This window comes from Martes martes (genome assembly GCF_963455335.1).
Source record: "Martes martes genome assembly, chromosome: 12".
NCBI classification, from domain to species: Eukaryota; Metazoa; Chordata; class Mammalia; order Carnivora; family Mustelidae; genus Martes; species Martes martes.
The window spans coordinates 84318168-84435017 of record NC_137900.1 but is presented as its reverse complement, the minus strand read 5'-3'; the positions used below and the strand labels follow the sequence as shown (position 1 = coordinate 84435017).

Here is a 116850-nt window from a genome sequence, read left to right as displayed (position 1 = left end):
GGACGTATGCTTGAGAGAACAGGGTGCTGTTGAGACCCTCGGCCCGCCAAGTGACTGAGCCCCTGTGAGGCATCTCTCTGTACAAACTTCGAGGATTGCGGCCAGCAGGTGCGGATATCTGCCTGTGGCGCCCGAGACAAGATGAGCCCCGGGCGCAAGTTGTCTTGCTTATTGACGCTGCCGCCTGCCAGCCCGAGTGCCGGCGCGCGGGGATCCGGTCCTTCCCCTCCGCGCAGCTGAACCGCGCTTCCTGTGAGTGGAGAGTCTGCGTGGGGGTGACGTTCCTGTTCCCCTTGATCTCGCACAAGACTTTTTTTTTTTTTTTAAGATTTTATTTATTTATTTGACAGGGAGAGAGAGCACAAGCAGGGGGGACGGCAGGAGAGGGGGAAGCAGGATCCCGCTGTGGGGCTCGATACCAGCACCCCGGGATCATGACCTGAGTCAAGGCAGGCGCTTAACCTGCGGAGCCGCCCAGGCGCCCACGACTTCCTTCTAATATATTTTTTTCCAGCTCTGATTACGCTCTTCCTTTGTTTCTCAAAGACCTGAGCTGATACTAGAGTTCGCAGAGTATTGCCACAGTGGTGTGCTTTTCAGGTTGCTTTTCTTTGGTTGTCAGTGATGCTGCTGTGAACATCCACGTACACGCTTTGGTGCGCACATGTTTTTTTCATTAGGCACCTGGGCATGGAATCACCCCATCACACGGTAACTCTGTGTTTAGTATTTTGAGAAGCTGCCCAGCTGTTTTCCAAAGTGGCCCCAGTATTTTAGTTTGGCTACCAGTGTGGGAGGGTTCACCTTTCTCTCATTCCTTGCCAAGATTTTGATATTGTCCACTTTTTAAAAAACTTTATTTTACTTTTTCAGTGTGATGTTGCCCACCTTTTGGATTGTGGCCATCCTAGTGGAAGTGAAGTGGTATCTGGTTGTTTTGACTTGGCGCTTTCCTAATGTCTCACTGTGTTGAACATTGTTCATGTGCTAATGGACCCTTTGTGTATTTTATATGGAGAAATGTCTATTCAAATCTTTTGGCCATTTTAAAATTGGGTTATTTATCTTTTTATTGTTGAATTGTCAGAGTTCTTTATATTCAATGAAAATATATGATTTGCATTTATTTTCTCCCTTTCGGTGGGTTGTCTACATTTTTTTAATGGAAGTATAGTTGATACACAATATCGCATAGTTCCAGGTATGCAACGTAGTCATTGGACAACTCTGTGTATAGTCATGCTGAGCTCACCACAAGTGTAGCTACCATCTGTCACCATACAACACTGTTACAGTACCATTGACTATATTTCTTATGCTGTGCCTTTTATTCCTGTGATTTATTTCTTCTATAAATGGAAACCTGTATCTCCCACTCCCTTTTTCCTATTTTGCCCATCCTCCACACCCTCCCCTCTGGCAACCACCAGATTGTCCTCTGTATTTATGAGTCTGTTTCTGTTTTGTTTTGTTTGTTCATTTGTTTTTTAGATTCCATATATAAGCATATATATGTATATATTACTTATATATGTAATATATTATATATATTACTTATATGTATATATAAGTAAAATGATATGGCATTTATCTTTTTCTGTTCTACTTATTTCACTTCGCATAATACCCTCTAGATCCATCCAAGTTGTCACAGATGGCAAGATTCCATTCTTTTTTATGGCCTAGTAATATTCCATTATATATATATATGTGTGTATATATATATCATCAAAAAGTTGATGGTATCTATCTATCTGTCTGTCTCCATTCATCTGTTGGCGGACACTTCGATTGCTTCCATATCTCGGCTACCATGAATAATGCTGCAATAAACACAGGGGTCCAGATATCCTTTTCAGATTAGCATTTTTGTTTTCTTTGGGTAAATAACCATTAGGAGAATTAGTGGATCATATGGATTTCCATTTTTAATTTTTTGAGGAAGCTCCATACTCTTTCCCACTGTTGCTGCACAAATTTAAATTCCCACCAATAGTGTACAAGGGTTCCCTTTTTTCCATATCCTTGCCAGCACTTGTTATTTCTTGTCTTTTTTATACTAGCTGTTCCTACAGATGTAGGGTGATAATCTCATTGTGATTTCAATTTACATTTCTTTGATAATGAGTGATGTTGAGCATCTTTTCATGTGTCTGTTGACCACGTGTGTGTCTTCTTTGGAAAATGTCTATTCAGATCATCTGCCCGTTTTTTTAAAAGATTTTATTTATTTATTTGACAGGCAGAGATCACAAGTAGGCAGAGAGGCAGGCAGAGAGAGAGAGAGGGAAGCAGAGGGGGAGCAGAGAGCCCCATGCAGCGCTCGATTCCAGGACCCAGGGATCATGACCTGAGCTGAAGGCAGAGGCTTAACCCATTGAGCCACCAAGGCGCCCCCATCTACCCATTTTTAATCAGATTATTTGTTGTTGTTTTTTTAAATTTTGTGTTGAATTATGTAAGTTCTTTATATTGTTGATATTAAGTCAGTATTGAATATATCATTTGTAAATATCTCCCCCCATTCAGTAGGTTGTCTTTTCATTTTCTTCATGGTTTTCTCCTTGATTTTGATGAATCCCATTTGCCCATTTTTTTCTATTACTGCTTGTGCTTTTGGTGTCATATTGAAGAAACCCATCTCTTAATTCAAGGTCAGAAAGACTTATTCCCATGCTTGGTTCTAAGGGTTTCATAGGCTCTTACACTGAGGTCAAAGATCCATGTTGATTAATTTTTATCTGTGGTTTGAGTTAAAGGTCCAGCTTCATTCTTTTGCATTTGGATATTCAGTTTTCCCAGCACCACTTGTTGTAAGTACTCTTCTTTACCTGTTGAATTGGCCTGGCAGCCTTGCTGAAAATAACTGACCATAAACACGAAGGTTTATTTGTGGGCTCTCAGATCCGTCCCTTTGATGTTGGCTTGTGCCAGTACATACTGTTTAATTACTACAGTTTTGTAGTAGGGTTTGAAATCAGAAGATGCAAGTCTTTCCAAATGTGCTCTTCTTTTTCAAGGATATATTACCCGTTCTGTGTCCCTTGCATTTCTATTTAAAATTTAGGGTCAACTAGACATTTTCTGCAAAAAAAGATAGCTGAGATTTTTGTAAGGATTGCATCGAATCCACATTATTAGTTTTAGTAGGTTTTTTGATGGATTCCTTAGGAATCTTTAAATATATGATGGCTGTCATCTGTAAAAGACGTAGTTTTACTTCTTTATAATCTGGATGCCTTATATTGCCCTTTCTTATGTAATTGCTCTGGCTGGAAACTCTGGTATAATGTTGAGTAGAAGTGGTAAGAGTGGACATCTTTATGTCATTTTTTAAAGATTTACTTATTTATTTTAGAGAGAGGGGGCATGTGGGAGGGTCAGAAGGAGAGGGAGATAGAGAATCACAAACAGCCTCCATACCCACCCAGTGCGAGCCTGTTGCAAGGCTGATCCCACCACCCTGAGGTCACGACCTGAGCCAAAACCAAGAGTTGGACCCTCAACCCACTGTGCCATCCAGGCACCCCTGTGTCATTCTTGATCTTGGAAGGGAGGGGTAGAAGAATAGATAAAGGGATAGTGGAGCTCACAAGAAAAGCAGATCATGTCCAGGTGATTAGGGTAGGCTTGTGTAAGAGGGTGCTGTCTACAGATGATGTGGGACTTAAGTGAGCTATGTGGGCCTGAAGGAGAGGAAGGTGCTGTGGAGGGGAAAATAATATTAGAAAAAAAAACCCTGAGTGGAAATGTAGATGGTATAAATGAGTGAATGATAGTTCAGATGTAGTCAGCATCCTATTTTTTAAATATGTATATATATTTTATTAACATATACGGTATTATTTGTTTCAGGGGTATGGGTCTATGAATCATCAGTCTTACACAATTCACAGCACTCACCATAGCACATCCCCTCCCCAGTATCTATCACCCAGCCACCCTATCCCTCCCCCCAAACCCCCAGCAGTCCTCAATTTGTTTATGGAGATTAAGATTCTCTTATGGTTTGTCTCCCTCCCTGGTCCCATCTTGATTCATTTTTCCCTACCTTCCCCCCACGAACCCCCCCACCCTGCCTCTCAAATTCCTCATGTCAGAGAGATTATATGATAATTGTCTTTCTCTGATCAACTTATTTCGCTCAGCATAATACCCTCTAGTTCCATCCACATCGTTGCAAATGGCAAGGTTTTTTTTTATGGCTGCATAGTATTCCATTGTGTGCGTGTATACACACACACACACATACATACATACCACATCTACTTTATCCATTCATGTGTGGATGGACAGCTAGGCTTTTTCCATAGTTTCGCTATTGGGCACATTGCTGCTATAAACATTCAGGTGCACGTGCCCCTTTGGATCACTACATTTCTATCTTTAGGGTGAATACCCAGTAGTGTGATTGCTGGGTCATAGGGTAGCTCTCTTATCAACTTTTTGAGGAACCTCCATACTGTTTTCCAGAGTGGCTGCACCAGCTTGCATTCCCACCAACAGTGTAGGAGGGTTTCTCTTTCTCTGAATCCTTGCCAACATCTCTTGTTTCCTGACTTGCTAATTTTAGCCATTCTGACTGGCGCGAGGTGGCATCTCATTGAGGTTTTGATGTGTATTTCCGTAATTCTGAGTGATGTTGAGCACTTTTTCATGGGTCTGCTGGCCGTTTGGATATCTTCTTTGCAGAAATGTCTGTTCATGTCTTCTGCCCATTTCTTGATGGGATTATTTGTTCTTTGGGTGTTGAGTTTGATAAGTTCTTTGTGGATTTTGGATACTACTCCTTTATCTGATATGTCGCTTGCAAATATCTTCTCCCATTCTGTCAGTTGTCTTTTGGTTTTGTTGACTGTTTCCTTTGCTATGCAAAAGCTTTGATCTTGATGAAGTTCCAATAGTTCATTTTTGCTCCCTTGCCTTTGGCAATGTTTCTAGGAAGAAGTTGCTAAGGATGAGGTCAGAGAGGTTGCTACCTGTGTCCTCAAGGATTTTTGATGGATTCCTGTCTCACATTGAGGTCTTTCATCCATTTTGAGTCTATTTTCATGTGTGGTATAAGGAAATGGTCCAGTTTCATTCCTCTGCCTGTGGCTGTCCAGTTTTCCCAACACCATTTGTTGAAGAGACTGTCTTTTTTCCATTGGACATTCTTTCCTGCTTTGTTGAACATTAGTTGACCATAGTGTTGAGGGTCCATTTCTGGGCTCTCTGTTCTGTTCCATTGATCTGTGTGTCTTTTTCTGTGCCAGTACTGTACTGTCTTTGATTACAGTTTTGTAATAGAGCTTGAAGTTTAGAATTATGATGCCCCCAGCTTTGCTTTTCTTCTTCAACATTCCTCTGGCTATTCAGGGGTCTTTTCTTGTTCCATACAAATTTTAAGATTATTTGTTCCATTTCATTGAAAAAAGTTGATGGTATTTTGGTAGGGATTGCATTAAATGTGTAGGTAGCATAGACATTTTCACAATATTTGTTCTTCTGATCCATGAGCATGGAATATTTTTCCATTTTTTTGTTTCTTCCTCAGTTTCTTTAATGAGTATTCTGTAGTTTTTGAGTACAGATTCTTTGCCTCTTTGGTTATATTTATTCCTAGGTATCTTATGTTTTTTAGTGCAATTGTAAATGGCATCGACTCCTTAATTTCTCTTGCTTCTGTCTTGCTGTTCGTGTATGCAACTGGATTTCTGTGCATTGATTTTATATCCTGACACTTTACTGAATTCCTGTATGAGTTCTAGCAGTTTTGGGGTGGAGTCTTTTAGGTTTCCCACATAAAGTATCATATCCTCTGCAAAGAATGAGAGTTTGACTGTTTCTTTGCTGATTCAGATGCCTTTTATTTCTGTTTGTTGTCTGATTGCTGAGGCTAGAACTTCTAGTACTATGTTGAATAGCGGTGGTGATAGTGGACGGCCCTGCTATGTTCCTGATCTTAGGGGAAAAGCTCTCAGTTTTTCCCCATTGAGAATGATATTCACTGTGGGTTTTTGATAGATGGCTTTTATAATATTGAGGTATGTGCCCTCTATCCCTACACCGTGAAGAGTTTTAATCAAGAAAGGATGCTGTAGTTTGCCAAATGCTTTTTCTGCATCTGTTGAGAGTGTCATATGGTTCTTGTTCTTTTTTTTATTAATGTAGTGTATCACATTGATTTGCAGATGTTGAATCAACCTTACAGCTCAGGAATAAATCCCACTTGGTTGTGCTGAATATTCCTTTTAATGTACTGTTGGATCCTGTTGGCTAGTATTTTGGTGAGAATTTTTGCATCCATGTTCATCAGGGGTATTGGTCTGTAATTCTTTTTGATGAGGTCTTTGTCTGGTTTTGGGATTAAGGTAATGCTGGCCTCATAAAATGAGTTTGTAAGTTTTCCTTCCATTTCTATTTTTTGGAACAATTTCAGGAGAATAGGAATTAATTTTTTAAATGTTTGGTAGAATTCCCCTGGGAAGCCATCTGGCCCTGGGCTCTTGTTTGTTGGCAGATTAAAAAAAAAGATTTTATTTATTTATTTGACAGAGAGAGAGAGAGACAGAAGAGAGCAGGAACATGAGCAGGGACAGTGGGTGAGGGAAAGCAGGCTTCCTGCCAAGCAGAGAGCCTGATGTGGGGCTTGATCCCAGGACCCTGGGATCATGGTCTGAGCTGAAGGCAGATGCTTAACTACTGAGCCACCCTGGTGCCCCTTCTTGGGAGATTTTTGATTACTGTGTCAATTTCCTTACTGGCTATGGGTCTGTTCAGGTTTTCATTTTCTTCCTGGTTTAGTTTTGGTAGTTTATATGTCCCTAAGGAATGCATCCATTTCTTCTAGATTGTCTAATTTTCTGGCATATACTTACTCATAATATATTCTTATAATAGTTTGTATTTCTTTGGTGTAGGTTGTGACTTCTCCTCTTTCATTCATGATTTTATTAATTTGGGTCCTTTCTCTTTTCTCTTTGGTAAGTCTGACTTGGGTTTATCAATCTTATTCATTCTAAAAACCAGCTCCTAGTTTCATTGACCTGTTCTACTATTCTGTTGGTTTCTATTTCATTGATTTTTGTTCTGATCTTTATTATTTCTCTTCTCCTTCTGGGTTTAGGCTTTATTTGCTGTTCTTTCTCCACCTCCTTTAGGTGTAGGATTAGGTTGTATATTTGAGACCTTTCTTGTTTCTTGAGAAAGGCTTATATTGCTGTATACTTTCCTCTTAGGACCACCTTTGCTGCATCCCAAAGATTTTGGACAGTTGTGTTTTCATTTTCATGAATTTTTAAAATTCTTCTTTAATTTCCTGGTTGGCCCATTCATTCTTTAGTAGGATGCTCTTTAGCCTTCATGTATTTGAGGTCTTTCCAACTTTCTTGTGATTGAGTTCTAGTTTCAAAGCATTGTGCCCTGAAAATATGTAGGGAATGATCCTAATCTTTTGGTACCAGTTGAGACCTGATTTGTGAGCCAGGATGTGATCTATTCTGGAGAATGTTCTATGTGCACTAGAGAAGAATGTATATTCTGTTCCTTTGGAATGGAATGTTCTGAATATATCTGTGAAGTCCATCTGGTCCAGTATGTCATTTAAAGACTTTATTTCCTTGTTGTTCTTTGGCTTAGATGATCTGTCCATTAGTGAGTAGGGTATTAAAGTCCCATGCTAGTATTATTGTCAATGTGTTTCTTTGATTTTGTTATTAATTGGCTCATATAATTGGCTGCTCCCATGTTAGGGGCACAGATATTTAAAATTGTTACAACTTGTTGGGTAGATCCTTTAAGTATGATATAGTATCCTTCCTCCTCTCTTAGTGTAGTCTTTGGTTAAAATCTAATTTGTCTAATATAAGGATTATCACCCCAGCTTACTTTTGATGTCCATTAGCAAGGTAAATGGTTTTCCACCCCTCGCTTTAAATCTGGATTTGTCTTTGGGTCTAAAATGTCACTTGTAATGGCATATTGATGGGTCTTGTTTTTTTAATCCAATCTGGTACCCTTTGTCTTTTGGTTGGGGCATTTAGCCCATTTACATTCAGGGTAACTATTGAAAGATATGAATTTAGTGCCATTGTATTGCCTGCAAGGTGACTCTTACTGTATATTATCTCTATTCCTTTCTGGCCTTTGTTACTTTTAGGTTCTCTCTTTGCTTAGACCTCTTTCAATATTTCCTGTAGTGCTGGTTTTGTGTTTGCAAATTCTTTTAGTTTTTGTTTGTCCTGAAAGCTTTTGATCTCTCCTTCTATTTTCAATCACAGCCTCGCTGGATAAAGTATTCTTGGTTGCATATTTTTCTCATTTAGTACCCTGCATATATCATGGCAGTCCTTTCTGGCCTACCAGGTTTCTGTGGATACGGCTGCTGCCAGTCTATTGTTTCTACCATTGTAGTTTACAGACCTCTTGTCCCAAGCTGCTTTCAGGATTTTCTCTTTGTCTCTGAGACTTGTTTTACTATTAGATGTTGGGTGTTGACCTATTTTTATTGATTTTGAGGGGGGTTCTCTGTGTCTCCTGTATTTTGATGCCTGTTTCCTTCCCCAAATTAAGGGGGTTCTCTGTGTCTCCTGGATTTTGATGTCTGTTTCCTTCCCCAAAGTAGGGAAGTTCTCTGCTATGATTTGCTCCAATATACCTTCCTCCCCCTTCTCTCTTTCTTCTTTTTCTGGGATCCCAATTATTCTAATATTGTTTTGTCTCATAGTATCACTTATCTCTTCAATTCTCCCCTCATGACCCAGTAGTTGTTTTTCTCTCTTTTTCTCAGCTTCTTTATTCTCCATCATTTGGTCTTCTATATCACTAATTCTCTCTTCTGCCTCATTTATCCCAGCAGTTAGAACATCCATTTTTAAAATTTTTTTTATTTTTATTTTTTATGATTTTATTTATTTATTTGACAGAGATCACAAGTAGGCAGAGAGGCAGGCGGAGAGAGAGGAGGAACCAGGCTCCCTGCTGAGCAGAGAGCCCGATGTGGGGCTCAGTCCCAGGACCCTGGATCATGACCCGAGCCAAAGACAGAGACTTTAACCCACTGAGCCACACAGGCACCCCAGAACATCCATTTTTTATTGCACCTCAGTAATAGCCTTTTTGATTATGACTTGGTTAGATTTTAGTTCCTTTATTTCTTCAGAAAGGGATTCTCTAGTATCTGCTATGCTTTCTTCAAGCCCAGCTAGTATCTTTATAATCACCATTCTGGTCTCTAGTTCTGACATCTTACAAATGTCCCTATTGATTAGGTCCCTGGCAGTCAGTACTGCCTCTCATCATCATTATTATTATTATTATTTTTTGAAGTGAGTTTTTCTACTTTGTCATTTTGTCCAGAGAAGAATAGATGAATGGAGAACAAAATGCTAAAAGGGTAACAACAACCCCAGAAAAATATATATAAACAAATCAGAAGAGACCCAAAACAGTGCGGGGGAGGGTGAAGAAAAAAAAAAAAAGAATACAGTCAGGCTGGTGAATAGAATAGAGCCACACAGTAGATTTTGGGTGTATTTTGGTCTGTTAGGAGAAACTGCCTCCCAAAATTTTAAAGAAAGAAAAACTTATATATACACACAAAAATAAGGGTAAATATGATGAAGGGATGAAATGTGACTATAAAGATGAAAATTAAAAAAGGTTTTAAAAAAGGAATTGATAAGGTAAGTTGTTTTGGAAAAAAAAAAAGAAAAAAAATGAAAAAAAAAAGAGAATGTGATCAGGCAGGAGACTAGAACAAAGCCACACACTATCATTTAGGGTATATTTTTGTCTTTTGGAAGAAACTGTATCCCAAAATTTTAAAGAAAGAAAAACTTATATATATACAAAAATAAAGTTAAATACAATGAAGGGATAGAGTATGACTATAAAAATGAAAACTGAAAAAGATTTTTAAAAAGAAATTGATAAGATGTTGGTTGAAAAAAGGAAAGAGGAAAAATTCCAAAAAAAAGAAAAAGTAAAAAATAATGAAAATTAAAAATATTAACTTTGAAAGACTAAAGAATCATGGGGAAAAAGCCATGAATTCTGTGTGCTGTATTCCCCTAGTGCTGGAGTTTTGCAGTTCTCATTGATCGGTAAACTTGGTCTTGGGTGGATGTTCTTGTTGATCTTCTGGGTGAGGGGGTCTCTTGGAGAGTTGTACCACCCTTGCCATTGGCCAGGCTAAGTAATCTGCTTGGGTTTGCTCTTGGAAACTTTTGTTCTCTGAACACTTTCTGTACAGCTTTGGAGGATGAGAATGAAGATGGCAGCTTCCTGATCTCCAATCCAGTGGAGCTGAGAGCTTGGGGCCCCACTCCTCAGTGCACCCTCGGAGAAAAGCAGTCAGTCACTCCTGTCTCCCTGGTGTCCGGCCACACTCCAAGCTCACCTGGCCTGTGACTGAGCGTTTATGTCTCTGGTGCATGGCTCCATTTGGAGTCTCCAAACCCAGCAGATTCCTGGGGTGTGCTCCTGTGCCACTCCTCCTGGGGGAGGTAGGGGAGTCTCCCCTGATCTGCTGCTTTTTGGGTTCCTGCTAGAAGAGTAGTGACCCACCTGTGCCACGGATCATGGTTTATGGCAATCCTGTGCTGAGAGCCCCCTCCTCAGCTCTGTCTTTGTACCTGGCTTCCCCCTGTGATACTTGGGAGCTCTGCCACACTCAGGTATCCCCGGTCTTTCTGTGACCCCAAGGGTCCTGAGGCCATGCTGTCCCAGTGAGGGTTCCACCCCCTGCTCTCCCCGCTTAGCCACTGGAGCGAAATCCCTCTGTGGAGCACACTTCTACAAGTTCTGAGTTTGTGCTCTGCTGCTCTCTTGCTGGTAACCAGCTGATGGAGGCTTGCTGCCCCCACCCCCCCACAGTCTCACCTTAGATTCACTTCCCCGCATGTCCTACCTTCCAAAAAGTGGTCACTTTTCTGTTCATAGAATTGCTGCTCTGATCTCCTGTTGAGTTTGCAGGTAATCAGGATGGTTTGATAAACTAGCTGAATTCCTGGGACAAAATTTAGGTCTCCTACTCTTCCACTGTCCTGCTCCCAGACCACTACCCCCCAATTTCAGTCCTTTAAAATTTGTTGAGATTTGCTTTATGGTTCAGTATATGGTCAAGTTTTTAAAATATTCCTTGTATGCTTGAAAAGAATGTGTTCTTCACAAGTATTAGATGTGGTATTTTATATGATGTACGTCAGGTTAATATTGTTAATTGTATTTTCCAAATCTTTCATATATCTACTGATTTCTTTTTGTCTACTTGTTCTATCAGTTACTGAGGGAAGTGTAATAAATCTTCTCTTATGTGTGTTTTTATCTAGTTCACTTTGTTCTTTCAATTTAAGATGCCTATTTACAGCAATTGTTTTACTAAAAAAATTTAGAATGGTTGTATCTTTCTGGCGAATGAAAGACCTCATGCTTATAACATGAACCTTTGTATCTGTAATAATGCTCTTTGTCTTAAAATCTAGTTATTCAATAATGATATAGCTACATAATTTTTATAGTTTATGTTTTTTCAACTATTTTCTTTTTATTGTTATTATTGTTATTTTAATTTAAAGTAAACTCTACACCACACATGGGGCTTGAACTCACCACCCCAAGATCAAGAGTTGCATGCTCCACCAACTGAGCCAGCCAGGCACCCCTCAACTTTCTATTTTTTTTTTTTAATTTTTTATTTCTTTTCAGTGTAACAGTATTCATTGTTTTTTCACCACACCCAGTGCTCCATGCAATCCGGGCCCCCCCTAATACCCACCACCTGGTTCCCTCAACCTCCCACCCTCCGCCCCTTCAAATCCCTCAGGTGGTTTTTCAGAGTCCATAGTCTCTCATGGTTCACCTCCCCTTCCAATTTCCCTCAACTCCCTTCTCCTTTCCATTTACCCTTCCCTATGACCCTGCAATTGTACTACTGGGTATTTACCCCAAAGATACAGATGTAGTGAAAAGAAGGGCCATCTGTACCCCAATGTTTATAGCAGCAATGGCCAAACTGTGAAAAGAACCAAGATGCCCTTCAACGGATGAATGGATAAGGAAGATGTGGTCCATATACGCTATGGAGTATTATGCCTCCATCAGAAAGGACAAATACCCAACTTTTGTAGCAACATGGACGGGACTGGAAGAGATTATGCTGAGTGAAATAAGTCAAGCAGAGAAAGTCAAGTATCAACTTTCTATTTTCAATCTTTATGCATTTTTAAGTTTTCAAGTACATATTTCATTGAAGGATTATTACGTATACAGAAAAGTGTACAACATTTTAAATGTATGGATTGATTAATTTTTCCAAAACACACCTACTAACTGAGCCAGCACTTAGGTCATGAAAGAGAACCTGAAGATTAACCCAGAAACCTCTTTGCATGTCCTTTAAATCACCAGTCCTCTCATTCCTCCAAGAACAACCCAACTTTTAACTACATTGATTAGTTTTGTCTATTTTTAAAGTTTTTGCATATGGAATCTGCCAGTACGTAGTTTTTAATCTAAGATTCATTTTATCAAATAATATGAGAAGCATCCATATATTTACATTTAACAGTAGTTGATTTGGGGTGCCTGTGTGGCTCAGTTAAGTGACCAACTCTTGATTTTGGCTCAGGTCATGATCTCAGGGTCAACAGATTGAGCCTCTCATGTCAGCCTCTGTGCTGGGTGAGGAACGTGCTTAAGATTCTTTTTCTCCTGGGGCACCTGGGTGACTCAGTGGGTTAAGCCTCTGCCTTCAGGTCAGGTCATGATCTCAGGGTCCTGGGATCGAGTCCTGCATTGGGCTCTCTGCTCGGCCGGGAGCCTGCTTCCTTCATTCTCTCTCTCTCTCTCTTCTTGCCTCTCTGCCTACTTGTGATGTCTCTCTGTCAAATAAATAAATAAAAATCTTAAAAAAAAATAAAGATTCTTTCTCTCCCTTTCTATCTGCCCCCCTCAAAACCCCAAAACAGTAGTTGATTCATTTTCATTTCTATGTAGGATTGCACTGATGAAGATCCTAGAATGTATTTGTTGATGTTACTGTTGATGGATCTTTGAGTTGTTTCCAGCTTCTGGGTATGACAGCACTGCTAAGGACATTTTTATACCTGCCTTTTGGATTTGTCTTGGATATACTGATTGAATGAAGTTTCTGGCTCATAGGGTAAAGCATATGTCAGCTTAAGTAGATACTGTGAAATAATTCTACTCTTCTACAAATTTATACTTTCACTAGCAATGTCTGATACTACTGCTTCATATCATGCCATTACTTGTCATTTTGTCTGTCTTTTCAGTTGTAATTATTCTGGTAGGTGTTTGCTGATATTGTACTGTGACTTTAATGGACCTTTCCCTGATGACTGATCATATTGAGAGCTTTTTTATGTTTATTGACCCTTCATCTACACATTTTTTTTGATGGCACATCTAGTCTAGCCTCTTGTCCATTTCATTATGAGCTGCCTTTTGTGTATGTAGTTTTGGGGAGTTGGGAGGCAGCACAAGGTAGAAAAAGAAGGGTGATCTTTGAGTTAGAAAGACCTGATTGCAACATTCTGTGTTCAGCTAAGGTCTTTCATGCTTGGAGTTGTCTGTGAAGTAGGCACCAAACTTGGTTGGCTGTGTAGACACCATTCAAAGAGTCATTGCACTGCTCTGATGGTCCCAGGTGAAATTAGAGAACTACTCAAGGTGAAGCTCTGAATACATTCCATGTTGGATTCTGCATTTCCTTCCCTGCTTTTGTATTTGCTGTCCTTGGTGACTAGGAGCAAAATATTCACCGCTGACCTAGCTTGGCCACAGTATCTGAGGTATCTGTTTGTTTCAAACTCTATCATTCTGTACAGGAAGGACTGAGAATTAATTAACCTATTAAAGAGAATTTCAAAATGTTCCTGCCTTCATAGTTTAACTCCTTTCGAGTGACTCAACAGCTTTAACACATGTTAATAAGCAACTAATGAATTGTTGAACACTACATCAGAAACGAATGATATACTATACAGTGGCTAACGGAATACAATTAAAAAAAAAAAAGAAGATGCAAATTACCAGTGGATCCCTTCCTTCTGATCCCTGTAGAGGAGGAGTCTTAGTTGGGCTGGAGAAAGAGAAGGCACCATGGAGAGGAAAAACCAGAGGAGAAGACCCTGAGGTGGAATGTACCAGGTTTATGTGAGAGAACCAAGCAGAAAGACACCTAGAATTTCTGTATGTTAATAAGTGCATGAAACAAACAAACACCAAAAGCAAAACAAGAAAAGGGGAGAAAACTCTTGCAGGAAGCGAGGGGGAATATGTTCAGAAAGAACCCTTTCTGATTTCCTTCTAAAGTAATTTGTAAGAAATCATACATTGTGAGAAAATGAGAAGAAAGTTTGCCTGTTCCTATGAACTCTGCACAGAGATTTCTCTATTCTGTGACCAGCAGAAGAGCCTCAACAAGGCAAAAGTGTCCGACATAATATACAGATTCAAAACTTCTTTACATAGAAAGATCGATAACTTTTAAAAGATGAAGAATTAACTGGGAATATCAACATCAAGGTAGACAGAGATAAAAAAAAAATTTTTAATGTACAAAAAGATGCTCTGCTGATACTGTGTGATTCTCATAAGGGGCACGTGCTGCTCCCTGGGCCCTGCTCCAGCCACAGTACAATCCTCCCCTGAGCAGTAGCTCCTCTCCCAGTGAAACACATCTACCTGTGCTCCCTTCTTCTCGGGCTGCCAGGGCTCTCATGGAGGAAGACCGGATCCTGTTCTGCTCTGCCCAGCTTTCTCCTCAATTTCTCTCCCACTTATACCACGTCTATTTTTTTATGATGCTTTACTGTCCTGCCAAAATAAGATTTCTGTCCTCAGAGGTTTTCTCAGGAAAAGAACAATCATATTGCACAATGTCCCCTCAATATTACTGCACAGAAAAAAAGATATACAGAAGTCAAAGGGAGACAATTCCTGTTACAGATTAAGTAAAAAGAATGTATAATTGTGTGTACAGCATTTCCTCATGAAAGAAACAAGAGCATTTTGTAAAAGACAGAAGGTTATGATATACAGTATGAATATTGATTGTCTTTATTTATTTTTGGAAAGATTTATTCATTTGAGAGAGAGAGAGTTCAGGGTGGGGGGAGGGCAAAGGGAGAGACTCTTCAAGTGGACTCCCTAGTGAGTAGGGAATCTAATCCTACAACCCAGAGATCATGACCTGAGCCAAAACCAAGAATCAGTCACTCAACTGACTGAATCCCAATGTTGATTGTCTTTAAATGGGGGGGTGGTGGGTGATTTCTTCCTTTTTCCTACTTCTTTACATTTTATATTCTTATTATAATGTTTATTGCAAAAAATATTTTGCTTGGAGACAAACAAAATAAACTAGAGATGAAAACCCAAAGAATCAAGGACTTGTCCCATTAACTAATAACCACTCACTGCCAGAGTCTTAGATCCAATCCCTGTTATGTGATTTTGGGCCAGTCCTGAAATCTTTCTGTGCCTAGATTCTTCTAGAAATATTCTTGTTCTTTTAGTTCTAGCAAATAGTGTTTCTTCGTGGTTTAGCTTTCTCTGTGGCTAAGTTAGTCCCTGTGAATGAATCACTGCAAAACTAGGCTTAGAAATGGTCCCTGAATCTCAGAGCATTTGACGCTTCCAAGTTTTGTGAACATTTCTTATAGTTGAGTGGGGGCCTGTTAGTCATAGAACTACTAACTGGGCTTCCTCCTAGAACCTGAATTTCGTCTGATGTCATTCTTTTGTTGATTCCCACTCTCTGGTTTCAATTGGCTTGCACACCTATACCTATTCATTAAGTCACAACCAAGATGGCCTTTACCTTTTCTTCAGGTTGATGAAATTTTTTACAAGCTTCTTCCAACTTTAGGCTTTTGACCTCAATTTTCTTAGAATATTTACTTTAGAAAATTTATAATCATAAATTCTTTCTCTGCTTCTTTGAGATGTCAATCTTGTAAAAAGCCTCTTGCTAGTTCACAGGGCAAGAATGTCCCAACTCAATAGATGGGAGCCATGTCTTTGAAATGCAATGAACAAGGAAGGAAGCCCACATCACCCATTCTTTGTGAGACTGTGGAAATCTCACTCCTGTGGACAATGCTTGTTTCAAGTTACAAAACTACCTCCTATCATAGAGAGGTGAAAAGTTTATTTTACCTTTGTATAAATACAGTTAGGGAACACGGATGGACTGTGTTTTTTCAAAAACTCACCACTCACCCCAGCACTTAAGAATCCTTTTACCAGGGCCACCTGAGTGAATCAGTTGGGTAAGTGTCTGACTCTTGGTTTCAGCTCAGGTCATGATCTCAGGGTCCTGAGTTCTAGCCCCAAGCTTTGGCTCTGTGCTCAGCAGAAGACCTGCTTCAGATTCTCTCCTTCTGCCCTTCCGTCACTTGTTTGCACATGCTCTCTCTCTACCCCCCTCAATAAACAAACAAATAAAAAAGAGTCCTCTTACCATTTACCTCAGCAGACTTTAGCTCAGACTGAGCTCTGTTCACTCCTATTGCAAGAATCTTGAATAAAGCGTTCTTTGCCTGTTCAATGTTGGTGCCATTTTTTATTTGAAATCCTGTTGGGATTTTTGTCCACTCCTTCTATCCAGGCTGCAGAGTGGTTCTTGGCTAGATGGTTCTATTCCAGTCCTGCCAGGTCAGGCAACCTTTGTTTCTTAAACCTGCTTGTGCTTCTAAGCATTAATCCTGCCATAACCTTGAACTTTTCAAAATTGTAATAGAGAATTCCATTGAGGAAAGTATTTCAAAAAGCCCGGTCTACTCTGGTCTCTTCATAAGATGCAACATCTTCTGCAGGCAAGGAGTCTCCACAGAGCGCTCTTCATGTCTCTGTTCCTCAGGCTGTAGATGAATGGATTTAGCATGGGGGTGACCATTGTGTACACCACAGATGCCATCATTCCAGTGCCTGCTGAGTAGGAGGAAGAGGGCTGGAAATACACCAGAAAGACAGTTCCATAGAAAAGAGTGACTACTGTCAGGTGAGAGCCACAGGTCGAGAAGAGTTTGTGCTTCCCCCCAGCTGAGGAGACCCTGAGAATGGTGTGCATGATGTGGGCATAAGAGACCAGGACACAGGCAAGAGGGACCACACCTGCGAGGGCTGCTTCAGCAAACATCATGACCTGAAAAATCTGGGTGTCTGAGCAGGCAAGTTTGAGGACAGGGAGAAGGTCACAGAAAAAGTGTGGGATGGAATGGGAGGCACAGAAGGAGAACTGAGCCATGAGGAGGGTGAGTGAGAAGGCCAGGAGGTGGGCACAGAGCCAGGATGTGGCAACCAGCAGCAGGCAGCATTGGGGACACATGATGGTGGTATAGTGGAGAGGAAGGCAGATGGCCACGTAGCGGTCATATGCCATCACAGCCAGCAGGAAGTCATCCAGCAGGGCCAATGCCATGAAGAAATACATCTGCATGAGGCAGCCAGTGTAAGTGATGGTGTGGTGCTGAGTGAGGGTGTTCACCAGCACTTTGGGGACAATGGTGCAGGAGAAACAGGTATCGATGAGGGACAGGTTGGCCAGGAAGAAGTACATGGGGGTGTGGAGGTGCTGGTCAGAAACTATGGCCAGGATGATGAGCAGGTTCCCCAACACGGTGACCAGGTACATGCCCAGGAAGAGCCCGAACAGGAGAGGCTGCTGGTCTGGGTGGTCAGAGAAGCCCAGGAGCAGGAAGTCAGAGATGCTCGTGTGGTTTCTGATTTCCTTAAGTAGAGAAATTGGAAGAGAATTTTGCTTAAATAAGGTAGGCCCTGAATAATACAGACCGCAAGGGCTTTGATCTGTTTTTGTGTGTTCTTTGAAAAGGTCACTGAGATTCACTAGCAGCTGTAACTCTGGGTTTGTAAACATTGAGGGCTGTGGACTATGGTAATGAGGCATCAGGATGAGCTGTAGTTTGGGTTCTAGATTCCTGTCATGTAGCAAGTTTTTGGCATGGATTGTCTGAGTGACATGAACTGGGATTCACCTGAGAGAACGTTGGCAAATTCAGCTCCCTTTCTAAAAGACTTAGAACAACAAGCTTGGTCTCTTCTCTTTTGGAGCCCATTTTGGGGTCATGCATCTACTAGGATATCGTGGGCACTGCAGGACGCCTGTGTGTATGTGTGTGAGTGTGAGAGTGCATCCTGGGGGAGACGGTGGAGGAGTCGTCTCTCCAGAGAGGAGCCAGTGGAGACCAGGGGTCTCTAGGTGTAGTGGGGTGTTCTGCTCACCTTTGCCTTAGAGAACCATTCTGCTGAGTCAGCGTGGACGTGAGAATGTTGGAACCTGAGATGTGCTCTTATTAATGAAACACCAGTTCCGTTGTCCTCATCAACCTCGCCACCACCTCCTTTCCTTTTATGTTCTGGGCTTTGGCGTCCTGGAGACAGGATGGGAAGCTTTTCTCTGCTTCTTATCTCGGTCTGAGCTTGGTCAGTTACTGAACTCTGAATGTGTGTTTCCTCATTTGGGCCATGGGCAGCACCTTCATGGAGTCATCGATGTGATGACTGAGATAATATGTATGGAGGGCAGGCTACTGTCGAGGGTGGTGACACTCCTGTCATTGTTGGTCACACTTGCTGACTGTGAAGCAGGGACACACGATGCAGTGGAAGAGCATCAGCTGCCCTGTTATAGCTCTGTTCCTCATGTGCCTTTTAACCTCAGGGACAGTTTTTCTTCCTTGGAGCCTTACTTTCCTTCTCTGTAAGATATGCATGCTAGCCTTACCTGATAGGCGTGTTGAGGGGACCAAAGGCTGGAATCCTCTGAAGTTTCTTTATCAACCATGATGTGCAATCAAGATGAGAAATTCCCACGTTCCTGTTTGATGGTGTAGAGAAACAAAGTCAACAAACGGTCAATGGCAGCATGGCTTCATGTCTTATTTATTTAGGGTTGTGATAAATACATAATGTACCCTTGGAAGTTGGACAGAATTTCCCCACTCTTTACTTTTTTTTTTTCTTTAAGATTTATTTGTTTTGAGAGAGAGAGAATGAGAGTGAGTGAGTGGGGAGTGAGGGAGAGACAGAGGGAGAGGGAGAGAATCTCCAGGGGACCTCCCGCTGAGCAAGAGCCCAATGTAGGGCTTGATCTGAGGAGCCTGAGATCAGATCCCAGTGAAAATCAAGGATTGGATGCCCAACAGACTGAGCCACTGAGTTGCCCCACTCCCACTCTTTACTCTTGATATGATTTTGAGAAAGTTGCTAAACTTTTTAAATGGGATAATATCTTTTAAATGGGATAACATCTGAGTTCAGTGAATCCAGTGTTTGTGAAGATTACATTGGGATAAGAAATGACATTGGGATAAGTAATGTTTAGACCAAGGCCTGCACCTAGTAAGTGCTCAGTAAATAGCTGTTGTAATTGCTGTTTTTAATAGCGTGCGGGTGCTTTGAGGTTGTGGTGTTCTGGTCTGTGCCTCCAGATTGGGCTTGCCGCTTGTGAGGTGTGAACACCAAAAGGCACCTCCAGCACTGTCACCATGTCAGCATCAGCAGCGTCAACAGCACCGCCTCTGAAGGGTTATGTCTCTACTCAGAACTGTCAGTGGCAAAGCCTTTGACATTTTGGCATCGGAAACCATGTGTAAACTTGGTCAAATCACAGAATCATCAGAGCTCCCCACCTGCCTCAGTCATTAATAGAAGAATGGGAACGAATGTGTCTATCTGGAATAGTTTTTGCTGGCTCAAGTTTTTAGACAAAGAAAGGGTGTGAACAAGTTTGGTAAACTCTGACGGGATGTAGAGGAGTCAGTTACTAGTACTGACTTGGTGTGGTGGCTGAGAGAGTTTCCCGATCCACACCCACCCACGTGGACTGAGAGGGAAGTGTGCTTTGTCCAGGACACAGATGGGGCTTGGGGAAGGGTGGTCTGAAGCCCATTATCTTCAATGACTTCCGACTAGACCATCAGGGACATGAAGAACCCCCGAGGTAGGTGGCCCTCCTCGTGATCCGAAGAGCCAGAAATTGATTGGCAGATGGGGATGTAGGATAGAAAGAGGGAAAGCAGAAGGAGCAGGTCCAGTGCTCTGTGTGTGTTTGTGTGTTTGTCTGTGTGCCTCTGTGTGTGTGTGCGCGCATGCTTACAAGGGGGCTAAGGTAGTCAGCTCTCTTGCCATCCATATGCCTCAGTTCTTACCCGGACATGCTGGCCAGCCTCAGTCTCTGACACTTCCAGGGAGGAGATTGGGTTTGCTAGAGAAGTCATGGCTAGAGTTACAGAGCCCTTTCCTGTCTGTAGGAACAGCACAGATTAAAAACTCCGGTCTTGGTGATATCTCAGGCACAGGCACTGCTGACTTTTGACAGGCAGTGTCTCCTGGGACCCATTCCCAATCTCCTAGTTAGAGCCCAGATGGGGCAATTGTCCAACCTCCCAGCTGGCCTGTCTGCATCTGGGCCCCCTGAGTCCAGGCAGCATCAGTGACAATACCATTCAGATGACCAGGGCTGGGATCCCTGGGGGAACTCCTGGTTCTTCCCCTGGGTGAGATGTTGCTTGGCTGCATCCTCCTGGCCTGATCCTGAATGGGGCCTAACTGTATCATAGAGTCAGCCTTTCTAATTAGAGCCCAGTCCCCATGGATGAGATACAGTAAATCCCAGAAAATAAGAAAAAAAATTGAAGATAAAACATATAAGGAGGAGGGGTGCCTGGGTTGCTCAGTTGTTTGGGCATCTGACTCTTGATTTTGGCTCAGGTCATGATCTTGGGGTCCTGTGAATGGCCCGTTATTGGCATTTGAGTTTGTCACAGTTTACTTGTCCGTCTTTCTCTGCTCATCCACCCATTCATGGTCTCTCTCAATGAAAAAAAAGAAAGAAATAAAATCTTCAAAAAAAATGTATATGGAGAACATGACCAAGACTTAACTGTCACGTAGTAGAGGGAATATTCTTATTTTTTATACTCTCAGTGATCAGAGTTATGAATCCTATGTAGCCCGTTTTTAAAGCTCAGGGTGTAATCTCTGAATTTTTTTTTTAAAGATTTTATTTATTTATTTGTCAGAGAGAGAGAGAGAGGGAGAGAGGGAACACACAAGCAGGCAGAGTGGCAGGCAGAGGCAGAGAGAGAAGCAGGCTCCCTGTCAAGCAAGGAGCCCGATGCAGGACTCGATCCCAGAACTCAGATAATTATCTGAGCTGAAGGCAGCGGCTTAACCGACTCAGCCACCCAGGCATCTCTCTGAATTTTTTTTTAAAGATTTATTCATTTTTGGAGGGAGAGAGCGTGGGTAGGAGGAAGAGGGAGGTGGGAAAGAATTCCAAGCTGACTCCATGCCAAGGACTGAACCCTGTGCTGAGCTGGATCTCATAACACTGTTGACTACCAAATGGGAGTGGCCTGTCACTTTCCTTGGTCTCTCCCTGCTGTCTGTTTCAGTGTTCAGTTTGATAAGTCACATACATAGGTCTTACCTTGTATAGTCTACTCTAAACTTTCTTGGTTTTGCCCTTTATGTGAATGGAATTACATTTTTTAACCACAATTATTGATTTATTAGTCAGAAAGAGATAGAGAGAGGGAGAGATCAAGCACAAGCAGGGGAGAGGCAGGCAGAGGGAGAAGCAGGTTTCCCACTGAGCAAGGAGCCTGAAGTGAGACTTGATCCCAGGTCCGTAGGATCATGACTTGAGCCAAAGGCAGACTGGGCACTGACTGAGGCACTCAGGTGTCCCAGAATTATACTTTTTATATTCTTCTGTGAATTGGGCATATTGCTCAGCATTTTATTTTCACATTCGTTCTTTCAATGGGTGGATGCATGTAACTGAAGGTTGTTCATGTTCAGAACTGTCTCATACAGATCACAACCCCTCCTTATGCACCCCTGTAGCCTGCCAAAGTTCTGATTTCAGACATTTTGGGTTTGGAATTATTGTGTATGTATGTACATTGTCTGTGATTCTCTTAGAAGGTTGTGTGGTCACACTCCATAATCAAACATGGTATTTCCCCCCAGAAGGAATGTATATTCCACAGAGTACAAGTAGTTCAGGCATTAAATACCCTTGTGTAAATTCAGATTGTGATTTGCTGCTTAATGAGTTCACTGAAAATGTACAGAAAATTCCCCTCTCATGAGAGATTTTTGTATGATAGAAACGTAGATAGATATTCTGGTGCCTATGTAGTAGTAACCATGTTTTTTTAAAAAAAATAGTAAGTAGTAGTTAAAAAAATCATCCACCACCCAGGTGCCCTCTGTGACATATTATAGTGAAAGTTGCTTAATATAGAGATAAAGAGAAAATTCTGAATGTAGATCAGGAGAAAAAGTCCTAACTTACAAGGGTAGACACATAAGACTGGTAGCAGTCCTGTCTACAGAGACTTGGCAGGACAGAGAGGACTGGCATGATATAGTCAGTGTGCTAAATGGGAACAATGTGCAGCCAAGAAGATTTTATCAAGCAAGGCTGTCATTCAGAATAGAAGGAGGGATAAAGGGTTTCCAGGACAAACAGAAACCAAAGGAGTTCAAGAATACTAAACCAGCCATGTAAGAAATATTAAAGGGGACCCTTTGAGTGGAAAGAGAGCCCAAAAGTAACAAAGATTAGAAAGGAACAGAGATAACCTACAGGAACAGTGACTTTACAGGTAATACAATGACAGTAAATTCATATCTTTTAATAATTACTCTCAATGTAAATGGACTCAAGGGTCCAATCAGAAGACATAGGATATCAGAATGGGTGAAAAACCAAGACATCAATATGCTGCTTACAAGAGAGTCATTTTAGACCCAAAGATACCCTGGATTGAAAGTCAGGGGATGGACAACGATTTATCATGCTAATGGACATCAAAAGAAAGCTGGAGTATCCATCCTTATAAGAGACAAACTAGATTTCAAACCAAAGACTGTAGTAAGAGATGAAGAAGAATGCTATATCATAATAAAGGAGTCTGTCCAACAAGAAGATCTAACAATTGTAAATATGCTCCTAACTCGGGAGCAGCCAGATGTGTTAATCAATTAATAAGAAACCTGAAGAAAAAATAAAAAAACCTAAAGAGACTCATTGATAGTAATACAGTATCAGTAGGGGATTTTAACACCCCATTCACGGCAATGGACAGATCATCTAAGTAGAAGGTCAAGGAAACAAGAGCTTTGAATGACACACTGGACCAGATGGACTTCACAGATGTATTCAGAGCATTTCATCCCAAAGCAGCAGAAGAGACATTGTTTTCAAGTGCACATGGAACCTGCTCCTGAATAGATCACATACTGGGTCACAAATCAGGCCTCAACTGGTATGAGGAGACTGAGATCATACCATGCATATTTTCACACCACAATGCTATGGAATTTGACGTCAACCACAAGAAAAAATTAGGAAGGAATGCAAATACATGGAGGTTAAAGACCATCCTACTAAAGAAAGAATGGGTCAACCAGGAAGTTGAAGAAGAATTAAAAAAATACATAGAAGCAAATGAAAATAAAAACATCAAAGGGATGCAGCAAAGATGGTCCTAAGAGGGAAGTATATAGTTGCACAGGCCTTCCTCAAGAAGCAAGAAAAATTGCAAATACACAATCTAGCCTTACACCTAAAGGAGCTAGACAAAATAAAGCCTAAATAAATAAATAGCAAATAAAGCCTAAATCCAGTGGGAAAAGGGAAATAATAAAGATTAGAGGAGAAATTAGTGATGAAGAAATAAAGCAGTAGAACAAACCAACGAAACTAGGAGCTGGTTCTTTGAAAGTATTAGCAAAATTGATAAACCACTAGCCAGACTTATCAAAAAGAGAAGAGAAAGGAGCCAAATAAATTAAATCATGAATGAAAGAGGAGTGATCACAACCAATACGAAAGAATTAGAAAATTGTAAGAGAATGCTATTAGAAAAAAATAAAAGAGAGAGAATATTATTAGAAATTGAGATACCACCTTACACCAGTTAGAATGGCCAAAACAACATGTGTTGTAGAGGATGTGGAGAAAGGGGAACCCTCTTACACTGTTGGTGGGAATGGAAGTTGGTGCAGCCACTTTGGAAAACAGTGTGGTATAGAGTGACCCTATAACCCTGCAATTGCACCACTGGGTATTTACCCCAAAGATACAGATGTAGTGAAAATAAGGGTCATCTCTACCCCAGTGTTCATAGCAGCAATGGCCATAGTCACCAAACTGTGGAAAGAACCAAGATACCCTTCAACGGACGAATGGATAAAGAACATATGGTCCATCGCTTCTTGGCCTTTTGGCTAAGATCAAGTGTAGAAGATATGGTCCAGCTATTCAACATAGTACTAGAAGTCCTAGCCTCAGCAATCAGACAACAAAAAGTAATTAAAGACATCCAAATCAGCAAAGAAGAAGTCAGACTATTACTCTTTGCAGATGATATGATACTATATGTGGAAAACCCAAAAGATTCCACTCCAAAACTGCTAGAACTTGTACAGGAATTTAGTAAAGTGTCAGGATATAAAGGTAATGCACAGAAATCAGTTGCATTTCTCTACACCAACAACAAGACAGAAGAAAGAGAAATTAAGGAGTCAATCCCATTTACAATTGCACCCAAAACTATAAGATACCTAGGAATAAACCTAACCAAAGAGGCTAAGAATCTATACTCAGAAAACTGTAAAGTACTCATGAAAGAAATTGAGGAAGACACAAAGAAATGGAAAAATATTCCATGCTCCTGGATTGGAAGAACAAATATTGTGAAAATGTCTATGCTACCTAAAGCAATCTACACATTTAATGCAATCCCTATCAAAATCCCACCCATTTTTTTCAAAGAAATGGAACAAATAATCCTAAAATTTATATGGAACCAGAAAAGACCTCGAATAGCCAAAGGAATGTTGAAAAAGAAAGCCAAAGTCAGTGGCATCACAATTCTGGACTTCAAGCTCTATTACAAAGCTGTCATCATCAAGACAGTATGGTACTGGCACAAAAACAGACTCATAGATCAATGGAACAGAATAGAGAGCCCAGAAATAGACCCTCAACTCTACGGTCAACTAATCTTCAACAAAGCAGAAAAGAATGTCCAATGGAAAAAAGACAGCCTCTTCAAAATGGTATTGGGAAAATTGGACAGCCACATGCAGAAAAATGAAATTGAACCATTTCTTTATACCACACACGAAAATAGACTCAAAATGGAGGAAGGACCTCAATGTGAGACAGGAATCCATCAAAATCCTAGAGGAGAACACAGGCAGCAACCTCTTCGACCTCAGCCACAGCAACGTCTTCCTAGGAACATTGCCAAAGGCAAGGGAAGCAAGGGCAAAAATGAACTATTGGGATTTCATCAAGATCAAAAGCTTTTGCACAAAAAAGGAAACAGTTAACAAAACCAAAAGACAACTGACAGAATGGGAGAAGATATTTGCAAACAACATATCAGATAAAGGGCTAGTATCCAAAATCTATAAAAAACTTATCAAACTCAACACCCAAAGAACAAAGAATCCCATCAAGAAATGGGCAGAAGACATGAACAGACATTTCTGCAAAGAAGATATCCAAACGGCCAACAGACCCATGAAAAAGTGCTCAACATCACTCAGAATTACGGAAATACATATCAAAACCTCAATGAGATGCCACCTCGCGCCAGTCAGAATGGCTAAAATTAGCAAGTCAGGAAACAAGAGATGTTGGCAAGGATTCAGAGAAAGAGAAACCCTCCTACACTGTTGGTGGGAATGCAAGCCTGTGCAGCCACTCTGGAAAACAGCATGGAGGTTCCTCAAAAAGTTGAAAATAGAGCTACCCTATGACACAGCAATTGCACTACTGTGTATTTACCCTAAAGATACAAACGCAGTGATCCGAAGGGGCACGTGTACCCGAATGTTTATAGTAGCGATGTCTACAATAGCCAAACTATGGAAAGAACCGAGATGTCCATCAACAGATGAATGGATAAAGAAGATGTGGTATATATACACAATGGAATACTATGCAGCCATCAAAAGAAATGAAATCTTGCCATTTGCGATGACGTGGATGGAACTAGAGGGTATCATGTTTAGTGAAATAAGTCAATTGGAGAAAGACAACTATCATATGATCTCCCTGATATGAGGAAGTGGAGATGCAACATGGGGGGTTTGGGGGGTAGGAAAAGAGTGAATGAAACAAGATGGGATCGGGAGGGAGACAAACCATAAGAGACTCTTAATCTCACAAAACAAACTGAGGGTTGTTGGGGGGAGGGGGGTCAGGAGAGGGGGGTGTGGTTATGGACATTGGGGAGGGTATGTGTTATGGTGAGTGCTGTGAAGTGTGTAAACCTGGCGATTCACAGACCTGTACCCCTGGGGATAAAAATACATTATATGTTTATAAAAAAAAGAAGAAGAAGACATGGTCCATATATACTATGGAGTACTATGCCTCCATCAGAAAGGATGAATAACCATCAGAAAGGACGAATACTCAACTTTCATATCAACATGGATGGGACTGGAAGTGATTATGCTGAGTGAAATAAGTCAAGCAGAGAGAGTCAATTATATGGTTTTGCTCATTTGTGGAGCATAAGGAATAACATGGAGGACATGGGGAGATGGAGAGGAGAAGTGAGTTGGAGGAAATTGGAGGGGGAGATGAACCATGAGAGACTGAGGACTCTGAGAAACAAACTGATGGTTTTGGGGGGCAGGGTGGGAGGTGGGTGAGCCTGGTGGTGGGTATTATGGAGGGCACGTATTGCATGGAGCACTGGGTGTGGTGCATAAGCAATGAATTCTGGAACACTGAGAAGAAAATAAATAAAAATTAGAAAAAAGAAATTATAATGTTATTAGAAATGTTATTAGAAACAAATGAGGCTTCATTGGAGAAGTGTCTGTTCATATCTTCTGCCTATTTTTTGACGTGATTATCAGTTTTGTGTGTGTTGAGTTTGAGAAGTTCTTTATAGATCCTGGATATCAACCTTTTGTCTGTATTGTCATTTGCAAATATCTTCTCCCATTCCGTGGGTTGCCTCTTTGTTTTGTTGACTGTTTCCTTTGCTCTGCAGAAGATTTTGATCTTAATGAAGTCCCAAAAGTTCATTTTTGCTTTTGTTTCCTTTGCCTTTGGAGACATATCTTGAAAGAAGTTGCTGTGGGTGATATCGAAGAGGTTACTGCCTAAGTTCTCCTCTAGGATTCTGATGGATTCTTGTCTCACATTGAGGTCTTTTATCCATTTTGAGTTTATCTTTGTGTACGGTGTAAGAGAATGGTCAAGTTTCATTCTTCTATATATAGCTGTCCAGTTTTCCCAGCACCATTTATTGAAGAGACTGTCTTTTTTCCACTGTATATTTTTTCCTGCTTTGTCGAAGATTATTTGACCGTAGAGTTGAGGGTCCACATCTGGGCTCCCTAATCTGTTCCACTGGTCGATGTTTCTGTTTTTATGCCAGTACCATGCTGTCTTGGTGATCACAGCTTTTAGTAAAGCTTGAAATCAGGTAACGTGATGCCGCCAGTTTTATTTTTGTTTTTCAACATTTCCTTAGCGATTCGGGGTCTCTTCTGATTCCATACAAATTTTAGGATTATTTGCTCCAGCTCTTTGAAAAATACCGGTGGAATTTTGATCAGAATGGCATTAAAAGTATAGATTGCTCTAGGGAGTATAGACATTTTGACAATGTTTATTCTTCTGATCCAAGAGCATGGAATGGTCTTCCATCTTTTTGTGTCTTCTTCAGTTTCTTTCATGAGTGTTCTGTAGTTCCTCGAGTACAGATCCTTTACCTCTTTGGTTAGGTTTATTCCCAGGTATCTTATGGTTCTTGGTGCTATAGTAAATGGAATCGATTCTCTAATTTCCCTTTCTGTATTTTCATTGTTAGTGTATAAGAAAGCCACTGATTTCTGTATATTGACTTTGTATCCTGCCACGTTACTGAACTGCTGTTTGAGTTCTAGTAGTTTGGGGGTGGAGTCTTTTAGGTTTCCCATATAAAGAATCATGTCATCTGCGAAGAGAGAGAGTTTGACTTCTTCCTTGCCAATTTGGATACCTTTTATTTCTCTTTGTTGTCTGATTGCTGTAAAATGGGCAGAAAATATGAACAGACACTTCTCCAATGAAGACATACAAATGGCTATCAGACATATGAAAAAATGTTCATCATCACTAGCTATCAGGGAGATTTAAATTAAAACCACATTGAGATACCACCTTACACCAGTTAGAATGGCCAAAATTAGCAAGACAGGAAACAATGTGTGTTGGGGAGGATGTGGAGAAAGGGGGACCCTCTTACACTGTTGGTGGGAATGCAACTTGGTGCAGCCACTTTGGAGAACAGTGTGGAGATTCCTCAAGAAATTAAAAATAGAGCTTCCCTATGACTCTGCAACTGCACTACTGGGTATTTACCCCAAAGATACAGATGTAGTGAAAAGAAGGGTCATCTCTACCCCAATGTTTATAGCAGCAATGGCCACAGTCACCAAACTGTGGAAAGAACCAAGATGCCCTTCAATGGACAAATGGATAAGTAAGATGTGGTCCGTATACACTATGGAGTATTGTGCCTCCATCAGAAAGGATGAATACCCAACTTTTGTAGCAACATGGACGGGACTGGAAGAGATTATGCTGAGTGAAATAAGTCAAGCAGAGAGAGCCAATTATCATAAGGTTTCACTTATTTGTGGAGCATAACAAATAACATGGAGGACATGGAGAGATGGAGAGGAGAAGGGAGTTGAGGGAAATTGGAAGGGGAGGTGAACCATGAAGACCTGAGGGTTTTGAAGGGGCGTGGGGGTGGGAGGTTGGGGGAACCAGGTGGTGGGTATTGGGGAGGGCATGTATTACTTAGAGCACTGGGTGTGGTGCAAAAACAATGAATGCTGTTACACTGAAAAGAAAAAAAAAAGAAACAAGGCAATCTGGAAGAAACAGGTAAATTCCTAGAACATATAAAATACAAAAGCTGAAACAGGAAGAAATAGAAAACCTGAATATACACATAACCAGAAAAGAAATTGAAACAGTAATCAAAAATCTCCCAACAAACAAGTATCTATGCATGGCTGATTGGCTTCCCAGGGGAACTCTACCAAACATTTGAAGAAGAATTAATACCTATCCTGCTGAAACTGTTCCACAAAAGTGGATATGGATGGAAAGCTTCCAAACTCTTTGATGAGGCCAGCATTAGCTTTATCCCAAAACCAGACAAAGACCCCATCAAAAAGAAGAATTACAGACCAATATCCCTGATGAACATAGATACAGAAATTTTCACCCAGGTACCAGCTAAGGGATTATTCACCATGACCAAGTGGGATTTATTCCTGCACTGCAGGGATGATTCAGTATCTGCAAATCAATCACTGTGATATGCCACATTAATAAAAGAAAGGTTAAGAACCATATGATCTTCTCAGTGATTCAGAAAAAGCATTTGACAAAATACAGCACCCTTTCATGATAAAAACCCTCAACAAAGGAGAGATAGTGGGAAAATACCTCAACATCATAAAGGCCGTATTGGAAAGACCCATAGCTAATATCAGCTTCAATGGAGAAACACTGAGAGCTTTCCCCCTAAGATCAGGAACACGACAGGGATGTCCACTCTCACCACTGTTGTTCAACATAGTACTGGACGACCCAGCCTCCGCATTCAGACAAGAAAAAGAAATAAGAGGCATTTAAATTGGCAAAGAAGTCAAGCTTCCACTCTTTTCAGACAATATGATAAGTCTGTAGGAAACCCAAAAGACTGCACCAAAAAATTACAGAACTGATAATTCAGCAAAGTTGCAGGATATAAAATCAATGCACAGAAGTCTTGCACTTCTATACACCAATAATGAAGCAGCAGAAAGAGAAATCAAGGAATTGCTCAAATTACAATTGCACCAAAACCAGTAAAAAACCAGTTATAAACCAGTTTATTACCTGGGAATAAACCTAACCAAAGGAGGTACAGGATCTATACTCTAAAAACTATAGAATGGTTATGAAGGAAATTGAGGAAGGCACAAAGAAATGGGAAAACATTCCATGTTCATGGAGTGGAAGAACAATTATTGTTAAAATGTCTATACTACCCAAAGCAATGTACACATTCAATGCAATTGCTATCAAAATAACACCAGCATGTTTCACAGAACTGGAACAAACAATCCTAAAATTTGTATGGAACCAGCAGACCCAGAATCAGCAAAGGAATGTTGAGAAAGAACACCAGACCGGAGGCATCACAATTCTGGACTTTAAGCTATATTACAAAGCTGTAATCATCAAGACAGTATGGTACTGGCACAAAAACAGACACATCGATCAATGGAACAGAACAGAGAACCCAGACATGGACCTTCATCTCTATGGTCAACGAATCTTTGACAAAGCAGGAAAGAATGTTCAATGGAAAAAAGACAGTCTCTTCAACAAATGGTGTTGGGAAAACCAGACAGCTACATGTGGAAGAATGAAACTGGACCATTTCCTTATACCATAAACAAAAATAAATTCAAAATGGATGAAAGACCTCAACATGAGACAGGAATCCATCAAAATCCTGGAGAAGATAGGCAGCAACCTCTTTGACCTTAGCTGTAGCAACTTCTTGCTAGACACGTCTCCAAAGGCAAGGGAAACAAAAGCAAAAATGAACTATTAGAACTTCATCAGGATAAAAGCTTTTGTGCAGGAAAAGAAACAATCAAAAAACTAACAGGCAACCTGTGGACTGGAAGAATATATTTGCAAATGATGTATCAGATAAAGGGCTAGTATCTAAAATCTATAAAGAACTAATCAAACTCCTAAAACGCCAAAAAAAAAAAATCCAGTCAAACAATGGAGGGAAGATATGAATAGACATTTATTCAAAGAAGACATGCAAATGGCCAACAGACAGGGGAAAAAATGCTCCACATCAGTTGGCTTCAGAGAAATACGAATCAAAAACACAATGAGTTACCACCTCAACTGGCCAGAATGGTAAAATGAACAACTCAGCAAACAACAGATGTTGGTGAGGATGTAGAGGAAGGGGACCCCTCTTACGCTGTTCCCCCAAAAGTTAAAAATAGATATACCCTATGACCCAGGAATTGCACTTCTTGGTATTTATCCAAAGGATACAAAAATAGTGATTCAACGGGGTACATGCACCCCAACGTTTAGAACAGCATTGTCCACAATTATCAAGGTATGGAAAGAGACCAGATGTCCATCGGCAGATGAATCAATAAAGACGAGGTGGTATAAACGTACGTATATATTATGGAATATTACTCAGCCATCCCAAGGAATGAATTCTTGCCACTTGAAATGATGTGGAGGGAATTAGAAGGTATTATATTAAGCAAAATAAGTTAGCCAGAGAAAGAAAAATACCATATAAGTTCATTCATGTGTGGAATTTAAGAAACAAAACAGATGAACATAGGGAAAGGGAAGGAAAAGTAAAATAAGATAAAAACAGAGAGAGGCAATGCGTCACAGACTCTTACCTGTAGGGAACAAACTGAGGGTTGCTGGAGGGGAAGTGGGTGAGGTTATAGGGTAATTATGCGATGGGTGTTAAGGAAGACACTTGGTAGAATGAGCACTGGGTGTTATGTGCAACTGATGAATCACTAAACTTCACCCTGAAACTAATAATACATTTTATGTTAACTACGTGCATTTATTTATTTTTTTTTGATTTATTGTATTGTATTTTTTTAAATTTCTTTTCAGCATAACAGAATTCATTGTTTTTACACCACACCCAGTGCTCCATGCAAAACATGCCCTCCTTAATACCCACCACCTGGCTCCCCCAACCTCCCACTGCCTGCCCCTTCAAAACCCTCAGATTGTTTTTCAGAGTCCATAGTCTCTCATGGTTCACCTCCCCTTCCAATTTCCCTCAACTCCCTTCTCCTCTCCATCTCCCTATGTCCTCCATGTTATTTGTTATGCTCCACAAATAAGTGAAACCATATGATACTTGTCTCTCTCTACTTGACTTATTTCACTCAGCATAATCTCTTCCAGTCCTGTCCATGTTGCTACAACTACTTGCATTTAAATAAAAAAAGGTCTAACACTGTATGCTAATTGCACTGGAAATAAATAAAACATTTAGAAAGAGCAAAATGAAAAAAAATATTTAACATTCAGAAAAATAGTTTCTTCACCAACAATCAGAGAACTTAAGACTAAAGCAAGGAGATACCATTTTCTCTATCATATCAGTTATAATTAAGGGGGAAATGTGAACATCAAAATATGGAGAAGATGGAGACAATTGGGCACTCTCATTTGGGCATCTTGGCAGAATGGATAAAGGGCCCTTAAAAGGTACTGCTTAGGTATTCTACTTTTGAGAATATTAAATGTAATGGACTGTGAATATATGAAAATCATTTCTTTTCAGAAATTTTTTTGCATCAGTATTAGTAACAGTGCAAGCTTAGAAGCCCTCTAGCCATCCAACCATGACGGAAAAGCATATATATCATGGATGTTTTTTGTGATGTAACCTCAGAGAGCCAAACGTTCAGGAAGAGATAATCACAGGGAGACAACTCATGTTTTAAGATTAAGCATAAAAGTACATATAATTGTACCAGCAGTATTTTCTTAACATAGTAAAGGCAAAAAGTCATTAGAAAAAGATAAGTAGGAGATACTGTAAAATATTATCAATGTTTTTCTTAACAAGGAGGGGTTGTGAGTATTTCTGTTTTTCTTATTTGTTTATGTTTGACAAATTTACTCTAATGAGCATGTATTATTCTGCAGTTGAGACACATGAAATAACCCAGAGTTTAAAAACCAAAGAGCAAGGACTTGTCCATAACTAGTAATCTCTTTGTCACAATCTTAGATCTGATCCCTGGGGTGTGTGTTGGGGCCAGTCCTCTGATCTCTCTGTGCCTCGTTTTCCCCCTAGAATTATTCTTGTTTCTCAGTCCCAGCAAATTGTGTGTCTTCTCAATTCAGCCTTCTCTGTGTGTAGGTTTGCCCCTCTCAGTGAGTTGCTTTAAAAGCTGGGCTTGGAAATGGTCCCTGAAACTGAGAGCACTTGACCCTTCCAACTCTTGTGAGCATTGCTTGTTGGTGAGTGGGACCTGTTAGTCATAGACTGGGCTGGTACCTGGCTTCATCCCAGAACCCGAGTACTGGCTGATGTTTTTCTTTTGGCGATTCCCACTGTGTGGTTTGAATCTTCTTGGACACCTGTATACCCACTAATCAAGTCACCTTGTAGGATTGGCTGGCCACTCCTTCTTCCAGGTTGTAGCTGTGTCCTTGGCAAGTTGATCTTATTCTCCTTCTGTCCAGTTAGGCATTCTCTGTTTGATGAACCTGCTCATGATGGCGACCATCCATCTTGCCTTGAACTTGATTTTTCAAAATTGCAGTGGAGAAGTGCAGGGAGAAGGCATTTCAGAGAGCCTGAGCTTCCAGTCTGGGGGAGGACCTGTTACGGAGTAGAGTATCTTCTCCAGCCTGAGAGCCTCCATAGAGCCCCCTTCATGTCTCTGTTCCTCAGGCTGTAGATGAACGGGTTCAGCATGGGGGTGACCATTGTATATATCACAGATACAACCATTCCAGTGTCTGGTGAGTAGGAGGATGACGGCCGGAAATACACCAGAAAAAGTGTCCCATAGAAGAGAGTGACGACTGACAGGTGAGAGCCACAGGTTGAGAAGACTTTGCGCTTCCCCCCAGCTGAGGAGACCCTGAGGATGGAGTGCATGATGTGGGCATACGAGACCAGGACACAGGCAAGAGGGACCACACCTGCGAGGGCTGCTTCAGCAAACATCATGACCTGAAAAATCTGGGTGTCTGAGCAGGCAAGTTTGAGGACAGGGAGAAGGTCACAGAAAAAGTGTGGGATGGAATGGGAGGCACAGAAGGAGAACTGAGCCATGAGGAGGGTGAGTGAGAAGGCCAGGAGGTGGGCACAGAGCCAGGATGTGGCAACCAGCAGCAGGCAGCGTTGGGGACACATGATGGTGGTATAGTGGAGAGGAAGGCAGATGGCCACGTAGCGGTCATATGCCATCACAGCCAGCAGGAAGTCATCCAGCAGGGCCAATGCCATGAAGAAATACATCTGCATGAGGCAGCCAGTGTAAGTGATGGTGTGGTGCTGAGTGAGGGTGTTCACCAGCACTTTGGGGACAATGGTGCAGGAGAAACAGGTATCGATGAGGGACAGGTTGGCCAGGAAGAAGTACATGGGGGTGTGGAGGTGCTGGTCAGAAACTATGGCCAGGATGATGAGCAGGTTCCCCAACACGGTGACCAGGTACATGCCCAGGAAGAGCCCGAACAGGAGAGGCTGCTGGTCTGGGTGGTCAGAGAAGCCCAGGAGCAGGAAGTCAGAGATGCTCGTGTGGTTTCTGATTTCCTTAAGTAGAGAAATTGGAAGAGAATTTTGCTTAAATAAGGTAGGCCCTGAATAATACAGACCGCAAGGGCTTTGATCTGTTTTTGTGTGTTCTTTGAAAAGGTCACTGAGATTCACTAGCAGCTGTAACTCTGGGTTTGTAAACATTGAGGGCTGTGGACTATGGTAATGAGGCATCAGGATGAGCTGTAGTTTGGGTTCTAGATTCCTGTCATGTAGCAAGTTTTTGGCATGGATTGTCTGAGTGACATGAACTGGGATTCACCTGAGAGAACGTTGGCAAATTCAGCTCCCTTTCTAAAAGACTTAGAACAACAAGCTTGGTCTCTTCTCTTTTGGAGCCCATTTTGGGGTCATGCATCTACTAGGATATCGTGGGCACTGCAGGACGCCTGTGTGTATGTGTGTGAGTGTGAGAGTGCATCCTGGGGGAGACGGTGGAGGAGTCGTCTCTCCAGAGAGGAGCCAGTGGAGACCAGGGGTCTCTAGGTGTAGTGGGGTGTTCTGCTCACCTTTGCCTTAGAGAACCATTCTGCTGAGTCAGCGTGGACGTGAGAATGTTGGAACCTGAGATGTGCTCTTATTAATGAAACACCAGTTCCGTTGTCCTCATCAACCTCGCCACCACCTCCTTTCCTTTTATGTTCTGGGCTTTGGCGTCCTGGAGACAGGATGGGAAGCTTTTCTCTGCTTCTTATCTCGGTCTGAGCTTGGTCAGTTACTGAACTCTGAATGTGTGTTTCCTCATTTGGGCCATGGGCAGCACCTTCATGGAGTCATCGATGTGATGACTGAGATAATATGTATGGAGGGCAGGCTACTGTCGAGGGTGGTGACACTCCTGTCATTGTTGGTCACACTTGCTGACTGTGAAGCAGGGACACACGATGCAGTGGAAGAGCATCAGCTGCCCTGTTATAGCTCTGTTCCTCATGTGCCTTTTAACCTCAGGGACAGTTTTTCTTCCTTGGAGCCTTACTTTCCTTCTCTGTAAGATATGCATGCTAGCCTTACCTGATAGGCGTGTTGAGGGGACCAAAGGCTGGAATCCTCTGAAGTTTCTTTATCAACCATGATGTGCAATCAAGATGAGAAATTCCCACGTTCCTGTTTGATGGTGTAGAGAAACAAAGTCAACAAACGGTCAATGGCAGCATGGCTTCATGTCTTATTTATTTAGGGTTGTGATAAATACATAATGTACCCTTGGGATTTGGACAAAATTTCCCCACTCTTTACTTTTTTTTTCTTTAAGATTTATCTGTTTAGAGAGAGAAAGAGAGAGAGAATGAGAGTGAGTGAGTGGGGAGTGAGGGAGAGACAGAGGGAGAGAATCTCCAGTGGACTTCCTGCTGAGGAAGAGCCCAACATAGGGCTTGATCTGAGGAGCCTGAGATGAGACCCCAGTGAAAATCAAAGGCTGGATGCCCAACAGACTGTGCCACCAAGACACCCCACTCCCACTCTTTACTCTTGATATGATTTTGAGAATGTTGCTAAACTTTTTGAATGGGATAATATCTTTTTAATGGGTTAACATCTGAGTTCAATGAATCCAGTGTTTGTGAGGATTATATTGGGATAAAAAATGACAGTGTAATGTTTAGACCAAGGCTGGTACCTAGTAAGTGCTCAGTAAATAGGGTCTAGTATTGTAATTGCTGTTTTTAATAACATGCGGGTGCTTTGAGGTTGTGGTGTTCTGGTCTGTGCCTCCAGAATGGGCTTGCCCCTTGTGGGGTATGAACACCAAAAGCCACCTCCAGCACTGTCACCATGACACTGTCAGCAGCACTGCCTCTGAAGGGTTATGTCTCTACTCAGAACTGTCAGTGGCAAAGCCTTTGACATTTTGGCATCGGAAACCATGTGTAAACTTGGTCAAATCACAGAATCATCAGAGCTCCCCACCTGCCTCAGTCATTAATGGAAGAATGGGAACGAATGTGTCTATCTGGAATAGTTTTTGCTGGCTCAAGTTTTTAGACAAAGAAAGGGTGTGAACAAGTTTGGTAAACTCTGACGGGATGTAGAGGAGTCAGTTACTAGTACTGACTTGGTGTGGTGGCTGAGAGAGTTTCCCGATCCACACCCGCCCACGTGGACTGAGAGGGAAGTGTGCTTTGTCCAGGACACAGATGGGGCTTGGGGAAGGGTGGTCTGAAGCCCATTATCTTCAATGACTTCCGACTAGACCATCAGGGACATGAAGAACCCCCGAGGTAGGTGGCCCTCCTCGTGATCCGAAGAGCCAGAAATTGATTGGCAGATGGGGATGTAGGATAGAAAGAGGGAAAGCAGAAGGAGCAGGTCCAGTGCTCTGTGTGTGTTTGTGTGTTTGTCTGTGTGCCTCTGTGTGTGTGTGCGCGCATGCTTACAAGGGGGCTAAGGTAGTCAGCTCTCTTGCCATCCATATGCCTCAGTTCTTACCCGGACATGCTGGCCAGCCTCAGTCTCTGACACTTCCAGGGAGGAGATTGGGTTTGCTAGAGAAGTCATGGCTAGAGTTACAGAGCCCTTTCCTGTCTGTAGGAATAGCACAGACTAAAGACTCCGGTCTTGGTGATATCTCAGGCACAGGCGCTCCTGACTTTTGACAGGCAGTGTCTCCTGGGTCCCATTCCCAAATCTCCTAGTTAGAGCCCAGATGGGGCAATTGTCCAACCTCCCAGCTGGCCTGTCTGCATCTGGGCCCCCTGAGTCCAGGCGGCATCAGTGAGAATACCATTCAGATGACCAGGGCTGGAGTCCCTGGGGGGCTCCTTGTTCTTCCTCTGGGTGAGATGCTGCTTGGCTGCATCCTCCTGGCCTGATCCTGAATGGGGCCTAACTGTATCATAGAGTCAGCCTTTCTAATTAGAGCCCAGTCCCCACGGATGAGATACAGTCAATCCTTGAAAATAAGAAAAAAAAATGAAGATAAAACATATCAGGGCAGGGGTGCCTGGGTGGCTCAATTCTTTAGGCATCTGACTCTTGATTTTGGCTCAGGTCATAATCTTGTGGTCCTGTGATTGGCCTGTTATTGGCATTTGAGCTTGGCACAGAATTTATTTGCCTGTCTTCCTCTGCTCATCCACCCATTCATGGTCTCTCTCAAAGAGAAAAAAGAAAGAAAAAATCTTCAAAAAAATGTGTATTTAGAACGTAGTTGAGGAGAAGGGAGTTGAGGGAAATTGGAAGGGGAGGTGAACCATGAGAGACTATGGACTCTGAAAAACAACCTGAGGGTTTTGAAGGAGCGGGGGGTGGGAGGTTGGGGGAACCAGGTGGTTGGTATTAGGGAGGGCACGGATTGCATGGAGCACTGGGTGTGGTGAAAAAACAATGAATACTGTTACGCTGAAAAGAAATAAAAAATTAAAAAAAATGTATATGGAGAACAGGACCAACACTTAACTGTCACGTAGTAGAGGGAATATTCTTATTTTCTATACTCCCAGTGATCAGAGTTATGAATCCTATGTAGCCTGTCTTTAAAGCTCATGGTGTAATCTCTGAATTTTTTTTTTAAGATTTATTCATTTTTGGAGGGAGAGAGCATGGGTAGGAGGAAGAGGGAGGTGGGGAAAGAATTCCAAGCTGACTCCATGCTAAGGACTGAACCCTGTCCTGAGCTGGATCTCATAACACTGTTGACTACCAAATGGGAGTGGTCTGTCACTTTCCTTGGTCTCTCCCTGCCGTCTGTTTCAGTGTTCAGTTTGATAACCCACATACATAGATCTTACCTTGTATAGTCTACTCTAAACGTGCCTAATTTTGTCCTTTATGTGAATGGAATTACATTTTTTGACCACATTTATTGATTTATTAGTCAGAAAGAAGTAGAGGGAGAGATCAAGCACAAGCAGGGGACAAGCAGGCAGAGGGAGAAGCAGGCTTCCCATTGAGCAAGGAGCCTGAAGTGAGACTTGATCCCAGGTCCGTAGGATATTGACCTGAGCCAAAGGCAGACGCTTAAGTGACTGAGGCACTCAGGTGTCCTGGAATTATACTTTTTATATTTTTCTGTGAATTGGGCATATTGCTCAGCATTTTATTTTCACATTCATTCAATGGGTGGATGCATGTAACTGAAGGTTGTACATGTTCAGAACTGTCGCATACAGATCACAACCCCTCCTTATGCACCCCTGTAGCCTGCCAAAGTTCTGATTTCAGACATTTTGGGTTTGGAATTATTATGTATGTATGTACATTGTCTGTGATTCTCTTAGAAGGTTGTGTGGTCACACTCCATAATCAAACATGGTATTTCCCCCCAGAAGGAATGTATATTCCACAGAGTACAAGTAGTTCAGGCATTAAATACCCTTGTGTAAATTCAGATTGTGATTTGCTGCTTAATGAGTTCACTGAAAATGTACAGAAAATTCCCCTCTCATGAGAGATTTTTGTATGATAGAAACGTAGATAGATATTCTGGTGCCTATGTAGTAGTAACCATGTTTTTTTAAAAAAAATAGTAAGTAGTAGTTAAAAAAATCATCCACCACCCAGGTGCCCTCTGTGACATATTATAGTGAAAGTTGCTTAATATAGAGATAAAGAGAAAATTCTGAATGTAGATCAGGAGAAAAAGTCCTAACTTACAAGGGTAGACACATAAGACTGGTAGCAGTCCTGTCTACAGAGACTTGGCAGGACAGAGAGGACTGGCATGATATAGTCAGTGTGCTAAATGGGAACAATGTGCAGCCAAGAAGATTTTATCAAGCAAGGCTGTCATTCAGAATAGAAGGAGGGATAAAGGGTTTCCAGGACAAACAGAAACCAAAGGAGTTCAAGAATACTAAACCAGCCATGTAAGAAATATTAAAGGGGACCCTTTGAGTGGAAAGAGAGCCCAAAAGTAACAAAGATTAGAAAGGAACAGAGATAACCTACAGGAACAGTGACTTTACAGGTAATACAATGACAGTAAATTCATATCTTTTAATAATTACTCTCAATGTAAATGGACTCAAGGGTCCAATCAGAAGACATAGGATATCAGAATGGGTGAAAAACCAAGACATCAATATGCTGCTTACAAGAGAGTCATTTTAGACCCAAAGATACCCTGGATTGAAAGTCAGGGGATGGACAACGATTTATCATGCTAATGGACATCAAAAGAAAGCTGGAGTATCCATCCTTATAAGAGACAAACTAGATTTCAAACCAAAGACTGTAGTAAGAGATGAAGAAGAATGCTATATCATAATAAAGGAGTCTGTCCAACAAGAAGATCTAACAATTGTAAATATGCTCCTAACTCGGGAGCAGCCAGATGTGTTAATCAATTAATAAGAAACCTGAAGAAAAAATAAAAAAACCTAAAGAGACTCATTGATAGTAATACAGTATCAGTAGGGGATTTTAACACCCCATTCACGGCAATGGACAGATCATCTAAGTAGAAGGTCAAGGAAACAAGAGCTTTGAATGACACACTGGACCAGATGGACTTCACAGATGTATTCAGAGCATTTCATCCCAAAGCAGCAGAAGAGACATTGTTTTCAAGTGCACATGGAACCTGCTCCTGAATAGATCACATACTGGGTCACAAATCAGGCCTCAACTGGTATGAGGAGACTGAGATCATACCATGCATATTTTCACACCACAATGCTATGGAATTTGACGTCAACCACAAGAAAAAATTAGGAAGGAATGCAAATACATGGAGGTTAAAGACCATCCTACTAAAGAAAGAATGGGTCAACCAGGAAGTTGAAGAAGAATTAAAAAAATACATAGAAGCAAATGAAAATAAAAACATCAAAGGGATGCAGCAAAGATGGTCCTAAGAGGGAAGTATATAGTTGCACAGGCCTTCCTCAAGAAGCAAGAAAAATTGCAAATACACAATCTAGCCTTACACCTAAAGGAGCTAGACAAAATAAAGCCTAAATAAATAAATAGCAAATAAAGCCTAAATCCAGTGGGAAAAGGGAAATAATAAAGATTAGAGGAGAAATTAGTGATGAAGAAATAAAGCAGTAGAACAAACCAACGAAACTAGGAGCTGGTTCTTTGAAAGTATTAGCAAGTACCATGCTGTCTTGGTGATCACAGCTTTGTAGTAAAGCTTGAAATCAGGTAACGTGATGCTGCCCGTTTTATTTTTGTTTTTCAACATTTCCTTAGCAATTTGGGGTCTCTTCTGATTCCATACAAATTTTAGGATTATTTGCTCCAGCTCTTTGAAAAATGCCAGTGGAATTTTGATCGGAATGGCATTAAAAGTATAGATTGCTCTAGGCAGTATAGAGATTTTGACAATGTTTATTCTTCTGATCCAAGAGTATAGAATGGTCTTCCATCTTTTTGTGTCTTCTTCAATTTCTTTCATGAGTGTTCTGTAGTTCCTCGAGTACAGATCCTTTACCTCTTTGGTTAGGTTTATTCCCAGGTATCTTATGGTGAAAAGAAGGGCTATCTGTACCCCAATGTTTATAGCAGCAATGGCCACGGTCACCAAAATGTGGAAAGAACCGAGATGCCCTACAATGGACAAATGGATAAGGAAGATGTGGTCCATATATACTATGGAGTATTATGCCTCCATCAGAAACAACGAATACCCAACTTTTGTAGCAACATGGATGGGACTGGAGGAGATTATGCTGAGTGAAATAAGTCAAGCAGAGAGAGTCAATTATCATATGGTTTCACTTATTTGTGGAACCTAACAAATAATATGGAGGACATGAGGAGATGGAGAGGAGAAGGGAGTTGAGGAAAATTGGAAGGGGAGGTGAACCATGAGAGACTACGGACTCTGAAAAAGAACCTGAGGGTTTTGAAGGGGCGGGGGGTGGGAGGTTGGGGGAATCAGGTGGTGGGTATTAGGGAGGGCACAGATTGCTTGGAGCTCTGGGTGTGGTGAAAAAACAATGAATACTGTTACACTGAAAAGAAATAAAAAATTAAAAAAATAAATAAAAGATGTGGAACCCCCCCCAAAAGAAAATATTAGCAAAATTGATAAATTTTGTATAAACTTGATAAATTTTAGTATATATGGATCAATAAAAATTTGTCCATATATACTATGGAGTATTATGCCTCCATCAGAAAGGATGAGTACCCATCAGAATAGATGAATACCCAACTTTTGTATCAACATGGACGGGACTGGAAGAGATTATGCTGAGTGAAATAAGTCAAGCAGAGAGAGTCAATTATCATGTGGTTTCGCTCATTTGTGGAGCATAAGGAATAACATGGAGGACATGGGGAGATGGAGAGGTGAAGTGAGTTGGAGGAAATTGGAGGGGGAGATGAACTATGAGAGACTATGCACTCTGAGAAACAAACTGAGGGTTTCGGGGGACAGGGAGGGAGGTTGGGTGAGCCTGGTGGTGGTTATTATGGAGGGTATGTATTGCATGGAGCACTGGGTGTGGTGCATAAGCAATGAATTCTGGAACACTGAGAAGAAAATAAATATAAATTAGAAAAAAGAAATTATAATGTTATTGGAAATGTTATTAGAATCAAATAAGGCAATCTGGAAGAAACAGATAAATTCCAAGAACATAATAAAATACAAAAGCTGAAACAGGAAGAAATAGAAAACCTGAATATACACATAACCAGAAAAGAAATTGAAACAGTAATCAAAAATCTCCCAACAAACAAGTATCTATGCATGGCCGATTGGCTTCCCAGGGGAACTCTACCAAACATTTGAAGAAGAATTAATACCTATCCTGCTGAAACTGTTCCACAAAAATGGATATGGATGGAAAGCTTCCAAACTCTTTGATGAGGCCAGCATTAGCTTTATCCCAAAACCAGACAAAGACCCCATCAAAAAGAAGAATTACAGACCAATATCCCTGATGAACATAGATACAGAAATTTTCACCCAGGTACCAGCTAAGGGATTATTCACCATGACCAAGTGGGATTTATTCCTGCACTGCAGGGATGATTCAGTATCTGCAAATCAATCACTGTGATATGCCACATTAATAAAAGAAAGGTTAAGAACCATATGATCTTCTCAGTGATTCAGAAAAAGCATTTGACAAAATACAGCACCCTTTCATGATAAAAACCCTCAACAAAGGAGAGATAGTGGGAAAATACCTCAACATCATAAAGGCCGTATTGGAAAGACCCATAGCTAATATCAGCTTCAATGGAGAAACACTGAGAGCTTTCCCCCTAAGATCAGGAACACGACAGGGATGTCCACTCTCACCACTGTTGTTCAACATAGTACTGGACGACCCAGCCTCCGCATTCAGACAAGAAAAAGAAATAAGAGGCATTTAAATTGGCAAAGAAGTCAAGCTTCCACTCTTTTCAGACAATATGATAAGTCTGTAGGAAACCCAAAAGACTGCACCAAAAAATTACAGAACTGATAATTCAGCAAAGTTGCAGGATATAAAATCAATGCACAGAAGTCTTGCACTTCTATACACCAATAATGAAGCAGCAGAAAGAGAAATCAAGGAATTGCTCAAATTACAATTGCACCAAAACCAGTAAAAAACCAGTTATAAACCAGTTTATTACCTGGGAATAAACCTAACCAAAGGAGGTACAGGATCTATACTCTAAAAACTATAGAATGGTTATGAAGGAAATTGAGGAAGGCACAAAGAAATGGGAAAACATTCCATGTTCATGGAGTGGAAGAACAATTATTGTTAAAATGTCTATACTACCCAAAGCAATGTACACATTCAATGCAATTGCTATCAAAATAACACCAGCATGTTTCACAGAACTGGAACAAACAATCCTAAAATTTGTATGGAACCAGCAGACCCAGAATCAGCAAAGGAATGTTGAGAAAGAACACCAGACCGGAGGCATCACAATTCTGGACTTTAAGCTATATTACAAAGCTGTAATCATCAAGACAGTATGGTACTGGCACAAAAACAGACACATCGATCAATGGAACAGAACAGAGAACCCAGACATGGACCTTCATCTCTATGGTCAACGAATCTTTGACAAAGCAGGAAAGAATGTTCAATGGAAAAAAGACAGTCTCTTCAACAAATGGTGTTGGGAAAACCAGACAGCTACATGTGGAAGAATGAAACTGGACCATTTCCTTATACCATAAACAAAAATAAATTCAAAATGGATGAAAGACCTCAACATGAGACAGGAATCCATCAAAATCCTGGAGAAGATAGGCAGCAACCTCTTTGACCTTAGCTGTAGCAACTTCTTGCTAGACACGTCTCCAAAGGCAAGGGAAACAAAAGCAAAAATGAACTATTAGAACTTCATCAGGATAAAAGCTTTTGTGCAGGAAAAGAAACAATCAAAAAACTAACAGGCAACCTGTGGACTGGAAGAATATATTTGCAAATGATGTATCAGATAAAGGGCTAGTATCTAAAATCTATAAAGAACTAATCAAACTCCTAAAACGCCAAAAAAAAAAAATCCAGTCAAACAATGGAGGGAAGATATGAATAGACATTTATTCAAAGAAGACATGCAAATGGCCAACAGACAGGGGAAAAAATGCTCCACATCAGTTGGCTTCAGAGAAATACGAATCAAAAACACAATGAGTTACCACCTCAACTGGCCAGAATGGTAAAATGAACAACTCAGCAAACAACAGATGTTGGTGAGGATGTAGAGGAAGGGGACCCCTCTTACGCTGTTCCCCCAAAAGTTAAAAATAGATATACCCTATGACCCAGGAATTGCACTTCTTGGTATTTATCCAAAGGATACAAAAATAGTGATTCAACGGGGTACATGCACCCCAACGTTTAGAACAGCATTGTCCACAATTATCAAGGTATGGAAAGAGACCAGATGTCCATCGGCAGATGAATCAATAAAGACGAGGTGGTATAAACGTACGTATATATTATGGAATATTACTCAGCCATCCCAAGGAATGAATTCTTGCCACTTGAAATGATGTGGAGGGAATTAGAAGGTATTATATTAAGCAAAATAAGTTAGCCAGAGAAAGAAAAATACCATATAAGTTCATTCATGTGTGGAATTTAAGAAACAAAACAGATGAACATAGGGAAAGGGAAGGAAAAGTAAAATAAGATAAAAACAGAGAGAGGCAAAGCGTAACAGACTCTTACCTGTAGGGAACAAACTGAGGCTTACTGGAGGGGAGGTGGATGAGGTTATAGGGTAATTGTGCGATGGGCTTTAAGGAAGACACTTGGTAGAATGAACACTGGGTTCACCTGATGAATCACTAAACTCCACCCTGAAACTAATAATATATTGTATGTTAACTACTTGCATTTAAATAAAAAAAGATCTAACACTGTATGTTAATTGCACTGGAAATAAATAAAACATTTAGAAAGAGCAAAATGAAAAATATATTTAACAGATTCAGAAAAATAGTTTCTTCACCAACAATCAGAGAACTTAAGACTAAAGCAAGGAGATACCATTTTCTCTATCATATCAGTTATAATTAAGGGGGAAATGTGAACATCAAAATATGGAGAAGATGGAGACAATTGGGCACTCTCATTTGGGCATCTTGGCAGAATGGATAAAGGGCCCTTAAAAGGTACTGCTTAGGTATTCTACTTTTGAGAATATTAAATGTAATGGACTGTGAATATATGAAAATCATTTCTTTTCAGAAATTTTTTTGCATCAGTATTAGTAATAGTGCAAGCTTAGAAGCCCTCTAGCCATCCAACCATGACGGAAAAGCATATATATCATGGATGTTTTTTGTGATGTAACCTCAGAGAGCCAAACGTTCAGGAAGAGATAATCATAGGGAGACAACTCATGTTTTAAGATTAAGCATAAAAGTACATATAATTGTACCAGCAGTATTTTCTCAACATAGTAAAGGCAAAAAGTCATTAGAAAAAGATAGGTGGGAAATACTGTAAGATATTATCAATGTTTTTCTTTATAAGGAGGGGTTGTGAGTGTTTCTGTTTTTCTTATATGTTTATGTTTGACAAATTTACTCTAATGAGCATGTATTATTCTGCAGTTGAGACACATGAAATAACCCAGAGTTTAAAAACCAAAAAATCAAGGACTTGTCCATAACTAGTAATCTCTTTGTCACAATCTTAGATCTGATCCCTGGGGTGTGTGTTGGGGCCAGTCCTCTGATCTCTCTGTGCCTCGTTTTCCCCCTAGAATTATTCTTGTTTCTCAGTCCCAGAAAATAGTGTCTTCTCGATTCAGCCTTCTCTGTGTGTAGGTTCGCCCCTCTCAGTGAGTTGCTTCAAAAGCTGGGCTTGGAAATGGTCCCTGAAACTGAGAGCACTTGACCCTTCCAACTCTTGTGAGCATTGCTTGTTGGTGAGTGGGACCTGTTAGTCATAGACTGGGCTGGTACCTGGCTTCATCCCAGAACCCGAGTACTGGCTGATGTTTTTCTTTTGGCGATTCCCACTGTGTGGTTTGAATCTTCTTGGACACCTGTATACCCACTAATCAAGTCACCTTGTAGGAATGGCTGGCCACTCCTTCTTCCAGGTTGTAGCTGTGTCCTTGGCAAGTTGATCTTATTCTCCTTCTGTCCAGTTAGGCATTCTCTGTTTGATGAACCTGCTCATGATGGCGACCATCCATCTTGCCTTGAACTTGATTTTTCAAAATTGCAGTGGAGAAGTGCAGGGAGAAGGCATTTCAGAGAGCCTGAGCTTCCAGTCTGGGGGAGGACCTGTTACGGAGTAGAGTATCTTCTCCAGCCTGAGAGCCTCCATAGAGCCCCCTTCATGTCTCTGTTCCTCAGGCTGTAGATGAATGGGTTCAGCATGGGGGTGACCATTGTATATATCACAGATACAACCATTCCAGTGTCTGGTGAATAGGAGGATGATGGCCGGAAATACACCAGAAAAAGTGTCCCATAGAAGAGAGTGACGACTGACAGGTGAGAGCCACAGGTTGAGAAGACTTTGTGCTTCCCCCCAGCTGAGGAGACCCTGAGGATGGTGTGCATGATGTGGGCATACGAGACCAGGACACAGGCGAGAGGGACCACACCTGTGAGGGCTGCTTCAGCAAACATCATGACCTGAAAAATCTGGGTGTCTGAGCAGGCAAGTTTGAGGAGTGGAGGTACATCACAGAAAAAGTGTGGGATTGAATGGGAGGCACAGAAGGAGAACTGAGCCATGAGGAGGGTGAGTGAGAAGGCCAGGAGGTGGGCGCAGAGCCAGGATGTGGCAACCAGCAGCAGGCAGCGTTGGGGACACATGATGGTGGTATAGTGGAGAGGAAGGCAGATGGCCACATAGCGGTCATATGCCATCACAGCCAGCAGGAAGTCATCCAGCAGGGCCAATGCTATGAAGAAATACATCTGCATGAGGCAGCCAGTGTAAGTGATGGTGTGGTGCTGAGTGAGGGTGTTCACCAGCACCTTGGGGACAATGGTGCAGGATAAGCAGGTATCGATGAGGGACAGGTTGGCCAGGAAGAAGTACATGGGGGTGTGGAGGTGCTGGTCAGAAACTATGGCCAGGATGATGAGCAGGTTCCCCAACACGGTGACCAGGTACATGCCCAGGAAGAGCCCGAACAGGAGAGGCTGCTGGTCTGGGTGGTCAGAGAAGCCCAGGAGCAGGAAGTCAGAGATGCTCGTGTGGTTTCTGATTTCCTTAAGTAGAGAAATTGGAAGAGAATTTTGCTTAAATAAGGTAGGCCCTGAATAATACAGACCGCAAGGGCTTTGATCTGTTTTTGTGTGTTCTTTGAAAAGGTCACTGAGATTCACTAGCAGCTGTAACTCTGGGTTTGTAAACATTGAGGGCTGTGGACTATGGTAATGAGGCATCAGGATGAGCTGTAGTTTGGGTTCTAGATTCCTGTCATGTAGCAAGTTTTTGGCATGGATTGTCTGAGTGACATGAACTGGGATTCACCTGAGAGAACGTTGGCAAATTCAGCTCCCTTTCTAAAAGACTTAGAACAACAAGCTTGGTCTCTTCTCTTTTGGAGCCCATTTTGGGGTCATGCATCTACTAGGATATCGTGGGCACTGCAGGACGCCTGTGTGTATGTGTGTGAGTGTGAGAGTGCATCCTGGGGGAGACGGTGGAGGAGTCGTCTCTCCAGAGAGGAGCCAGTGGAGACCAGGGGTCTCTAGGTGTAGTGGGGTGTTCTGCTCACCTTTGCCTTAGAGAACCATTCTGCTGAGTCAGCGTGGACGTGAGAATGTTGGAACCTGAGATGTGCTCTTATTAATGAAACACCAGTTCCGTTGTCCTCATCAACCTCGCCACCACCTCCTTTCCTTTTATGTTCTGGGCTTTGGCGTCCTGGAGACAGGATGGGAAGCTTTTCTCTGCTTCTTATCTCGGTCTGAGCTTGGTCAGTTACTGAACTCTGAATGTGTGTTTCCTCATTTGGGCCATGGGCAGCACCTTCATGGAGTCATCGATGTGATGACTGAGATAATATGTATGGAGGGCAGGCTACTGTCGAGGGTGGTGACACTCCTGTCATTGTTGGTCACACTTGCTGACTGTGAAGCAGGGACACACGATGCAGTGGAAGAGCATCAGCTGCCCTGTTATAGCTCTGTTCCTCATGTGCCTTTTAAACTCGGGGACAGTTTTTCTCCCTTGGAGCCTTACTTTCCTTCTCTGTAAGATATGCATGCTAGCCTTACCTGATAGGCGTGTTGAGGGGACCAAAGGCTGGAATCCTCTGAAGTTTCTTTATCAATCATGATGTGCAATCAAGTTGAGAAATTCCCACGTTTCTGTTTGATGGTGTGGAGAAACAGTTGACAAATATTCAGTGGCGTCATGGCTTCATGCCATGTTTGTTTAGGGTTGTGATAAAAATGTAATATCCCCTGGGGAGCTGGACAAAATTTCCGCACTCTTTAGTTTTTTTTTCTTTAAGTTTTATTTGCTTACAGAGAGAGATTGAGAATGAGAGTGAGTGAGTTGGGAGTGAGGGAGAGACAGAGGGAGAGGAAGAGCATCTCCAGCAGACTTCCCACTGAGGAAGAGCCCAATGTATGGCTTGATCTGAGGAGCCCGAGATCAGACCTCAGCAAAAATCAAGGGTTGGATACCCAACAGACTGAGCCACCAAGACACCCCACTCCCACTCTTTACTCTTTAAAGATTTTATTTATTTATTTGAGAGACAGAGATTACATGTACACAGAAAGGCAGGCACACACACACACAGAGATAGAGAGAGAGAGATTAGGAAGCAAGTTCCCTGCTGAGCAGGGAGCCTGATGTGGGACTCGATCCCAGGTCCCTGGGATCATGACCTGAACCTAAGGCAGAGGCTTTAACCCACTGAGCCACCCAGGCGCCCCCACTCTTTACTCTTGATATGATTTTGAGAAAGTTGCTAAACTTTTTAAAAGGGATAATATCTTTTAAATGGGATAATATCTGAGTTCAATGAATCCAGTGTTTGCAAAGATTACATTGGGATAAAAAATGACGGTGTAATGTTTAGACCAAGGCTGGCACCTAGTAAGTGCTCAGTAAATAGGGTCTAGTATTGTAATTGCTTTTTTTTTTTTTTTTTAATAACATGCGGGTGCTTTGAGGTTGTGGTGTTCTGGTCTGTGCCTCCAGATTGGGCTTGCCCCTTGTGGGGTGTGAACACCAAAAGCCACCTCCACCACTGTGACCATGACACTGTCAGCAGCATCAGCAGCACTGCCTCTGAAGGGTTATATCTCTACTCAGAATTGTCAGTGGCAAAGCCATTGACATTTTGGGATCTGAAGCCATGTGTAAACTTGGACAAATCACAGAATCATCAGAGCTCCCCACCTGCCTCAGTCATTAATGGAAGAATGGGAACGAATGTGTCTATCTGGAATAGTTTTTGCTGGCTCAAGTTTTTAGATGAAGAGAGGGTGCGACCAAGTTTGGTAAACTGACGGGATATAGAGGAGTCAGTTACTAGTACTGACTTGGTGTGGTGGCTGAGAGAGTTTCCCGATCCACACCCGCCCACGTGGACTGAGAGGGAAGTGTGCTTTGTCCAGGATACAGATGGGGCTTGGGGAAGGGTGGTCTGAAGCCCATTATCTTCAATGACTTCAGACTAGACCATGAGGGATATGAAGAACCCTCGAGGTAGGTGGTCCTCCTCGAAGAGCCAGAAATTGATTGGCAGATGGGGATGTAGGATAGAAAGAGGGAAAGCAGAAGGAGCAGATCTATTACTCTGTGTGTGTTTGTGTGTTTGTGTGTGTGTGTTTGTGTGCCTGTGTGTGTGTGTGTGTGTGTGCAAGCATGCTTACAAGGGGGCTAAGGTAGACGGTTCTCTTGCCATCCATATGCCTCAGTTCTTACCTGGACATGCTGGCCAGCCTCAGTCTCTGACACTTCCAGGGAGGAGATTGGGTTTGCTAGAGAAGACATGGCTGGAGTGAGTCACAGAGCCCTTCCCTGTCTGTAGGAACAGCACAGACTAAAAACTCCGGTCTTGGTGATATCTCAGGCACAGGTGCCGCTGACTTTTGACAGGCAGTGTCTCCTGGGACCCATTCCCAATCTCCTAGTTAGAGCCCAGATGGGGCAATTGTCCAAGCACCAGCTGGTCCGTCTGCATCAGGGTCCCCTGAGTCCTGGTAGCATCAGTGAGAATACCATTCAGATGACCAGGGCTGGGATCCCTGGGGGGGGGGACTCCTGGTTTTTCCCCTGGGTGAGATGCTGCTTGGCTGCATCCTCCTGGTCTGATCTTGAACGGGGCCTAGCTGTATCATAGAGTCACCCTTTCTAATTAGAGCCCAGTCCCCACAGATGAGATACAGTCAATCCTTGAAAATAAGAAAAAAAAATTGAAGATAAAACAGATCAGGAGCAGAGGTGCCTGGGTTGCTCAGTTGTTTGGGCATCTAACTCTTGATTTTCACTCAGGTCATGATATTGTGGCCTGCGATGGCCCTGTGTTGGGGTGTAGGCTTGATGAAGAATTCGCTTGTCCTTTTTCCTCTGCTCCTCCACCATCTCATTGTGCTCTCTCTCTGTATCAAATGAATCAATCGGTATATAAATAAAATCTTTAAAAAACTCTAGATTAAGAAAATGATCAATACTTCAACTATCAGGGCGCCTGGTTGGCTCAGTGGGCTGGGCATCTGCCTTCTGCTCAGGTCATGGTCTCAAGTTCCTGGGATGGAGCCCTGCATTGGGCTTTCTACTCGGCGGGGAGCCTGCTTCTCCCCCTCTCTCTGCCTGCCTCTCTGCCTGCTTGTGATCTCTGTCAAATAAATGAATAAAATCTTAAAAAAATACAAAGAAAATCCCACTTCAAATATCATATAGTAGAGGGACTATTCCTATTTTCAGTGTCCCCAGAGATCAGAGATATGAATACATGTAGCCTGTCTATAAAGCTCAGGATGCAATCTGTAAATTCTTTTTTAAAGATTGATTTATTCATTTTTGGAGGGAGAGAGCATGGGTAGGATGAGCAGAGGGAGAGGGAGAAAGAATCCCACACTAACTCTGTGCCAAGAGCTGAGCTCCATGCTGGGCTGGATCTCATAACACTGAGATCAGGACCTGAACCCAGATCAAGAGTTGGACCCCGAACTGCAGGTGCCATCCAGGTGTCCCAATCTCTGAATTTTAAAATTAATTTTTTGCTGTAATTGTATCTTACTCTCAAAAAAAGTTTGTAAAACATCTGTGCTGTTGAACGAGTGGTAATATAATGAATGCCCATTCTCCCAGCACTCAGCTTAAATAGTTGAATCCTGTAGATGCCCTGTGTGCACCCATTTTCCATCACAACCTTTCCTCCCCCTTTTGAGGAAATCACCATTGTGAGCACTGTGTATCGTTTCTTGTTGCTTTTTGTAGTTTTGCCACATATGCATCTTTGGTGGAGGTCCTGGAGAAGATGTGACCACCAGTTGACCCATGAATTAGCCCCAGGCAATGGGAAGCTCCCTATCCCTCCCCTGATCTCAGAATGCAGCTCTGGCCACTCTTGGTGGGAGCCATTTTCAAGCACACAGCCCTGAGTTAGCAATGTGCCTTCGAGACCCTCTGGGAGGCTAAGTGACTGAGCCCCTGCAAGGCCTCTCTGTATACAAACTTTTGTGATTCTGGTGGGCGGGTGTGCCTATCTACTTGTCTTGGGGTGCCCTAGATAAGACATGCCCTGTGTGTAAGTTCCCTTGCTTAGTAACACTGTTGCCTACCAATGGGCGTGGCCTATCTCTTTCCTTGGTCTCTCCCTGCTCTCTTTTCCAGTGTTCAGGTTGTTAACCCACAGGCAGAGATCGTACACTGTATAGTTAACTCTAGATGTGCCTGTTTTTGTCCTTTATGGGAATGGAATTACACTTTTTACATTCTTCTGTGACCTGGGCCTGTTGGTTAGCATTCTTCCTTCACACTCAGTTTCGCAACTGAAGGGTGTTCATGTTCAGTGTTGTCTCGTACAGATCACAGCACCTCCTTATGCGCCCCTGTAGCCTGCCAAAATTCTGATTTCAGACATTTTGAGTTTGGAATTACTGTGTGTGTATGTTGTCTGTGATTCTCTCACAGGGTCCTGTGGACACAAGCATACCGTATTTCCACAACAGAAGGAATGTATAGTCACACTGAGTACAACTAGTTCAGGCTATACATACCCTCGTGTAAGTTCAGATTATGGTGACCTGCTCAATGAGTTCACTGCAAATGCACAGAAAATCCTTCTCTCATGAGAGATTTTTGTATCACAGAAATGTAGATAGATAATCTGGTGCCCATGTAGTAGTAATCATGGTGTGTACTTTAAAAAATTAATCAGTTAAGAGTAAGACATAGAGAAAACTGTGCAAAACACAAACACTATCCACCCCCCACCTCCAGGAAATATTAGAAACCAACCCCCTTTGTACAGCTTCCCAGATTTAGAAGTTGAACGTGGCTAGTACATCTGACACTCGTTTTGTGTGTCCTGCTAATAATCATGACTTTTCTTTAATTCTGGATGAAAATAATCCCTGTCCTCTTTGGAACAGTTTCTTTTAGCTTTGTCTGTTTCTGAACTTTAAATAAATGCACTCATCCACTATGTATTCTTTTCTCTGGCTCCTTTTGTTCAATATTTTTACTTATATGAGATTCATCTGGATATGTGTATGTAGTGGCGGTATGTTCATTACCATTGCTGTGAGTTGTTCATTCTGGTACCTGAGTCTTGGTGCGCACATGTATTCCTTTCTGTTGTGTACATGCCCAGGAGTGGCAAGTCTGGGTTCCGAGATATCTGTGTCCTCCAGATATTCCAAGATATCTGTGTCCTTCACATTGTGAAACTGACCTCCAGGGAGATTGTCCCACATTGCACTTGGACCAGCAACGTGTGAGAGCGCTCGTTGGACCACATCCTGGATAAATCCTGGTGGTTTCAGCCTTTTCCACTGTGGTCATGTTGCTGCGTGTGTGGTTTGGGTCTCATCTCCTGATGGTTTGATTTTATATTTCAGTGGTTAATTATGAGATTGAGTTCCTTATAAATACTCATTAGCATTTTAAAAAAGATTTATTTATCTTAGAGAAAGAGTGAAAGAGCAAGAGAGAAGGGAGCAGGGAGCAGGGAGCAGGGGGAGGGATGGAGAGAGAGGGACGAGAGAAGCTGACTCAGGGCTTGATCTCACCAGCCAGAGATCATGACCTGAGGGAAAATCAAGAGTGAGGCTTAACTGAGTGAGCCATCCAGGTGCCACTCATTAGTATTTTTATTTCCTTGTTTTGAAAGTGCTTGTTTCAGTTTTTATTCGTTTTTTCCGTTTAGTTATCTGTTATATTCAGATGTATTTATAGAACTATGTAGAACTATTTATTCTAGATCCTAGTCCTTTGTTGATTTATGTACATGATAAACATTTCCTCTATCTCTGGTTTGTCATTTCACTGTTTATAGTGCTGTTTGCTAAATCAGTATTTTTATTTTAACTGATTGAATTCATCAGTAATTTTTTTTTTTTTCTGAGTGCTTTATTTGTGTCTGGTTGAAGTGGGCTTTCTTTCATGAGTTCAGGAAGATATTTGCCAGCATTTTCTTTTAAAAACTTTATAATTTTGCTTTCCCCAATCAGTTCTTTAGTGCATCTGGAACTGATTTTTGTGTATGTAGTAAAGTGTGTGTGTCTGTGTTTTATTCGTTTTTGCATGATGGTAACTAATTATTAATTCCAGTGGTTCCTCCATAGACTCTTTTGAATTGCAATTGTATGGAAATGTTATCTGTAAACAAAATGCCCCCATGTTTCTTCCTGTAGAGAATTTACATCCTCTCTGTCTTTTCTCTCTGACTGCCCTGGATGAGACCTCAGGTCTAGTGCTGGAGTGCTGTGGTTAGAGCTGGTATTCTCATTCCCTGTTTAGACAACAGATTTAAATGTGTGGTAACCCTTATGTATTATATATGCCATATGTTAAAAACAAGGCAACCTTTTTCAGGTTAAGAAAGTTTTCTTTCATCCCCATTTTGCCAAGAGGACCTTTCAGTGAGTGGATGTTGGAGTTTATGACATGTTTTTTCTTCCATCTGTTGAGATATTCTTCTTGCATCAGATAATTTCTGGCCTTTGCTGTATAAATATGGCGACTTACTTTGGTTGAGTTTTGAATGTAAAATCCACCTTTCCTTCCTGGGAAAACTCAGCTTGGTAATGATACATTTTATTTTCTTCTGAATTGTTGTGATTGTATTGCTAATATTTTACTTTGGATGGTGCATTTATTTTATGAATTTCTTTGATGCATTTATCATCATGGAGATCAACTTGTTATGGTAATTGTTTGCAATGTTCTTGTCAGCTTTTGGTATGAAGTTTGTGTTAATCTCATAAAGGGAATTGGATGAGTGTTCCTGCATTTTCTATTTTTTTGAAAGGATTTATGTTTTCCTTCTTGAATTGTGTATAGAAAATCACTCTTGCAGCCATTTGGGCCTGAATGTTTCTTTAAGGAAGGGCTACTAATGAAACTTTCTCAATGGTTATAGGTTTATTTAGGTTTTGTTTTTTTTTACTATATTAGTTTTGATGTGATATGTTTTTTTAGAAATCTATTTAAATTTTGAAGTTTATATAACATTGTTTGTAATATCTTCTTTATTTTAATATCAGAGGTAATGTCACTCTTTTCTTCTTATTGATAATTAGTATTTTACCCTATAACCATTTTCATCAGAGGAATATAAATTATCTTTTCAAAAAATCTTTTAGCTTTTGTAGATTTATTCTATTTATCATATTTTGCCCTTAGCTGTTTTCTTGCTTGGATTGATATTTGTTGTTCTTTTTCAGATGGATTCTAGACTTAGTGTTTTGTAACCTTTTCTTCGATTTTCTCACATTTGCATATAACTAATTTTCTTGTGAAAAATTTCTTGTAAATAATGTTTTATAATTGGTTTTCATTCAGATAACAATATTTTCTGAAAGCCATTTTGATTTTTTTGACTCCTAAGATTATTTCTAGCTGAATTTCCCAACTCCCAAATATAACTTTATTGTGGGGAACATTTTGTAAAGTATATGGTTGTCAAATTACTATGTCATACATCTGAAGCTGATATTATTATGTTGCAGACTATTTGTCAACTACACTTCAATTTAAAAAATGATAGAACACTGTAGGTTAATTACACTGGAATTATAATAACAAAAAAAAGAAAAATATTAAAAAAAGAATGAAATGGAAAAAATTGGTTAACAGACTCAGGAAAACAGTTCCTTCACCAAAAATCAAAGAAGTTTGTGTAAAACACCTTGCTCCATGCAATACATGCCCTCCTTAATACTCATCACCAGGCTAACAATGAATCATGGAACACTACATCAAAAACTAATGATGAACTGTATGGTGACTAATGTAACATAAAGAAAAATTAAAAAAAAATCAAAGAAGTTAAAACTAAGTCAAAGATATACCAGTTTGTCTATCATATCAGTTTTAATTAAGGGAATAATGTGAACATCAAAATATGGAGGAGAAGGAGACAATTGGGCACTCTCATTTGGGCATCTTGACAGAATGGATAAAGGGCTCTAAAAAGGTACTGCTTAGGTATTCTAGTTTTGAAAATATTAAATGTAACGGACTATGAATATATGAAAATCATTTCTTTTCAGAGACTTTTTGCATCATTGGTTATAATAGTGAAAGCTTAGAAACCCCCTAATCATCCAACCATAGTGAAAAAGCAAATATATCATGGATGTTTTTGTGATGTAACCTCAGAGAGCCAAACATTCAGGAAGAGATAATCACAGGGAGACAACTCATGTTTTAAGACTAACCAAGAAAGTACATATAATTGTACCAGCAATATTTTCTCAACATAGTAAAGACAAAAAGTCATTAGAAAAAGATAGGTGGGAGATACTGTAAAATATTGTCAATGTTTTTCTTTACAAGGAGGGGTTGTAAGTGTTTCCTTTTTTCCTATTTGTTTATGTTTGACAAATTTACTCTAATGAGCATGTATTACTCTGCCGTTGAGACACATGAAATAACCCAGAGTTTAAAAACCAAAGAGCAAGGACTTGTCCATAACTAGTAATCTCTTTGTCACAGTCTTAGATCTGATCCCTGGGTTGTGTGTTGGGGCCAGTCCTCTGATCTCTCTGTGCCTCGTTTCCCCCCTAGAATTATTCTTGTTTTCTCAGTCCCAGCAAATTGTGTGTCTTCTCAATTCAGCCTTCTCTGTGTGTAGGTTTGCCCCTCTCAGTGAGTTGCTTTAAAAGCTGGGCTTGGAAATGGTCCCTGAAACTGAGAGCACTTGACCCTTCCAACTCTTGTGAGCATTGCTTGTTGGTGAGTGGGACCTGTTAGTCATAGACTGGGCTGGTACCTGGCTTCATCCCAGAACCCGAGTACTGGCTGATGTTTTTCTTTTGGCGATTCCCACTGTGTGGTTTGAATCTTCTTGGACACCTGTATACCCACTAATCAAGTCACCTTGTAGGATTGGCTGGCCACTCCTTCTTCCAGGTTGTAGCTGTGTCCTTGGCAAGTTGATCTTATTCTCCTTCTGTCCAGTTAGGCATTCTCTGTTTGATGAACCTGCTCATGATGGCGACCATCCATCTTGCCTTGAACTTGATTTTTCAAAATTGCAGTGGAGAAGTGCAGGGAGAAGGCATTTCAGAGAGCCTGAGCTTCCAGTCTGGGGGAGGACCTGTTACAGAGTAGAGTATCTTCTCCAGCCTGAGAGCCTCCACAGAGCCCCCTTCATGTCTCTGTTCCTCAGGCTGTAGATGAATGGGTTCAGCATGGGGGTGACCATTGTATATATCACAGATACAACCATTCCAGTGTCTGGTGAGTAGGAGGATGACGGCCGGAAATACACCAGAAAAAGTGTCCCATAGTAGAGAGTGACGACTGACAGGTGAGAGCCACATGTCGAGAAGACTTTGTGCTTCCTTCCAGATGAGGGGATCCTGAGGATGGTGTGCATGATGTGGGCATAAGAGACCAGGACACAGGTGAGAGGAATCATGCCTGTGAAAACTGCTTCAGTTAACATTGTGTCCTGATAGATCTGAGTGTCTGAGCAGGCAAGTTTGAGAAGTGGGGGTACATCACAGAAAAAGTGTGGGATGGAATGGGAGGCACAGAAGGAGAACTGAGCCATGAGGAGGGTGAGTGAGAAGGCCAGGAGGTGGGCGCAGAGCCAGGATGTGGCAACCAGCAGCAGGCAGCGTTGGGGACACATGATGGTGGTGTAGTGGAGAGGAAGGCAGATGGCCACGTAGCGGTCATATGCCATCACGGCCAGCAGGAAGTCATCCAGCAGGGTCAATGCCATGAAGAAGTACATCTGCATGAGACACCCAGTATGGGAGATGGCATGGTGTTGTGTCTTAATGCTCACCAACACCTTGGGGACAATTGTGCAGGAAAAGCAGGTCTCAACGAAGGAAAGATTAGCCAGGAAGAAGTACATGGGGGTATGGAGGTGCTGGTCAGAAGCTATGGCCAGGATGATGAGCAGGTTCCCCAACATGGTGACCAGGTACATGGCCAGGAAAAGCCCGAACAGGAGAGGCTGCTGCTCTGGGTGGTCAGAGAACCCCAGGAGCAGGAAGTCAGAGATGCTAGTTTGATTTCTAATTGCCATTTATAGTAGCAGAATTGCAGGGAATTCTTGCTTAAATGTACACAGACTCCAACAATTTATATCATTCAAAGCCTTTTCATCGGTTTTCTCTGTTCTTTTCAGATGCCACTAAAATGCACTCCTGTGGGCATGTAAGCATGTACAGATCTGAGAACTATGGACAGTAGCAACAGGGGATCTTTTGGGGGGTCAACTTCATATTTTAGGTGTCTCGTAAATTGTCCTGTAGACCTCCTGGATGAGGCTGAACTGGAGCTTAGCTAGAAAGAATCTTCCCAGGTCTTAGTCCACTCTCCACTTTATTAAAAACTAAAATCTTAAGCTCATAGCTTAGAGGTCTGAAAAAAGATATCTTGGGGATGGGAATTTGCTGGACAGTTACTAAGGAGCATCCTCTCTGTCTAAATCCTCATTACTTTTTATATTTTAGGTAAATTACTTACATCCTTTGAACCTCATTTTCTTTACCTGTAATATATAGAGACATAAACCTACCATATAGGACTGTTGAATGCATCAAAATACCAGAATCAATTAAACGTTTTTTCGGGACCTGTGTTGTAAAATCCAAATTGAGAGATTTTATCTCATATATTTGGATGGTATAGAAGGATGAACCCACAAACAGGCAATGTCAGCCTGTGCTCATGTCATGAGCATGCTTTTTGAAGTGGCAATAAGATATATTCCCTTTGGGTCTGATGAGCCTTCATTGGGCCCCAGCCTCCTTGTGGGCTGTGATGTTGAACAAGTCTGCTCAGTGTTTCTGGCTTCAGTTTCTGCATCTGCTTAAAGAGGATAATGATGCCAAAATCAGAAGGTTGTTGAGGATTAAATTATATAAGCATTGTACAGAACTAGAAGAGTGACTGTCTTATATCAAATACTCATCAAATAGTAGCTTTCCCTGATATTACTGTTTTCTTTTGACAGAGGTAACAAAAGGAGGGTGCCTTCTGGAGTGACCAACTAGTCCTCCATGTTTGCCCTGGACTTTTCTACCCCCTTTCAAAACTGAACATTTCACTTCCAGGAAACACCCTCAGTCCTGAGAAAATTGGACTTTTCTTGGTCCCGGTCTGTGGGAAGCTGAGTTTTCAAATCTGTTAAGTTTCATATATAGAGTTTTAAGTGCCATTGTCACCAATTTCGTCATCATGCCCTTGGGTGGCAATAGCTCTGACCTAGTAGTACCATGACAAAGCTTCCACTCAGACATGTGACATGTGCAGGCCCAAGTTTGAGTCCCATGTCTACCATCTTGGCCAAATCATTTACCTTCTCAGAACCTCAGTTGGAAAATGAGCCTAAATAAATCTATTGCAAATACTTCTGATACTTTAAAAAAAATTAGCTAGGGTGTGCTGGCCTATTAATTATTGCGGAGATTGTTTCATTTGGTGGTGGTATAGACTGATTCTGGAAGCCAGTCATAATCCTGTGGGCTGAGAGGGAGTTGTCCATGAAAATCAAGGGGTCCTGAGCACTATTATTGCACAGATACAATGTCTTGGCCACTGCCAGGGGCTTGGGGACCCCTGATCTGCACTGACTTCAGGCTGGACTCTCAGGGAATTTATGGATATCAAGTAGAGGCTCTCCTTGTGGTGGTGAAGCAAGCCTGGTTGTATTTGACTGAGAGCAAGGAAGGGACAGGAAAGGAGGAAGGAATAGGGGAGGAGGAGGAGGAGGAGGAAGTGTGTGTGTGTGTGTGTGTGTGACCAGTACCTCCCATCTCTACCCCCTCAGGTCTTACCTGGAAATTCTGACCATCCTCAGGTTTTGTGTCCATCACTAGGTGTTGGGTCTGTCTTGCCTATTTGGTTTGCTTTCCCTTCTTTTCCTCAAGAGGACTTGCTATGGGGCACCTGGGTGATGCAGTTGGTTAAGTATCTGACTCTTGATTTCAGCTCAGGTTGGGATCTCAGGGTCGTGGGATTGAGCCCCATGTTGGGCTCTGTGCTTGAGGTGGAGTCTACCTGGGAGTCTCTCACTCTCTCTCCCTCTGCTCCCACCAACCTCTAAAACACATAGATAAATCTTTAAAAAAAAAAAAAAGAGGACTTGCTACAACCTCAGTGTTCTTCCTCCTCTGTAACAGCAGCATGGACTAGAGTTGGGGCTGGAGCAACCCGTCGTCAGGAACAGGAGCCAGGGAGAGCTGTGGGCTTTTCATGTGTAGTATCTCCTGGGACCTAATCCCCAATCTCCTAGTTAGAGACAGGATGGGGCAAATGTCCAACCTCCCAGCTGGCCCTTCTGGGCCCTGGATTTGTGAGTCCCAGCAGTGTCAGGAGCACCTTTGTCTCAGAGTGACCACGTCTGTCTGTGACTCCTGAGAATCCCACACCTGCTACCCTTGCCCTGGGCACAGGCAGAGGAGAGCTCTATCTCCTCCTTCCCCAACCTGCCGTGGAGTTTACACACTCTAATCAAATTCCAATCCTCTTAAAGAAAACCTATACTTTCTCAGAAAATCATAATAATAAATGAATTGGACAGGTTTGGGGTAGGATGCACTACACAATCATTGTCTTCAAATTCCTACTGTTCTGTACATAGGAAAAGTAAACAGACTTGTTCTCTATAACTCCAGAGGTGAGAGAGATGGCTCATCTATAAATATCTGCTGAAATAGTAGAGGCTTCTGCATGCAAGGTTACTTTAAATTTCTTAAATTGTGAAATACATCATATATAAAACACAGCGTACAAAACACGTAAGACCATTTTCTTACGGTTTTACCAGCTATGTGTATATGTGTGAATCATGTATTGTTTTTATTTGCCTATTTTTGTCTTTTACATGAACGGAACATTTACCTTCTTTCACTCAATTTTATGTTTGTTTTTTTTTTAAAGATTCTACTTATTTATTTGAGGAAGAGAGAGAGAGTGAGAGAGAGTATGAGAGGGGAGAAGGTCAGAGGGAGAAGCAGACTCCCCGCAGAGCCAGGAGTCCAATGAAGTACTCCGTCCTGGGACTCCAGGACCACGACCTGAGCCAAAGACAGTTGCCCAACCAACTGAGCCACCCAGGCACCCGTCAATTTTATGTTTTTTAAAAAAAATTGTTGTCTATGGTCAAATAATCTTCAACAAAGCAGGAAAGAATATCCAGTGGAAAAAAGACAGTATCTTCAGCAAATGGTGTTGGGAAAACTGGACAGCCACGTGTAGAAGAATGAAACTGGACCCTTACACCATACACACAAATAAACTCAAAATGGATGAAAATCCTAAATTTGAGACAGGAATCCATCAAAATCCTAGAGGAGAACATAGACAGCAACCTCTTTGAGCTCAGCCACAACAACTTATTTGCCAGACACATCTCCAAAGGCAGGGGAAACAAAAGCCAAAATGAACTGTTGGAACTTCATCAAGATAAAAATCTTTTGCATAGCAAAGGAAACAGGGCACCATATGGAATGGGAGAAGATATTTGCAAATGTCTTATCAGTAAAGAGCTATTGTCTAAAATCTATAAAGAACTTATCAACTCAACACCCAAAAAACAACAAAAAAAATCCAGTCAAGAAGTGGAGAGAAGACATGAACAGACATTTCTCCAAAGAAGACATACAAATGGCTAACAGACACATGAAAAAAGGCTCAAAAGCACTCGGCATCAGGGATATACAAAACCACTGGGTGTTATATGCAACTAATGAATTGTTGAACACTATATCTGAAACTAATGAGGTACTATGTATCAGCTAACCAAATTTAAATGAAGAAAAAAAAAAGATACTATAAAAAGAACCAGAGTGAGATACCATCTCACACCAGTCAGAATGGCTAAAAGTAACAACTCAGGAAACAACAGATGTTGGCAAGGATGCAGAGAAAGGGGAACCCTCTTACACTCCTGGTGGGAATACAAACTGGTGCAGTCACTCTGGAAAACAGTATGGAGGTTCCTCCAAAAGTTAAAAATAGAACTACCCTATGTCCCAGCAATTGCACTACTAGGTATTTATCCAAAGGATACAAACAGTGATTCATAGCAGCAATGTTCACAATAGCCAAACTGTGAAAAGAGCCAAGATGTCCATCAGCTGATGAATGGATAAAGAAGAGGTGGTATATATACACAATGGAACATTACTCAGCCATCAAAAAGGATGGATTCTTGCCATTTGTAATGGTGTGGATGGAGTAGAGGGTATTATGCTAAGTGAAATAAGTCAATCAAGGAAAGACAAATATCAGATGATTTCACTTACGTGGAATTTAAGAAACAAAACAGATGAGTGTAGGGGAAGGGAAGAAAAACAAAATAAGATGACATCAGAGAGGGAGACAAACCGTAAGACTCAACTCTTGGAAACAAACGGAAGGTTGCTGGAGGGGAGGTGGCTGGGAATATGGGGTCACTGGGTGATGGGCATGAAGGAGGGCACTCGATGTAGTGAGCACTGGGTGTCATACACAACTCATGAATCACTAAATTCTACCTCTGAAACTAATAATACACCATGTGTAAATTAAGTTGAATTTAAATTAAAAGTTAAAAAATTATTTTCATGTAGTTGACACATAATGTTACATTAGTTTCAGGTGTACAACAGTGATTTAACTGCTCTTTATGTAATGATGGGCTCACCACCAGTGTAGCTACTGTCTGTCAGCATACGACACTATTACAATACCACTGACTACATTCCCTATGCTGTGCCTTCTATTCCTGTGGATTTTTCATTTCATAACTGGAAGTCTGTACCTCCCACTCCCCTTCACCCATTTTGCCTGCTCCCTGCCTCCCTTTCCTCTGGCAACCATCAGTTTGTTCTGTATTTATAGTCTGATTCTGCTTTTTGTTTGTTTATTCATTTGTTTTGTGTTTTAGATTCCACATGTAAGTGAAATCATATGGTATTTGTCTTTCTCTGTCTGGCTTATTTCACTTAGTGTAATACCCTGTGGGTCCATCCATGTTCAATTTTATGTTTTTGACATTCATTCATATTGATACTTGTAACTACAGGTTATTCTTTTTCACTGATGCATAAGAAAGGGTCACACTGTCCTACCTAATATCTTTAGGGCTTTTCATTTTGGAATTCAGAACCTTTCTCATTTTAGATATATAAGATTGTACATATTTATGACGATTTGATATGCATATACTTTGTAGAATGATGACCCCAATAAATATATCCATCACCTCACAGAATTACCATTTTTGTTTCGTGGTGAGAATGCTCAAGATTATTTACTCTCCCAGCAAATTGCAAGTATGTAATACAGTATCGTTAACCATCATCACCATGCTGTACACTAGATCCCAGAATTTACTCATCTTATAGCTGAGAGCTTGTACTCTTTTTTTTTTTAATTTTTTATTTTAATAAACATATAATGTATTTTTATCCCCGGGGGTACAGGTCTGTGAATCACCAGGTTTACACATTTCACAGCACTCATCATAGCACATACCCTCCCCAATGTCCATTTCCCCACCACCCTCTCCCGTCCCCCCTCCCCCCAGCAACACTCAGTCTGTTTTTTGAGATTGAGTCTTTTATGGTTTGTCTCCCTCCCAATCCCATCTTTTCATTTTTTCTTTTCCTACCTCCCCCCAACCCCCCTGCATTGCATCTCCACTTCCTCATATCAAAGAGATCATATTATAGTTGTCTTTCTCCGATTGACTTATTTTGCTAAGCATGATACCCTCTAGTTCCATCCACGTCATTGCAAATGGCAAGATTTCATGTCTTTTGATGGCTGCATAGTATTCCATTGTGTATATATACCACATCTTCTTTATCCATTCATCTGTTGATGGACATCTAGGCTCTTTCCACAGTTTGGCTATTGTGGACATTGCTGCTATAAACATTCGGGTGCACGTGCCCTTTCGGAGCACCACGTTTGTATCTTTAGGATATATACCCAGTAGTGCAATTGCTGGGTCGTAGGGTAGCTCTATTTTCAGTTTTTTGAGGAACCTCCACACTGTTTTCCAGAGTGGTTGCACCAGCTTGCATTCCCACCAGCAGTGTAGGAGGGTTCCCCTCTCTCCGCATCCTCGCCAGCATCTGTCATTTCTTGACTTGTTAATTTTAGCCATTCTGACTGGTGTGAGGTGGTATCTCATTGTGGTTTTGATTTGTATTTCCCTGATGCCGAGTGATGTGGAACATTTTTTCATGTGTCTGTTGGCCATCTGGATGTCTTCTTTGCAGAAATGTCTGTTCATGTCCTCTGCCCATTTCTTGACTGGATTATTTGTTCTTTGGGTATTGAGTTTGATAAGTTCTTTATAGATTTTGGATACTAGCCCTTTATCTGATATGTCATTTGCAAATATCTTCTCCCATTCTGTCAGTTGTCTTTTGGTTTTGTTAACTGTTTCCTTTGCTGTGCAAAAGCTTTTGATCTTGATGAAATCCCAATAGTTCATTTTTGCCCTCGCTTCTGTTGCCTTTGGCGATGTTCCTAGGAAGAAGTTGCTGTGGTTGAGGTCAAAGAGGTTGCTGCCTGCATTCTCCTCAAGGATTTTGATAGATTCCTTTCTCACATTGAGGTCCTTCATCCATTTTGAGTCTATTTTCGTGTGTGGTGTAAGGAAATAGTCCAATTTCATTTTTATGCATATGGCTGTCCAATTTTCCCAGCACCATTTGTTGAAGAGGCTGTCTTTTGTCCATTGGATATTCTTTCCTGCTTTGTCGAAGATTAGTTGACCATAGAGTTGAGGGTCTATTTCTGGGCTCTCGATTCTGTTCCATTGATCTATATGTCTGTTTTTGTGCCAGTACCATACTGTCTTGATGATGACAGCTTTTTTTTTTTAAAGATTTTATTTATTCATTTGACAGACAGAGATCACAAGTAGGCAGAGAAGCAGGCAGAGAGAGGAGGAAGCAGGCTCCCTGCTGCGCAGAGAGCCCGATGTGGGGCTCGATCCCAGGACCCCGGGATCATGACCCGAGCCGAAGGCAGAGGCTTTAACCCACTGAGCCACCCAGGCGCCCCGATGACAGCTTTGTAATAGAGCTTGAAGTCTGGAATTGTGATGCCACCGACTTTGGCTTTCTTTTTCAATATTCCTTTGGCTATTCGAGGTCTTTTCTGGTTCCATATAAATTTTAGGATTATTTGTTCTATTTCTTTAAAAAAAATGGATGGGATTTTGATAGGGATTGCATTAAATGTGTAGATTGCTTTAGGTAGAATAGACATTTTCACAATATTTGTTCTTCCAATCCATGAGCATGGAATATTTTTCTATTTCTTTGTGTCTTCCTCAATTTCTTTCATGAGTACTTTATAGTTTTCTGAGTATAGATTCTTTGCCTCTTTGGTTAGATTTATTCCTAGGTATCTTATGGTTTTGGGTACGATTGTAAATGGGACTGACTCCTCAATTTCTCTTTCTTCTGTCTTGTTGTTAGTGTAAAGAAATGCGACTGATTTCTGTGCATTGACTTTATATCCTGACACTTTACTGAATTCCTGTATAAGTTCTAGCAGTTTTGGAGTGGAGCCTTTTGGGTTTTCCACATATAGTATCATATCATCTGCAAAGAGTGATAGTTTGACTTCTTCTTTGCCAATTTGGATGCCTTTAATTTCTTTTTGTTATCTGATTGCTGAGGCTAGGACTTCTAGTACTATGTTGAACAGCAGTGGTGATAACGGACATCCCTGCCATGTTCCTGACCTTAGCAGAAAAGCTTTCAGTTTTTCTCCATTGAGAATGATATTTGTGGTGGGTTTTTCATAGATGGCTTTGATACTATTGAGGTATGTGCCTTCTATCCCTACACTTTGAAGAGTTTTAATCAGGAAGGGATGCTGCACTTTGTCAAACGCTTTTTCAGCATCTATTGAGAGTATCATATGGTTCTTATTCTTTCTTTTATTAATGTATTGTATCACATTGATGGATTTGCGGATGTTGAACCAACCTTGCAGCCCTGGAATAAATCCCACTTGGTCGTGGTGAATAATCCTTTTAATGTACTGTTGGATCCTATTGGCCAGTATTTTGGTGAGAATTTTCGCATCTGTGTTCATCAAGGATATTGGTCTGTAATTCTCTTTTTTGGTGGGATCCTTGTCTGGTTTTGGGATCAAGGTGATGCTGGCCTCATAGAATGAGTTTGGAAGTTTTCCTTCCATTTCTATTTTTTGGAACAGTTTCAGGAGAATAGGAATTAATTCTTCTTTAAATGTTTGGTAGAATTCCCCTGGGAAGCCGTCTGGTCCTGGACTTTTGTTTGTTTGGAGATTTTTGATGACTGTTTCAATCTCCTTACTGGTTATGGGTCTGTTCAGGTTATCTATTTCTTCCTGGTTCAGTTGTGGTAGTTTATATGTCTCTAGAAATGTATCCATTTCTTCCGGATTGTCAAATTTGTTGGCGTAGAGTTGCTCGTATTATGTTCTTATAATTGTTTGTATTTCTTTGGTGTTGGTTATGATCTCTCCTCTTTCATTCATGATTTTATTTATTTGGGTCCTTTCTCTTTTCTTTTTGATAAGTCTGGTCAGGGGTTTGTCAATCTTATTAATTCTTTCAAAGAACCAGCTCCTAGTTTCGTTGATTTATTCTATTGTTTTTTTAGTTTCTATTTCATTGATTTCTGCTCTGATCTTTATGATTTCTCTTTTCCTGCTGGGTTTAGGCTTTCTTTGTTGTTCTCTCTCCAGCTCCTTTAGGTGTAGGCTTAGATTGTGTATTTGAGACCTTTCTTGTTTCTTGAGAAAGGCTTGCACTGCTATATATTTTCCTCTCAGGACTGCCTTTGTTCTGTCCCACAGATTTTGGACTGTTGTGTTTTCATTATCATTTGTTTCCATGATTTTTTTCAATTCCTCTTTAATTTCCTGGTTGACCCATTCATTTTTTAGAAGGATGCTGTTTAGTCTCCATGTATTTGTGTTCTTTCCAAATTTCCTCTTGTGATTGAGTTCTAGCTTCAGAGCATTGTGGTCTGAAAATATGCAGGGAATGATCTCAATCTTTTGGTACCAATTGAGACCTGATTTATGACCCAGGATGTGGTCTGTTCTGGAGAATGTTCCATGTGCACTAGAGAAGAATGTATATTCTGTTGCTTTGGGATGGAATGTTCTGAAGATATCTGTGATGTCCATCTGGTCCAGTGTGTCATTTAAGGCCTTTATTTCCTTGTTGATCTTTTGCTTAGATGATCTGTCCATTTCAGTGAGGGGAGTGTTAAAGTCCCCTGTTATTGTTGTATTACTGTCGATGTATTTCTTTGATTTTGTTATTAATTGGTTTATATAGTTGGCTGCTCCCATGTTAGGGGCATAGATATTTAAGATTGTTAGGTCTTCTTGTTGGACAGACCCTTTGAGTATGATATAGTGTCCTTCCTCATCTCTTATTATAGTCTTTGGCTTAAAATCTAATTGATCTGATATAAGGATTGCCACCCCAGCTTTCTTCTGATGTCCCTTAGCGTGGTACATTGTTTTCCACCCCCTCACTTTAAATCTGGAGGTGTCTTCGGGTCTAAAATGAGTTTCTTGTAGGCAGCATATTGATGGGTTTTGTTTTTTTATCCATTCTGATACCCTGTGTCTTTTGATTGGGGCAATTTGCCCATTAACATTCAGGGTAACTATTGAGAGATATGAATTTATTGCCATTGTATTGCCTGTAAGGTGACTGTTACTGTATATCGTCTCTGTTTCTTTCTGATCTACTACTTTTAGGGTCTCTCTTTGCTTAGAGGACCCCTTTCAATATTTCCTGTAGAGCTGGTTTGGTGTTTGCAAATTCTTTCAGCTTTTGTTTGTCCTGGAAGCTCTTTATCTCTCCTTCTATTTTCAGTGATAGCCTAGCCGGATATAGTATTCTTGGCTCCATGTTTTTCTCGTTTAGTGCTCTGAATATATCATGCCCGTTCTTTCTGGCCTGCCAGGTCTCTGTGGATAGGTCTGCTGCCAATCTAATGTTTTTACCCTTGTATGTTACAGACTTCTTTTCCCGGGGTGCTTTCAGGATTTTCTCTTTGTCGCTAAGACTTGTAAATTTTACTATCAGGTGACGAGGTGTGGACCTATTTTTATTGATTTTGAGGGGCATTCTTAGCATCTCCTGGATTTTGATATTTGTTCCCTTTGCCATATTAGGGAAATTCTCTCCAATAATTGTCTCCAATATACCTTCTGCTCCCCCCTCTCTTTCTTCTTCTTCTGGAATCCCAATTATTCTTTTTTTTTTTTTTTTTAAGATTTTACTTATTCATTTGCCAGAGAGAGAGAGAGAGAGAGATCACAAGTAGGCAGAGAGGCAGGCAGAGAGAGAGGTGGAAGCGAGCTCTCCCCTGAGCAGAGAGCCCAATGTGGGGCTCGATCCCAGGACCCTGAGATCATGACCTGAGCCGAAGGCAGAGGCTTAACCCACTGAGCCACCCAGGCGCCCCTGGAATCCCAATTATTCTAATGTTGTGTCATCTTATGGTGTCGCTTATCTCTCGAATTCTCTCCTCGTGGTCCAGTATTTGTTTGTCTCTCTTTTGCTCAGCTTCTTTATTCTCTATCATTTGGTCTTCTATGTCACTAATTCTTTCTTCTGCCTCATTTATCCTAGCAGTGAGAGCTTCCATTTTTGATTGCACCTCATTAATAGCTTTTTTGATTTCAACTTGGTTAGATTTTAGTTCTTTTATTTCTCCAGAAAGGGCTTTTATCTCTCCGGAGAGGGTTTCTCTAGTATCTTCTATGCCTTTTTCGAGCCCGGCTAGAACCTTGAGAATTGTCATTCCGAACTCTAGATCTGTCATGTTACCAACGTCCGTATTGATTAGGTCTCCAGCCTTCGGTACGGCCTCTTGTTCTTTTTTTTGAGGTGAGTTTTTCCGCCTTGTCATTTTGTCCAGATAAGATTTGCTTTCTCCTGCTGTGGAATTCCACTGTTCTTGGTGAGTGAAGTTGGTTTTGGATGGGTATCTTGTTGATCATCTGGGGGAGGGGCCTGTTGTGGTGATTCTCAAGTGTCTTTGCCGCAGGCGGAATTGCACCGCTCTTGCCAGGGACTGGGCTAAGTAATCCGCTCGGGTTTGCTTTCGGGACCTTTTGTTCCCTGAGGGTTTTCCGTAGAGTTCTGGAGGACGGGAATGAAGATGGCGGCCTCCCAATCTCTCAGCCCGGAGGAGCCAAGAGCTTGGGGTTCCGCTCCTCAGTGCACCCTCAGAGAAAAGCGCCCAACTGCCCCGCCTCCCTGGCCTGTGGTCGCATCTTGAGGAAAGCAGTCAATTGCTGGAACCTGGAGAAAAGCGCCCAGTCGCTTCTGTCTCCGTGGCCTCTGGCCACGCTCTGAGCCCACCCAGCCTGTGACCGGCACAAGGTAACCCCAGGCTAAGAGCTCACTCCTCGGCTTTGTCGCTGTAGCCGGCTTCCTCGCAGTAATACCTGTTAGCTCTGTGGCACTCAGACACCCCTGGTCCTTCTGTGACCCCGCGGGACCTGGGGTTATGCTGACCCCACCTGGGTTTCCCCCTTGTTTAGCCTCTGGAGTGATGTCCCTCTGTGGAGCAGACTTTTAAAAGTCCCGATTTTGTGCTCCGTTGCTCCGTTGCTCCGCCGCTTGCTGGGAGCTGGCCCCTCTCCCCAGGGTCTATCTTCCCGTCGCTTTGGATTCACTTCTCCGCAGGTCCTACCTTTCAGAAAGTGATCGATTTCTGTTTCTAGAATTGTTGCTCTTCTTCTCTTCGATTTCCCGTTGGATTTGTAGGTGTGCACAATGGTTAGATAAGCTATCTAGCTGATCTCCTGCTACCCGATGTCATCTCAGCCTGCTACTTCTCCGCCATCTTGACTCCAGAGCTTGTACTCTTTGAATGTCCACTTAATCATCCACCACACCTTTTCTTTTCCTCTCCAGGAAGGTGGCTACATTTTCCCCCTCCCTCTTTTATATCCAATTCTCTTAGTTCCTCCTGGATAAAGTTATATTTTTCTCCCAACTTTTCCTCACTTGACTCCTATACACCCCACAGCTTTAGATTATATTTCAGGATTGGAAGTGCTGAATAGCATTCCTCATGAAGATTCTCTTTGATAGTGAAATTCTAGGCTGGAGGGAGGAGGGATGGAGAAAGGAGGCTGGTGGGACATTTTGTTATTGTGGTTATTGGGGAGGCCTTTTCTGTACCCACTGGAATTCTTAAGAAAGTTGACAACATTGTGGTAAGGTCCTAAAGACAGAATCATTTATAGTGAAACAGTTGGAAACACTGAAATAATTTCAGGAGACACTTTGACTGATCTCACTTTGAGGATGTGTGATAATTCCCACCTCATTACAAATCTTCAGATGTTATCTGGGAAGGGTCCATGAACACACTTTGATCAAGTTTTGATATAGTGTCTGAAATTTATCTGAGGCTTGCTATATGCAAGACACTGTCTCAGAGACTTAAAACAGAAATAATATATATTTTAGGACACTTATTACATCATTTAATCCCCAGCTTATAGGCCAAGTAGTATAATCTCAGAACTAGGGAGCAGAAGCTCAGAGGGGTTAGGTAAATGATTCAAAGTGACTAAACTTAGAATTTTTCCTTTGACACCCACAACCATGTAGTGAGATTATTTATTGAATCCATTATGTAGATGAGGAAAATGAGAGTTCAGGACATTTCATGGCTTGATTATGGTCACACAATTTGTGAGATCAAGCTGTAACTTAAGTTTTCACTCTGAATCTTAGGAGCTTTTTACTATGCCGGTGAAGCTGCCTTCTCTGACAACTATGCGAACAGCTTTGGAGAGGTTATGAGCTGTTCTAAAGGTAACAGGAAAATCCATTAGCCAGACCCAAGGAGTTTGTGCATGAGATGAATAACTCATATGATGACAATATTGACTTACTGAGGCTTCATATGAGATTAAAAAACCTCACAACAGAAGTTTTTCCAGCTTTTCTTCGGGATACTTTTTTACACAACACTGGTTATGTCTGTGACACATATGAGCCAGAGACTACAAAAGAAAAAAAAAGGAAACTGTGTGTCTGATACAGTAAGACATCAATATCTGTGTCTCATTTTATTTATTTTTACCAAAAGGTATAATAACCTTCTATTGCAATTGTCTCATTTCCACTTATTGGACTGTGGCTAATTTTGATACAGAGCTATGGTTGATAGATCTTTGCAATATTTTCATAATTCAACACAGTTCCTGGCGCACAACAGGTGTTTCATGGGTTCTTGTTGAATGAATGGGTTTTGCTATTCTGCCCTTCTTTTTTTTTTTTTTTTTTTTTTTTTTTTTAAAGATTTATTTATTTATTTATTTGACAGAGATTACAAGTAGGCAGAGAGGCAGGCAGAGAGAGAGAGGAGGAAGCAGGCTCCCTGCTGAGCAGAGAGCCCGATGCGGGGCTCGATCCCAGGACTCTGGGATCATGACCTGAGCCGAAGGCAGAGGCTTTAACCCACTGAGCCACCCAGGCGCCCCTATTCTGCCCTTCTGATCAGCTTTTTCAAGGCCTGCTTCATGTCCTTGTTCCTAAGACTATAGATAAAAGGGTTCAGCATGGGAGTAACTACTGTATAGATGACAGTGACCACACGGTCCTTTGTCACTGAGTAGGTGGATGAGGGGCGAATGTACACAAATATTATGGTTCCATAGAATAGTGCCACAACCGTGAGGTGGGATCCACAGGTAGAGAAGACCTTGTACCTGCCTCCCCCGGAAGGGACCCTCAGAACGGCACGGGTGATGAAAACATAAGAGACAATGATCAAGATGAAGGGACTCATGATCACAAAGGAGCCCTCTGTGAAGGCCAGAAGCTCATTGACGGAGGTGTCAGAGCAGGAGAGCGTCAGCAGTGGCTGGACGTCACAGAAGAAGTGGTGGATGACGTTGGGCCCACAGAAGGAGAGGCGGGCCATGAGAATCGTGTGGGTGAGTGAGTGGAGGTGGGACAGCACCCAGGATGCCATCACCAGCAGAAGACAGCGCCGGGGGCTCATGGTCGTGGTGTAATGCAGCGGGTGACAGATGGCTGTGTAGCGGTCAAGAGCCATGGCAGCCAGGAGGAAGCTGTCAGTGATCCCAAAGGCCACAAAGAAATACATCTGTGTGAGGCACTGGGCAAAGGGGACCTTCTTGTTCTTGCTCAGCATGTTTGCCAGCATCCTTGGCACAATGACACTTGTAAAGCAGATGTCCACCAGGGAGAGGTTGGAAAGGAAGAAGTACATGGGGGTATGGAGGCGGGCATCCCCCCGGATGGCTGCAATGATGACTGAGTTGCCAGCCACATTGACCAGATACATGGTGAGGAAGCTGGCAAAGAGCCACCCCTGCTCTTTGGGGTCACTGGTCAGTCCCAGGAGGAAGAATTCAGTCATATGGCTCTGGTTTCCCTTCAGCATTGCTTTCCTGTAAGTAAAAAATATGGAGGAATGTTTGGTGTATGTCCTGGCTTGAGGTCTTCAGTCTGGCAGAGGAGATACCTTATAACTTGTTCCAACTTGTACCCTGCAGAAGGGGAGTTCTTGTAGCCCACCATATATTTTATGATATGACTTCACAGAATTGGTGTTGGCTAACTTGATTTCAATTCCAACTTTACATCTGACTAATTTTGTGGACTTGAACATGGTACTTCATCTTTTGTTTTTTATTCAAAAGACAAAATGTATACTACCCATGTTCTTAGGGTATTCTGAGAATATGTGGTAACGATCTTTGGAAAAATGTTCAGAAAGCAATCATTTCGCTTCATTTCCCAAGTCGTATCTAAGACATATATGTTGCTTTGTTTGGCCTCGAGTGTTTTATTTATTTATTTATTTTTTGAGAAGGAAGGAAATAAGGTGGGAAGGGGTAGTGGGAGAGGGAGAGAGGGAGAATCTTAAGCTCCAAGCCCAGCATGGAGCCCAACATGGGGCTCCATTTCACAGCCCTGAGAGCATCACCTGAGCCATAATCAAGAGTTAGGCGCTTAACTAACTGATCCACCCAGGCGCCCCGGGCCTCAGTTTCTGGTCAGCCTGCTAACCTCTAGTTCCTTCTACCTGGTGCTTCTTGCCAGGATTTCTACCTTCTGCTTCCCCGGTGTAAGGAAGGTAGGGTATCCTAAGTTCTCCCTGTACCAATCACATAACTACTATAGAGATTATATTCTTGGATCCAACCTTTCTTGAAAAAAAAAAAGTGGTTTGGGAATGCATTTGAGAATTTAATTATGGGCGAGAAGATCAGACTAGGAGTGCTTGGGACCTGGAAATCTGACATGTCCATCAGGGTGTGGAACTGTCAAAGGTGAGTGAGAACTTGGAGAACTGTCTCTAGTAGGGAGAGCATAGTTACCTAACATTGAACTTGGTGTTTTATGGAGGTGAGTGGCATCAACAAGACACAGAGGAACTGAATCATGAGTGCTCTTACAGGCAAGAAGAGTCTAAGGGGTAGTAATGTGGGCAATGGAAATGTGTGAAGATGCAATATTCTGGCAAAAACACACTGAGAGTTATGCACAGAAAGGTGCTGAGGTTCAGGAATGGGTCCTCCCTAAAGGCAAGAGCCAAGGCTCCAGCCTGGCAGGAACTGAGGCACTAGTCATCTATCTACCAAGGTAGAGATTCAGTTGAAGTGGGGGCAAGACAAGGAACCATTGGGACATAGAATTAGAACCAGCCAGCAGCCACCTGGATTGATAGTGAGATGCTGAGTCACAGAATATATACTCAATATGTCTACCCTGCCTAAGGATGGGATTGGCTTCAGAGAAAACAGCGGAAAAGAGAGACTAGAAGTAGTGGTAGTAATCCTAGGTAAGAGAGGGTAGAATTAGGGATGCAATCCATATCCTATACTCCTTTGTTTTCTCACCATCTTTCTGGTACTTTTGACAATGAGTCAGAAACAAACTAAGTACTAATGATATGTTTTTAATGCTTAGTTATCTTGAATGAAATTGGTGGCCCTGCTTAGGAGGACTCAGGCTTTTTTTGTTTCCCTTTTAGCATCTTAACAGGTGCATGCATACAGCAGCATTGTTTTCTGAAGTGTTTCCTTCCTCTCTGAGATACTTGGTGCTCAGAAGGTCTGAATTGGATCCTTCCACTAGGCAAGGGCCCACCAAGGCCATCCATACAGCATCTGGATAGGTCCTTGGTGAAAGCGCTACCAAGGCAGGGTTCAAGTCTGTTTTTGCTTCCCACTGTTTTCCACCTGGCTCATGTAGTTGTGTAATAAATATTGGCCAACAGATTGAACCAGAAATGTCATCCCTGACCATTCCTTGTAAGACTGTGGGTTTTAAATTCGTAACTGGAAGACTAGACTCCTAGAGTCAGGAGAGGTGATGGAAAAAAATTCATGATTTGGAAATTAGTTCTGGTTCAGATATTGGAACCAGAGTGGTTCAGATAATAACCCTTGGAAATGGGGGAAAAAAAATGTCATGTCTTAAAGTTTACTGTTAAGTTCAAATAAGACAACATATCTGAAAAAGTATTTGAGATCTACAATATTCTATGTATATGTTGCTTATACTATGAATGATACTTCTTGTTAGTATTCTGTACCTAATTGTGTACAGCTGAAAAATAATAGATGTAATCTAGAGGAAACCAGGCAAACGGTAAGGGGTGGGTAAGCCAGGGTAGTGTGTTTTGGAGGGGGAACTGGTCACTGGGGGGAGAGTAAGTGCTAAGCTGGAGGGGAAACAGAGTGACAGGGTCCAGACTCAGGACAAATTGGCCTTTCCTGGGAAGAGAGGGAAAAGGAACAAAGTCCTTAAGGATTTTCTGTTTAGGATAATTCTTACTGGAGTGTGTAGTTTTCTATGGCTACTGTAACAAATTACCATTAACTTAGTAGCTTAAAACAACACAAAATTTTATTTCACAGTTCTGTAGGTCAGAAAGCTGAAAAAAATCAAGATGTTGACAAGACTACGTTCCATTCTGGAGACTCCACAGAAGAATCCAGTTCCTTGCCTTTTCCAGCTTCTAGAAATTGCACATTCCTTGGTGAGTGGCTCCCTCCTTCTGTCTTCAATGCCAGCAAGGATGGGTGAGTCCTTCTTATGTTGCCATCTCTCTGATTCTCTTTTGCCTCATCCGTCCGCATTTAAGGACCCTGTGATTGCACTGGGCTCATTTGGGTAATTGAGGATAATCCCTTTATTTTAAGGTTTTGGACTTCTGGCCTCCAGAACTGTGAAAGAATAAATTTCTGTTGTTTTAAGCCATCAAGCTTGTGGTAATTTGTTGTAGGAGCCCTAGGAAACTATATAGAAGTCCTACAAAATATCAATGAAATAGACCCCTTGGCAAGAAAAATCACACAAAAAAAGAATGCATGAAAAAAAAATCATCAAGGTAGGAGAAATTATTTTAGGCATTAGAGATAATAAGTCTTATACAATAGAAAATTTTCTGAAAATTTTAAGTGAAATGGGTACATTCTTCTAGAAATATATAAATTGTACAAGAATGATTTGAATAGACTAATGAATTATTGAGAAAGTATAAATGGTAGTCAAAAACCTTCCCTTTCAAAAATATCTGGCCCAAATGACTTTAAGTTAAGTTCTGCCAAACTTTCAAAATAGCTAATTCTATTTTATGCAAATTGTTCCAGAAACTAGTAAACAGAGGGAAGAGGGTGACCTTCTGGCCCATTTTATAATGTTAGTGTAATACTGAGTCCAAAACCAGAATAAAAATAAGAGAAGAAAACTCTAAGTCCATTTTTTTAATGAACATAATCTTAAATATGTAAAATCTTAAATAAAGCAATTGTTAAATGAATCCAAGATAGTACTAAAAATATTAGATCATGAACAAGTGGGATTTGTCCCAGTAATGGAGATTTCACAAAACTCCTTCAAATACTTCTTCATGTTAATAAAAGAAAGGGGGATAATATTGCATGATAATTTTTATCAAAACAGTACAAGAATTTTACAAAGTTCAACATCTGTTTACACTGACCTCTGTTAGAAAATTAGGAACAGGGAATATTCTTAATTTGGTAAAAGCTACCTACACCCAAACCCTACACTAAATGGATAAACCTTAAATGTATTCCTTTAAAGATGAGAAGCATAAAACAACGGACGAATGGAACCTGAGGGTTTTGAAGGGGCAGGGGTGGGAGGTTGGGAGAACCAGGTGGTGGGTATTAGGGAGGGCACGGATTGCATGGAGCACTGGGTGTGGTGCAAAAACAATGAATACTGTTATGCTGAAAAGAAATAAAAAATTGAAAAAAAAAAAGATGAGAAGCAAGACTACGATACCCATTACCACCACAAATGTTAAATATACTATTGGGAATTCTGTCTAACACTATAAGAAAAGAAAATGATGGTAAAGGGATGGAAGGAAAAAATATAAAACTTTCATTATTTAAAGAAGATAGGATCATCTTGGAAAAAAAGAATAGAATCAATTGACAAACTATTAGAACCAATAAGTGAGTTCAGCAGAGTGGCTGGATACATAATCAACTTAAAAAATCCATAGCATCTCTCCGGAATAGAATATAAATAACCAATATAATAGACTAGAAATAACTAATCAGAATATGTAGTAATAAATAAGATGTTATTCACTGTTGTAGAACAAACTCTAAAGCACTAGGAATTTATCTAAGAATAGATAAAACTACCATGCAAAGTCTAATAAAGAGCATATAGATGATTAAAATAAGTGGAAAGAAATCCATCTTCTTGGATGGAATGAATAATATTACAAAGATGTTATTTCCCACATTAATCTGTAAGTTTGGTTCACTCTCAATGAAAATATCTGTTGTTTTTTTTTAGAGTCACTGATAAATTTAGTCTCAAATTTACATATAACAATAAAGATCAGGAAATAGCTAAGTCAAACTTGAAAATAGAAAGAAAAAGAGGGCATTTGTCTTATTAGAGATTAAGAACAACAGACATTCATAATAATAAAAACAGTGTAGTTTTGGTGCAAGAACTGGTAAGAGACTAATGGGAAAAACTAGATAGCTCAGAGAGAGACCTATATTTATATAAGAACTTAATACAGAAAAATAGTGGTACTAAAAACCAATGGGGGAAAGGATAGACTGTCTGGAAGTATTGGGAACACTGGCTCATTATTTTGAAGATTATAAAAAAATACTCTCTAATATCATGTATAAAGGTGGAATCAGATGGATTGTGAACTTGTCTGTGGTAACCCATGAATCTATCAAGTTAATAGAAAAAAAAAACTGTAGGAGAATATCTATGAACTAGATGGGGCAGAACTTCTTGAATAAGACACTTAACCTTAAAACATGAAAAAACATGAAAGGCTGGGAGATGATATTTACAATGTATAACAGGTGAGGTACCAATGGGTGTAACAGACAATGATCATTTTCACATCAGAAAGAGAAATCTAAAAAAAAAAAAAAAAAAGAAAAAAAGAAAAAAAGAGAAATCTATGAATCCCAGTAGAAAAATGAGCAAGAAAACCAAAGGGCCAATAAGCCCATGAAGAAATGCTCAAATCCATTGGTAATGGCAAAATAAACAATGAGATTTCACTTTACATTTGTTAGCCTGGCAAACATTGGAAAGGAGAATAAAGACAACTCTTGCAAAGGGATGTGGCAATGTAGGGATTGTTGGGTACTGCTGATTGGATTGTAAAGCTGGTACTTATAAAACAATAAACTTGTAACACAATGCTCAGAGAACAAACCGGCATGATTTAGCCAAGTGAATGAATATCCCATGGCCCTACAATCCTGCTCCTAGACAGATACCCCAGAGAGACTGGTACACAGGCAAATAAAAGTTTGTGGAGGAGAATGTGTCTGCAGTGTCAGTTGCAGTGATGGGGAATTTGTAGCAACCTGATTGCCCATCACTAGGCTGGGAAACATGATAGGAGCACACTGTGGGTATAGGGCAGCTGTCTAGAAATGACTTACTAGAATTCCTCATAGCCACACCGATAGATTTTAAAGATATAATCTGAGGGGGGAAAAGTAAGAAAACGAATGAGATCTATAACACAAGATGTTTTATATAAATTAAAAATGCAATAAAAATGGTAATCACTCCATGATGTGTACATAAATCAATACATCGCATTGTATACCTCAAAAATAATTTAAAAATGCAATGAAATAACAAGGGTATCCGTACACAAAGTTGAACACTAAACATATTGGAATGGAGGAGGGCAGCAGTGGGGAGTGGGTATAAGTGTTCATGAGTGAGTGAGGAGGCAAACAAATAAAAGAAAAAGGGGCCCAGTGTTGGCAATATGCCATGAGCCGGGGAATGTGGTTAAGTCAACCCTTTGCATCTGAAGTCTATGAATAAGAAAAAGAATATCAAGTCTTAAATAAAACTCAGGGATTTCTCTTCCTTTCTACTCATCAGAGTGTGAAATATTGCCAGAAAATGGAGTCTGCTATCTCCTAAATTGTGCCCCCTGTCCCTTTGCAATGCAAATTGGATAGGTCCATACATCTTGGATTGAAATGCAAGAGCCAAGCATTCTGCTAAGCCTGGCAGTACCAGCATCCTGTTATCAGGCTTTCTCTTTGTTAATGATGTTAGGTATGCTTTTCTTTCATGAGTTGATGGATTGATTTATAATTCACTTAACACATTTTCACCAAGTGCCAGGAGACAACATAAGCATTGGGAATACAGAAGAATCAGATACCATGATAGCACTTCTGAAGTTTGAAAACAATGACAATGTCCCTCGGTTTCTTCTCTGGCTGAAATTCCCCCAGCTCTTTCCAATCCTTACCTAACAGGACTTGGAATTAAATCATCCCACCATCTGCAGTCCTTTTTGAGCTTCTGGCTGGCATGGCTAAAGCTTCCTGTGCAATGGTCAAGTATTTCCTTTTAGAATGTAAATTCCTAGGGGACATTTGTTAAATTCTAGGTTGTTGGAGATGGAAGTAATCTTAGAATTTACCCATTTTGTAAGTTTCCAAACTGCTTCTCTGGGGACTCAGGGGCTCCGCAAGAGGGATTGGGAAGCTGAGGGGAAGGCTGAATGGGAAGTTCTCTGGGTCTCTTTCTCTAATCAGAGCGATTCTGCTATCAGCGTGTTTTACAGATTGAATTACTGCATATGAGACTCTTGACTCCAGGAATCAAACTGAGGGTTTTGGAAAGGGAGGTGGGTGAGGGGATGGGGTAACTGGGTGATGGTGTTTATTTAAAGAGGGCACATGATATGAGCACTGGGTGTTGTACTGAACTAATGAATCATTGAACATTATATAAAAAACTAATGATGTGCTATGCCTAATTGAATTTAAAAAAAATTTTAAATTTAAATTTAAATTTAAAATTTAAAAAAAAAGAGAAGAAGTATTATGAAGATGTAGTTGAAAACAGTGTGCTCATTTCATGTAGGGAAAACTTGAGGCCCAGAGAGCAAGTGATTTACCCAATACCACAGTCTCCCTTACCACTCTCCTGTGTCATCTCATGGCCCATGCTATTCTGAAGATGTTCAGAGGTCAGAGTGAGACCACAGAATCTGGAGCTTTCCTCAGCAGGGCTGGCCTTGGGGACAACCAGGGGCCAGGCTGGGTCTCCCTGACAGCATCAGAGCAGCTACATCTGTTTCATTCAGTGCAGGACTTCTTTCCTTGGGGTCTTACCCACCAGTAATGAATCTTTCCTGTGTTAAATAAATGGAGAAGGAGAAATAGAGGAGTGTGGAGACCATGGCATTGGATGCTTAGGCATATGACCTGATCTGTGGTTTTAGCTGTGCTGAGCCTCAGTAAAAAGAGGATGTAAAATGTCATACAACATGATTTCTTTGTTTGTAATGCTCCAGGGTTTGTAGGACTTGGACATAGTGATGGGATGGAAGGTAATAGCTACTTACTCAGAAGAGGGCTGGTGACCTCCAAGGTGGCCATTCATGAGTCCGGGCATCTTCTCCTCAGCCTCAGGGGCCTTGGTGATTAATGTGGACATGCGGACTGGGGATATAGAGCTCTCGTATCAAGCAAGGAAGGATACAATCCGGGCTTGGTGTGGGAGCTGACAGGATTCACTACACCCTGAATGTTGTGTATGTGATTGTCATCTCAGATACTTTTCTTCCTCGAGAGAAGTAGTCTTTCAGTGTAGACTCATGCATCTGGAACCCAGGGTTTTCTCCCATCTCCAGCTACCATCACTAGCCTCTGCTGATGTACTCAAATGATGAAGGGTGAAGACCTGGAAGGAGGTGATTGCCTTTCATGTAAATCATCCCAAGGAGGCAGGCAGATTTTCCATCCACTGCCCTGGGGGGAGCTCATTAAGAACAAAGCCTTGGGAAAACAGTAGAGACTAAGGAATCTCTGCATTCCAGGGAGACAAGTTTCTTTGAATCTCACATAATTAGTGGCTTGTTACCATTGTGATTTTGAGGCGATTGAGGTAGGTAAATAGAGAAGCCTTGGACCTGGGGCCATCCCTGGGATGCTGGGGAGTGATGTGTGGTGCCATGGAAAGGATCTTAAGAGTGAAGATTCTTGGTTTCTAGTCAGCCAGTGAGTAGTTGTGATTTGGAGCAAACTCTTAGCCTCTCTAATTTTAGGTTTGTCATCTAGATTTTAGTACCTGTGTGGCAGAGGGGTTTGCCTGGAGAATTAAATTAACTCAAGAATATATTAATAATAATAATAATAATACTAAATTTATCAAATGCTTGTATAACATTTCATGGTGTTTTTGTTTTGTTTTGTTTTATTTTTATTTATTTATTTTTTTATGTAGCTCTTCAAGTGCAGTGTTCTTATTTTTGCAGATGAGGGAAATGAGGCTCAGTCTTACTGAATAACTTCTCGAAAGTTTCGTAACTAGGAAGTGCTAAGGCTAAGTTCAAATTCAGGGTTGTCTCACTCTTATATTCCACACATATTCTACTTTGTTATGTGGAGACTACACCTGGGAAGTTCTTTCATGGCTTCCTCTCATTTTCTCCTCCAAGGTGCTAGGCCATCTTCAGATATTCTACAAATTTATCTACCTTCCTCCTCATTCTGGTGATCCTGACCAAACTCATCCTAGGCTAGTGAAATGGCTCATTAAAGGGTAGGGCCCTGTCTTCTTTTGAGTTCACCAATGCATCCCCTCAACATCTAGCAAAGTCTGGCCCATAGTGGGCATTCAAAACCATTTGTTAAATAATATACCAGGCACAATATTTCTTTTAAAAATTTTTGTACAGAAATTAAAAAGTAATTCCAAACCAGAACAAAATCTTGTTGCTCTGCTATCAAAACAATAATTGTATTTATAAAGTGTTTTAAGATTTCAGATAAAGGAATATATTATGCCCAGGAATAGCAAACAGAAGGACTCAAAGAGGGACTCCTACCATATCTGATGTAATGCAGCCATTGCATCAATCAGCTTCTCAGGATGAAAAAGCCAGGAAATACTCTGAAAGTGCTTTTGTCTTTTAAAATTTTTATTTAACTTTTATTTTTCTAAATTATGTTCTATTAGCCAACATATAGTACACCGCTGGATTTTGATATAGTGTTCAATGATTCATAAGTTGGCTTTGTCTTTAGTTATGTTGCTTCTTTGATTAAACCTTCAGTTCATTTACTCATTCAATACTATAGTAGATGCTAGAAATAAAGAAATCAGTCACACCAAGTGAATTCCTATAAGTACATTCTAGAGGGGAGAGAGACATGTCATTACAACATGGAGTGATATTATACAATAGGAGTATGTAGGAGTTTTAAGAGTAGGGAAGAATGAGTATTGAATTCATGGTCAGGTGAGACTGGGGCTTAGAGATGGGTTGAGAAAAGCATCTCGAGTAGAAATGACCCTTGAGCTGATTCTTGAAAGTATAAGTAAAAGATGGCTAAAGAGTCAACGGTGGAAGAACGTTTAAGGCAGAGGGGCCACCTTGCAGGCAGACACACTGTGTCTGGGGATCTGAAAATAGCCATGTGACTCGAGTTTAGAGTGAATATGTTGGAGTGAACAGAGATGAGGCTGGAATGTTAGGCTTGCTACACTTATTGAAAATAATTCCAACTCCTTAGCTTGCCAGCCATAGCTTTCCATGAGCTAGTTATTCCTATTTTTCATCTCCTGTCAGTACTTCCTGAGGCCATAGCCAGCCTTGGCTTCTTGCCATTCTTAGCACCTGATTGCTGTATGGATTTGCACGTGCTGTTCACTTGGCATTTATCTACCTAGCCTCCTCATCTTTGCTTGCCTGGAAAATTTTGTCTTTCAAGTCTAGCCTTCCTCTGCTGTGAAAGCTTGCAATATTTACTCACCTTTAAATATGACTCATTTGGTACTTCCTTTGATTCATATAGTCCTGGCTTTTGCACAGTCACATGGAGACTCCCTTTCTATGTGGAATGCTTTTATTTGTGTTCCCGCTTCATTTTCCTTGGTAGATTACCAGCTCTGCGAAGGCAGGACACGTCAGAGTGGGGTGAAGGAGACGCCATAGTTTGGTTCACCCAGTACCCGATCCAATCCCCCTTCTCCTTGCCTACCTTTAGAATATGGGCTGTAAAAATTATACGTTAGATTTTCAGCCACTCTTTGAGCTGGAGGAGTCAGTCTCAGGCAATGAGAAAATGTAAACATACATTGCTATCCCGTCCCTGTCTTTCTCTTTTACAGTTTAGTTGGAGCGGAAGTAGCCATCATATGAGTCAAGAGATTGAGTCATGTACCATCTCTGATGGCACTGAGGCATGGATCTAATGCTAGCAACCATCTCCTCTGATCTCTTGGGGAGTAGGACATAAACACCCCCTCCCAACTTATTAAGCCATTGTGGTTATGTTTTTCATTACTTTCAGCCAGATGTGAATACAAATTATACAGAGAACTTTGTGAGAAACTCAGAGAGTTGTAGAGAGATGGATCTAGATGGAGGAGACACATACTTGAGCAGAGTCCATGCTTGGGTGGGCAAGCAGGGTGTGATAATAGGAGGCTTTCAGGGCAGGTAAAGTATTTGGAGGTGATAGGTAATGGTAATTCTGATAGGTAATTCAGGCAAGTGATATTCTTAGGAAGGTCTAGTCACAGGGAGACTATGAATAGTCCACATATTTTGGCTCTTTTTTTTCCCCCTTAGTGAATCTCAGCATATTCAGCCCTTTTTCTAGTCTAGGGTAGTAAAGCATTCATATTGGGTGAGATCTTAAGTATCACCGGTCACTCTTTCAACAATTAATCTTCTCCCATATCATCCGTCATTTGCTGGTTCACCACTGTGGTGAAAAGCTCACTTCTGCCCAGACCACCCTATCCATCTTTAGGCAGCAGCAAGACTTGTTCAGCTGCGTGGGATTGTTTCAGGCTTATCGTCTTTCTCGTACCCTGTGATGATGGGTACTGGCTCCTCACCCATGTAAACATTCTCCTTCTCCTTGCTTTGTAGGACCAGCTGCTCTAGTCTCCCTTTGACCTCTCACTTATCTGGTTTACAACTTAATTGCCAGCAGAGTGATAGACACGTCTAGAGTCTAATGAATACTTCAGTATTTATGAGCTAAAATTTTTTTATTTGTCAGGTATTCTAATTAACCTCAACTCAGAAAAATGATTTCAAGCAATTCTTACTTCTCAGCTTTATTGAGGTGTCATTGACAAATACAATTTGTGTATATTTAAGGTATTCTACTTGATGTTTTGATATATGTATGCATTGTGAAATGATTGCCACAATCAAGCTAATTGACATACTCATCACCTCACATAGTTAGCATTTTTGTGTGCTTGGTGAGAACAGTTAAGATCTACCCTCTTAGCAAATTTCAAGTGTACAATACAGTACTGTTAACTGTAGTCACTGTGCTCCAATTTAGATCTCAAGAATTTATTCATCTCATATAACTGAAACTTTACACCCTTCAGCCAGCTTTGCACAATTCTTACAGTTGTGACATGACCAGTCAAGGTGCATCTAATGATTATCAAGCACATATTATACTCAGTGTCACTAATGGGCCAGGCTGAAAAGTGATGTGCATTTTTCCCACCCACATTTCTTTTGGTGGAACTCAGTTCTTTGGCCATATTTAACTCTAAGAAAGGCTGGGAAATGTGGGATAGCTGTGTTCACAGGAGGGAAAGGCCAAGGATTTTGAGTGTCATTTGAGTAAGATCTGAATTTAGAGAGAAGAAGTGTTGATATGTGTGAGTATCTGAGGGAAAAGCATTTCAGACAACAGGAATGGTGAATTCAAAAGGCCTGAGATGGAAGTCATCCATGTTTACTTAAGGAACACTGGAGATCAGTGTTTCTGAGGGAAGTAGATGAAGAAAGGGCCAAAAGAAGTATCCAAAATTTATAAAGGACTTATCAAATTCAACACCCCCAAAATAAAAAATCTAGTCAAGAAATGGGCAAAGGACATGAACAGACATTTCTCCAAAAGAAGACATACAAATGGCCAACAGACAAATGGAAATATAAATCACGGAAATATAAATCCAAACTACAAGAAGATACCACTTCACACTGGTCAGAATGGCTAAAATTAACAATTTAGGAAACAACAGATGTTGGCAAGGATGCAGAGAAAGGGGAACCCTCTTACACTCCTGGTGGGAATGCAAACTGGTACAGCCACTCTGGAAAACAGTATGGGGGTTCAGAAAGTTAAAAATAGAGCTACCCTATGACCCAGCAATGGTACTACTAGATATTTATCTAGTATACAAACTATAAATTTTATCTAGGATACAAACATAGTTATTTGAAGGGGCACATGTACCCGAGTGTTTATAGCAGCAATGTCTACAATTGTCAAAATACGGAAAGGGCCCAGATGTCCATTGACTGATGAATGGATAAAGAAGATGTGATATGTATATACAATGAAATATTAGATAACAAAAAGAATAAAATCTTGCTATTTGTGACAATATGGATGGAAGTAGAGTATATTATGCTAAGTGAAATAAGTCAGTCAGAGAAGGGCAAATACCATATGATTTCACTCATATGTATAATTTAAGAAACAAAACAGATGAACATAGGGTAAGAGAAGGAAAAATAAAATAAAATAAAAACAGAGAGGGAGACAAACCATAAGAGACTCTTAACTATAGGAAACAAACAGGGTAGCTGGATGGGAGGTGGGTGGGGATATGGGGTAATTGTGTGATGGGCATTAAGGAGGGCAACTGATGTAAGGAGCACTGGGTGTTACATACAGTTGATGAATCACTAAACTCCACCTGTGAAAGTAGTAATATACTTTGTTAACTAACTTGAATTTAAATAGAATCTAAAAAAAAGGGGGGGGGCCAGTAGGGTGAGAAGGCAGAGAGGTATGGGGGCCAGATCATGTAGAGTCTAGTACGCTCTTACAAGGACTTGGTTCTTTCTCTAAGTGCATTGTGAAGCTGTTGGGTCATAGTAGGGTTTTGAGCAGAGGAGGGATATGATCTAACTTCTGTTTTTGTTTCCAAAGTTTTATGTGGAAAAGTTTCAAGTTCACAAAAAATGGAAAGAATATTGCAACAAACACTTGTATATACTTCGCACAGATCCACAGGTTAACCTTTTGGCACAACTGGTTCCTTCCTTTCTATTGCCAATTGATTTTTTGCCGAGCTATTGAGAGTAAGTTGAAGAAACATACAATTTCCCCTTTAGGTACATTCAGCAGGCATCTCCCCTGAACCCCCAAACAATTGTAACCAAGAAAGTGAACACAGATTCTACATGTCATCCAGTATGCAGGGGTCCAAGTTTTCCAATCTGGACTCTGGTCATGGTGAATGGATTGCATTGGGCTCTTCTGTTTCTTTTGTCTCTTCTAACAAGGGAACAAACAACATCCCCACTTAAAGTTTGTTTGCTTTTCCTGATACTGTCTCTTCTTAAAGAATCCAGGCCAGTTGCCTCACAGAATGTTGCACATTCTCTATTTTTCTGATTTTTTGCACGTGATTCAACTTAGGTTAAACATTTTAAAAAAGATTTTATTTATTTACTTGAGAGAGAGAGAGCATGAAGAGGGGGGAAGGGGGAGAAGGAAAAGCAGATTCCTCACTGAGCAGGGCTCAGTCCCAGGACCCTGAGATCATGACCTGAGCCAAAGGCAGACGCTTAAACAACTGAACCAACCAGGCACCCTTAGGTTAAATGTTTTGACCAGAATACTACACAGGAGATCTTTAGTAGGTGCAGATGGCTCACATCAGTAGGAATCTAATATTGGGCCCTCCTAGTGCTCATGTGAGTTTGGTAACTTTGTTAAGATGGTGACCAGCAGATCTGTTACTGTAATTTTTACTGCAAAATTTCTCCTTTGCAAATTAGTAAGTAATGAGTGGGGTGAGATTTGAGACAGTTTGACTACCCTTTTTTTCCTCAGCAACCTTCTACTGAATGGTTTTAGCTTAGCTTTAGATTCTTGCCTGAATCAATCATTTTGGGTATTTTACCCATATTACTTGTGAAGAAACTGAAGTTGAGTGAAATGACTTTCCTTAGATCAAAGAGCTGTTAAGTAGTAAATCTAGGATTCAAACTCAGAGCTGTTTAGCCAGAGTCCATGCTCTTGACCACTGTATTAATTTCCTATTGCTGCTGTACAAAATACCACAACTTAGTGGCTTAAAATAGCTCAGATACATTCTCTTATAGTTTGAGAAGTCAGAAGTCAAAATTTATAGGGTTAGCAGGGCTGTGTTCCCTCTGGAGGTTTGGAGAGTCTGTTTTCTTGTCTTTTTCAGTTTCTTGAGATTACCTGCGTTCCTTGGCTCATGGCCCTTGCTCAGATCACTCCAAGCTCTTTCTTCCATCCTCACATCTACTTCTCTCTCTGATTCTCCTGTATCTTTCTTATAAGGACTTTTGTGTTTACAGTGGGCCTACCTGCATAATCCAGAATAGCTATCCCATCTCAGAATCTTCACTTGGTCACACCTGCAAAATGCCTTATGCCATATAAGTTAACCTATTCATAGGTTCTGGGGATTAGGACTTAGATATCCTCAGAAGCCATTTTTTAGCCTACCACAACCACTCAACAATATTTTTCTCCCACAGTGGTGGTGAATCCTGTTTTCACTTTCTGCTGGGTTTACTCTGAGATGGATCTGAGCTAAAACTTAATTGTAACTAAAATGAAATGATCACCTGACTTTATTTCATAAACCCCACTCTGATTGGTCAACCACAATGCTATTTTGGGTTTGCGGGAATTAGTGTCAGTTTAGAAACAGTGTCTAGTAATTTCCTACAATCTGGGTATTTCCTTTTCTAAAGCACAGTAAACCTGGTATATAGGTGTGAGTCTCTGTGGGGAAGGCAACTTGGAAGATTTAAGTATACTTTTTTTTTTTTTTGGCCCTGGCTCAAGAGTTGGAATTGGCAATGAGCTATGATTTAAGTTATATTGTATGATTTAAGTTAGTCCTTGGTTTACCAGACCTTGAAGTTTTTTCTTATACAAATCAAGTAAGACTTTGGTGGGCTGCCTATCTGTTTTATTACTAGGGACACCATAATTCATTAGCTGCTGACTCTAAGGTCATCAGCATATATGCATTCTGATTTTTGATCTCTTTTAACCAGTATAGTAACCATGCCTACCTTGTCTCTGGAGACCAGTGCTACCGCCTGTTGTCTTCTGCTCTGGGATCCCATCATTTCCATTGACTTTGGGGAGTCCATTTTGGCAGTAACACTTATCACTGCCATATAGAGAACCTCTATGCCATCTCTCACTGTCTATAGAGAATATGCATTACAGAGTCTTTCAAGTACCTATGGTTTCCTCACCAATGTCTTTCTCAAAGCTTTGGTAAAGGAAGTATCCTCTAGACCCTGCAGTGTGATATGTCGTTAAGAGGAGGTGATGCGGGGTGCCTGGGTGGCTCAGTAGGTTAAGCCTCTGCCTCCAGCTCAGGTCATGATCTCAGGGTCCTGGGATCAAGCCCTCATCGGGCTCTCTGCTCAGCAGGGAGCCTGCTTCCCCCTCTCCTTCTGCTTGCCTCTCTGCCTACTTGTGTTCTCTCTCTCTGTCAAATAAATAAATAAATAAATAAAACCTTTAAAAAAAAGAGGGGGTGATGCATATAAATGTATTCCAGCATTCCTATGTCTCCATGCTTCCTCTACAGTACACCAAGGGAGTTTCAGCTTAATGTATGCTAACATTGAGTCTGGGTTTCAGTTAATCATCTGAGAAAACTGTTAGAGTCATTTTCAGCTACTTGAGCTATCACAAGGAATTCAGAATTTCTGGTTTGTACACCGACATCAATACCTGTAGCTGAATTCAAAATAATTTTCCTTCTTCCCTTATCTAATACCCATTAGAACCCATTCCTACAAATAGTCTCTATTTTTCTGCTCAAGTAATAGGCAACATCTTGCTCTTTCATTGCAGATGGCATCTCAGAGCAGATAGGTAATTCTCCTATAGGTTCTGCCATGATTTGAGTTTGATTATGGGTCTGGAGAGGAGTGTTGGTGAAAGTTGATCTTTAAAAGAATCAGCACTCCCCTGTAAGAGGACTGCCTCCGGAGGAATTATTCCAGCCTGTTATGACAAGGGGCAGATAACTTCCCCAGAGAGAGGAGAAAGGACCGCATATAAGTGGCAAAGGAGACTCAGACATTTGGGGCTTCCAAGTACTCTGATTCATCACCATCTACCAAAATTTCCCATTCCAATTTTCAGGAAATCATTCTTTCACAAGAAATACCCTGACTTTAATGTAAAAGACAAGGCTGTAAATTTGATTTGCATTGTTTTGTTTGTTTGTTTATTTTTTTGTGTGTTTCTTTTTATTTAAATTTCATTAGTCAACATATGGTGCAATATTGGTTTCTGAAGTAGACTTTAGTGACTCATCACTTACATACAATACCCAGTGCTCATCACAAGTGCTCTCTTTAATCCCTGTCACCCATCCAGCCTGTTGATTTGCACTGTAATTCAGTCACCTACTGGGTAAGATTCTGAGTTTGCTTTTTATTAATCTTGATCCTGTGACAGTAGAAAGAAGGGATTTTTTTTTCAGGGAAATCATCAGATCTTTTAGCTTTCTACTTATGTCTTGAGCTTGAAATATAAAGTATTGAGCTTGTCATATTCTTTCTCAAAATTCTCTGCTATATTCTGAAGCAGGTAGTCCACTCACTCTTTTTATACTCTTTCTTTTTATTATAACATTCTATTGCTAAGGCTGCTTGGCCTCCCAAATGATTTTAACAATGTCACTAATGGATTCCCTGAGTAAACTGTGTCCCATTTTCCACTAGCAAGGAGGTCATTACTAGCTTCAGATCTAAATAGATTGGAGAACCAATTCCAGATTCTTTTACTTAAGTTTCTGTTTCTTTGGAGCCATCTTTGGTACTAAAAATCCCATCAACCCATTAGAAAAACATGCTACTCAATATTCCTGATATAATAAATAATATAGAATTTGGGGCTTACAGAATTGTTGAAAAAATGAGAGGAACATTTGTCAGAGAAGCTTTTGCCAGAAGTAAAAGAAATTGGCACTGAAGATCTTGGCCAGAAGCACCTGTTAAAAGTAAACTGAGACATATGAGTGAAATCATACGGTATTTGTTTTTCTCTGGCCGACTTATTTCACTTAGCATTATACTGTTTAGCTCCATCCATGTTGTTGCAAATGACAAGATTTCATTCTTCATGATGGCTGAGTAATATTCCATTGTGCACACACATGCACGTGTGTGTGTGTGTGTGTGTGTGTGTGTGTGTGTGCAAACCACTGCTTCTTTATCTATTTTTATCCATTCATCAGTCGATGGACATTTGGGCTGTTTCTATAATTTGGCTGTTACAGATAATGCTGCTATAAATATCAGGGTGTATGTATCCCTTTGCATTAGTATTTTCATATTCTTTGGATAAATAGCTAGGAGTCCAATTGCTGGATCATAGGATACTTCTCTTTTTAGCCTTTTGAGGAGTCTACATACTGATTTCCAAAGTGGCTTAACCTGTGTTACTAACTGGAATTTAAATAAAAACTTAAAAAAATAAAAATAGATTGAGACATTAAAATTATAAATTTATTTGAGCGAAAATCCATTCAAATTAGGCAGCATACCATCTAGTAGCTAGAATGCAGCTCTGAGGAGAGATGAGCAGAAGGGAATGGGAACCAGGAAGTTATACTAGACAAAAGGGTAAAACTCATGTTACATTGTGTGTCAACTGTATTTCAAAAAAGGAAAGAAAAGAAGAAAAGTGGGTCAGTTATTGCAAAGGCTTTCCTTTAGGGGATGGTAGGGGTCTTTCTGTTGTATTACCTAATTAGTGCTGATCAGGTGATTCCTGGTTGACTGGTGTAAGATTCCATTTCTGGGAGAGCCAAAATCGTAATTAAGTTAAACCCCAATTTGGTGACAGCGCTTAAAATAAATGACTCCACTTTGGGCCTGTTGTTTTGCTTTTGACATTCCAAAGCAGATGGTTCTCAAAGGCTTGTCTGGAAGATGCCTTAACTCTTGAGAATCTCTGATAAGTTTTCTCCGAGTGTCTTAGTCTGCATGTGCAAGGCAGGTGGTTTTATGACTTTGTTCAGGAACTATTATAAATTCTTAGTGTGTCCACACATTTAGCTGCATCTGTCTCCAGGGAATAGTGTCTTCCACTTCACTGCTGTGTTCCAAATATCATATAAGCTCCTTTATTGGCAAACTTTATCCCAGAACATAGAGAGGAAGGAATTCTGGGAAATGTAGTTCTAGCATGGTGGTAAAGTTGCTAACACTCAATCCAACACACTATGTAAATGAATAAAATGATTGAAATTAAAATAACAAGAAGTTTTATTACTACACAAAGTCAGTACGATATAATAATTTGCTGTAAAATATTTATCACTTCTTTATTTCATGGAAATAAATTTTTATGACAGTGATATGTATTTCAGTATTTCATTTTCTTCAGAAATGGTCACTCAGTTTGATATTCTTGTAACATTGAAGGTTTTTAGTGGATTAAAGTACTGTATAAAATTTTGAAACAGTCTCAGAATTACAGAAAAATGAGATTATGGCACAAAACATTTAAGATTAAGTTGACAGCCTGATGACCCGTCTCCCTCCCTTAGTATGTATTTCCTACAAACAAAGACATTCTCCTCCATAACTACAATAAACCATTAAAATCTAGAAATCAGGAAATTAACATTAATACATTACATATCTACCACATCAAGTTTCACTGCTTGTCCCAATAATGTCTTCATAGCAAAAGGAATAATAAAAATACCCAGTTCAGAATCCTGTATTACATTTAACTTGTGTCCCCCAGTCTAGAATAATCTCACAAACTTTCCTTGACTTTCATATACTTGACATCTTTGAATATTATGGGGTGCTTGTTTTCTAGAATGGCCCTCAATGTGGTTTATTTTTTGCTTCTTCATGACTAGATTCAGCCTATCCATTTTTGGCAGGAATATCATAGAAGTGACATTTTATTCTCATTGCATCCTATCAGGCGGCACATAATTTTGAATTGTCCCATTACTGCTGATGTTCATTTTGATTACTTGATTAAAATGGCATCTGAGAGACTTCTCTGCAAAGTTACTTTTCCTCTTTGTTAGCAACAAATATTTTATGAAATGCTGTAACTATCCCATTCCTCATCAAAATTCTTCCCATCTATTCATGTATCTATATTAGTATGGACTCATGTTTCTTAACCTTATTCAGTGAGTTACAGTTTATGTCTTCTGTGTCCTTTTGATATATTCCCACCATTCTCCAGATGGTGGGCACTTTCTTGTTTTATATCTCAGGATGTTCCAGGATCATCTCATTTTTTCTCTGCTCCAGTCCTGGAATCTGCTACGTCTCCAAAAGCAAGCTCCCAATAGGTTTGCCATCTTCACTCTACTTGGATTCAGGACATACCGAATCACCCCTCTGTAAGGATACTCTCATCACCCATTTTTGGGTCTGACTGCCCTTTCTAGGATCGACTCCACACAGATGCCTATTTTGTCACTGAGGGAAATGAGACTTAGAGAGAGTGATAGCCTTCTTCACAAAAGGCCAAGTTGTGACCTAATTTAAAGTTTCTTGACTTAGAATCCTAGAGCTTTTTACCATGCCAGGTTAGTCCATTACCCCTTAAACCATGAAGTAAACAGCTGTCAACAGTTAGAGCTTTGTTATATTTATATTTGTATTATATTTTACTAAGCAAATCTGTGCAGGTCCAAGGAAATCTTGTGTGGAATTGATGACTTATTTGGTATTAAACCATATGACTAAATTGTTGAAAATACACATGGAGAAGCATTTCTTCCTTATTTTTTTATGGTTAAACATATTGGTTTATACTGGCAAATTACATAAAATGCATGAACTAGAGATTATAAGAAGGAAGGGATAAGGGAAGAAGGGAGGGGTGGAGGGATTATTTTACAACCTATTAAAATATTTATAATTATTATATTTAATTTTATTAAAAAGAAAGTAAAATTCTGATTATAGTCAGATGTTGGCAGTCTTTTCCTCTCTGGTAACTAGACTATAAGTACTTTTGAGGACAGAAGTGATTTATCTTGCCTTTGTCACAGAAGTAAACTTCGTACCTACAGGTAGTAGGTGCTTAACCTTTAATTGTTGAATCAATGAGTAAACTCCTAGAGGGAGCAGAATATGAGTATTCTATTCTTTTCTCCCAGTCAACTTTCTCAAGCCTCGTTTCATGTCCTTGTTCCTAAGACTGTAGATAAAAGGGTTTAGCATAGGTATTACCACTGTATAAATAACGGTGACCACACGGTCCTTTGTCACTGAGTAGGTGGATGAGGGGCGAATGTACACAGAAATGGCAGTCCCATAGAATAGTGCCACAACTGTGAGGTGGGATCCACAGGTGGAGAAGACCTTGTACCTGCCTCCCCCAGAAGGGACCCTCAGAACGGCGCGGGTGATGAAAACATAAGAGACAATGATCAAGATGAAGGGACTCATGATCACAAAGGAGCCCTCTGTGAAGGCCAGAAGCTCATTGACGGAGGTGTCAGAGCAGGAGAGCGTCAGCAGTGGCTGGACGTCACAGAAGAAGTGGTGGATGACGTTGGGCCCACAGAAGGAGAGGCGGGCCATGAGAATCGTGTGGGTGAGTGAGTGGAGGTGGGACAGCACCCAGGATGCCATCACCAGCAGAAGACAGCGCCGGGGGCTCATGGTCGTGGTGTAATGCAGCGGGTGACAGATGGCCGTGTAGCGGTCAAGAGCCATGGCAGCCAGGAGGAAGCTGTCAGTGATCGCACAGGCCACAAAGAAATACATCTGTGTGAGGCACTGGGCAAAGGGGACCTTCTTGTTCTTGCTCAGCATGTTTGCCAGCATCCTTGGCACAATGACATTTGTAAAGCAGATGTCCACGAAAGATAGATTGGAGAGGAAGAAGTACATGGGGGTATGGAGGCGGGCATCCCCCCGGATGGCTGCAATGATGACTGAGTTGCCAGCCACATTGACCAGATACATGGTGAGGAAGCTGGCAAAGAGCCACCCCTGCTCTTTGGGGTCACTGGTCAGTCCCAGGAGGAGGAATTCAGCAACATGGCTCTGGTTTCCCCTTGACATTGTTAGCCTGCAAGTAGAAAATATAAAGGAATGTTAGGCATGTGTACTGGCTTGGAATCTCCAGTTACAACTTCCTGCGGGTGGCTGGTATAGTTGATGGGAGTATGGATTTTGGTGTCCCAGCATTCTGGCTTTCCGTTCTGGCTCTGTCACTGATTCACACAGAGCACGAAGTTACCTCCTGAACTTTCATTTCCTTCATCAGCAAAGGCAGAAATTATTAAATTTACCTCCTCAGACTATTCTGTTTTGGCCTGGATTTCTCTCTGTTTGACTTTCTAAAAATGGTATCAGAAGATCTTAACTTCTCACTGAAGAAAAGACAGATATATATTCTAGAGAACATGTTCTTAGCTCCAGCCTCTTTGGGAAAAGCTTGCAGAATGGGTTGGGGTGTTGGAATAATATATCAGGAGTGTCATGAAACTGGGAAGGCTACAATCCCCCAGGAGGTGAAATGATACAGTATGGGGGGCAGGCCACTTTCTGTCAATGGGAGGGCTTCTGTCTGGTTTGGTTAAACTTTTTATTCCATGCAGGTTGGTGGCATTAAGAAAGTCATAACAGTAGTAACAGGTGCATATCATGACAGTAGATTAGAGTGGACTAGAGCCATAGGTGCTTGTCTGAGCATGAAAATTATATAAAAGGTGCAGTTTATACTGAGAGGATAGTAAAGTTCTGGGCTTCAGGAACTGGATTTTTACCCTTGAAATGGGTGCAGAGTAGCAAGATCCAGAAGGAATGAAGTAGGACCCAGTTTGGAAGGAACTGTGGCTCTGGTCAGCATTTATAAAGGCAGAGACTCAGCTGCCTTTCTGATCGGACACGATCAGAAATCCATTACCCACCCTCCATGCCCAGGATCAAACCCTGGCTATTGGCCAGAATGACTTGATCCTGAATCAGTCACTGTGCTTCAGGCCTTGGGCTCCTGACGTCCACCTTGCCTAGGGTCAGGGTCAGTTCCAGAGCAGAACTCAGGGAGAGATTTGCAGATGTGTGTCACTGACTCCAGGTAAAGGGAGAAACAGGTAAGGGAAGATGCATGAGAGGAAGTCTACATTCAAGGACACTGAGTTCCAATGATTCCCCCCCTCCCATGTTTAAAGCACTGAAATAAAATCCGTTGTAATGTTGGAAAGGACCCACACTGTCTGCATCTCTCTAGGCATTTTTCTAAGGAAAAGAAGCATGAGCTTCTGAAGCATCTATTTTTCTCCCAAGTGCTTGGAACTTTGGATTTGGAACAAAGTGATTTCTCCTACTGGGAAGGGCACAATGAGACACCATGGACACAGGGAGGCCCAGAATCTTAATTCCAGGAGGGTAGGGCCCTGTCTGGCTGTTAGACCCTGTATCCCCAGTTCACCACCATATCCTTGTCTCAGGTGCTGAACGCAAGTACTGAACATATTGGGAGTCTTTACATGTGCTAGACACTGTATGATGATTGAATCCATGTAAGAACTCTGGCAGCATACAGATGAGGAAACTGATTGTAGATTTATTACAGACTGCTCAGGAACTTGCTCAAGACCATGTTATTAATAAGTGGCTATATTTTCAAACCAGGCAGTTTGGCCTTAAGGTCTTGTTCTTTGCCACTATGCTATATTACCCTCTGCCTGTTAAAATGTATTTTCTTTTTTTTTTTTAATTAAATTTTTTATTTATTTTCAGCGTAACAGTATTCATTGTTTTTTCACCACACCCAGTGCTCCATGCAATCTGTGCCCTCCCTAATACCCACCACCTGGTTCCCCCACCCTCCCACCCCGCCCCTTCAAAACCCTCAGGTTGTTTTTCAGAGTCCATAGTCTCTCATGGTTCACCTCCCCTTCCAATTTCCCTCAACTCCCTTCTCCTCTCCATCTACCCTTGTCCTCTATATTATTTGTTATGCTCCACCAATAAGTGAAACCATATGATACTTGACTTTCTCTGTTTGACTTATTTCACTCAGCATAATCTCTTCCAGTCCTGTCCATGTTGCTACAAAAGTTGGGTATTCGTCCTTTCTGATGGAGGCATAATACTCCATAGTGTATATGGACCACATCTTCCTTATCCATTCGTCCATTGAAGGGCATCTTGGTTCTTTCCACAGTTTGGTGACCGTGGCCATTGCTGCTATAAACATTGGGGTACAGATGGCCCTTCTTTTCACTACATCTGTATCTTTGGGGTAAATACCCAGCAGTGCAATTGCAGGGTCATAGGGAAGATCTATTTTTAATTTCCTGAGGAATCTCCACACTGTTCTCCAAAGTGGCTGCACCAGCTTGCATTCCCACCAACAGTGTAAGAGGGTTCCCCTTTCTCCACATCCTCTCCAACACACGTTGTTTCCTGTCTTGCTAATTTTGGCCATTCTAACTGGTGTAAGGTGGTATCTCAATGTGGTTTTGATTTGAATCTCCCTGATGGCTAGTGATGATGAACATTTTTTCATGTGTCTGGTAGCCATTTGTATGTCTTCATTGGAGAAGTGTCTGTTCATATCTTCTGCCCATTTTTTAATATGATTATCTGTTTTGTGTGTGTTGAGTTTGAGGTGTTCTTTATAGAGCTTGGATATCAACCTTTTATCTGTACTGTCATTTGCAAATATCTTCTCCCATTCCGTGGGTTGCCTCTTTGTTTTGATGACTGTTTCTTTTGCTATGCAGAAGCTTTTGATCTTGAGGAAGTCCCAAAAGTTCATCTTTGCCTTTGTTTCCTTCGCCTTTGGAGACATATCTTGAAAGAAGTTGCTGTGGCTGATATCAAAGAGGTTACTCCCTATGTTCTCCTCGAGGATTCTGATGGATTCCTGTCTCACGTTGAGGTCTTTTATCCATTTCGAGTTTATCTTTGTGTACGGTGTAAGAGAATGGTCAAGTTTCATTCTTCTACATATAGCTGTCCAGTTTTCCCAGCACCATTTATTGAAGAGACTGTCTTTTTTCCACTGGATATTTTTTCCTGTTTTGTCAAAGATTATTTGACCATAGAGTTGAGGGTCCATATCTGGGCTCTCTACTCTGTTCCACTGGTCCATGTGTCTGTTTTTATGCCAGTACCATGCTGTCTTGGTGATCACAGCTTTGTAGTAAAGCTTGAAATCAGGTAACGTGATGCCACCAGTTTTATTTTTGTTTTTCAACATTTCCTTAGCAACTCGGGGTCTCTTCTGATTCCATACAAATTTTAGTATTATTTGCTCCAGCTCTTTGAAAAATACTGGTGGAATTTTGATCGGAATGGCATTAAAAGTATAGATTGCTCTGGGCAGTATAGACATTTTAACGATGTTTATTCTTCCCATCCAAGAGCATGGAATGGTCTTCCATCTTTTTGTGTCTTCTTCAATTATGATTGAAAAGGGAGAGATCACAACTAACACCAAGGAATTAGAAACAATCATCAGAAGCTATTATCAACAGTTATATGCCAATAAGCTAAGCAACCTAGATGAAATGGTTGCATTCCTGGAAAACTATAAACTCCCAAAATTGAACCAGGAAGAAATTGACAACCTGAATAGACAGATATCTAGTAACGAGATTGAAGCAGTGATCAAAAACCTCCCAAAAAATAAGAGCCCAGGACCTGACGGATTCCCTGGGGAATTCTATCAAACTTTCAAAGAAGAAATAACACCTATTCTCCTGAAGCTGTTTCAAAAAATTGAAGCAGAAGGAAAACTTCCAGACTCTTTTTATGAAGCCAGCATTACCCTGATCCCCAAACCAGGCAAAGACCCTACCAAAAAGGAGAATTTCAGACCAATATCCCTGATGAATATGGATGCTAAGATTCTCAACAAGATCCTAGCAAATAGGATCCAACAGCACATTAAAAAGATTATCCACCATGACCAGGTGGGATTCATCCCTGGGTTACAAGGATGGTTCAACATTCGCAAATCAATCAATGTGATAGAACAAATCAATAAGAGAAGAGAGAAGAACCACATGATCCTCTCAATTGATGCAGAAAAAGCTTTTGACAAAATTCAGCATCCGTTCCTGATTAAAACGCTTCAAAGTATAGGGATAGAGGGAACATTCCTGAACTTCATCAAATCTATCTATGAAAAACCCACAGCAAATATCATCCTCAATGGGAAAAAGCTTGCATCCTTCCCGTTGAGATCAGGAACACGACAAGGATGCCCACTCTCACCACTCTTGTTCAACATAGTATTAGAAGTCCTAGCAACAGCAATCAGACAACAAAGAGAAATAAAAGGTATCCAAATTGGCAAGGAAGAAGTCAAACTCTCTCTCTTTGCAGATGACATGATTCTTTATATGGAAAACCCGAAAGACTCCACCCCCAAACTACTAGAACTCATACAGCAATTCAGTAATATAGCAGGATACAAAGTCAATGTCCAGAAATCAGTGGCTTTCTTATACGCTAACAATGAAAATACAGAAAGGCAAATTAGAGAATCGATTCCATTTACTATAGCACCAAAAACCATAAGATACCTCGGAATAAACCTAACCAAAGAGGTTAAAGATCTGTACTCGAACTACAGAACACTCCTAAAAGAAATTGAAGAAGACATAAAATGTATTTTCTAACAGTAGTGGAATGGACAACTTTGACAGCAACTTGAATGACAGAGGCATGTTGCCTAAGTGGCCAGAATTAGCTTCTTTGGATTAGGAGAATTAGTGGAAACAGTCCAGGATTAGGTTTTAGTCCTGGTGTAGTTACTTACCAGGTATTTCCCTTGCAAGAACTTTGTGCTGTATTTATTTTTCTCATGGAAAAATGAGAGAAGTACACCACCATTTCCATCAGAATGTTGTGGGCATCAAATGAAGGAACATATCTGAAAAGTGGTTTGTAAATGAGCAGGTGCTGTATCAGCAGTAATTGCATAAATAATATATAACTTAAAGTGGTATATAATAATGGAAAATAATAATCTTCATATTTAATATATAGTACCTGGTTTAGCTGGTTAAGACAAAAGAAAGTGAGGAAGTGTGTGTGAAATGGTTGGGGTGACCACTGAAAGGAGAGCAAGGCTGTAGCATCTGGAGAGGGGCCGAACTGGTAGTATTAGAAGGGGCCAGAGAAGGGGAAGGGATAGATATTCCAGTGGGTTTTCTGCTTTGTAGGGTCTTTTCTTCCATAGTGATGGATAAGTTAAGGGGCCCAATGCTGATAGTCTTCCCACAACCAGTCACTGAGAGTGTTTTTTTTTTTTTCAAGGTGAATATTATTTTTTTGAATTTTATTTAAATTCAGTTAATTAACATAGTGTATGATTAGTTTCAAAGGTAGAATTCAGCGATTCATCACTTACATATAACACCCAGTGCTCATCACAACAAGTGCTCTCCTTAATGCCCATCACCCAGTTACCCCATTTCCCTCCAGCAACCTTCAGTTTGTTTCCCAGAGTTAAGAGGCTCTTATGGTTTGTCTCCCTCTTGATTTCATCTTATTTTATTTTTCCCTCCCGTCGCCTATGATCCTGTTTTTCTTCTTAAATTCCACATATAAGTGAAATCACCTGACATTTGTCTTTCTCTGACTTATTTCATGTATGGTTTCAAACAGCTCATGAAAGCCAGATGACTTTTCTTCATCCAGCATTTTAGACTTACTCAAGTCTTTTGATATGGGACAAGAGACTGGTTTGCTACAGCACCCTTATTCCTATGATTATCTCTGTGCATTCTCCTTGATTCCAAGGCAGGCTGCTTCTGAGCTCAGGCAGTGGGAGAAATGAAGAGGGCAGCAAGAGGCAAGGGGGCATGGTGATAAGGTAGGTGCCTGTGTCAGGTGGTGTCAAGGGACTTGCCCAAGAAGTTTCCAATTAAGAAGCAAATGATTGAACTACAATTCAATAGTAAGAAACCCAATAACCCAGTTAAAAAATGGGTTAAGGACTTGAATAGACATTTATCCAAAGAAGACATGCAAATGGCCAAAGGTATATGAAAAGACATTCAACATCACTCTTCATCAGGGAAACCAGAACCGACTGAGGTATTGCCTCACACCTGTATGATGGCTATTATCAAAGAAACTAAAGACAACAAATACTAGCAAGGGTGTGGAAAAAAGAACCCTTCTGCATTTTTGGTGGGAATATAAATTAGTGCAGCCATTATGGAAAACCTGTAGGTTGAAACTGGAGGCTCAAGAAATAAAAAAATAGAACTACCACATGCTCCAGGAATTCCACTTCTGTGTATATAGCCAAAGAAAGTAAAAGAGTGGAAGAGATAATAGCACTTCTATGTTCATTACAGCATTATTCATAATGGCCAAGGTACGGAAATGACTTGACTATTTATTGACAGATGAGTGGAATGTGTTATAGGTCTACAATGAAATACTATTCAGCATTAAAATCAAAGGAGAGGCTTCCAGGTATGACAATGTGGATGAATTTTTAGGACCTTATGCTAGGCAAAATAAGGCAGCCACAGGGAGAAAGAAAACTTTGTAATTCCACTTACATGGTGTATCTAAAATGGTCAAATCCATAGAATCAGAAAGTGGAATGGTGGTTTCCAGAGATGGGGGAGGGGACAGTGAGGAGTTACTAATCAATGGGCACGAAGTTTCAGGTAAACAAGATGAATGAGCTCTAGAGATCTGTTATACAGCATGGATTTCTAGTGAATAATAATGCATTGTACACTTAAATATTTGTTGAGGGTAAATCTCATATTATAAGTGTTCTTACCAAAATAAAATAAATTTTTTTAAAAAAGGAAGCAAAATAATGACAGCAGAGAGGGGACTGAGGAGAGTATTACAGGATCTCTCGATCTCAGGACCACGTCAGGTGTGACCGGGTTGGGGTCAACTGCCAAAGTCCACTAAGTAGACTCGTGGCTGGGACTGAGGGCTCTGAGGGCAGGTGGTCGTGGGCTAAAGGCCTAGCCTCACCAGATTTTGGCAGAGTGACAGGGGCAAGCTGCTTAACCTTAAACCTTAGTTTTCTGGTTTAGAAAACAAGAATTATATCCTAGGATTTGCCTTTAGGCAGCTATGAGGATTCTCATAATATGCATATAAATCAGTGACTAATTTAAGTGGGACAGAAAAAACTCCTGACAAATCCCAACTGTAATTATTTCTGTTCTTTAACATTATTTAATGGATTTGTGTATGTAAGCCTTAGGAAACTGGCATAAAATCCATGTTCATTAAGTGCCCAAAGAAATATGCAGAGATCTAAATAATCTGAGCCAGAAGAAAACTCAGAGGGGCACCTGGATGGCTCAGATGGTTAACATCTGGCTTCAGCTCAGGTCATGATTGCCAGGTCCTGGGATTGAGCCCCATGTTGGGCTCCCAGTTCAGCGGTGGGGGTCTACTTCTCCTTCTCCCACTGCTAGTGTCCTCTCTGTCTCTGTCTCTGTATCTCTGTCAAATGAATAATTAAAAAAAAAATCTTAAAAAAAAGGAAGAAAACTCAGAAATCATCCCTTCCAAGCCATCACCCAGGGCAGGAAACTTACAGTAGCCCTGATGGTGGTCATCTAGCTTGAATACATCTAGTGACCGGGAACTCACTGCCTTTCAGTTTTTTATCCATGCAGTTATATTGAGCTATAGTTATATTTTTGGTATTAAAGCCAAGAGTCAAGAATTCTAAATCTCACAGTTCCAATATCCTTTCTTAACTGACTTCAGTTACAAGTGACCACAATTTTGTTCTTCTTTTACTTATGGAGTTATTGATTTGTTAAGCATTCAGTAAACACTTTCTGAGTTTCGGCAGTCATGGTAGGTCCTGGGGAACACAGAGGTGTATAGATACTAAGTCACCTAACAGGTGTTTGAAGACAGTGACCATGTCTGCCTGCCTTTTCGCTTTTCCACGTTAACTGTCTCCTGCCCTGACCCAGGGCACAGCCTCAGGTTGTCCCCCTTCTCCAGTCAAGCTCTTCCTCCATCCCATCACTGATTCTCCCATGTGACAGACCCATCACCAGGGGGGTAGAGTGTAAACAGCGACTCAGGAGTCCCAGGATCTTCCTCTTTCCCCAGAAAAATCCTGCTTTCATGTGTTTTACAGATTTTTTTTAAAAAAAGGTTAATTTTGAAGACAAGCTCTCAGTGCTAAAGAAAAGTATAAAAACTGAAATTTTAATCTATATGATCAGTTTGGAGAGAGCCCGTTGAAACCTAACGAAGGAAATTGGTCATTTATGTATTTGTTATATTGAAGTACAGTTGACACACAATGTTCCAATAGTTTCAGGTGCACAACATAGTGATTCGAAAGTCCTATACACCATGCTATGCTCACAGGAAGTATAGCTACCATCTGTCACCCGTTACATCGCTGTCACAATACCATTGACTATGTTCCCTGTGCTGTACTTTCCATCCTCACAACTTATTTATTCCCTAACTGGAAACCTGTATCTCCCACTCCCTTTCACCCATTTTTGCTCTCCCCCCTCACTCCCTTCCCCTCTATTAATCATCACTTTGTTTTCTATATTGATGTCTTTTTCTGCTTTTTTGTTTGTTTTGCTTTTTAGATTCCACATGTAAGTGAAATCATATAGTATTTGTCTTTCTCTGTCTGATGTATTTCACTTAGCATAATACCCTCTAGGTCCATCCATGTCACAAATGGCAAGATCTCATTCTTTTTTATGGCCAAGTAATATTTCATTTCATATATATGTATATATATATATAGCACATGGAAGTTGGTCATTTAATACTGCACTGTGAGTCTTAGGAATTTTCTCTTCTCTTACCTTCTCTTGTTTCAGACTTTCCCACAGCCTGTGTCTCATGCTGCTCTGAAGTTGGAGTGAGGCCACTGATGTGGGTTCTCATTAGTGCAGAACTGGCTTGGGGTATACTGTTAAGCCACGCTGGGATGACAGAGGCTGGATTTTTACCTCTCAGCATCCAAGTGGCTACACCATTCCTCTGAAAGTGTTGATCTCTTTGCTTGGAGTCTCACACATTCATCACAAATCTTTCCATTTTTTGTGAATGGGGAAAGGAAACAGAAGCACATGGAGGAGTCTGAGACAAAAAAAAAATGGAGGCAGGATGGTAAGGGTCGCATGACCTGGCTTGCAGTCCTACCCATGACATTAATGTGTTGCATGTAATTGATCAACTCATGTTCCTTCTCTGTAAATATGAATGTATTTGTAAGTTTCCGACATTCCAGGTTAGAAACATCTAGGTTGTGTACGGTTGGCTTATCAGTTACTTACTCACTCAGGTAAGGGATGGTGACCTCAAGTGGCCTTTGGAGGATCCAAGCACCTTCTCCTCAGCCTTGCTGGTCCTGATGTCTGGAGGAGGAATGGAGGGTTTGGAGCATAGAAAGAATGTTCATATCGGACCAAGAAAAGGAAAAAGCCCCAACTTCTGGAGAAAGGTGTCAGGACCTGGAATGTTGGGTATGTGGGGCATGTGTGACTACTGCTTCAGTCTAGAGATAAAGTTATCAGCCCATGAGGTGATCACTTTTCTGCTTCCTCCAGAGAGGTGACCACTCAGTGTAGTCCCAGGCACTAGAATCACAAGCCTTTCTTTCATTCCCAGCCATCCACCACCTTACTGCTTCAGGTTCCATCAGATGTTAAGGGGTAGGGTGTGTGCTCAGAACTATCTGAATGTCCTGTATGTGACCTCATCCCAAGGAGGCAGGCAGCCTCCCCAGACACCAACCCTAGGGAACTCATTAAACACTGTGTCTGGGAGGGAAGTAGAGACCTCTCAGTAGAGACCAAGGAAACCGAGGCTGCTATAGCAGTGATTTTCTTGGATCTCCAGATAATTAGTCACTTGTTATTCCAGTGATTTCTAAGGAGACAGGGGCAAATGCATAGAGAAAGCCTGGAGCTTCTCCCGAGATGTGGGTGAATGCATAGAGTCAAGGGAAGAGTCCAGGTCTGCACATAAAAACGCCTCTTTGCTGATGAGCTGGTGCTGATACAGCCACACCTACCAATCCATTCATTAACCACCCCCTCCCTTTTTAGTTGTAAATGATACACAACATGAAACTTATCATTTTAACCATTTTAAAATGTATAGTTCAGTGGCATTAAGTTAACAGTCTTGAGTGTCTTTTCATATACTTGGTGATCATTTGTATGTCTTCTTTGGAGAAGAGCTATTCAAATCCATAGACCATCTTAAAATTGGGTTATTTTTTTTTCCTAATGAATTGTAGGAAAATACAGTTTCCCCACAATATATCTTATAATGGGCTCTTAACCTCAGATATGTTTTGCAAATATTTTTTGCCATTTCCTAGGTTGCTTTTCTTCACTCTGTTTTGTTTGCTTTGTAGAAGCTTTTTAGTTTGATATATTCCAGCTTGTCTAGTTTTGATTTTGTTGCCTGTGCTTTTGGTATTATATCCAAGAAATCACTGGCAACACCAGTGTCAAAGAGCTTTTCCCGTAAGTTTTATACAAGAGTTTTTTGGTTTCAGGACTTATGTTTAAGTATTTAATAAGTTTCAAGTTGGTTTTGGTGAGTAGTGCAAGAAAAGGGTCCAATTTCATTCTTTTGCATGGGGATATCTAGTTTTTGTAACATCGCTTGTTGAAGAGACAACCCTCTCCTCATTGTATATTCTTGATGCCTTTGTTTAAAATTAGTTGATTGTATGGACTTGAGTTTATGTCTGGGCTTTCTGTTCTGTTTCATTCATTAGTCTTTATGCCCAAACCATACTGTTTTGATATTGTTGCTTTGTAATATATTTCAAAATCATGAAATACTTTGTTTTACATTCTCAAGATTGTTTTGCTATTTGGGATTCTTTGATTCTTTGTACCTTCTTTTTTTTTTTTTTAAAGATTTTATTTAGTTATTTGACAGAGAGAGAGAGAGAGAGAGAGATCACAAGAGGCAGGGAGGCAGGCAGAGAGAGAGGGGGAAGCAGGCTCCCCGCTGAGCAGAGAGCCAGATGCGGGGCTCCATCCCAGGACCCTGAGATCATGACCCGAGCCGAAGGCAGAGGCTTTAACCCACTGAGACACCCAGGTGCCCCTGTACCTTCTTTTTTTTAAAAAAAGATTTTATTTATTTATTTGAGAGAGAGAGAGAGAGACAGAGAGAGCATAAGCAGTGAGGTGGGGCAAAGGAAGAGGGAGAAGCAGACTCCCTGCTGAGCAGGAAGCAACATTTGGGGCTGGATCCTAGGACTCTGGGATAATGAGCTGAAGGCAGATGTTAGCTGACTGAGCCAGCCAGGTGCCCCTGTACTTTCTTTTTTAAAAAAGTTTATTTTATTTCAATTCAACTAATTAACATATAGTATATCATTAGTTTCAGAGGTAGAGTTCAGTTATTCACCATTTGCACATAACACCCAGTGCTGATTACATCACGTGCTCTCCTTAATGCCCATCACCCAATTACCCCACCCTCCACCCACCTCCCCTCCAGCAACCCTCAGTTTGTTTCCTATAGTTAAGAGTCTTTTGGCTGGAACACCGAAAAGAAATAAAATAAAATAAAATGGGGGAAAAAAAGAGTCTTTTGTGGTTTGTCCCTCTCTCTGATTTCATTTGCTTTATTTTTCCCTCCCTTTGTATTTTCGTATGAATTTTAGGATTCCTTTATTTTTTGCTGTATATGCCATTGGGATTTTAAGATTTTAATTGGGATTGAATTGGGTCTGTAGATCACTTTGGTTAGAGTGGTATTTTAATGGGGTGCCTGGGTGTCTTAGTTGGTTAAGTATCTGCCTTTAGCTTGGGTCATGATCTCAGGGTCCTAGGATCAAGCCCCGCATCAGGCTTCCTGCCCAGTGGGGAGTTTGCTTTTCCCTCTGTCTCTCCCCTTGCTCATGCACGCATGCTCTCTCTCTCTCTCTCTCTCAAATAAATAAATAAACAAATAAATAAACAAATAAATCTTTAAAAAGGTGGTGGGTATTAGGGAGGGCACATATTGCATGGAGCACTGGGTGTGGTGCAAAAACAATGAATACTGTTACGCTGAAAATTAAAAATAAATAAATAAATAAATAACAACAACAAAAAAAGAATGATATTTTAACAATACTTAGTCTTCCAATCCATAAACAGGTGATATTTTGCCATATATTTGGGACATTCTTTAATTTTTCATCAAATGTTTTTGTTTACATTATTTAAGTCTTTCACCTTGTTAATTGAGTTTATTCATAAATAATTTATTCTTTCTGATGCTACTGGTGGGGTAGTTTACTTCTTTCCTTTCAGACTCTTCATTGTGAATGTCCAGATCACAACTGAATCCTTAACCCCCGCCTCCTCACTCCCCAGTCTCCTTTCCATTCCTCCATCGCAGCTTCATTATCAATGTACCAAAGGTCTTCATGTCATTAAAGTCAATGGACAGTCTTCCAAGCTTATTTGGCTTAAACTCTGTTATTTTAATGTTGATTAATGTTATGCCTCAATAACGGGTCCGTGATTAAAGGAGCGAGACTGATACAAAGCGAAGGTCAAGCAAAGCTTTATTTCACGCCAAGCATCAAGAATCAGACCGAACGTTCGGGGCCACACCTCTTACAAGAGAGGGCGACCCTTCTCTGTTTCACAGTCTAGCTTTTAAGGGCAAAGGCCATGCGGTTGGGCCTGGCCACGCACAGGTGACCAAGTGAATTACAATTTACCCTAGTAGACATTTGAATCAGCCTATTACACCTTGATTAGGATTGGCGCCAAAAGGGTTCCCAAAGGGCAGGGGCCCATACTCCTTGGTAGCTAGGGAGACAGTATGCAACCCCCTACTGATCGGATGTCTCCACCTGGCCTGACCCACCTTTGTATCTGGGCTTTGTTACCTGGAGCTGGTTTCCGGGACTTGTTTTTAAGTGAATCCCCTGGGGGAAGGGGAGCAGGGACAGTTTAAGGGTTAAACAACAAGGTTTTTGTTTAACCTCAATGAAAGCCTCTTGCTAAAATATAAAAATATAAAATAGGTTCTTACAATTAATAGTCACAGCCTCTTGAAACGTCTGTTCTTGGATGATAGGACTACTCCTTTTCTGTCCTCTTTGTTAATACCTTCTCTGTCAGACTCTTCAGTATCAGAAATATGCAGCACTCTTCTCTAGGTTGTCCTCAGCATTCATGTTTCACACCCCTCCTAGTTTATGTCACTCGCTCTGATTATAAGGCAAAGTATGTTCAAGGAACTAAATTTTTCTTAGTTTAGTATTGAGCAAAATCTCCAGCATTTACATATATATGTAATGAGCTTGCAGTAGAAGGACCTGATACATTTCCCTTCACAGTCTCCTCAACAAACAACATGCTTCTGGTATTATTCCACTGTTGGATTCAAGCAGTGTCACAGGTCATCTGTCTATATGGTGGGAGGGGGAGCTGTCGAGGGGTTTCCTGGTCTATTCCCAAGGGCCACGTAGAAGCACTTCACCTCACTTGGTGAAGTGTTCAGAAGGCGTGTCTAGACCTTTGCTCTGACTATACGTACTTCCAGAAGGGATTTATTTCATTCTTACTGATGTTTATTAGCAAATGTCCAAGTTCACCCTTGGATACCAAACTTTGGTTAAAGTCCTTTGATACTATCTGCTCATCAGCTCACTCTTTCTGAAGGGTGGTGGGATAGCTTATGGAAGTGCCCCCGATTCTGGCAGAGACTGTCCTCTAGTGGTCATTGAGAAGATTAGGACTAACCTGGGGGACAAAGTAACACTTTCACCACACCTATTTCATGATCTCTTTTTTCAAAAAGTATTTTATTTATTTGAGAGAGAGATCATGTAAGAGCAGAAGGAAAGGGAGAAGCAGACTCCCCGCTGAGCATGGAGCCTGGTGTGGGACTCCATCCTGGGACTCTCAGATCATGAGCTGAGCTGAAGGCAGGTGCTTAACCAACTGAGCCACCCAGGCACCCCTCATTGTCTCTCATTATTTAGAATTCCCTTTAGTGTGAACTTCAGGGAGATCATTTGTTGACAACCAGCTGTGGTTCCAAGTGGTAGGAGTCACATCTAGACCACAGTATTTAGATGCCAGTGCAAAATCTTCAAGAGGTTTCCACAGCTTCTGAGAGAGTGATGATTAATGTTTACAATGGTGTCTCCTCCATCAGCTTTGGTCTCTGAGTGTTTAAAATGAGCTGCACTCTATGCTTTTCAATGATGAACATACAGTGTCAGTATGATAAATCTTTGGTTTCAGGCCCAACGATTTTGCCATTGTTTGTTTCCTCAATACAACCCAGCTTATCCTGACTGTCATGCATTCCTTTTTCCCAGGCTCTAAAGGGCATTTCAGTGAGGATCATGGCCATGTGGACAAAGACAGAATTAAGAAGGAAGGGGAAAGGACTCAGGTGCTGAGAATTCACAACTTGGTGTTGATGGGGGGAGTGGGGACATTACATCTGCTTTGAAGATCCTCCATCTTTCCAGTCTTATGCTCTCTGCTCTCAAACTGAACAAGCCTCCCAGGGCTTCCCACTGTCCCTCAAACACATTCCAGTGTTTATTGCTTCTTCCTCTTTGTGTAGATCCCACTATTTGGAATACTCTGCCCATTTCCTGCTACATTGAACTTTTGTCTGTCAAAATCTATCTATCCTTAATGACAATCTTAGGTCATTATTCCAACAAGGTCTTTCCCAATTCCCTACTAAATTCATGTAACTTCTTCCTCTCAAAACCAATAGGATTTTGTACTTTCTTGAGTACTAGCCAAACTCAAGCCCATAGAAGAGGTATTTGGAGATAGCTTTTTTCCACTTCAATATAGCTTTATTTATATACATGGTGGAAACAGCTTTCCTGAAATGTGGATTCCTAGCAGTACTTGGCCTGGGATTACACATGTAACTGGTCAAGGTCATTGATAGAACGAAGTGCCCTAGCTTCTAGGTCAGGGCTGTTATTGTTTTCCAGCACTACCTGCTATGACCTGTTTGGGTCCCATGGGAAACATGGGTAGGAGGGAAAGATAGTGTGATCATCTCTTAGGTCATCTCCCAATTAAGGTGTTCCATCTGTTTGTTCTTTCTACAAGTGAATTCTGTCCCTTAATTTCCTCAAACCCCTCTTCATATCTTTGTTCCTCAGGCTATAGATAAAGGGGTTCAGCATGGGTGTCACTACTGTGTACATGACCGTGGCTACCCGGTCCTTTACCACTGAGTACATGGACAGGGGCCTAAAGTAGACATAGATGATACTCCCATAGAACAAGGCCACGACAGTGAGGTGGGAGCCACAGGTGGAGAAGGCCTTCCACTTGCCAGCCGCAGAGGGAATTCTGAGCACAGTGATGATGATTCGCAGGTAGGAGAAGAGGATGCACAGGAAGGGGGTCGCGATGACAGCCAGGGTCTCAGTCATGACCACTATCTGGCTAGAGGATGTGTCAGAGCAGGATAGCTTTAGCACAGGCTGGGTATCACAGAAGAAGTGCTTGATGACATGGGAGGCACAGAAGGACAGGCGGGACATGAGTAGCACCCGGAGCAGGGAGTGCAGGTGGGAGATGGTGCAAGAAGCCAGCAGCATGAGGTGGCAACGCCGTGGGTTCATGACCACATCATAACGGAAGGGGTTGCAGATGGCTACCAGCCGGTCTATGGCCATAGAGGCCAACAGGTAGCTGTCAGTGTTCCCACAGGCCATGAAGAAGTACATCTGGACCAGGCAACCCACGAAGGAGATAGCCTTGGTATTTGATAGTAAATTTGCCAACATCTTGGGCATAATGACTGTTGTGAAGCAGATATCTGTGAAGGACAGGTTGCTGAGGAAAAAGTACATAGGGGTCTGGAGTCGGGAGTCAGAATGTATGGCCAGGATGATGAGTAAATTGCCCATGACAATGACCAGGTACATGATAAAGAAGATGGCAAAGAGTGGTTTCTGGAGCTGAGGGTTGGAAGAGATGCCCAGGAGGATAAAGCCTGAGTCGCTGCTGTAATTCTTTGTCTCCATGTCTGTGCCTTCGTGGACAGGGTGTGGAGTAGCAGTTGGAGAGATATGAAGGGCGATTTCATCAAGTCACCTTCCTCCCTAATCTCCAGCCTATAGAAAAATCCTTCTGCTTTGTTAGAATTTTAAAGAGCATTTACTTATTTTAAGAAACTACTGGGAAGAAAGAATAAAATCCAACATGGAAAAAATAAAGAAAATTCTAATCTTCTTTCTCAATAAGAAGCTAAAGGTTTATCCCAAGTGTCTTAGGAATCTCCATAGCCTAACATGTGTGAGTTCTTCTCAGTTCTCTTTTTAAATATTCTTCTTAGGTTGTTTCTTGACCAGCTGCTTATCCTCTTTTTTTTTTTTTTTTCCCCTTCATGTTCCAGGGAAGAAGCTATTGGGTCTTGCCTCGAGTCAGGATACTTTCATTGAAGGCGTATCCATGAATTGTGTCCTCTTGTGAGGATTCTGTCCTACTCTTAAGAGCAGAGGTGGTGGGGGCGCCTGGGTGGCTCAGTGGGTTAAGCCTCTGCCTTCGGCTCAGGTCATGATCCCAGGGTCCTGGGATCGAGCCCCGCATCGGGCTCTCTGCTCAGCAGGGAGCCTGCTTCCCTTCCTCTCTCTCTCTGCCTGCCTCTCTGCCTACTTGTGATCTCTGTCAAATAAATAAAATCTTAAAAAAAAAAAAAGAGAGCAGAGGTGGTGGCTGTGGTAATGGGAATAGAATAAAAGTGAGCATCAATGACATTGGTGCTCCTTGGTATCCACAGAAGTTAGATGAGCTTTGCCTAAGTCTTCATAGAATCATCTGCTTCACGCTTGATGTTTATTTATTTAAGCAATTTTTTTTTTTTTTTTTGCTAAAATGCTCTGGATACATAAGGATTTGGTTCAGGGCTGCCAGTCAAAATAGGAATACCACCATGAAGAGCTTACATTACTGTGTTTAATTTTTAAAGTATATATTTTTCTGATTAAACAACTATGAGATCCTCATTCTCTACATTCAAACATCATTGGAATAGAAAGCTTTCAACGTTGTCACTTCCTTATCAATATCATGGATAAGAAACACACATTAAAAGTTATGGTCATTTTGGGAGGTGATGGAGGTCTTAACTAACCCTACTGTGGTATCATTTCCAAATTTGTATGTGTATCAAGTCCTCATGTTGTACACGTTAAACTTACACAATTTTTCACGTCCATTACACCTCAGTAAAGCTGGAAAAAGTCAATTTTCTCAGTGAATAACATCCAGTGTGCCTATAATAAAGCCCAAGGGCATTTTTAATGGGAGTTGAGAAGGTCATTGTAAAACTCATCTAGAGGAGGAAATGGCTACAGAAAGACAAGATAATTTTTGAAAAAATTGGAATAACGGCAGAGAAGTTTTCTAACCAAAACTCAAAGCATGCAATAATGAAACACAGTAAGATAATGTTACACACAGAGAAAAACAGATGAGGGGTCAACTTTAAGAACTCTATATACCTCTACTTGGACATGTATATAGACCTTGAACTATGTGCTACTTCATATAATACGTTTATTTCATAATGATGAAAAATGGATGACGTACTATATAAGATACTTGATATTTATGGTAATTGTATTTTTAGAAGAGATAAGGCTAGATTTCTATCTAACACACATAGAAATAAATCCCATATGAATGAACAAACTAAAAGTAAAAATATCCAAACTGCAAAGTAAGTATTAGCCAAAAAGCAGTATATATTTAGTGGTCTCAGAACAGGGATAGCATTCCAATGAAGAAAAAAATGAAGAGGCTTAATGACAAAATACTGTACTCAAAAATGTGAAAATTATACCAAAAGAGATAATATATAAAGCTAAACTTTACAGTAATCACTCAAAAAAATATCTTCAACACATTTACCAAAACCATGGAGAAAATGTCCAGCTTTCTAGTAACCAGCAAACACACATTTGACTGAAATACAATTTTCACCCTTTGGATTGTCAGTGCAGTTTCTTTTCAACATACATTTAGAAAAAGAGCCTCACATGTACTGATAAAGAGAGGGTAATCACTATACCCTTCCTGGTAATCTCTATCAGAATTGAATATACATTTATTTATTGAATAATTTCCCTCACAGAAATCTACTCTGTAGAGAGAGTAGTACATGTGTAGCACAAAGATGTGTACAGCTTTTTATCTTAGCATTGCTTTAATGCCAAACAAAACAGTATAAACAAACAAAACACTCTCCAGAGAAACATCCTAAGTACCCACAACAGTGAATTATTAGAGCAATTTATAGTGCATTCTCTTTACTCATAAAGAAATAATGTGGCTCATGTCAGCCAACATTTATTAGTATATGTCACACGGTGAGCTGAGTGCTTGGCATGTCTTTTTTCTCTCTTTCTTTCTTTAAATTTAAAGTCAGTTAGCTGACATTTAATACATCATTAGTTTCAGATGTCGTGTTCAGCAACTCATCAGCTGCCTATGTGCTCATCACATCATGTGCCTTATGTTACACACTGAGCTAAGTGCTTGGCATGTAGTTTTTCATTTTATTTTCTCCAAATCCTAAGAGATAGGCATTAATATTATCCCTATTTAACAGATTAAAAAATAGAATTGAACAAAGTTAAGTGACCAGATCCCATAGTTAGTAAGTGGCAGAGCAGGAATTATTCTCTTCTCTTCTCTTCTAATTTATTTTATTTATTTTTGAAAGAGAGAGAGAGTACAGGCACACGCTGGCACAGGTGAGGGGCCAGAGGGAGGGAAGGAGAGAGAGAATCTCAATCAGACTCCCTGGCTGATGGCAGGCTTGATCCCGACCCTGACATCATGACCTGAGCTGAAATCAAGGGTCAGATGCCTAACTAGCTGAGCCACCCAGGCGCCCCACAGAGCTGGGATTTTAATTCAGGCAGTCTGATGGCAGAGCAGAAGCTATTTATTGTTAAGTTATATTATCAAGGTTGCACTACTGTCCGTGATATTTTGTTAAGTGACAAAAACAGGTTGAGGAACGATACATATAGAATAATCTCTTTTTTGTGAAGCAAAATTCTTTATGTGTTGTATTTGTTGTGGCTTGTGTGTTTACTTATGTGTGGCTTCCTTCTGAAGTGAGATTAAAGGCATGCGGTGAGGAGTTCCTTCCATGTTTAACTTTTTATTTTATTGTTCATATTTGAAAATATTGGACATCTATTTCTTTATATTAACTGTACAACCAAAACTGAAAGTTCCCTATACTTCCAGTTTTCAGAGAGCTAGAGTTGTGTGCATATCTCAAAGATTTTTCTCTGCATAGATCTAGGAAAATACTATATATAATAATGGGGTCCGTGTGTCCATGATGCTTTTCTCCCCACAGTTGGTGTTACAGTGGATATTTGTGTGTCTGTGTGTGTTGCACTCATGAGACAGTTTCTATGGTATTGAATGCATCCCGAGGTGTGGAAGGCTGAGTTGGAGTGCATGAACTTTGAACGTTTTAATAGACACTCCCAATCTGAGACACATATACCTTTCATCCCACTGTTGGACAGTGTATTCAGTTGACTCTCTGGACTTTTTCTCCATCTCCTTCACCATGTCTTTCGGCCTCACTGCTAGGACATCGTTTTCCCTGGTAGTGAACGGTCATCTGATCCTCTTTGGGCTTGCACCTGGAATTCCCCAGATCTAGGCAGTATTTCTCAGGGGCAGTAGTTACCCCCATCCCACTGAGCGGTAAAATTGTGTATTTCCTTATGCCTTGGGCAAGTCACTTGTCTCCCTAGAGCTGTCAGTAAGATGTGCTGGTTCCACTTTCTGTCCTGCCTACTCCTGTCATCTGGACACTCTAATGCCCCTTAATATACGCATATACCTGTGATACCATCACATTAAATTGCATTAAATATGTGCAGTTTTTTGGTTTATCAGTTATACCTCAATAAGGGTGTAGAAAAAAGAAGGAGAAGGGGAAGTAATGGAGGGAGGAAAGGGGGAAGTAATAGGGGAGGGGAGAGGGAGGAGGAAGAGGAGGCTAAGAAGGAGAGGAAAAAGAATAGCCACCCCACAGCCTGTTATCTCTGCAGACTTACCCACACAGGTAATGATAAGAGGACCCTGCCCATTTGGCGGTCCCTGAATACTTTCAAAAGCAGAGCTGAAAAGAATTCAGTGATTATGACTGCAGTTGGTTGAGCGGTCTCTGTGTCTTATGTCTGTGAGTCTCAAGGATGAAAGCCCCACTTACTTGCAATATTTGTTTGCTGCCCCCAGGGGGACCGTTGGTGGGGAGATAACTCATGCCGTCTAGTGCCAGATACTTACACATCCTGCCTATCCTGAGATTTTGGTATGAAAATGCAGTGTTAACAAATGATTCTAGTAGAATTCGGAAATGAAGTGCCTGTGCCTCCTTTCAAAAATTTAGCCTATAAATCTTTTTTATAAAGGGGGCGTGTGTGCCTGGGTGGCTTTGTCAGTTGAGCCTCTTACTCCTGGTTTTGGTTCAGGTCATGATCTCAGGGTGGTGAGATCAATTCCCACATGAAGCTCTGTACTTTGTGTGGAGCCTGCTTGAGATTCTCTCTCTCCCTCTTCCTCTACACTCCCCCCCAAATAAATAAATAAATCTAAAAAAAAATAGTTTAGCCTCCTTATCCCATCAATGCTGGTTTTCTCTGACCCACCTAAGGGGGACGTACATAGGATGAGGCTTCATCACAACTCTTGGGGTGAATAAGAAGCACCATGGGTTTTGATTCACAGTCAATTTAATAGTAAAAAGGAAGGCCGTTTCATTTCTTTCAAAAGCACAATTACCATAACGTCATTGGATTCTGTGCCTTCTTAAGCTTGTATTATTTACATACATTATTTCACCACCTTCTCATTGTGTAAATGAGATGATGTGTGCAAACACATTTTGACATGGTGTAGCACCATGTAAATGAAAGTTCTTATGGTTAGTAGTAAAACATATTATGTTCCCGGCCAAAAAAAAAAAAAAAAAAAAGTTGAGTGGAAGAGTTAGGTGAAGCTTTCTACAGTTGTTAAGTATGATTGCTCATCAATGGCCACGGTCGCCAAACTGTGGAAAGAACCAAGATGCCCTTCAACGGATGAATGGATAAGGAAGATGTGGTCCATATACACTATGGAGTATTATGCCTCCATCAGAAAGGACGAATACCCAACTTTTGTAGCAACATGGATGGGACTGGAAGAGATTATGCTGAGTGAAATAAGTCAAACAGAGAGAGTCAAGTATCATATGGTTTCCCTTATTTGTGGAGCATAACAAATAACATGGAGGACAAGGGTAGATGGAGAGGAGAAGGGAGTTGAGGGAAATTGGAAGGGGAGGTGAACCATGAGAGACTATGGACTCTGAAAAACAACCTGAGCGTTTTGAAGGGGCGGGGAGTGGGAGGTTGGGGGAACCAGGTGGTGGGTATTAGGGAGGGCACGGATTGTATGGAGCACTGGGTGTGGTGAAAAAACAATGAATACTGTTACGCTGAAAAGAAATAAAAAATTTAAAAAAAAGTATGATTGCTTATATAATACGTCTGAGAATGACATTTAATTTAATTTATTTATTTTAGATTTATTTATCCTAGAGAGAGAGAAAGAGGAGGGGCAGACTGAGAATCTCAAGCTGACTCCCCTGACTGAAAGCCAGTCCTGGGCCTCTCAGTTCATGAGCTGAGCTCAAACCAAAATTCTTTTTTTTTTTTTTTTAAAGATTTTATTCATTTATTTGACAGAGAGAGATCACAAGTAGGCAGAGAGGCAGGCAGAGAGAGAGAGAGGGAAGCAGGCTCCCCCCTGAGCAGAGAGCCCGACGTGGGACTCGATCCCAGGACCCTGAGATCATGACCTGAGCCGAAGGCAGTGGCTTAACCCACTGAGCCACCCAGGTGCCCTCAAACCAAAATTCTGTTGCTTAATGAACTGAGTCACCCAGACACCCCGAGAAATGACATTTTAATGATGGCGCTGGTGCTCAGTTAGTGGTGGGAAGGACCAGGAGGGACTTAGGGTGTTTCTAAGACTTTTAAATTATGCTTTCCCACTTTAAAAGGTATTTGCTCCTTTTCCTTTTAGATGGGAAATAAAAACTATTCCTCTACTTCACAACTTCCTCTATTGGAATTTCCCACTTTGTGGGCATCTGTCGTCTCGGATTGGTATTCCCTTCATGCTTCCTCACCACTGATGCAGGACCCTTCTCCTAGCTGCCAAGCCACATCAAATCTGGGGCTACAGACTTGGAGTACAGCATTCCCTTCCTCAACAGGGCATAAAAGTGCTTGGTGTGGGGCGCCTGGGTGGCTCAGTGGGTTAAAACCTCTGCCTTCAGCTCAGGTCATGATTCCAGGGTCCTGGGATCGAGCCCCACATTGGGCTCTCTGCCTGGCAGGGATCCTGCTTCCTCCTCTCTCTCTCTGCCTGCCTCTCTGCCTACTTGTGATCTCTATCTGTCAAATAAAATAAATAAAATCTTTAAAAAAAAGTGCTTGGTGTGTAATGTGCTGGTGAAAGCTGCCCATCATCCACACTCCTGCTCCTGTGAATGAGCAAGGACAGCTGGGAAGTGACTTAACTGGAGAAAGTGCAGCTACGCTTTCTTGGGGAGGTTCTGGGCTTAGCACTTGCCCACTGACTCCTCACACTAGCATCATGTTGTTAGAAGCATTGCTTTCCTCTTTATAGAAAAAGGGACTGACGTTCAGAGAGCCACACAGCTAGTAAGTGGCATAGCTAAGACTCAAAGCCAGGTAGGTTCGATTTCAAATTGTGTCTTATCTACACTAAACAATGCTATCACACCTGTCCCCCAAACCATGCACATGTGGTTGAGAATGATGCTGGCATGTCCTCTATAACAGAAGTCCTTTTACTTCCCAGTGTCTCATGCCTCCTGCTGACCCACTCCTTCTCCTCCTTCCATTGTGCCCACTCACTGGAATCTTTCAATTTCCTTCTTTCCTACTACCCTTACTGCCTCCCACTCCATTGAAACCATACGCTCACCCCTCTTCCTTGCCTTCAGAGAGGAATGGTTGCAGGGGACTCTGGACCTCTGTTCTGTCAGATTCTGAGAAAATAGCAACTCTCCTTTTTCAGCATCATTACCTGACTTAGAGTGTCTCCTGGGTCAGGTTTTTAGAACCCAGCCTCTCCCTTGACCACCTTCTTCCCACACTCAGCAGAAGGACAAACAGATGCAGAGCACCTTGAACAAATACATCCTGCATGGGCGTCCTGCAGAGCCCTTTCCAGGCATGGTCCTTGTCTTTTTAGTTCTGTGAAATCTCTCCTTTATGCCTAGTTTTCACTCCTGTATCAGATTAGAGCTTGACCCAGCCATTCCCAGCTGTTAAAGTGTAGATTCCAAGGCAAGAGGACATTGGGAAGATGCCCACTGGATTCTTTTTTGTGAATAATTGTCTTCTGATGGACCAGAAGTGCTGAAAGTGGGAAAGTGGGACTTTTTTTTTTTTTAAAGATTTTATTTGACAGATAGAGATCACAAATAGGCAGAGAGGCAGGCAGAGAGAGAGAGAGAGAGAGGAGGAAGCAGGCTCCCTGCTGAGCAGAGAGCCTGATGCAGGGCTTGATCCCAGGACCCTGGGATCATGACCTGAGCTGAAGGCAGAGGCTTTAACCCACTGAGCCACCCAGGCGCCCTGGAAAGTGGGACTTTTGCTGAAACCCAGTCTGTTGTGACCCTCTGCTGAGCTGGCAGTGCCTCACCCACATGTCTCCTAGGGGAGACACCCACTTCATCACAGACCTTCCTGGCGATCTTCTCAGTCAGGGCAATGTAATAGCTATCAGCGACATGGTGCTTGTA

At 41.1% G+C, this 116850-nt stretch overlaps 6 protein-coding genes across 6 annotated transcripts; all 6 read right to left on the bottom strand.

Annotated features, from left to right (window-relative positions):
* Window positions 1–16801: 16801 nt before the first annotated feature.
* Window positions 16802–17731, bottom strand: LOC308353407 (olfactory receptor 1f45-like; the record flags this gene model as incomplete). The annotated part of the gene is made up of 1 exon (XM_080820241.1): window positions 16802–17731. The coding sequence occupies exon 1, from the start codon at window positions 17642–17644 to the stop codon at window positions 16802–16804; it is 843 nt and encodes a 280-aa protein (XP_080676367.1). The 5' UTR covers window positions 17645–17731.
* Window positions 17732–33488: 15757 nt separating this feature from the next.
* LOC308353406 (olfactory receptor 1G1-like) lies at window positions 33489–34418 on the bottom strand (the record flags this gene model as incomplete). The annotated part of the gene is made up of 1 exon (XM_080820240.1): window positions 33489–34418. Exon 1 carries the CDS (start codon window positions 34329–34331, stop codon window positions 33489–33491), a length of 843 nt encoding a protein of 280 aa, XP_080676366.1. The 5' UTR covers window positions 34332–34418.
* Window positions 34419–46086: 11668 nt separating this feature from the next.
* LOC308353405 (olfactory receptor 1G1-like) lies at window positions 46087–47016 on the bottom strand (the record flags this gene model as incomplete). The annotated part of the gene is made up of 1 exon (XM_080820239.1): window positions 46087–47016. The coding sequence occupies exon 1, from the start codon at window positions 46927–46929 to the stop codon at window positions 46087–46089; it is 843 nt and encodes a 280-aa protein (XP_080676365.1). The 5' UTR covers window positions 46930–47016.
* A 9539-nt stretch (window positions 47017–56555) lies between these two features.
* On the bottom strand, window positions 56556–109015 carry LOC308353404 (olfactory receptor 1L3-like; the record flags this gene model as incomplete). Its single annotated transcript, XM_080820238.1, has 2 exons — window positions 56556–57498; window positions 108087–109015. 2 exons carry the CDS (start codon window positions 109013–109015, stop codon window positions 56556–56558), a joined length of 1872 nt encoding a protein of 623 aa, XP_080676364.1.
* Window positions 70951–71880, bottom strand: LOC308353541 (olfactory receptor 1L6-like; the record flags this gene model as incomplete). Its single annotated transcript, XM_080820435.1, has 1 exon — window positions 70951–71880. The coding sequence occupies one exon, from the start codon at window positions 71878–71880 to the stop codon at window positions 70951–70953; it is 930 nt and encodes a 309-aa protein (XP_080676561.1).
* On the bottom strand, window positions 92155–93084 carry LOC308353542 (olfactory receptor 1L6-like; the record flags this gene model as incomplete). Its single annotated transcript, XM_080820436.1, has 1 exon — window positions 92155–93084. One exon carries the CDS (start codon window positions 93082–93084, stop codon window positions 92155–92157), a length of 930 nt encoding a protein of 309 aa, XP_080676562.1.
* Window positions 109016–116850: the final 7835 nt, after the last annotated feature.